Source organism: Thamnophis sirtalis, unplaced genomic scaffold, assembly GCF_051295495.1.
Source record: "Thamnophis sirtalis isolate CommonGarterSnake01/CBP01778 unplaced genomic scaffold, rThaSir2_p1.2 scaffold_12, whole genome shotgun sequence".
NCBI lineage: Eukaryota > Metazoa > Chordata > Lepidosauria > Squamata > Natricidae > Thamnophis > Thamnophis sirtalis.
Window position 1 is genome coordinate 38,034,574 of NW_028261392.1, and position 104,098 is coordinate 38,138,671.

The window sequence follows — 104,098 nt, forward strand, 5'->3', positions numbered from 1 at the left end:
ACGAATCTCCACGGGGAGATCGTTCCAAAGGGTCGGAGCTACTACTGAAAAGGCTCTCCTCCGTGTAGTTGCCAGTCGGCACTGACTGGCAGATGGAACTCGGAGGAGGCCTAATCTATGTGATCTAATTGGTCGCAGGGAGGTAATTGGCAGGAGGCGGTCTCTCAAGTACGCAGACCCACTACCATGAAGGGCTTTATGAGTGACAAGTAGCACCTTGAAGCGCACCCAGAGATCAACAGGTAGCCAGCGCAGCTCGCGGAGGATAGGTGTTATGTGGGTGAACCGAGGTGCACCCACAATCACTCGCGCGGCTGCGTTCTGGACTAGCTGAAGTCGCCGGATGCTCTTCAAGGGCAGCCCCATGTAGAGCACATTGCAGTATTCCAGCCTAGAGGTCACAAGGGCCCGAGTGACTGTTGTGAGGGCCTCCCGGTTCAGGTAGGGTCGCAACTGGCGCACCAGGCGAACCTGGGCAAATGCCCCCCTGGTCACAGCCGTCAGATGGTGGTCAAAAGTCAGCTGTGGATCCAGGAGGACTCACAAGTTGCGAACCCTCTCTGAGGGGTATAAAATTTGACCCCCCAGCCTGAGCGATGGAACACTGATCGAATTATTGGGAGGAAAACACAACAGCCACTCGGTCTTCTCCGGGTTGAGTACAAGCTTGTTAGCCCTCATCCAGTCCATAACGGCCTCAAGACCCCGGTTCATCACGTCCACCGCTTCATTGAGTTGGCACGGGGCGGACAGATACAACTGAGTATCGTCCGCATATTGATGGTATCTTATCCCGTGCCTCCGAATGATCTCACCCAGCGGTTTCATGTAGATGTTAAATAGTAGGGGGGATAAGACCGAACCCTGTGGCACCCCATATGTTAGGGGCCTAGGGGTCGTTTGTTTGTTTGTTTGTTTGTTTGTAGTTTATTTATAGGCCGCCCTTTTCCCTGAGGGGACTCAGGGCGGCTTACAATCAAAAAAAAAAAAAAAAAAAGGAAGGGGAGTGTAGGACAATACAAAAAAAGAAATGTGCACAAAGTAAATTAGACAATAAAACTCAACATTCACTCAGCATTCGGGAGGGGCGAAATAAGATTATCCCCAGGCCTGACGGGTTAGCCAGTTCTTGAGGGCTGTACGGAAGGCCTGGACGGTGGTGAGGGTACGAATCTCCACGGGGAGATTGTTCCATAGTGTCGGAGCCGCAACAGAGAAGGCTCTCCTCCGAGTAGTCGCCAGTCGGCACTGACTGGCTGATGGAATACGGAGGAGGCCAACTCTATGCGATCTGATGGGACGCAGGGAGGTAATTGGCAGAAGGCGGTCTCTCAAATAGCCAGATCCACTACCATGGAGCGCTTTATAGGTGGTGAGTAAGACCTTGAAGTGCACCCGGAGACCAACAGGTAGCCAGTGCAGCTCATGGAGGATCGGTGTTATGTGGGCGAACCGTGGTGCGCCCACGATCACTCGCGCGGCCGCATTCTGGACTAGCTGAAGTCTTCGGATGCTCTTCAAGGGCAGCCCCATGTAGAGCACATTACAGTATTCCAGCCTAGAGATCACAAGGGCTCGAGTGACTGTTGTGAGGGCCTCCCGATTCAGGTAGGGCCGCAACTGGCGCACCAGGCGAACCTGGGCAAATGCCCCCCTGGTCACAGTTGAGAGATGGTGGTCAAAAGTTAGCTGTGAATCCAGGAGGACTCCCAAGTTGCGGGCCCTTTCTGAGGGGTTTAAATTTTGTCCCCCCAGCCTGAGTGATGGTATGGTGGTCAAATTTTTGGGAGGGAAACACAACAGCCACTCGGTCTTGTCTGGGTTGAGTATCAGCTTGTTCGCTCTCATCCAGTCTTTAACGGCTTCCAGTCCCCGGTTCATCACGTCCACCGCTTCATTGAGTTGGCACGGGGCGGACAGATACAACTGTGTATCGTCCGCATATTGGTGATATTTTATCCCGTGCCTTCGGATGATCTCGCCCAGCGGTTTCATGTAAATGTTGAATAGTAGGGGGGATAGGACCGACCCCTGCGGCACCCCATAGGTTAGGGGCCTCAGGGACGATCTCTGCCCCCCCACTAACACCGACTGCGACCTGTCCGAGAGATAGGAGGAGAACCACTGCAAGACAGTGCCGCCCACCCCTATCTCCCGCAGTCGTCGCAGAAGGATACCATGGTCGATGGTATCGAAAGCCGCTGAGAGGTCCAGGAGAACTAGGATGGAAGCATGGCCTCCATCCCTAGCTCTCCAGAGATCATCAGTCAATGCGACCAAAGCGGTTTCTGTGCTGTAACCGGGTCTGAAGCCAGACTGGAAGGGGTCAAGATAGTTAGCTTCCTCCAAGGTACGCTGAAGCTGGGTCGATCTCTGCCCCCCCACTAACACCGACTGCGACCTGTCCGAGAGGTAGGAGGAGAACCACCGTAACACAGTGCCTCCCACCCCCACCTCCCGCAGTCGTCGCAGAAGGATACCATGGTCGATGGTATCGAAAGCCGCCGTGAGGTCGAGGAGAACCAGGATCTCTGGCTCTCCAAAGATCATCGGTCAATGCGACCAAAGCGGTTTCTGTGCTGTAACCGGGTCTGAAGCCTGACTGGAAGGGGTCGAGATAGCTTGCTTCCTCCAAGGACCGTTGAAGCTGGAAGGCCACCACCTTCTCGACAACCTTCCCAACAAAAGGGAGGTTGGAGACTGGACGGTAGTTGTTAAGGACAGCTGGATCCAAGGATGGCTTCTTCAGGAGGGGTCTCACCACCACCGCTTTAAGTGCGGTGGGGAAGTGCCCCTCCCGAAGAGAGGCGGTAACAACCGCCTGGATCCAGCCTCGTGTCACCTCACTGCTGTTAGCAACCAGCCATGAGGGACACGGGTCCAGTACACAGGTGGAGGCACTCACAGCTCTCATGGCCTTGTCCACATCCCCAGGGGCAACATCCTGAAACTCAACCCAGAGGTGGTCTACCAATTCATCCTCTTGTGCCTCGGCTGGAACTGCAGGGATGGAGTCCAAATCCGACCGAAACGAGCAATTTTGTCCGCTAAGAATTGGGCATAATCCTCAGCTCTACCCTGCAAGGGTTCCCCCGTATCCCTCCTATTTAGGAGGGAACGGGTTATCCTAAACAGGGCGGCTGGGCGGGACTCAGCGGACGCAACCAAGGTGGCAATGTGAGATCTTTTTGCTGCCCTAAGTGCCCTGATGTACTCCTTGGTGCTGGTTGTTAGGATTGCTCGGTTCGATTTGGATTTATCGGACCTCCATAGGTGCTCTAGGCGTCTCCTCCGGCGCTTCATCTCCCGGAGCTCCTCGGTGAACCAAGGAGGCCTCCGGGATCCGCCACCTCGGAGGGGCCGTAGTGGCGTAATCCGGTCAAGGGTGTCCGATGCTGCCGAGTGCCAGGCAGCAACCAGAGTCTCCACCGGACTGTGGGCGAGAGTATCAGGAATAACCCCAAGCTCCGTCTGGAACCTCAGAGGCTCCATAAGTCACCTGGGGCGGAACCACCTGGTCGGTTCCTCCTCCCTACAGTGGGGGTTTGGTCTCCGAAAGTTGAGCCTCAGTAGGAGGAGGAGCCTCAATGGAGGTTTTATAGTCTGGAAAGAGAAATGAATAACAATTTTGAAAAGCTGAATTACTATACTGTTAATGTTTTTTCATCAGGTTCAAGGGTCAACAATCTATTCCCTCAAAGGGATTTGATAGAATTCCCTTAAGGTACAGGGTATTCTGTAAATTAGCGTCATAGCAAGATAACATATCAGAGAGAAACTTGTGTTAGGGTCTGAAGAGCTGGATTGCTACTGGTTCTAACATGGAAGCCACTCACTTCCGACACTAAAAAAATGTTTCAAAAACAGGGTGCATTTGAAAAAAAAAACTTTTATTTCTTCAGTAAAAATTTAACAAAAAGGATAAAAAAAATTCCAGAAAAGTAAAATAATTGAAATAATGAAAATAATTCCTATAAAACTTTGATACCGTATAAATTGTATGTATACAACATATAACATATATACTGTACATCATCCAGAGTCATTCTGTAAGATGGACAGTAAAATAGATAAAGAGTTTATGTGTGTCAGGCGCACATCTTTGGCTTGTCACCATGCTGGCATCCTGCCATCAAAGGGGATGAGACATGGGGGAGGGGATAAATGGGCAATAACCTGTATGCATTTTTGTGGGAATATGGGAGAGTCTCGACAGCTGGAAAAAAAACAGATCTCTGTGAGACTGGTTTATGCCAAAACTTCCTGCCAGCATTGCATTGGCTGGGCTTGAACTGGTCATGGGGAGGATGTAGTGGACTGAAAGAAATTGTTTTGTTTTGTTGCGCGGAGAAACTCAGCTTCTGCCAGACTTTACTGCCACCAGCATCTCTTAACAAAAGTACCTTTCATGTCAATAAAATGGAGTTGAGGGTTTTTCTTCCCTAAGGAATCAGATTGGGGCAGTTCTGATAGAGAGAGAGAGGATGGATGGATGGATGGATGGATGGATGGATGGATGGATGGATGGACGGACGGACGGACGGACTTTATTGACTTACAACAATAATTAAGCTTGCAATTTTGGTTATAAATTGTGATAGTTGTATGTTAGGTACCAGTTGACCAGGCGCAATTTTACAACCTTTTTTAGGTGATCATTAAATTAATGCCATGGTTGTAAAGTGAACAATTATTAAGCAAACCTGCTATGAGTTTTGCCAAAATCCAGAAGTAAACACCATTCTGGTAAAAATGTAAATCATGGTCACATGATCACACATTCTGCAAATAGCTGTAAATGCAAGCCAGTTGCCAAGCACACAAAATGCAGTCACAAGACTGGGTTGAAAGTTCTTTTTCAGGGTCTGTCATAACTTTGAAATAAGTGACAGCTTATAAATCAAGATCTACCTGCACACAAATCCTAGTACTTTATATTTTACGTCTAAACCCACATCAGTTTGCATCTAAGGCTCACTGTGATGTCAACAGTCTTAGAGTTCTATTTAGGAGGAGCAACTATTGTATTATATTTATGTAAGTGCCTCTCCTTTTTTCTCTCTTAAAGTGTGTACATGTGCCTGTGCACATTTTTTCCTGAGTTTGATTAATACACAATATTAACAAATCTTCATGCAGAGATAGCAAAGATAAGATGCCTTCATGCAGGATGTTTACTACTACCGGTAACAGCTTCACAGACATGTCAGCTCCAGCTGCCATTCAGTGGGAGGGGGGCAACTGGGCCAGCTGCCAAGACTCATGCTTACCAGATGGAGATTTCCCTCCTCCACAAGCAGCCCAGCTGAGAACTCTACAAAGCTCTTCATGATTGACTGCCAAGAGATTTCCACTGAGAACATTCCAGAACTGATAAGTGACTCCGAACAATCCATGATTGATTGCCAGGTGGTTTTCACTCTGGGTCACGGGGTGATGGGTGTGCGTGTGTGGGGGGGTGGAGTTTAGCCTAATTACCAAGTAACTATAAAAGGTGGTGGGGAGCACCGGGTGTCAGCTCTGACAATTTATTCATTGCCTTAGTGCTTTGTTGGGCAGTTCCTGCCGAAGGAAGAAGATAAACTGCATTTTCAAACGATCTCCATGTTTGGCTGTTTTCACTAACCCTTCGGAACCTGACCGTTTCCCTCCTAGAGATTTACCCTTACCTTGAGAGGTATATAAAAATTATGGGTTGTAAACAGGCATGCTCAGAGGTACAATTTCTTCCTAGAAATGATGACAGCTCAGTTCTGGCTGATTCAGTAAAGTTGGTTTTCCAGTTATTATTTTAATATGCCATGTGTTTATACAACTAGAAAGGCCTAATGAATTATCTTTTCCTAATATGTTGACTCTTTCTCCATTACCCAGAGCAGGGAAGTACTGTATTATGAGAAACCTGCAGTTTAACTGCCTGAGATGACAGCACTGGTGTTTGTTTTGCTGGAATTGCCATAATTCAGCAGAAGCAGTTGGTTACAATAGAAGGAAAGAGAATGGTAAAGATTGGTTCCTGTTGATAAAACTAAATTCTTCATGTAATCTGTTTAGTACTGAGATGGGGTGGGGGAGTTTGAATAAGAACATGGAAAGTTTTTGGTGGAAACATCTGCTCAAAAGGATGTAGTTTTTTTGCTTTCTATTTTCCTCTAAAGAGAATTCAGAATAGCATAATGCATCTTAATATACTACCACCACTTCTTCAGATTGGTGTAGGTTGGAGGCATTAGTGACAAGTTAATGTCATTTGGTGATGGCTGATAGATTCATTTGCAGTAGCAAAATAAAAGCTGAACTGCCCAACAAGAAATGCTACCTTTTGACTATTCCTTCTGTGGCTATCATATAACATTATATGGAAGTACCACAGAATATATTTGAGGGATTTTAAGAGTGTATATTAACCATAGGTATCGGGATGCATATCATAAGCAGACTAGATTTTGGAAACTGAACTAACAGTTTGGGGTAGTCTTGATAGGGGAAGGATTTTTTAAAAATATTGACTTGACCATCAGTTTTAGGCTTACACTCTTAGGTCTTTACACAAGATAAAAAATGAACAAGTTGATGCAAAATATAGAATACACATTCATAAATGTATACATATGTAAAATGCTGCTCCACTTTATGACAGCAGCATTATGCAGAGTGGTGAAAAAGAAAAATTTGAGGCTTAGAGATTTAAACTAGGGTACAATAGCTTATTAAATCATCAAACATGTAAAAACCATCACAATAAGTAAAAAAACAAGTGAAAATGATGTAATCTAGCAAACAGCACAGTTCCATTTTGTTACATATGAGACCACTGTTCCATTATAATTAAAGTGTAATAATATTTTGGATAATATTTTATCAGTTTACATATGGAACTATTTTAAATAGTTTCTTGAATTAGGTTATCACTTAAAATGATTTTGCCCTATTTGTAACCATTATTTGTAACCATTATGAATTACTAAATCAGGAGGACGGTGATTAAAAAAGATTTCTAAAAAAGAATTATTCAATTCAAAGACCTATTCCTCTATTTGCCTTAACATTCTTTAGTTTTCACAGTTTTGTAATAACAATTAGTTTCAATCAACATTTCAGAAAATAAGTTTTCAAATACAAAAAGTTTCTATTTATGCTGCATGATAGGCAAATGTGGGGGAGAAGAAATGAGCAAAAAACCTGATTTGATGTTGAAATACTAAACAATTTAAGAGTAAAAGAGAAAATGCCAAAAATAATTAGATTAAGTTCTGAAGTTCTTTTATTTTTAGGATGTTGTGCATAAGACTGCTATGATAGAAATGAATATCAGTTGGTCTCTATATTTGAAAATATAACTATCCTTTTAGTACATTTAGCATCAATCTCCTGATTTAAATAATAAAAGACTTTTGGAAGGAAAAACATTGTTTCATTTCTGTTATATAGCTATCCATCTCATATACTTGATTCCTGGAAACTTAGCAGTTAAAAACAATAAAAACATAATTTTAAAAAAATCAACCAAAATTAAAAACAACAGAAATAAAATAACATAGCAGCTAAAACTACTCATTTATTTCAAGGATAGTCAAGAAGCAGGTTCATCCATACTATCATGGCCTATGTTTATCTTATTAGTTTTTACCCAAAACAGCTATTGTTCATTCCTACTGGTAGTCCTCGAGTTATGATCACAGTTGAGATCAGAATTTTGGTCATAAAGTGTCATTGACATGTGGCTGCCTTGCTCAATGACCCAATCCCAGCTCTCTCCATTGCAGTCATTAAAGCGACCGTCCAGGGGTGCCTCAGAAGTTGTGGGAGGCTTTGGGACAATCAGCATCCACCAGGAAGTTGACATAGCAATAGCACTTATTGTCTGCTTCATCGTGCTTTAAAGCCCTCTCTAAGTAGTTGAAATCATATCAATATATTGCCCCCAACAATCTGGGTCCTCCTTTTACTGACCTTGGAGAGATGGAAGGCTGAGTCAACCTTGAGCCAGTCAGAACTGAACTTCTGGCCCTGCAATACTGCATTCTAACCATTGTGCCATCAGGAAATCTGTTGAGGGCCAGAAGACTTTGGCCAGGTAGGTCCAGCAGCATAGGAGCCTCCTCCCTCTCCCCCAGTCCCAAGAGAACTTGCCTTCTCCTTATGTCATCACATCTGGAAGACCTCAGCTGGTTAGGACTAGTGGTATACGAGCCTCCTGCCTTCCTGCCGCCTCTCCATATAGACACACACTGGGATGAAGGTCAGGCTGATGGTCTGGCATGGTGGACAAAATTTGGGGCTTTTGGGTGGGAGGTTCGCTATTGTATTATATTTTGAGAACATATTCGATTAATGACATAAATTACTAATTATGATTCTGGAACATATGACATACAGTACTTTGTAAGAGGCAAGAATTCATTCTAAACTCAGCATTGTATCTTACTATGTTAAGTATTTTGAGCAGTATACTTGCAGTCTGTCTCACAAAACAGGAGAGTCACCTGTTTTAAGTGAGCATTAACAGGAGCAACACTCCCACACACCATTGAGCCAGTGCCTTCTTTACCTTCTGTTCTTAAAAAAAAAACCTCATGCAAACTGAATGGAAAGAATCAAGTTCATAAGAAAACCTCAAGGATATATAAAGTAGCATTTAAAGAGATGTTGTAAAAAGAAAGAGAAAGAGAAGAGAAAACAATTGTTAAAAAAGAAATTGATATTAGCCACACAGTCTTTAATCTTTTCAGCACTATCTGCTGTCACATTGGGTGCATTCATTGACTTTCAAATGCCAATGACGTTCTAGCAGCTTAACAAGACATAGGAATGCATGCTAGCAAATAAAGATGATTAATGGTAATAAAGGAAAAGGGAAAAAAGAAAGTAGCAACTATCAGATTACAAACAACGGTCTGTATCCTTTCATTTCACTAAATAATTATCTCTGTATTCTATGCAGGTTTCACCTTTTGCCAGTACTATAGTTCTTATATGGAACTTTTCTGTGAGCTAGATTAGTCTACCTATCGTTAAGACAGGAGTGAACAACTATTTTGGATAAGTGAGCACTTCTAAAATTTTGAAAGCATGTTATGGGCACTTTCTCAAGATGGTTACCATGGAAGCATTGCCTATTTGTGAAGTGGCTTTGATGGAAATCATAAGCAATTACCAATACTTACAAGACAACAATTTTTTTCTGCTGTCCCTTTTTGCTGATGAAGACGCTGTTATTACTGGGCACTGGGCAGATAGGGACTTTCCAAATAAAGCACTGGACTGCTATCATCCAATTTTTATTTTTTTTAAATGGGCTTGTATAAAGCCTGAAATTATTATTGTACAGTCAGTAAAGATGATTGCAGCATACTGCATTTTCAATTATTTTTAATTATTGCTTTTTGATGCTGTTTCTACACTCACATACCAGCTGGCCAAATATTTTCATCATGTTATAGAATTGCACCAAATGTTTAATTAAATATTATTATTTTTATTTATATTATTTGTCTTATTTTTTTCTAATAACATTTTTATATTAAATTGTTTCTTTTATTCTGCTGTAAATGCTGGTAATACAAATATTATTTGATTATTTTTAAGCTTAAAAAGACTTTGAAGTATTAAAATCGGATGGGGGGGTGTACTGAGCAAATACTAAAAGAGGCTTCCCTGGGCAGATGTGTATTCAGCTGCAACATATTGGCATATTTTGGCTTTGAAGATGATCAGAAAATAGCATTAGTTTATTAAACTGAAGTTAAAAATCCATTTTTAAATGGCATTTAAATCACAAGAGCAGAAAAGTCTCCGGAGAGTCTCAGTCATCCAAATCATAATTGTCTCAAAGGTGTATGTTTTTTTTTCCTTCAAAAGGCAGCTGGACTGTTTTTTCCTTGAGGAGGAAGAAGAAAAGTTTCTCTTCTCATCTAAAGGAAACTTCTTCTTCCTCAAGGAAAAAACAGTCCTGCTTCTTTTTGAAGAAAAAGAAAGCACCTTTGCAATGACCAGAAAAGTCAACTATGGTATTTACATAATGGTTAGCAGGGCACGTATGCAACCTTCCCAGAGTTCCTGTATATATTAACAGGGCCAAAACTTATTCTGTGTAAACTCAAAGTAATACAAAGTATTAAATTCATACAAGATTAAACAGAATACAAATATTTTCATTCCTGCACATTTTTAAGAGAAAAATCGGTGCTGTAACTACTTGTGATCCCTTTGTCTCAATTATCTCTTTTACATCAGAAGACAAAGAGATCACAAGTAACTGCAGCACAGATTCTTATCTTGATTTATTTCCTGCTGTAAATAGTTTAGTGAATGTATTTAGATCTGTTATTCCAATTAATGTTCATTAGGGGAGTCAAAATTTAACATTCTTGGAGTTTACTATGTTGGTAGTAACTATGCTCAGCAGATAAGCACATTCTGTCTTGCTTTTATAATAGTTGATTATGGCCAAACTGACACATCACATAAACTAGACAGAATATTCTTGGCCCATAGGATTAAATGTTCTGCATATTCTAAATGATATCTAGTATTTTGCTTAGAAAACAAGGTTCATAGCTCTGGAATACTTTTGATCTTTGTTACATGAATTTCTCAAATTATAGCAGTAGTCTAAAATAAGATTTAAAAATTAATACTGTAAGATAATCTACTTAAAGGAGACTTGGAAAAGTAACTAAAAACACCCAATAGTAATTTTCATAACTAAGGGAAAGAGCATGGTTTATAAATCACATTAGCTGATTTATACAACAAAGAAGCCATCAATTCCCTCCCCCCCACACACACATTTTGATGTACCGTAGGATGTTATGTGAGTCAATATATTTATCAGACTTTTATTAAATACTGTGCGGCCCTTGAAGGGTTTTCCAGTCAGCTCACAAATTTGAGCTCCCCTTCCCTTGAGCATCTTCAATCCACAGCTGATCATTGAGAAATACTTAAATAAGATCCATTTTGTTTAACGGACACCATTTTACACCTTCATAAAGGGTGCTGTAAGAGCTGACCAGTGCTGTAATCTTCCTTGAAAAATTGCTCCTCTGTATTATTGTGAAGTTTTAAAAAACCCACATGGACACAGTTTTAAAGAAGGGCTGCTACAAAGAGCCGAGGTGGCACAGTGGTTAGGGTGCAGTACTGCAGGCCACTTCAGCTGACTGTTATCTGCAGTTCAGCGGTTCTAATCTCACCGGCTCAAGGTTGACTCAGCCTTCCATCCTTCCGAGGTGGGTGAAATGAGGACCCGGATTGTTGTTGGGGGCGATATGCTGACTCTGTAAACCGCTTAGAGAGGGCTGAAAGCCCTATGAAGCGGTATATAAGTCTAACTGCTATTGCTATTGCTATGTAGGGGAAAACTAATTACTTTATATCTATTTTAGAAGCCTTAAAAAAGTCAAAATCGGGCCTTTAAAATGATCTCCATTATTATCACTGGAGTCTTAAAGCCTAATTGTTTTCTCTGTGTGTGCATACCTGCACACCATGCCCATATGCTTGCAAACATTTGTGTGTAGAGAAAGTAAATCAGGAGTGACATAGCCTCTTCCCCAAAAGACAAAAACATCTTTTCATTTATATGAATATATATATATATATATATATATATATATATATATATATATATATATATATATATATATATATATATATATATATATATGTCTCTAGTTGTTCGGGTTTTCTCCCGCGTAGAATTGGAGATGTCTTGGCGACGTTTCAACGAAGTCACATTCGTCATCTTCAGGCTGCTGCTGACTACTTCAGGTTTGGTGTTTCCAGGAGTAGTGCTACTCCTGGAAACACCAAACCTGAAGTAGTCAGCAGCAGCCTGAAGATGACGAATGTGACTTCATCGAAACGTCGCCAAGACATCTCCAATTCTACGCGGGAGAAAACCCGAACAACTAGAGACCTACATACTAACACCCGCGAAAACCTCAGAATATATATTCAATTATATATATATAATTGGCTGTTATTAATGATGCATTTTCCAAGTACAGTTCAGAATACCAAGAAATGTTACTTTTAAAAATCTAAATGGATTTTTTTTAAAAAAAAACCTTCTCGTATGGCCCTATTTACCTTTATGTAATCAAGAAAAGATTCCATTCTGCTTTTCTCATGGAATACATTTATAATTTATATATTACATTTATAATTTATATATTACATTTAGACAAATCAAGGAACTGGATGTTCTCTGCAGCAGAAACCAAGAAATCAAACTTTCTTTTATCCATTAATATATATCTTCAGTTAAAGTGACCTGTTTACAGAAATCTACAGCTTGATTTTTTTCTGTTCTCTAGATCTCTCTTTTCCAAGGAACTCAAACATTCCTGCTTTTTTCCACCTTGAACTCCTTTGAGTTGCATTGGGAATTGAGTCTTTCAGTGCAATCAAATAATGTCTATTCCCTTCACTAAAAGTTTGTATTGCTGTTGGGTTCAGACTTCAAAGGATACCATTACTTAATTGAACAAACTCAGCTGTCATTTGCAAATCGTGGATGTTGACTAAATGTTATGTGTAAATGTAGATTCTTGACTTATTTAAGGATCTTGTTTTATGAGTGTCCAACGCTCACCTTGAGGATTACAGGGTGAGAAGGCAGAGTACAATTAGCCTACACCCTTTTTAGGCTTAAGGATTATCCTCTTCAGTATTTATCCTCATCTCCAGGGCAAGGAGAATGAGATAGTGGGGAGCACTGAGCGCTTTAACCATAAATAAACAAAACCTATTTTTTAACTTAAATTACTTAATTTGCATTTAGATTTGTGAGGATATTGAATGCTGAGGGAACTGTCACTCAACTTCATCCTATGCAAATAACAGGCTGCCTGGAAAAACGCCACTCCGACAGTCTTCTCCCTTCCCCTCCCTTCCCCCGCCAAGTAAAAGGAACAAGAGACCAGCCTTAACCTTCCGCCGACTTAAAACGCCGGGACGCTCAGAAGGACGGGGGTGCGTGGGCATCGCCCCGAAGCACCGCGGAGCCGCAGCTTGAATTGAAGGAACGGCGGGCTGGCGATCGCTTCCACCCTCTTGCCGGCATCTGGGGGCGTGTTTTTACGCCGGGAAGGCGGCCGCTGCAGAAGTGGTCACCACCTCCCTGGTTTCCCCTCCGCCTTCCTCAAGTTTGAGCTTGTTTTTGAACCGGGCGACCGCGGCGGGGAGGAGGGCAGCTCCCTCAGGCGTGGTTCCGAGGGGAGCCATGAAGAGCCGGCGGCGATGGAGGTGGCGATGGCAGCCCCACCGGCGATTTGCCCTGGCCTTAGCCGCCTACACGCTGCTGCTCCTGCTGCTCCTGTCTTACACGCTGGATTATCGAGCCAGAAGGGGGGGCGCGGGCGAGGAGTGGCAGCTGCCCTTCCGCTGCCCCAGCCTGCAGGAGGCGCTCGGCGACTGGGGCTGGGAAGAGCCGCCACCGCCGCCCCCGCCACCGGCGGGAGAGGCTGAGGACGGCAACGGGACCGGGAGAGAGCCCAGCCCGGGGAGCCGAGCGGGCGGGAAACGGCACATCTACTTGCACGCCACTTGGCGCACCGGCTCGTCTTTCCTGGGAGAACTGTTCAATCAGCACCCAGATGTCTTCTACCTGTACGAACCCATGTGGCACTTGTGGCAAGCGCTCTATCCCGGCGACGCGCTGAGCCTGCAGGGCGCCCTCCGGGACATGATGCGCTCTCTCTTCCGCTGCGACTTCTCGGTCCTGCGCTTCTACGCGACGCCGCCGGCCGGCCGCGACCCACTCATCCCCTTGCCCGCCTCCTTCGGGGCCAAGTCGGGCGGCGGGAGCGGCAACCTGAGCACGGCGAGCATTTTCGGCTGGCGGACCAACAAGGTGATCTGCTCGGCGCCTTTTTGTCCCCACGCGGCCCGGGCCCGCGCCGACGTGGGCCTCGTCGACAGCACCGCCTGCGAGCGGAGCTGCCATCCGCGTCCGCTGCGGGAGCTGGAAGCCGAGTGCCGAAAGTACCCGGTGATGGTGATCAAGGACGTGAGGCTGCTGGAGTTGGGGGCGCTCTTGCCGTTGCTGAGGGACCCGGAGCTCAACCTGCACGTCATCCAGCTTTTCCGCGACCCCCGCGCCGTCCATAACTCTCGCCTCAAGGCCAAGCAGGCGCTGCTTCGGGAGAGCATTCAGGTGCTGCGCAGCAGGTATCACGCCGAGTTCCGAGGATTGCCCCGCCGGCAGCTTCCGCCCGCGGCCGCCGCGGCCATGGCCGGGGTCGGCGGTGGAGCCGTCCGGACGCACCCGCAGCACCGAGCCGAATTCTTGCTGGGCGGCGCCCTGGAGGTGATCTGCCAGGCCTGGCTGCGTGACTTGATCTTCTCCCGCCGGGCCCCCGTCTGGCTGCGCCGCCGGTACACGCAAGTGCGTTACGAGGACCTGGTGCTGGAGCCGCGCGCCCAATTGAGCCGCTTGCTGCGTTTCGCGGACCTTCCCGCGCTGCCCGCCCTCGAGGCCTTCGTCTTCAACATGACCCGCGGGGCCGCCTACTCCTCGGAGCGCCCCTTCCTCATCTCCGCCCGCGATGCCCGGGAAGCCATCCATGCCTGGCGGGAGCGTCTCAGCCGGGATCAGGTGCGCCAAGTGGAGGCTACCTGCGGGGAGGCCATGCGGCTCCTCTCCTACCCGGCGAGCAGCGAAAAGGGCGTTCGGCGTGATTCCGCTAGGGGACGCTCCGGCGCTTCTCATCCAGGTAGCCGTCAAGTCGCTCCTGGCACAATCCACTTAACTACGTCTATTCCGCCTTAATAGAGCACTGGGGTGACCCCATCTTTTGCTCACAGGGGGCACCTCCGCATCTAGGCCTCCCGACAGAAATGGGGCATGTTTTTCCAGTTGATTCTATGAGTCATAAAGTGAAGAGGAGGGTTATCCCTCCCACTCTGGCATTTACTCTGCCTCAGTGTTCCCCATCTTGGTGCCATTGAGGCAAGACCTATCACCCAAGCTATTATGGTGCATTGGTGCAATATCTGCCCAGAGAAGGCTGCCTTAGATGTGCTTTTATTTATCAGCTTGGAGAAGGAGAGAGGAGGAGGGAGGGGAAGGGGAAGGGGGGGGGAATATATATATATATATATATATATATATATATATATATATATATATATATATATATATATATATATATATATATATATATATATGATTCTTGGTTTTTTAAAATGAGTGGCATTGTAGAGACTTAAGATGTATGAAATGCATGCTAGTAGCTGTTTCCTTCCCTACTTTTGACAAATAGATGACAAACATACCAACTCCTGTATTTGAATGAGGACTTTAGTCTCTTGAACTTGCATAAGATTGCAAAGCGGGTTATTAAAGCTGAGTCTTAAACAAAATCCATATGGATAGTCAAACAAAACATTTTGAGGATCCTCAGCCTAATATAGAATGAAAGGCTACTTTTTTAAAGCTTGAAAGATGCAAATGGCCATCATAAAAGAAGCATTATGTACTTTCTTTTCCTGCATAGGAGAGTGCACAGTAATTCTGTTTTTAAATCTCTCAATGTGTTCTCTACCTCAAGTATCTTTTTACACTTTAGGTTTCCCTAATACCAAGAATAATTGGCTGTTAATGATTGGTATGTTTAAAACTTTCCAGCCAAAAGATTTTTAAAAGGAGAAACTGGTTTATAAAGTGGCAATTATACAGAACATAATAAAGAGCTTTTGGGTAATTACTGAAGGGGGATTATTGCAACCAGTTGAAAGGACCCTATTTACATGCTTGAAACAAGAAATGCACTGTAAATCATTCAAGTGATAATTTTGGTCTGCAGAGAAAGAAAAAGCTTGCAAATGTGTTATAATGCCACTATGTCTCAGCCAGCAACTTTCCTGCCTTGAAATTGGGTAGGTTGTAAAAAGTACAGAAAATGGAGTGCTTCATAACTGCTGCATTGGCATAAAACCTGAGAAACTCCAATTATCTTACCATTCATTTCTGAATGGTAAATGGGCTTAGTTTTCCCACATAAAGGCAATGTGCCATCAACAATTTCTTATTTACTTGCATGCCTTGTTTTGTGTGTAGAGCCAATTTGTTTTAAAGTGCCAAAAATTATAATGCCAAGAGACCGGTAATGGACTTCTGTAATGTAAGGCAATTATAAAACTTTCTTGCTAAAAGTGTATTCTTAAATCAGCTTCTGGGGGAAATCATTCCTCTTGCAAGGAAGAGGGAACGTTTTAAGAACAGCTGCAGGAACATTTCATGAAATTTTTGTGGAAGCATTTGCAAAGCATGGTTGAAGCAGATTACTTCATAAATTGGGATTGACTACAGACACATCAAACCTCAAGAGTCCTGAAGCTGTAAATCAATTCCAAAATTAGAAAATATTTATGCTGCTTAGCTTGAGATTTGGCCCAGTAAGTTTTAGTTTGTAAAACAATGAAGAAACAATCAAGAAAAACATTCTGGAAACAAGCATTAGACATCCTGTAGTTGCCATTTCTGTCTTTTAGGAAAAATAGGAGCATGCAAACTTGTCCTGCTTTTGATATTCCTGATTTTGTATGCAGATACATCCAGATGTTATTCAAAGGTTAATACTACTGTTGTAAATGTCTACAGCTGTGGACATTTATAAGTAATACACTAGATAAGACTCACAACAGCATATTTCCCTTTCATAAGTAGATATTTTTAGGTGGGTGCAGATTTACTAATGCTACTTTTGATATTACTTGACATGAATGCCCACAAAAGTAATATCAGGACTGAGAGTGATTTCGTATACAGATTTGTGAAAAAATATTTGCTGTATTTCAGATTTTCTGAATCTTTCCACTTAATCATTTCAGAGTTTTATGTGGATCTTAGTGATACATTATCTCCAGTATAGGCTGGTTTTACAAATAATGACAAATCATAATTTGGTTTGTTTAATTTAATCTTAGTGAACATATACTAAACAGTGTACATAACAGGTGTCTATAAAGTGGGACACAAAAATTTCTACATGTATTATTAAATATGTAGATAAATCTTGAAATGTATAAAACTACGAGGCTGAATACTGTATTGTAATTGACTTGCAAAGCTGAGATGGTATTTTTCACTTCATTACTTAAGAATTGAATAGAAATATGAATTAGAGAAGAGCTGTACATTAGAATCTCTGTAAAGAAACCTGAAGAGAAAAGATGTATATTTTCTCCAGTTTCTTCTAGTACAGTGGATCTTTTACTATTTATTTTATGTGATTGAGTTATGCACAGAATTAATCATGGCTTGCAATACCCTTTCATATTTTCTTAGTCTAGTTCTCATCTATTAGGCTTATACCCAGGTAGTTAAACTAATATTAAGATCACAGTGTTAACCTAAATGTTATATCCTAAAGGTTTCAAACCATCAAACCTATGTAACCACTAACATGAGATTTATTTAAATGCTAGACTGATATATAATCAGCTTTTGGGTGTGGGATTTAACAGCCGATTGATAATGAGTTGAAGATATAGCAAGAGTAGATAGTAAAAATCATGCAGACCATAAACCTACTCCATACCAAAGTTTCAACATCAGCACCCAAATATGAAATATAGAGCTAGCATCTCTAACATTTATTGTCTTCTTTCATATAAATGTCTTATACGTTTGTATGTTGAATAAATCCATCCACTTGCTTTGTAGGCCTTGGACAAATGTTGTATTTCCAGACCTTGACTTCACTTGATCAGTTGTATAATTAACCTTATATTATTGAGAGAGCTTAACTCATTTTTCACAAAGATGTTACATTCTGATAGTTACCTAGCTGAGGTAAAAGTATACATTTTATTGGTGACATAATTGAAAATACATAAATTTGGTTTCCAGTTTTACAGTTTTAAAATAAACCAAATGAAGAGAGGAATTATGCACCTAGACTATCTTCTATCAGCATTGATAGCCAAACCATGAACTGGCCCAGCCAAAGGCTGATTTTGTTTTTCCCTGTTTTGAAGTAGCCAATTATCACACAAGGTAGGCAATTGCAATCTGTTTATTCTGTAATGAAGAGCCCCCAATACACAAATTGGAATACCTTTTATGAACTTTTGGAAAGCAAAGGCATATGATCATTAGCCAGCAATAGGCAACAATTCACATCGCTGATAAAGGACAGTCCTCCCAGAAGGTTGGTTCATTACTAAAATGTTACAGCCCTGGCCCTTCTGACCCTCATCCATAAGCCTGATAAGTAAGTATAAAAAACATCCTAGCTCAGTTATCTGCAACTGGAAAAAGAAATTAACCCTGAATCAGCAGCTGGCCTGGTTTGAGTTCCTTGATAAGACTATCAGGTAGCCTTCCAAAAAAATTTAGGGCAAGGATGTGAGCCCCAGGAATGAAAGGCCTGGAGGGAAAACATTTAAAAACAAAATGTTTTTCCCCCAACAAAACGGGTTGTTTGCCTACTACAGTATTATTTAGTCTGCTGCTAGATTTTGTCTGGTTATTTAAAAAGTGAAGATGTCCTGCTGGTAGCCACATGAAAATAATTCTGTATTGATCTTGGCAACAGCTCTGAAGGTGATTGGCCATTGCCTTCTTCTAGAATGCTTTTCAACTTTTCTGTATATCTTACAACTCTGGTATTTTCTGATGGCTTCTAACCAAGGATTATTTTTAAGTGCTGTGTAGAATGCAGACTTTTGTGAAGTCTGTCAGTAAAAGTACACAAATGCTCTTTTCTCTCAGCTGTGTTTCTTTTCTATATCCTATTTTCTGTTAGCTCTTTAATATGTAGCTATTCCTGCATTTTGGACCTTTTAGGACACTTTTCTTTCATCTAAAACCTAGACCACACATTGAATTAAATGATTATTTGTTGAATTAACTATTGTTGGATGTCTGCATTTTGCACCATATGCCATATTTTACAAATCTTAATGAGTTGTTTTATAAATCTCATTGAATCATAATCTGGATTGTTGGTTAATTTTAGTTACTAACTGGTAAACCGGCCTTGTAATTGTATAGACTAGTCTCTGACAATGTAATGGTCTCATAAGTATTAGATTTCAAATCCTATAACTCGTGTTTAACATGGTCAAAGTATCAGTATTAAACTAATTAGTATTAGTTTAAGATTACTATTAAAATTTAGTACTATTTGTAGGGTATCTTTAGAAAAGATTGGTTATGTCATTGGTTTGCTTTAGCACATGCTACTCAACTTTAGGATTGCAAATCACTAATTTTGGCTTATTTGGTAAACCGTAATGAGCAAACTATGATTTAGCACATCTGAGTCAATACCTTGCAGCATAGCACTATTATTTGCATGGTGATGTCACCACAGTTTGCTTTGGACACTATTGCAGAGCATGCTATACCAAAAAGACCATTAGTAAGGATATACGTATACCTACCACCATTTTACTTACCATGGCATGCAGCTCTTTACCATTAGGGTTTTGGCTGTATCTTTCAATCAACAAAAGCTGCTCTTTGAACATATAGAAAATTAAATTTAAGGCAATAAATATTTGTTACAAATTCTGGTTTCAGTTTCAGCTTGGATAACCATAATAAATTGGTTGAACAGCCATTTATAAAGCAGGCAGAAGATTGTTAAAGCATAATGTATCAATTTATTGGCAGAGGTTTTTTTTTTATAACGTAGCAAACAAAATGTCATCTATAAAGTCATGAAGTGTTCATTCATATATCTTTTTGCTGATTCATACCTCTGCAGCACTTAAATAAACTAGATTTTCATTAGAAAGTAATGGTTATGTATTCCATGTACAAAATTAATATAAAACGTGTTTCCCAATAACCATGGAATGCATTTTTAAAATCAGTTCTACATTAATACATGGTCTGAAAACAGTGTTTACTTGCATAATTTAAAGGATTCCTTTGTACCTCAATAATCATAGATTGGGTTTTTGCCACATTTTGAATGTAAGATTTTGAATCAAAATAATTTAACTGAATTAAAATGCCACACTGCAAACATAATTATTTCACTATATGAATGATAATTTTATATATTAAATATTTGTATATTGATTGGATGATTATCTGCCTTAAAGTTGGCATTGTTTCTTAGTGACCACATAGATTTTCTCCAGGAGCATTTATTCCAACCTAGTCTTTCTAGTCTTCCAATGGTTTATCTACCATCACTATAATTGAGTCCCTCAACTTTGAACTGGTTGCCCTCTTCCTCTCTTTCCTTTTCCTTTCCCCAACATTAGAGGTCTTCATATACCGAAATATATCTGAAGTACATAATTTGACCATTGTCATTTATCTGACTAGTGAGAACTCTGGGTTGATTTGTTTGATGATCTAGGTATTCATTTTCTTGGATATCCATAGTATTTCCATGTATCTTCTTTAGTACCAAAGTTAAACATTGAAAGCACCAATATTTTTTCTATCCTTTTTCAACGTCAAATTTATATATTGAATCAAGCATAATGTAAGATGCTAGTTCTGATCTTTAAAATTCTAAAAGTTTTGATTGCCTTTTAAACACAAATTCAAACATATTTAATGTCCGAGTAAATTAATTTTTCCTTAATAGCTGTTTTCATAGTAAAGTATGTCATGGAACACCCAGAAATGTATACATTAAATTAGGGACTACCCTATTTTTTTTCATAATATATACATATGCTTAGGTCTCTGTAATTTTAGTGAAAATATATAATGATCAACAGATAGCCTTTTTAAATATACTGATTTTTTTCAAAGACTAAGAAAATATGAGGTACTAATTAACCTAAGAGGTACAGACCTTTTTAGTATTACTTAGACTACAGAATAAAAATGTAATTTAACCTAATCTTCCTTCAAAAAACATGGTTGATAGTGTCCCTGTAACTGTTCACTTTTATAACTTTATTTTTTCAAACTCCCTTAGCCTCAGGTTCTCCACTGCAGAGTTTTTCTTAAAAACAATATTTCTGCCAAAGAAATCTTGGATAGTACATTAAATCTCAAATTAGCCTACACTGGCTGGATTTGCAAAACATATTAGACTAAATTGCAATTGGCTACTTTGTGAATCAGTTGGTGCTATGAGCTCATCCAGCAATTTAGTTGTTTTTTTAAGTAACCACACGATAGGCAATGCATTTTTTAAAATGTAATTTCTGCTTCAGTTTATATAAGCAATGGTTATAAGAGCATACAACTTTTAAAACAAAAAGCACAAGATTTAAAACTTGACATTGAATAAGTAAAATTAAAAGAATTAAACATTTAGTGAAAAAGATACGTTATATGCAATTGACAGCCAATGAAAGTTTTTCTGCATGGTTATAATGTGATCCCTATAATCCACACCAGTTGGAAACCTGGTTGCAGCATTTATGCCAACTGAAATTTGTAGACATTCTTTAGATTCACCTGCATTTTAAAATAGGCCCGAGTAGTGTGTTCTTTGTTATCTCAACTTATGCTATAACCCTCTATCTAACCTCATCATTGTTCCCTGCTAAGCCAGGATGCCAGAAGTGGGTCAGAGGTTATCAGCCACATAGGCCATACATCTATGTCATCCAATATTTCAATATAATGATAGATGCCATGATAATTTACCCAAGCACCATCAGATATCTGGACCAGAATATCTTAGCGTGCCTTTATCACCTACATCTCTTCCCCAGTTATTATTTGCAGCCCATGTTCTTTTCTCTGTTTTTCCCAATGTACTTGGCACAAGATCAATTATTTTTTTAAAAAAACTTCCTCACTCAGTCTCTCCCAATGCATCACTATTCCTTCTCCATGCCTTTTTATTAGAAAGACTTAATATAGTCCCCCAACGGGCAGCCCTCATTGGCATTACTTCTGAGGAAAATTAGTCTAGTTCTCTGAAATGAGAGAACTAAAATGAAATGAACATACAATGCTTTATGGAAGGATTATGGAACTGCATGCCTGCATATTACAGAGCTTGCAATCAATGTGACTAATAGTTTCTGCTATAGTTACTGAAACATAAGATGCAGTCACACCTACCGTAGTTCATCTTAGGTCTAGTTCAGAATCATGAAGTGACTATTTTATCCTTCTGGTCAATTGTGTCTGATTCTTGAAGTCTTCCTCAACAAGTCCCTGAAGTTTCCTTGGCAAGGTTTTTCGGAAGTGGCTTGCCATACTCTATGTTCTCAATCTGAGAGAAAGTGACTGGCCAAAGTCACCCAGCTGGCTTTGTGCCTAAGGCAAGACTCATGTGTTCATAGTTTTTAGCCTGATGCCTTAACAATTTCATCAACTGAAAAACTTAAAATCATACAGACTTAAAATATTACAAAATGCTAGCAATTTATTAATTCTCCCTATAATGCTGGGGATGAGTGGTGAGGGATTTAGCTTGTTTATTGGCAAATGATATAATTTGTTTATTGAGGTATGTTACCACCTAATTAAAAAAAAAGCAACACAGGCTGATTAAGAGTAAAATGCTATCTTCTTACCTATGTGTGCAAGGTAAATTGAAGACCTTAACTGGAGAATTCCTAATCTAAATTGTGGATTTTTCTCATCACCACAGGCTAACGGACCGGTTGCTCACTTATGACAGAAAATCTTTGGATGGAGCTCTGCTTTCTAAAGACACTGGAACCATCAACGAACTGCAATTTTTACTGTAAATTCTGCATGGCAGAATGAATACTGGGAAGCTTTAATGAAATTGTTTTTATTATGAAGAAAAAAAAACCCTTTAAATATTACATTTGTCACAGTGCAATATCTGTGCCCCTCTAGGTTTTGAAGTGTTTATCTTCAGTCAACGAATGTGTTACTTGTTTTTATTGACATTCAAATCACCTACCATACCAAGTAAAAAGACGAGTGCAATTTAGAATCTCAGGCAAGGCAATCCAACTATGACTTTGACCTTTTCAACCTACCCAAAGACTTGTCAACAACAGAAGTGGAAATCTTAAAGATCTGTTGATTACTCCTCCCACATTTTCCTCTTAAAAATGTCGTTTTTCTTTTCTGATTTTTCTTCTTAAACAAATGCATACTCATACAAAATAACAGCAGGCAACATATTTATATAAGTATTTTCCCCCCAATTCAGGAGTGTGGCTTAGGGATGAATGAACCTTGTATCTTTTGTATCTAAACATTCTTCTGTCTCTGCATCTGTCCCCTTTTGAGCTAATACAATGAACAGGAACTTCCAGTATCAAAAAGAGATATTGGTGTGGAGGAGTAGAAAGACAAGTCTGTCTCATTTTTGATCTCACAGGGGAAAAGCCAATTTACCTAGAGGTTTGGAAATTGTCCCAACATATAGATTTTAGTAGAATAGTCATATCAAAATCTTTGTACCCTCTTTCATAAACATAAGGCCTCAACTCTAGAGTTGAGCAAAATGGTGCTATCTTATGAAGCTATAATCAAACTAAATTGAAAGAACAATTTGTTTTAAGGCACAGTCAAGGTACTTCTGCCTCAGTGCCTGAGATGGACCACTTCACTTCAAAAGTATTGACAGAAGGACCTTCTCTGCATGCATCCACAAAAGCCCATAGAAAGCCCTCAAAGCAGCCCTAGTTAGTGCATCACTCAGACTAATATCAAGGAAGAATCCTGACTATAGAAGGTATAAGATAAATAGTATCTTCTAGCTGTTTTTAAAGCCCTCCCTTACCATTTCTTCTCTCATTTGATTCTATCCTTAAGAGTTTACCATCAACAAGATTACACTATTGCTGTTACTATGATGATGACTTGAAAAAGCAGATGTGCCTTTTTATTGTTTTAAATGAAGTTGATCATATAATACAAGAAAATGCACTCTGTATTGAATTTAATTTCAACTATTTTTTTAAAGTCTGAAAATGGCCATTGGTTCAATAAATTAAAATATGGTCTGATTTTTATTGTGATGAGTATTATTATTACTATAGAAATTGGGACAAGGGGTTAAACTGACACACTTGAGACCAAAAATGACCTTTGTAACCAGAAAGGGAGTTCATCTTGACTAAGAAAATCAACTTCAAATCTAATACTGCCTTCGCATAATATGATGAAAATTGTGAGTAGACATCATGTGATAAACAAATGTTATATTGCAAACCAAACGGCTATATTCAAACCTAAGCCAAAACAAACTATATTATGATGTTCCTGTTTCATGAGATAATAAAAACAATATGCTTTCTGTAGTTTTGCCTTAGGCACTGCAGTCTGTAAATTATGGCTTATCCTTTGTGTGTTGCTTTAACACAGCCTAAAATTGAAAGTTTTAATGTTTAAAGTTAAGCTACGTATTTCTAATTGGTAGTTTTCCATATCATAATTAAGTCAAATCCAACCAAAGCAATACATGACCCAGCCCTTCTGCAAGAGCAGAATATAGAGGTGTGGTAGACAGGGATGACACTGAAATCTTTTTAGAGAATTAGGTCATATTTGATGGCTGTGCTCACAGGTTGTATGTTGAACCATAATAATATTTGCTTGGTTTATACATAATAGAATCTGTGAACCTAACTGTAGCTTCAGCAATGATGACTGAGTGTAGTGCAGCATTGACTTAATGCCTAAATTCATTCTATGATATTTGATATTTTAGGCTACGAAGAGGAAGTTTTCCTAGCTGGCCTTTTCATGGTTATCTCTATTAGATTGTCCTTTTATGTTCTTGTAAGAAAGTTGAGACAAAGTTCATAAACAAAGTTTAAGGTACAGCCAATATTATATTACATTTGATACACAACTGTACTTATGAAGAAACAAGTTCATGTAAAATTTATTATAGGACAGACTATTTTTAATTATGGCACTAGGGACCAAAATTTGTTTATAAGATGTATGTAGAGCAAGATTTGTTTCTTAAGTGCTCAACCAGCACCAAATTAATCAAATATAAAACAAAGTAAGATCATAAAGACAGTTGTGGTTTCACTTAGCAATTGCCTCACTTAATGTGCTACTGGTCCCAATTGTGGTTGCTAAATGAGACTCCGTGTAATCAATTCTAGTAGAAAGGAACTTAATAGATTGAGAAGAAAATAGTGTAAAGCTACAAAATTGTGCTGAGAACTCCCCTTCCTCCTAAGTGGAAGGTGACTAAAAAGTTGTCTGAATAGAGAATGCATGTGGCCTGTGAGCATTGTTTGAAAAGTCAATAAATTTGCTGCTTCTATCCCAAAAAATGCTAGCAAGCATTTTCAACTCCTCCAGGGCTCACTACCATGACCACTAGTTTCAAGCTTGCCACTGCTTGGCTTGCTACTATACAGCTGATTGGCACACCAAATATTTTCAGCCTGCTCTCTGGTATTAAGTAGTCATTGCACATTTTATTTTGCCTTGTTTCCAGTATATGATTTCCAGATAGTACTGGCCACTTGTCCATCTCAGTTTAGCCCAAAAGGTTAACTCAAATGAAAAGGTCCAGGATGTGATATCTGACATTTTCTGCTTCATGTTGTTGGCACTAGCATCAAGTGGGGCTTTATAGATAAAGTTTCTATAAAATTACCATAACAGAATAGCTAGAAGACTTTGATGGATTGTTGTTTTAGAGGCTGGTTCTACTTTCATTGACATATCTAGATAGGACTTATAATTGCTATACAGGTAATCCTCAATTTACAATCACAGTTGGGACAGGAACTTCCATCAGTAAGCATTGTGGTCGTTAAATGAGTTGCATCTAATTTTTTAAACATTTTTGCCACAGTTGTTAAGCAAATCTTCATAGGTCGTTGAGTGAATCCAGCTTCTACCACTGAATTTTCTTCTTAGAAGCCATTGGGAAAGTTGCAAATGATGATAATGTGACCCTGCGATGCTGCAACCATCATAAATTCATGCTTATAATCCAGTTTTTGTTAATCCAATGTCTTGGATTCCACTACTTTCATATTTGTTTCACATCTGTCATTGCTTGTGGCTACTAATTTCTGGCCTCATCTTCAAAGACCTTTAATATTTCAAATGTTATGTTTTGTGTTATTTTACAGATCCCAATTAAAAGCAAAGGCAGTTATTTTGTTCTTTTTACCTGGAATCTCTAATCCCCTTTAGTGTTCAATTTAAATTATAAACTTTTCAATTTGTTTTATGATTACAGTAGACAAAGTACTTTTGGTTTTCAGAAAAAGCTATTCACTCCCATAATTCAGTTGTAAAAGTTTCAATATTCTATGCTTATCTGGACCATTAATTGTTTATAATTTTCTTGGTTCAAAATCTTATTTAGCTTTAAGATTTTGAACCAAGAAAATGTTCAACTTAAAATTCTTACATTTATAGATATTTTTTCTTTTATTCAGAAATGAAAATACATTCACTAGGTAGGTTTTCAAGCTTGTCATTTTGAAAATCTCTAATAGCTTTTTGATGGTTAGATAAGTCATTTGCAAAAATGATTAGAAGATTAACAAACTTTGTAGCCATTAAAAGGCCCTGCCACAGTTGTAGCATTAATCTCTTTATCTCCCAGTACTCACACCCACAGGAGGCCAATGTCCTGCGGTCTCCTTATGTGGAGCAGCCATCCCAAGTACACGTGGAGGATCTTCTATCAACTTGTTGTCCAGTCAGATTCTAAGGAAACATTGGTTCTTTGCTGTGGTCATCTCCATTCCCCATGGAGACGTGTGTAACTTGCTGTGCCTCCACTGGAAGTCAAAGCAATCTTTATCCTAACTATATTCCAGCACCTCTGTTCTTAGTCCTTTGAGGCAGTCCAGACAAGAAACACAAATCCTGAGTACTAAGACTACTTTATTGTAAGGTTACATTAACAGAAGTTTACAAGTTTAAAAACACTTCTCCCTATCCTTACTTTTACTTTCCAGAAAAACAGGGAGGGTCTCTTCTTAAATACTTTCTTTCTTTCTGAGTGCTGAGATATCTTTCGCATGATGGTTGTCTAGGCTGTAGCTCTTCCTTCTTTCTCCCAAGGTCATTCTCATATTCCATTATACATTCTTAATTCTAGTTAGAAAATGCAAATAGTAAAGATTATTAATCAGTGTAGATTCCCATTTACATTTTGTGAGCTTGGTACCCTTCACTCTCTTGCTATATAACTTACAACTACTTCCTTCAAAAAAGAGGGCTAGTATGGCACATGAACCTGTTCTACTAATTAATTAGTACAATTAGTTCATCTAATCTTGTTTCCTGTCTGGTTTACCTTGGAGGGCTGATAATTCATAGGATCAGACATGTGAAATGAATTGGGAAATGAGAATCATTTAATCTCTACATTATTACTCAGTTGATGTGTCTTATTTCTCCACAACTAATCCAGTTATACATACTCTATAGAAAAGGATAATTTAAAGTAGCATTACTTTTTGAAAAGTTGAATCTTCTTAGTTAAATATTGATCAGTGACACCATAAGAGTCATGGTAAAGTAACAGACTTTATTACATAGGTAGGTTCAAATGTAGTTTTCATTTCACAAACAGACTAAAAATGAAACAGCAATTAAAAATGTACTCAGAAAGAAAAAACAAGAACGCCAGAGCATATTTTATTTTCCTAAGCATTTTTAAATTATAGGGCAGCCCATTAAAATAGTGCCCAAGAGTTGAATTATTACGCTACAGTATTATTAAACTTGCTTTTTAACAGCTAACCTCCTGACAAAGAAAGCTGTAGAGAGTTGCCAAATTACACCATGGAAAGCAGATGCTCTTTTATAATTAGAATTGCATATGCCTTATTTGCAAATGAGCACTGCTGTATCTTAGGCCAGCATTTCTCAACCTTGGTAATATTACCTTGGTAATATTAATTCCTTGGAAATTCTAGGAGTTGAAATCCACAAATTTTAAAGTTGCCAAGGTTGAGAAACATTGCCTTAGACAAGGTCTCCCTATTTCGGTCACAACATGATACTCTTTATTACATAAAAGGCACTGTACCATTTTTAAACATCAGGATCATAGTGCCATATGCCACTAACAAACACACCAACACTGTCTTTCTAACTGATTACGATTACACCTTTTGTTCTGATGCAAACATCAGAGAAACAGGTACAGTTTACAGTAGTCTTCTCCTGTTAAACAAAAGATACACTGCTTAAATGGCTTTTATCCGATGATCTCTAGCTTGGCCATGCTGATTGGGGATGTTAATAACGGTAGTTTAACACATCTGGAAGACATCGGCCTGGGAAAGATTACAATAGCCTGAGACAGATTCTATCAATACTTCTTGGGCAATTGTACAGCAGTTTGTAACTTCACTAGACCCATTCAATATTCTTCACATTTGTAATAGAAGAGTGTTACTGTCTACAGATGTCTACTGGAGAATATTAAGGGCACAATGCAAAAAACATGTATTTTAGACAGCAACAGCTCAGCTTGTGATGCAACCACAGGACTCACACTGAAAGTCTCAAAAAGTTGTCTATATATATATATATATATATATATATATATATATATATATATATATATATATATATATATATATATATATATATATATATATATATATATATATATATATATATATATAATCTCCTTTCCTTGTCAGATACAGAATAATTTAATGTCAAACTTTACTAATACAAATGTTCTTGAAATGAGAAGGGACTTTTTTCTTCCTTTTTTTCCCCAACAAGTCCAGGAAAATGTTCATATGGAAATTTCATCCTTTTTTCCAACTACTTTTTTCTCGAGTATAAGTCAACACTGCATCTTTTGTCCCTGACAAAAGTGACCAAAGACTTCTGATGAAAAGGCCTTCCGTGGGTCAGAAATATTTTAGCCGCCGGGACGGTTAATATCCCCACAGTGCATAGAATTAGAGGAACTATGACATTTAGCTTTTCATTTCAAGGTTGTGTTTTTCCCTTAATACGACAACCTTAGACATTTTCCATTTTAGAAATTCTCAGCATCTCGTTTTTTTGTTTTTTTTTAGAAAGACACAGGAGTGGGGGGGTGGCAAGGACATCTTGAGATCTTGAGACTTTAAAAAAACTTACATTGTACAAGGGACATTAATTTACTCGATAAGTGTCTCCACTTACAACTGGCCTGCAGATAGTGTGGATTTGGGGGCACTGGACCTATCCTTTACTGCTCCATATGCCAAGCAGTCTTCATGCATCCATCGGAAACACGAGCCGAGTTCCTCTGCTCATCACCTCAGGTGCTTCTGTTCCCAGATCACTTTCCAAGGCTTCTTCAGAGCTACTCTTTGCCTTCCTGCCATCCAGGTTGATAACAGCACCATGGGAACTAGAGGAGCCATTAGCAGTTATTGTTGTGTCTCCGTAGGTCAGTGTCAAGTCACTGTCATTCAAGATAAAATCAGAATCTTCGTCTCTAAGCTGTTCTTGGTTCTGAAATGTGTTCAAGAAGGTTTTTAAGGAAAACAGAAGAAACATCCATTGCATGTTAATGGAATGGTCAGAAACTTGGTGCAGCTACATCCCTCATATGGAAGAGGCTATGTTTTGGGAGTAGCTTTGGCGTATACTTGTTTAACAGTTCCATCTATTCCCTCCCCCTCTACCAAACAGAGATGTATTGTCAATATTGTCAGCTCTTAGAAATAGTCCATATCAGAAAAATCAATGCTATTTTTATTAAAAGACTGGAGCAAGATTCTTGAAAGATTGAATGCACCTATTCCTTCCCTGCTTTTAGCTAAAAAAAAACTAGAGGAAGTTAGCAAGACATTCACAAATGTCATTCCAGCTCTGGACTTCATTTCTCTTGTCTGATTACTATCATGTGAACTTCTTATTTCTCACAGCCTACTAGAGGTATTGAAAGAAATTTTCCTTTGGGCATTTGTTTTTGTTTTTATTGATTTTTATTTTGTTCTAAATGGCATTGAAAGGTAGCCTTTCAATAAAACTATTACCAGAGTCCAATCCAACAATATGGTCTGTTGTGCTATCTGGGCTACAAAAATCCAGGTGACCTCTAGATGTCAGCAAAGAGATCAGAGATCCCAATTCTTTTCTGCCATCTAATAGTTATCCTTTTTTCATTTTTAGCAGCTAAGATATGACATAAGTTACGTAGATATCGTAGCTTCATATCTTATAAACATCCCTTTTTGTTTAATTTTCCATCTACAGTGAACCTCTACCAGTAGTCCTCAACTTACAACCACAATTGATGCAGTTGTAAAATGAATCATCACATGATCAGACTCAATTTAATGACCATTTTTGCCATGGTCAATAAGCAAATCATTATGGTCTAACCAAATCTGGCTTTCCAAACTAACTTTGTTTGTCAAAAGCCATCTGGGAAGGTCACAAATCATGATTATAGGACTGCAAAAGGCTACAACTATCATAAATGTGAACCAGTTGCCAAGCACCCAAATAGCGATCAACTGAGAGTAGGGATGGTGCAATGGTTGTAACTTCAAGGACAGGTCATAAGTAACTTTTTCCAACACCACCATAATTTCAAACTGTTGTTAAATGAATGGTCATAAATCGAGGACTACCTGTACTTATTTTGCAAAGTACTATGAATCAGGTATTTTCATGTGCATATTTTGTACAAGAGGTATGTTCACCAACAGGTGATCTATATTTGTCCTCTACTGCATGATAGAGGATACCATATGAATACTTCAATAATCTGTTCAGCCTCATTTCAGCAAACTAATCTGATTTGTACTGATCTGTTTTGACCATCATGATTTAGATAATAAATGAAATCACAGGATAAATGACGTTTCCAGCTGTGTGTTTGGAGAAAAAAAATCTTTTGGAGAAAAATCAGTTTTTCTGGAAAAATCTGTTTGGAAATGTATATTCATATGTCACCGTAGGAGGCTTTTATTAAATAAAAAAAGAGGTTGGTATGAAAATAGCTAGGAAATCACCCTGGGCGACAGGAAGAAATGACAGTATCAAGACAGTAGTTAGATAAGTAGGACTTGAGGCAAGGCCAAGAAAAGGAGTTGAGAAAACATCTGAGTGAATCCCTGATTTACATGGAATTAAAGTATGCGTTGGGGGAAGCAGATTACAATTTGCAAGACTCTGATATAAAAGGAGCCTTGTCCTACATGACATTCATTTCTTAGTCTGGTCTACCTTGTTGGGTTTACAACAGCAGAGAATTTATGAAAATTGTCATTGGAGGGAGGCAATCAGAAATATCTCCTAAATTAGTGTATCTAAACTAGTGCATTCTACATTTTGTGTGGAGCTCCTTAAATGGAATACAAAAGAGGTTGCTGCCTGGGCACCTCAGACTCTGATGACGAAACCAACAATAAACACTCAAGTTCTTGAGCTGTCCGACAAATTGCTGCCTGAGAAATTGCAGGCCGCCGAAACTATGCTACTGGAGGAGACACAGCTGCAACCAATCTTAGAAGATGAGGACTCTGAGTTGCCACCCCACCCAGTGCAAGCACTCCAGAGAACAGAGCAGAGCAAAGGCACTCTGCAAGGCTCCTTGCCAGAAAGGAACTTTGTTCTTCCACCTGAGCAACACCGACGTTGCTTCTATTTAAGAAGTCCAGAAACTCAAGACCCTCCATTTGTTGATCTAGATTTTGTGTGCCTTGTCCCTTGACTCAAAATATCCTCACCGTGATTCTGGATCTGGACTGGCGGATGACTCTGTTATGACATTGGGTTCTTGGACTTCTGCCCACTCTTGTGCCTGCTGTTTTGCATTTAGAAACTTGCTGGCCTTTAAGGGACTTGATTTGATTTGTGTGGGGGAGGGGGTGTTTGCATGTACATTTCCTTTGGCTGCTTGTTTTATTTGCTTGGAAACTTCACAGTAAATTTGCAAACCTCCCTATGTATTTGTGAATGCATGGCCTGAGACAGGACACTTGCTGATAGATGATTCACTGATTGATTAGTTAGATGCCACTTCAATTACCTATTGCAATCAAATAAAATAAGCATTTAAAAATGGACTCATTGTTTGTTTGGTACGCAACGCACAAGCTTGAACTTGTGAGTGTTGGCTACCTTGTGACTGATTATGTTACTCCTTATGGAGAAATGTGTTTGGTACTCTCGTTTTTGCTTCTCATTGCACCTCCCAGAACCAATTAACAGTGTCAACAGTGTTATGGCAGTCCTCAACTTACAACAGTTGGCTTAGCAACTGTTCAAAGTTACAATGAGCCTGAAAAAAGTGACTCATGACCATTTTTCACCCTTATGACCATTGCAGCATCCCCATGGTCACGTATTTACATACAGATGCTCAACCACTGATTCACATTTATGAGGATCTCAGGTCATTGTTCCCCTTTTGTGACCTTCTGACAAGCAAAGTCAATGGGGAAGCCATATTCACTTAACAAACGAGTTACTGATTTAACAACTGTGGCGATTCACTTAACAAATCTGGCAAGAAAAGTTGTAAAATGGGCCAAAACGAACTTTAAAAATTTCTCACTTAGCAACATACATTTGGGGTTCAATTGTGGTCATGAATCGAGGACTACCTGTACTGTAACCATATTAAATTAAATTAAGTCATTTAATTTTGTCATATGCACCTGTCTTAACATAGCATACTCCAAGGGTAGCTACAGGCCAAAAATGAAAACCAAGCACCTTGCTTTCTACAATATTGTATGAGACAAAGGAAAGGATAAATATTTTCAAGGATGTCTTAATTAATGCTCTAAATGGCTAACTCTCCCATTAAAAAAAGAATAAAAAAGCATTGTATTATTCTCTAAAGATTCTTTCCTTGTTTTCCCCAGAAGTAAAGCACATTTGTTCTCCTTATTTCTTCCCAATGTGCTTATATGAAGAGGAAACCTAAAATTGCATTCTTTATTAAGTTTCTGCTTTCTAAAAGTATTTTGTTTTAGATTAATTTACAGATTTTTTTCAGAAACAGTGTAATCGTAGGGACTTTTTTTCTTTTTTTTTAATACATGTAGACTAAATTCTTCACTTAATTTCCATATTCAATATTAAATAGAAAAACCATGTTAAAATTTAACATGGAGTCCCAGTAATCCAAAACATTCTTTGGAGGCAGAGAGAAAAACAATCCATCTGGATCCCTGGAGACTTGAAAATGTTCCAAAAATAACCTGATGCTGGCCTCTCCGATTCCTTGCATTCTTGCAGATAAGATCTCCTAAATTCACTTGAGAAGTATCTGGCTCTATTTGCTTCACTAATAACATTCTAATAACACTAATAACATTTGCTTCACTAATAAGAATTCTGGGAGTTGAAGTCCACAAGTCTTTAACTTGCCAAGGTTGGAAAGTCCTGTCCTATTCTACATCAAAGCAGATACATTTGCAGCTAGGGCAAAATGGATGCATGATTCTGATGAGAGGACAGTGTGAAAGAAATATAGACCAGGCCTCGGAAGTGGGAAAGGAATGTGTGAATTGTTAAGGGAGGGGGGAGAGTTTCTGAAAATATGAGTCAGTCCTGAGAAAGAGGAAAGAGAGAGAGAGAAAACCTCAAAACAACCTCACGTTGATTTTGTTTGGTATAAATTAGGGAGAGACAAATTCTGATAGGCTTTCAAAATTTGTTCATCTACTTTACAACAATAAAGATCTTGGAATCCTTACCTTGTCTGTTTTTCCACCTCACCTCAAAAGGTTGATACACCCCATTTCTGTCCAGATGTGCAAGCAAACTTTATTAAAATGTATTAAAATTGCATCGTGATTTCCTGGAATATTTACCCTTCTTCTCATTCAGTTCCCTTCTCCCCACCCACCACCACCTCAATCTCATGCTGCTTAAGAATTTGGTAGGCAACAAAATGCACTTACCTCATAAACCTGGGGACTAGTTAAACAACGAGCTATCAATCCACACCAACCTGGAAGAGTTGTTGTGAGAGGTGGACCACTGTGGGTCAAAATGGGCTTGAGGTATCTGCCACATTTTATTAAGGAAAATACACCTACCAAGCAACCATGTGCAAATTGTTCAAATTGTTCAAACTATCATTAATAAGGTAAAGGTAACACATACCATATTTTTCGGAGTATAAGTCATATTTTTCCCTCAAAAAAGAGGCTGAAAATCTGGGTGCGTCTTATACCCTGAATACAGCATTTTTTACCTCCCAGTACCCCGCCCCTTCACCAAAATGGCGTGCATAGTTTTTAGGAGGCTTTCAGAGTTCTCCTGGGGGCTGGGGAGGGCAGAAATGAGCAAAAAATGGACCATTTTTTTGTTCAATTTTGTCCCCCCAGCCCCCCAGGAGAACTCTATAAGCCTCCTAAAGACTATCCATGCCCTTTTTTGACACAAAGGGGGCCAATTTTCACAAAAAATTGGCTCATTTTTGGGGGGGCCGTCCCACAGGAGCACTCTACAAGCCTCATAAAGGCTATTCATGCCCCCCCCCTTTTTTGAAAAAATCGGGCCCATTTTTGCAAAAAACAGGCCGTTTTGGGGAGGTTTGCAGAATACAAAAACTTTTTTTAAAATTTGCTTCTTCAAAACCTTGGTGTGTCTTATACTCTGGTGCGTATTATACTCTGAACAATAGGGTATGTGCTAGTCATTCCCGGCTCTAGGGGATGGTGCTCATCTCCATTTCAAAGCTGAAGAGCCAGCGCTGTCCAAAGACGTCTCCAGGGTCATGTGGCCGGCATGATTGAACTCCGAAGGCACACGGAATGCTGTTCTTTTCCACCAAAGGTAGTCCCTATTTTTCTACTTGCATTTTTACATGCTTTCGAACTGCTAGATTGGCAGAAGCTGGGACAAATAACGGGAGCTCACTCTGTTACACTGTGCTAGGGATTCGGACCGCCGAACTGCCAACCTTTCTGATCGACAAGCTCAGCGTCTTAGCTACTGAGCCACTGTGTCCCTTTGAGCCACCTTAATTAATAGATACACCACATCCCGCTATTAATAGATACAGTAATTTCAGCCCATTCTTCTACTGAACTATGAATTATGAATAGAGCTAGCCACCAGGTATCAGGCATCATAAGGAAAAAAGGAAAATGAAGAATTAACGGGACAAAAGGTAATCAACCATCAGTCAGACCATAGCGCTGATTAAATAAAGAAGCCTTCAGAGCACATTAACTAACTCCAGTGTAAAAACAAGCCGTGAAACTAGTAGAGGAACCATCTGTGAAAACTATTTATAAACCAAATTCCAAATGTTAGTTTCAAGATTAATATAGGCATCTTGAGTGTAACAGTTAAATTCAGCAGTGATGTACTCAAGTGCAGTCAACAACCATCTCATGGTCTGGACCAACTTTCTGAAATGAATCTGGAAGATGTAGAATAACATGTTCATAATGTTTACTTGTAGCTGAGCTGCTCTAATAGGAATTCTTCACATATTCTGTCTTGTACCTCTTGGAGGGATAGGCCATATTGGTTTTTGCTCACAATAAGAGTGATTCATTTGGCTACTTCATTTCTGTTCTGGAGCATAATAGAAACTTCATTTAGCAGTTGTTTTTACATGGCCTGCTCAGACCAGACAAGGATTGGCAGTTTTACAATGGCTTCTTGTATTGCATAGACTTTTGTCTATTAAGAGTCTGGAAAGGATACTTGTGGTCAAAGCTGTACCAAAGCCTGAAGATCCATGCACTTTCCTGTTTTGTCCGATTCCTTCGTTCAGCATCTGGACCATCCTGGGCAGGAAAGATGATTTTGTTATGCAAGGAACATTGTCAAATAAAGGAATAATATAACTGAGTGTACGCAAGACAAAACTGATCAATGGCAATAGTTTTTCAGCAGATTTTTTTCTTTTCAAAGGGGTCAGAAACATAACACCTACAGACATGTTTAGACAATGAAACTGGATGAGGGATACAACCCTGCACTTTGTTTGGAAATGTGTCCATCTTGCCAAATGAAAGCCAAAAAAGTCAAATAAAGGACATCTTGGGGAAGAGGGTTTCCTTTTTTCCAGTTTCATTTCTGATACAAGAATGTAAAGTGACCATATCCATACAAAACCTGGAGTCCACTGTATGAAAATGTACAGAATACAGAATCTCATTACTAAATATACCAACTGGATCCAAAGTTTACCTGTACTTAAGCTATATGAGTTGTATGAAACATTTACAAACATGGAGTTCCTCCATAGGACTTAAAGGGAGGATGTATAGTAACTTATACTACTCCTATTTAGAGCATGAGTATCAGGATAGCATCCTGCCTTTTATCCCAATTATATAGCTCTAAACAGCATAAAAACTGTCAAAATGGAATTCTGGTTATAAGGAAGATCAGATGAAAAGTGTCTGTATAAACATAAATAAATACTATCAATAAATTATTTAACTAGCTATATGGTTTTCTTTCCTGAGATGAGTTTGGATAATTGCTGATAATTAGAAGATTCAGTCAGGGCAGTTGAAAACAGAAAGTAACAAAAAAGAAAGATCCTTAGGAGAGATTTGAAAAGGAAGTAAGATTATTCAAAAGCAACATTGTATTTCTCCCTCCACCATAATGGATATGGTGACTGTCAGGGATGTGGGACACTAAGCTTTAGCTGTTTTGATATGTAAAAACTAATTTTAAAAACATAAATTTAGGAATACTGTGAGTTGTGCACCAGCTTTCCTGGACCAACAATCGCTACTCATGGTCACTCATGCCCTAGTCACTTCCTGTCTTGACTATTGCAACATGCTCTAAATGGAGCTGCCCTTGAAGAGCATCCAGTTGGTGCAAAATGCAGCGGCCACATGGTTTTGTGCAGACCTCGGTGTGCACATGTGTCACCTCTCCTGTGGGAGCTGCATTGGTTGCTGATTTGCTTCCGGGTGCAATTCAAGGTGCTGGTTCCCTTCATGTCTTGGGACCAGGTTATCTGAGGGATCATCTCTTGCTGGTCACATACAGTATATCCAACCCACCAGAGCAGGGAGGGAAGGAATGTTGCAGGTCCCATCCCCTAGAGAGATACAGGTGAAACTCGAAAAATTAGAATATTGTGCAAAAGTTCATTTATTTCAGTAATGCAACTTAAAAAGTGAAACTAATATATGAGACAGACTCATTACATGCAAAACAAGATAGTTCAAGCTGTGATTTCTCATAATTGTGATGATTATGGTGTACAGCTCATGCAAACCCCAAATCCACAATCTCAGAAAATTAGAATATGGTGAAAAGCTGCAATATTCTAGGCTCAAAGTGTCCCACTCTAATCAGCTAATTAAGCCATAACACCTGCAAAGGGTTCCTGAGCCTTTAAATGGTCTCTCAGTCTGGTCAGTGGGAATCACAATCATGGGAAAGACTGCTGACCTGACAGTTGTGCAGAAAAACATCATTGACACCCTCCTTAAGGAGGGAAAGCCTCAAAAGTTAATTGCAAAAGAAGTTGGATGTTCCCAAAGTGCTGTATCAAAGCACATTAATGGAAAGTTATGTGGAAGGGAAACGTGTGGAAGAAAAAGGTGCACAAGCAGCAGGGATGACCGCAGCCTGGAGAGGATTGTCAGGAAAAGGCCATTCAAAAGTGTTGGGGACTTTCACAAGGAGTGGACTGAGGCTGGAGTCAGTGCATCAAGAGCCACCACACACAGACGGATCCTGGACATGGGCTTCAAATGTCGTATTCTTCTTGTCAAGCCGCTCCTGAACAACAAACAACGTCAGAAGCGTCTTACCTGGTCTAAAGAAAAACAGACCTGGTCTGTTGCTCAGTGGTCCAAAGTCCTCTTTTCTGATGAAAGCAACTTTTGCATCTCATTTGGAAACCAAGGACCCAGAGTATGGAGGAAGAATGGAGAGGCACACACTGCAAGATGCTTGAAGTCCAGTGTGAAGTTTCTGCAGTCTGTGTTTATTTGGGGAGCCATGTCATCTGCTGGTGTTGGTCCACTGTGCTTCATTAAGTCCAGGGTCAACGCAGCTGTCTATCAGGAGATTTTGGATCACTTCATGCTTCCTTCCGCAGACGAGCTTTATGGGGATGCTGACTTCATTTTCCAGCAGGACTTGGCACCTACCCACACTGCCAAAAGCACCAAAACCTGGTTCAATGACCGTAGGATTACTGTGCTTGATTGGCCAGCAAACTCGCCTGACCTGAACCCCATAGAGAATTTATGGGGCATTGCCAAGAGAAAGATGAGACACATGAGACTGAACAATGCAGAAGAGCTGAAGGCTGCTATTGAAGCATCCTGGTCTTCCATAACACCTCAGCAGTGCCACAGGCTGATAGATTCCATGCCATGTCGCATTGAGGCAGCAATTGCTGCAAAAGGGGCCCAAACCAAGTACTGAGTACATATGCATCTTATACTTTTCAGAGGTCTGATATTGTTCTATGTACAATCCTTGTTTTATTGATTGCATGTAATATTCTAATTTTCTGAGATTGTGAATTTGGGGTTTTCATGAGCTGTAAGCCATAATCATCACAATTATGACAAATCATGGCTTGAACTATCTTGCTTTGCATGTAATGAGTCTATTAGTTTCACCTTTTAAGTTGCATTACTGAAATAAATGAATTTTTGCACAATATTCTAATTTTTCGAGTTTCAACTGTATACCTAGTGGGACCCAGAAGAAGGGCCTTTTCCGTGGTGGCTCCATCTCTCTGGAATATAATTCCCCCAGAGATTAGAATGGCCCCCACTCTAACACTCTTCTGGAAGGTGCTGAACACCTTGTTCTGCCAGCGGGCCTGGGAAATGCAGAGTGGGATGGAGCCCATTAAATGGCTCATGTGATGTGTATCACCAGGGTGGGGATTATTTTATTATATTATTTTATTATATGATTCTCTTTTATTAGTTTTATTGCTTCTATATGAAGTTTTTATATTCTTGTAAGCTGCCTTGAGTCGCCATGTGCTAATAGGCAGCAAGATAAATTTCCTAAAACAAACAAACAAACACAAAATTGGATCTTCTTTGGTAAGAAATACATAAAATAGATATGGGGCAACAAGGTGAGATGGCACAGCAGAAGAGGACAAAGATGAAAGAAAACAAGGCAATATGTGACTTCCTTCTTTCCCTTCCTTTCCCTATGTACATATAGAGTGGAACAAAATGGAAGATTAAACATCTAAAACTTTCTAACAAAGAACTTGGCTGCCCCATATACATACCACATTTTTCAGAGTATAAGATGTACCTTTTTCCCTCAAAAAAGAGGCTGAAAATCTGGCTGTGTCTTATACACTGAATACAGCATTTTTTGCCTCCTGAAATCCTGCCCCCTTCACCAAAATAGCCGTTCATAGCTTTCAGGGAGCTCCTGGGGGATGGAGAAGGCAGAAATGAGCAATAAATGAACTGGGTTTTGCTAATTTTGCCCCCCCCCCCAACCACCACCCATTCACGAAAAACAGGCTGTTTTTTGCTCGCTTTTGGCCCCCAACCCTCCCAGGAGCACTCTACAAGCCTCCTAAGGGCTATTCATGCCCCTTTTAAAAAATGTGCCTGTTTTTGCAAAAAATGTGCCATTTTTGGGAGGTTTGTAGAGTCCAAAAACTTTTTTTCCCAAAACCTTGGTGCATCTTATACTCCGGTGTATCTTATACTCTGAAAAATACGGTATATATTGTAATACAAGGCTGAATCTTACCTGTGAAATTCACAACCACATGAGTTGACTACATGTTTAGGGTGGGGAGCGGAAATGTAGAATATGAATGCTGCTCAAACATGCTTGTATAGGAACATCACTGACCTGTTGAAAAAGTTAACTACTTACTCCTTGTAAGACTTGGAAGCTGTCATTGTTGGGTGGAGGGTCTTGATCAGGGTCAACTCCAACTCTGTAGAAATATCGGGAAACAAAGAGCAGGAGATAATTAACTGAATTAATACTTTTTCCACTGGGCTTGAGGCTAGTGGAAAAGATTTAGCATAGTGTACGTATGCATAGTACAAAGAGTACCAGAAAGTGTCTGGTAATATAATAAGTACCTACAACATTGACTGGATGTTATCAGGGTCTGAGGACCAGTAGAGAAGCCACCACTCTACCGAATTCACCCTGTTCTCTCTCTCTCTCTCTCTCTCTCTCTCTCTCTCTCTCTCTCTCTCTCTCTCTCTCTCTCTCTCTCTCTCTCTCTCTGTCTCTCTCTCTCTCTCTCTCACACACACACACACACACGTCTCCTGCACTTATACCATGGTTTTAAATCAGTGCCCAGAGTTTAGGAGAATGTGACCGGAAGTCTCTAGTGACTACATCAATTCTGTAGAGGCTTCTTTGAGGAATTCAGTTATCAGAAGTGAAATAAAGACTGAAGAACCGATTGCATAGCAAGCCAACAGTTTAATCAACGCTGCCGGAAAATACACCATAAGCAAGTAGTTTTTTTAAGGCAGTAGAAATCTTGTAAGCATGAAAAGATCACTCACCAATAACACACCTTATCAGTGAAGTTTAGAACCCAACAAAAAATCCAAACCCAAGGGAAATTTGTTGCCAAGTAAATGCAAAGGGCAAGGAATATGATACCATTCTTAGGTGAAAGAGGATTCTTTGTAGTAATCTTTTAACTTACAATACAGTGAAATGTTTCTTTTAAAATATATATTATATTCCTCTGGGTCTCTATGACTCATCACAAACAAACAAAACTTTCCACTATGATTTTCTGTTTCTTAACTTTACTGCCCAAATTCTTTTGAACAAGCCACATTTTCAGTTTATCCATCTATAGCTTTCTACTGTTTCGCATCCACCCAGCTAAATTACATGAAACAGAAACATAAAGTTAACTCTGTGGTTGTACTTTGAAGAGCAAGACACTCTCATCTGACTTGCAACCCTGTTATGGAGATGTATGGGGCAATTTAATTCTTGGGGCCTTGAGTGGCAATCTGTATTGACAAGGAAAGGCCCAAGGCAGGGGTCCTCAAACCATTTAAACATGGGGCCAATTCATGGTCCCTCAGACTGTTGGGGGCCCGGACTGGCTTAGTGGAAGTGGCTACGTGGTCATGTGATTGGGTGGACATGGCCAATTTAACAGTCCATTGAACAATGCACACAAATTAACTCTAATTTGTTTTGCTCCTGGGGGTGTTTTATTTGCTTTTGTTTGCATATTGCTGTTTTGGTTGCCTTTATTTTTTACTAGATCGCTTTTTCAGTTGTTTAGGAGTCTAGTGGTCTACTTCAGGAAACTCAGTTTTGCAGCAATTTTTCCCAGCCCCAAGGAGCTTGAGAAATCTCTGTCTATGTCTCTTTGTCTCTCCCTCTCTGTTTCTCTCTCTTTGTCAGCCTCTGCTTTGCTGTTGCTTCGGCTGCCATGAGACGGGGAGGGAGGGCATGGTATTTGGGAGGGGTTACTCATTGTGCTGGAGGAAGGTTCTGGAGTTCATCTGCCTGTCGGACTACGCATGCGTAGGAGATTCCCGCCAGGACTACCGGCACCGACATTCCATCTTCGTGATGCCTTTTGAAGTTATCTCACACCTGACACTTGGGAGAATTATGATTGGACTGTAACTGTGATGCCAAGGGGTGGGGAATGGGCTATTCTATATATCAATCACTTTCGCACCTAAATAATCAGACTTCGCTTACTGTCAGATCCTCTTCATTAGATAATTAGTAAAAGTACACTTGATTTCTACTCATGGAGTCTCGTGGTCTTCTTTCCTAATTATCTAATGGAGAGGATCTGACACTCTTTGTCTCTATCCTCTCTTTCTCTTTCTGTCTCTTTTCCTCTCCCTCTCCCTCTCCCTCTGTCCCCCTCTCTCTCTGTCCCCCCCCCTCTCTGTCTATCTATCTCTATCTATCTTCTGGAGGCGGGGGAGGTGAAAAATGGGCCTTTTTGCTAGTTTTTTTAGCCTCCTGGGCATCTGTGCACTCCGTTTTTCACATATCCCCACCTCCAGAAGCATTCTGCAGGCCCAAACCAGGCAAAGATGGCTCAATTTTTGGGGCAAAAATGGGCCGTTTTTGCCTGGATTTTTGCCTTTTAGGGTCTCTGCACCCCATTTTTCACATCCCCCGCCTCCAGAACATCTCTGCAGACCAAAATTGTGGGCCTTACCTTTTAGCTCTAGCCCATGGGGCTTGTGAAGGTAAGTCCTGCACTCAGCCGAAGAGTATGGGGGGGGGATGTGGGCGGGCAGCCTTGTGATCCTGCGCAGGCCAGATTAACGGCTTTGGCAGGACACATGAGGCCCACGGGCCGTAGTTTGAGGACACATGGCCCAAGGGAACAGTTAGGATCTTGTATTATACACAAGTGCAGGCAATGGATTTTAATCTAGGTTACACTGCAGTTTATGTGTATAGAATAGAGAGGAAGACAGCACAGCCTCTTTTTCAGATCAGGGTCTTGACAGTTTTGGCTTCCTAAACTAGCAACATCTATGAACTCATATTTAAGCACAACTACTTAGGGAAAGATGCAAAATAGCAGAAAGTGTCTGGTAAAATAACAATTGTTAAATATTACTGTGCTTCTATTCTAATTCCAGGATACTTTTAGCAATTTTATTTATTATGAAATTTATTGGCTACCCATCTCATATACAATGACTCTGGGTGGATATGATTTTATTTATAGATCATAACCAAGGACCATAAAACTCTACTTTTATTTGTACATCAAAACCCAAACTTTGAGCGGTAATAATCTCCTCCATAATTCAAACGAGGTTATCTGAATGAGAATGTTCCCAATACAAATTGGAAAGAGCTTTCTCTCTGTTCCATCTGCTTGGGAAACATAATTGGCAAAAATTTGTAAGACAGCCTTCCAAAATCATAAACTCCCACCTCTTTTCTCTGATGCCTGGCAAGCAAACAATGTTTTTATTTATGTAATAGTTATTTATACTCAGTACAAAACTATAGTTTGCTCAAACAGCTCAGTTATTTCATGTTTTCCTCACAACAAGGATAAGCAAAACTGAGTCTCTAAAGCCTTATATTTGGCAGGGTTTTAAATTTCAGTACAACATCCATAGTAACCCATAGCTACAGCATTTAATGCAAAAGAAAAAAATGAGCAGACATAGAAGAATCCAAACCAGTGGAACATTAGTTAGATTTTTCAAAAATCTAGTTATTAGATATTCAAAAACCAAATCTGCAACCTATGTATTTTTAATATGTGGCTGCCAGTTGAATTATTATTATTCCCAAATCCATTTCTGGCAAACATTTCTTTAGAATTCTACCTACAAATTGACTTAGTTTATTTAAGGAGAAATTCTTCAATGTAAAAAAATCCAAACCCTCATGAGGATTTGGACAAATAGCCCAGTTTGGCAAAGGCCAGATAATGTAAAAAAGTTGAAGTGGGTTTTGGGACAAGATAATAAATGCAATCTGATTTGCAAAGGAGTTAGCTCCTAGCACACTTGTGGTTGCTTGTGAGTTTCTGCATTCTTTTCAGTTGCTAGACAGAACATCATGGAGAATGACAATAGTATTTTTTCCAATTCACACATAGCAAACTTTGCAGAAAAACGAAGAATGGTAAAAAGTCTTCTGCAGCATTAAGAGAAAGGCATGCAACAGCAGACAAAGAATGCACACACTTGAGGTTAGAAAAATGAAGAAAGCCAAGCACCAGGTAAAGGTCATTTTGTTTGGTCACCTGAAATACAGCCAACGGCTTTCATTCATCTCTTCCACCGATGGAATATATTCACCGACTCTAATATAGCACAAAAATGGGATTGGTTTACTTACACATTTTTTAAAAAAAACTAATTGCCTTTCCATGTTGTTTCTTCTAGGACTGCTTTACCCAAAACAAAATATTATCAATGGGATGCAAAGTATGAAAATAAAAAAGAACAGTAAAATAAAAGACAATAATATTAAGTAACTCAGTAAACTAACAAGTATTATTAAGATTATAATTAAAAGAAAATTAAGGGCACCAAGCAAACCTTCCCTTTCAAGTTTCCTTGATCCATAACCAGGGTTCATTCATTCATTTCCCCCTCTCACTGCCATCCACTTTGACTCCAATGCAGAGGTGGTATTTTACTGGTTTGGACCAGATCGCCCAAACCGGTAGCAGAAATTCCAGGAGGCTCTGTCCACCCACGCCCGGTTCTATGGCATCCCATTTAGCCCCCTTTTCTGTCAAAAGCACATGCACGGAAGGATCTGCGCGCACTCACATTTGCAAACCAGTAGGGAAGGTAAGTGTACACCACCACTGCTCCAATGGAATGTGGAGAGCAAGGATGGAAGAAGTCTTGATGACCTCCTGCTTTAAGTTTACAAATTTCCACATAATGAAACACTACAAATCTTCATCAACCGTAGTAAGCAAACAAAAATCTTGAGCTGAAATGTATATAGAAAACTTGTTATGATAATTAATCAGAGGTACTTATAATGAGAAGTTTTCCCATCATTCCTCCTCTCATTCCTAGGTTCATTTGTTTCTACTCTTTTCAGAATCACTTCTGTCCTTCTCTTTATGCTTTTATGGAATGCGACCATCTTCTTTCCAGGTCCTTGCTTCCTGTAGTGGCCACCTACTTTCCTGAGGTTTTTTTGCTTCTTCTGTGATTTTCTCAGTTGTTTCTTCAATAACTCTGGATGCCTGCTTGACCAACTTCAAAGGACTTTCTACTGTTTTCTCCTTAATTTTACAATACTAAGAAAAGTGAACTGTGAACTTTAAAAAAAAATCTATTCCTGGAGAGAAAGCTTCAGCTTGGACTGCTGAAGAACCCTCATATGATCATTCAAATACAGATAGTCCTTCACTTACAACAGTTTATTTAGTGACTGTCCAAAGTTATGGACAGTACTGAAAAAAGTGACTTATAACCATATTTCACAGTTATGACTGTTGCGGCATTCCTACGGTCACGATAAAAATTCAGATGCTTGGCAACTGGTTCATATTTATGACGGTTGCAGTGTCCCAGGGTCATGTGATCACCTTTTGCAACCTTTTGACAAACAGTAAATGGGGAAGCCAAGTTCACTTAACAATGCAGATTCCCTTAACAACTGTGGCAAGAAACATCATACAATGGGACCAAACTCACTTAATAACTGTCCCACTTAGCAACGAAGCTTTGGGATCAATTATGGTTATAAGTTGAGGACTATCTGCAATGCACCATTATAGGCAAGAATTTTCTATTTCATTCAGGCCAGATCCTCATCTAAGTATTACACTTTATTGGTTAAAATCCAGAGACTGATTATAATGTGGCAGCTGGTGCATATTTGCATGCAGTGTAACATCATGGTATTTTATTACTCAGGACTCAAGAGTTCAGCAGTCACATCAAAAATGTAGAGAAGGAATGCAACCCATCTTTGCCTTGCAGCACAATGTGTCCAAACTATATGATTTATACAAGTAGTCCTCGGCTTACGACCACTACCAAGCCCAAAATTTCAGTTGCTAAGCAAGACTGTTGTTAAATGAGTTTCCCATTTTAGGACCTTTCTTGCCACAATTGAATCACTGCAGTTGTTAAGTTAGTAAACATGGTTGTTAAGTGAATTTGGCTTCCCCATTGATTTTGCTTGTCAGAATGTCACAAAATGTGATCACGAAACCAGACAACCCTCATAAATACATGCCAGTTGGCAAGTGTATACATTTTGATCATGTGACGATGGGGATGTTGCAACAGTTGTAAGTGTAAAAAAACGGGCATCAGTCACTTTGTTCAGTGCCGTTGTCGCTTTGAATAGTCACTAAACAAATGCCTGTTATTTGAGGGCTACTTGTATTCACTTTCCTGCTCTTTTCTCTATGGAAATGGCAACCTCTGGCAACAAGGGAATATTGTGGCATTTTCTGTGATCGTAATTCAAGTGTTTTGTCAAGGAAAGTTCTGTTTGCATCGGATGCCTTAGCTAAATTTTTCACCACTGTGCCCCTTCCACTGAAGTCCTTTGCAATGTATCTCATCATTTCTAGAATGATCCTCCTCCTTTTAAGAGGCTTTCTTTGAAGGAATGTTGTGTGGAGGAAAAAACACAGTAGGAATAAATTTCAATGCATACTGTTGTGAAGCCATACCTGAATCAAAGTTTAACTGATTAGAAAGATAAGAATAAATATCCTTGTATTTGCACATAATGCTTGTAGATCATTATGGATAAAATTGTTACCAGAATTTCAATTACACAGAAGGAAATACACATATAAAATTTAAGGCTATCTTGAACAGTTTCAAAGTTCCAACTGTCAGAAGTTTTCAGAAATTACCCAACCAAGTGCTAGCAACTGATGCATCAACTATATGAAACTGTGACTCAATTCAGACATGAGTATTTTCAAGCCATAAAATTAGAGCCTAAATTAAATTAAATTAAATTTAAAAAAAGTTAATAGCTATCAAAGGCAAACTAAGATGATAGTGGCTTGTATACTTTCCCTTTCTCATCTATTTTGTCCTTCAGTCTCTAGCAGCATGCAGAAAGATAGCACATAATTTTAATAACTTGTTAAAATGAAGTATTTGCTAATACTAATTGATTGGAAGACACCCAGAATTTAATATAAGTTGAGCAGCTACATAAAATAAGTAAATACATAAATATTTATGGCTGGTCAATTCAGAATCTAAATCATTCCAACTCAGGTTTATAAATTCATTTCAAAACTATAATGTTATATATTAGTAATGACGAACAATTTTGTTGTTGGGAGCCACAAATGTGAGAGTACATGCGCGTGTACCGGCACTCATAATGCAAACCGTGTCCCCACATGCACATGTGCGCACAACACCTCCCCCCATACTCCTCTCATGCGTGCCACACTGCACGTTTAAGTTTAAGTTTAAGTTTTATTTTATTTATATGCCGCCCTATTCCCTAAAGGGACTCAGGGCGGCGAACAACTTAAACGGGAAGGGGAAACATACAAGTACAAAATAAACATATTAAAATGACCAACAACCACACCTGTCGAGAGGGGAGGGGAGCTCATCAACCCCAGGCCTGCCGACACAGCCAGGTTTTAACGGCTTTTCGGAAAGCAGGGAGAGAGGTGAGGGTCCGAATCTCCGCGGGGAGTTCGTTCCAAAGGGCCGGAGCTGCAACAGAGAAGGCCCTCCCCCGGGTCGTAGCCAGATGGCATTGGCTGGTGAATGGAACCCGAAGGAGGCCGGCCCTGTGCGATCTAATGGGTCTTTGGGAGGTAATTGGCAGCAGGCGGTCTCTCAAGTACCCAGGTCCAATACCATGAAGGGCTTTATAAGTAACAACTAGCACCTTGAAGCGTATCCAGAGACTGATTGGAAGCCAGTGCAGCTCGCGGAGGATAGGTGTAATGTGGGTGTATCAAGGTACACCCACAATCGCTCGCGCGGCCGCGTTCTGGACCAGTTGAAATCTCCGAATGCTCTTCAAGGGCTGCCCCATGTAGAGCGCATTGCAGTAGTCCAGTCTTGAGGTCACGAGGGCGTGAGTGACTGTTGCAAGTGCCTCCCGGTTCAGGTAGGGACGCAACTGGTGCACCAGGCGAACCTGGGCAAATGCCCCCCTGGTCACAGCCGACAAATGATGTTCTAAAGTCAGCTGTGGGTCCAGGAGGACTCCCACGTTGCAAGCCCTGTCTGAGGGGCGTAAAATTTCACCCCCCAGCCTGAGTGATGGAATACTAACCAAATTTTTGGGAGGGAAACACAACAGCCACTCCGTCTTGTCTGGATTGAGCACAAGCTTGTTAACCCCCATCCAGACCCTGACAGCCTCCAGGCACTGGCACATCACGTCGACTGCTTCACTGAGTTGGCACAGGGCGGACAGATACAACTGAGTGTCGTCCGCATATTGATGGTATTTTATCCCATGCCGTCGAATGATCTCACCCGAACTCCACGTCTCCAAGCTGAGCTTGGTATTTCCTCCAGGGTGCCAGGAAAGCCACTGGAGCTTGGGGAGGGAAAAAACAGACCCAACGGGCCAACTGGAAATTTGGAAATGATTCGTTTCCAGCTTCTGGAGGGCCTCTAAGGGGCCAGGGGAGGCCTTTTTCCCCTCCCCAGGCTTCAGGAAAGCCTCCAGAACCTGGGGATGGCAGACAACGGGCCCAACGGCCCAACTGGAAGTTCAGAAACTGCTTCAGCTTTCCTGAAGCCTGGGGAGGGTGAAAACAACCTCCCTCGACTCCCCCGGAGGGCCTCTGGAAGCTGGAAATGGATCGTTTCCAAACTTCTAGTTGGCCCATTGGGCCAGTTTTTTGTCCTCTGAGGCTTTCTTGGAGCCTGGGGAGGGTGAAAACGGCCTTCCCTGGTTCTCCGGAAGGCCGAAAATCAACTGGCTGACAGCTCGCGTACCGGCTTGTGTACTGGCAGACATGGCTCAACATGCCATCTGTGGCTTGCATGCCATAGGTTCGCCATACAGTTATATAATCTCTAGCCGGAATAATTAATCACAATAAGCCACACTAAATTCTTGCCTATCATTGGTTCTTTAGCCATGATCTGAAATTGTAATATTGTAAACTGGTCAACACTATCCTATACTATTACCACATAAACCTATTCAGTGGCTGGGTAATATTATGTGCTTAGTACAGATTCTTGGAACTTCTCTTAAGTGAGTAAATCTCTCTGGTATATATTAAGAAAAACAAGACATTTCAAATTATTGATTTTTAAAGCACAAACTTTGTTTTACAGAAAACATTTTTGCTGCTGCCTCCATTTCCTTTGTCAGAACTGTAAGCAACTGTAAGCAGTTTATCAGCTCTTTTCTGCATCATAGTGGTTTAGGATATCCTGATTCAAGCATTATTTTCCTCTAAAGGCTGAAGATCTGAAAGATAACTGGATGCTAGTGCTCATGTTTATGCAGGACTTAAATGTAATGCAATCCTCCATCTTAATGAACTAGGTTATAACAAAGGCTCCCTCTTTTCAAGCATTTACTAATGAAGAACCTTTAAGAAATCTTCAAAGTAGTTAAGCCAAACGTTATGCAGGACATTAATACTTGCTAGAGATATCTAACTGAATAAGGTAAACAAAAAAATTGTATTGGAAGTTTGCCTGATAACAAATGACCGCTATGCAAATAACTTTTCACTTGTAAACATTATCTTTTGTTTTCACTAGTAATCCTCACCTTATACTCTAATTATAAGTTCAGTTAAACAGAATCCCTCCTCGGCACATTGCCTCTGAACACAAGCAAGATCAGTAGCAGCTATGTTTCTTACTGTGCCAAAGTACGGTATTATTAACCTCAACTAGAATATTCTTCAGCTGCAGGGAGAATACAGGTAGTCCTCGACTTACAACAGTTCGTTTAGTGCCCATTCGAAGTTACAATGGCTCTGAAAAAAATGACTTATGATCATTTTTCACACTTATGATTATTGCAGCATCCCATGGTCATGTTATTTATATTTGAATGTTTGATGGCTGGTTCATATTTATGACCGTTGCAGTATCCCGGGGTCACCTTTTGCAACCTTCTGACAAGCAAAGTCAATGGGGAAGCCAAGTTCACTTAACAACTGTGTTGCTAATTCAACATCTTCTGTGATTCACTTAACAAATGTGGCAAGAAAAGTCATAAAATGGGGCAAAACTCACTTAACAAATGTCTCACTTAGCAACATAAATTTTGGGCTCAATTGTGGTCGTAAGGTGAGGATTACCTGTATCCTCTAATTTGATTAACTGGCAGTGCCTCAACCTCTAACCAACTAATACTACGGTATTATAATCCCTCCTCCTCCTTCTCTTCTCTTTGTATTACAATTGCCCATGACTGCCATCGTCTGGGTTGTTTTATGTCCTGCAGCTTCTATGATTTTCTATCTGATACATACAGACAGACTCAGCTTAATTAAAAAGAGACAAGGTTATCACTGCAAATCTTTAAAAGCTTGTCTCTTTACGAAGCACACTCCTTTATCCATGATTTAGCTCAGGAGTGACTAGAAAGTCCTCCTTTGGGTAAGAAAGAGAACAATCCCAAAGTTCCAAACAAATCCTAAGTGTTCGGAAAGAGTATCTCCTGACCATTTGACAAAATACATCCCAAAGAACTTTGTTGCTGAAATGAAGGATAATGAAAACAATCAAGGATGGAATTTTGTTATGAGTGAACTATAGATTCTGGTCCAAGCAACTCTTTGCTTTAGAATTATTCCTCATACTAGTAATCAATCAAAAGCAATCTTCGATTTGAAACACTCCCTTTACATAAAAAACCCCCACATATACAAAACCAGTTTAACCTTTCAAAGTAAGCAAACTTCTGAATATATGAATTATGATCATATTTTTCTATGCAATTAAGTACACTATTCTATTTATTTATAGCATGCCTTTATTATTTTTACAAATAAATCAAGGGGGCAATCATATCCAACATGCCTTCCTCCTCCTATTTTCCACACAACAACAACTCCACTGAGATGGATTGAGATGAGAGAGAGTGACTGGCCGAAAGTGGCTACAGCAGGATTTAAACTCAGTCTCCTGTGTTTTTTTTACTTGGTATTTTAACCAATAGACCAAACGGGCTCTAGTCTGAATACCTAGGTTGACACTGATTTTTTTTTTTAAAAGTCAATTATGAACAAATTGGTTCAAATTCAGCAAGAATACCTTATATTTAGCCATGACAGCATGGGTGTTGTCCCTCCACCAACAATCCAGACAGTAAAAAAGACAATAAGTAGGGTTGTAGTGAACATCATCTGATGAGCATAGGTTGCAGTGTCTCGGATGGAAAGAGCAAATGCCATGGCTCCACGAAGACCTGCAGGCAACAGTGACAAAAAGATGGTGGTTGTCACACAGCAGAGGAGAGATGCTTTGAATACTTCCATCCAAACAGAAAGCCAGCGCTTAATACTTGATGTAATCTATAATTACGAACCTTACACGCAGATTCTCAGCTCCAGGAAAGAGAATCTGTTACTATGATGAAATATGAATGCTGTTCAAAACCAGTATGTATCTGTTGAAGATTATGCAAGCCTCTCAACAATTAACAAAGCAGCTAGAAGAAATCCACCATTTAATTGGTGATTTATAAAATCAAGTTTCAGGGGAAAAAACCCACAGTAAATGGTGGGAAAGCCCAAAGTTATGAAACTTGAGGAAGAATTTAGCAGTTGGACCCAAGTTGCAATAGCGTTTGACATCCCAACATTTGACTTGTAGAATATATTTTCAAGACATATTTAAATCTTTATGCCTCTCTGTATGTATTATTCTTTCAAATCAGTGTTGAATTTTTAACTGCTTTTTTTTTTCCTTCTGGTAGATCTTTCAGATTTCCAGAGATAAATTGCCAGAGATAAATTGTGATCTATTTAGAGGCTTGACATGACTTTAGAATTTTTATTTTTGTTTACTTTAACAAGAAATGTTATTGTTTTCAAAGGACTAAGGAAACCCTTTTTTATTGGTTTTGTCTTATTGATTTACCGGAAAACATCATCATATGTTGAAAATTCCAGGAGATCTTGTGCCTTCTACCCAAATTCAGGAAGAAAGAGAGTGGATAGATGTGTGCAGCTCGTCCCAGGAAAACCGCTAGCTAACCACAACTTTTGGTTAAGAATCCAACAGGCATATATACAGTATACATATATACATCTCTTGTATTATTTTCAAGTAATTCCATTAATTTTAAGAATATCAAACATTACATCGAACATCAAATTGCCTTATTTCAGTCAATGACTAGCATAAAACACAAAATCTGAACCAAAACTAAGCAATGACTTATAAAAAACAAATGCAAAGCAGGGAATACTGCATCTATGTGCTCTACTAAACAACACTGGGACATAGCAGAAGTATAAAATAGTACGGTAAAACATCTTATTAAGACTAAGACTAAAACTCAGATAATTTAATTTAATAATTTTAAGAATAAGTATCCTTCAACATCTTTTTCTCATGGAACAAACCCTTATTCTTAAACATGTAATATTTACATCCTAACACCTCTGTTCCATTGAAATCTGTTTGTTGTGAGGTTTGAACAAGGGAAGCCTCTACTTCAATACTAAGAGAACCAACATCTCTTGCTATCTATTTGTTCTTCATTATCTGCATAAGGCTGCTGTTGAGAAATAATATAGGATTAACAGTCAGTCAATCTTCCTCCTGCACTGGTCACTAAGAATCCACTCATATCATGAAAGCCAATAACGGATCTTTAGAGAAAGCAAGCAGAAGATAAATTGCACTTCTTTGCCAAGTCAATTCAAATGGGAAAATCCTTGCATATATACTCCATATTGCATACACCTGCAAAACTGTGGCTTGATTTTTTAAGTGCTCATTTGCCTATGTACATTGCTCACTTGCAAGTGCTTAAGAAGAAGTATTTACTGAATGTTTATGAACACTTAAAACTGAGCGTCTATATAAAAGTTAACAGGAAGAGATGCTCCACGGAACTAATCTAAATTGGCTTAGAAGATTTAAGATAACGAGGGAAGAACAAGGTCTCTTTGAAATAAAGAGTTGTCAGTTCTACATATATATGAATGTTGCAAGAGCCTTCCTAAAGGGCATTGGTCAGCTCAATACAAACAGAGACACAAGGACATTCAAGAGTAGCTCCAAAGAATGTTACTGTTGCTTAACCAATAAAACTGAACCTGAAGGCAGAGTTATGAAATCCATAAATAAATAGGCTCTCCTAATCATCTTTTCATGCTGAAACATCAATGCTGTAGGGCAAAATAGTACCAGTAGTACTTTGAATTTCTATCTCTGTTACAGGTTTTGGAGCAAACTATGCAGGCTCCAAGCCAATAAATCTTTGTAAGAAGGTAAGGAAATGTAATTCTTAATTAATTCTTGGAATGCGAGAATTTTAGCCAATTCCAAAACAACAAGAGGCAACTTCTACATAGGAAGACTGTGGGACATTGGCTGATTCTCTTTCTGAAAGAGGACCTTTGAAAGAAGTAGGTGGAGCATGGCATGATGGGTTGCAAAGGACACCCAAGGGTATGAGACCCAGGGATCCAGTCAGGTGGGAAGTAGGCCCAAGGCACCCAGCCAAACAAGATGGAGGAAAGACAGGTGGGTGGTGCTCCTATGGTAGCCAAGCGCCCGCATTGTGATCATTTGACTGTAGGGGAGCTCAGAAGCCAAAACTTTGGGTACGGGTTGCAAATCCCTTCATTCAGCACCATAGCAATTTTGAATGTTTACTAAATGGTCATAAGTCAATGACTAACTACAAAAAATTTTCACCATTCCTTTCATGGGGGATGTTTCTTCAACTATACTTTGGTCTATATTCTTGAGATTTCCTCCAGATCTCTCATCTGAATAACAACCAAACCTGACACTGTTAATGCTCTCCATGGAGAAATCAAGTACATGACAGCAAAAAGAAGAGGAAGAGAAACCTTTTAGTATCAGTTCTCTGAAACTGCATCATAAATATTTACAATAATCAGTACAACTTAAGATATTGCCGTTACTATATGAAAATGATTGAGAGGGATGAAAAAGTAGATTCTGGTTTAGAGTAAATTTCTCTCTAGGGCTGACTACACAGCCTCAGAAGTGTAACAGAATCAGCAAAGGTATGATAATAAAAGCATTTTTTAAACTTCATCCTGAAGACAAGATTAAGTTTGGGTGCCCCCTCTCCCGCATGATATATTTAGGAACAATAAAGTTCCTCATCCCTCAGTTTTCATCTGAAAGTATAATTCTCCATTTTCTAGTTTTCAGCAAGTACCATGTTCTTCTTTTTCATCTTTCTCATAAATACGAAACTAAAGTAATTCTAATGTAATTATATTTTTCAAAATTATATTCCCATGAATTTTTTTTCTTATTGCCAAACTACTTCTCCTTCAGTTTTAATCTCAGACTCTTGAGAATGTCAGAAGATACCAGAATTTGACTTTTTGTCATCTGACTTTAACACATGTTGTCTACCTTCTTCTGAAGGTTTCTCAAATCTCATACTTGCCTTAATAAATATGCAGGTTTCAAAGATCATGCAAGTACACAGATTTATCCAACACAATACTCTGACTCAAAGACAGAGATAACATTTTTTTCTAATATTTAATCTTCAGATATAATATCTAATAGATTATAGTTTAAGAAGCTCCATCCTCTTGTTTGTATTACAGCAACATAACATTCAAAAGCCATGGTTTTATAAAAGAGGCTGCAGCAAAAGCTACTGTAGTCTGTTTTCCAACCTGCTATAAAATACAGCTGAAACCCTAAACACATGTAGTTAGGAGCTAATCCTATGAATTCTGTAGGACTTATTTCTAAGTAGACATCTATGGGATTGCACTTTTAAAAATATCTTATTTCAACGCCATAAAAACACAGAGAAAATTTCCAAAACCTTTGAAACATACATTTGAAACATGAAGAAAGGATACAAAAGCTCCAATTATGAAAACCGGGCTGAAAACATGTTTCTGGAAAGTAAACAAAGCTAAGCCCATATAAGAAAATATGAAATTCTCAGCCAGGAAATGCAGAACTTCAAAGAGCTGAGGGTAAATGTGAAAAGATTAGTTTGCCAGATGCATTCAATATACCTGACACTTTATATAAATATCTATGTTTTCTTGTCTAAAGCTCATGCTAAGTAAAATAAACTTATATGTAATGATAGAAAATAATGGGAAAATAATGTCAGTTTGTTACAATTGTTTTCATCATTTTATACTATGCATCTGAAATTATACACCTGAGATAGTGTAATGTCAAGAAGGTAATTCCCAAATTCATATGTGCAGCTTTTCCTAATAAATACTTAATTTGAATTGTCCTCCAGAATAGCAAAGATAATTATCATAAAACAGGAATTCCTTTCTGATCTTGCTAGACTACAACTCTCATCATCAGCTGTGCACATCTAAAGCAATCTGAGCAGCACAACTGATGATGAGAGTTGTAATCCAGCAAGATCAGAAAGGAATTCCTGTTTTATGATAATTATCTTATGAATAATTATTCAGCAATATGTGAAGCACCTAAGATTCCTGTTCAGAGCTATAACACTAACCCCCCTAAAAACTAAATCACTAAAGCTAATTACGAATCAGATGTCTTTTATGTATCATCTCATATACTACAATGAGTAGCATAAGAGGTGCCTAGTATTCCATTAGCTGAATGTTGAAGTGTATCACCATATCTATAGATACCAGTTTTTGGACCTTGCCTCACAATCATTTAGTCATATAGGAAGAACAGATCATGTTGTCACTGCTTTAGTCCTTAAATGTCCCAGCACAACTGAAACCACTGAATAAAAGAAAGTCCCAATCCTGCCATAACTCATGAAAGGTATCCTAGCAGAATCATGTATCAAAGTTGGGAATACATAAGTCACACACAGGGAAAAGTATAGAAGAATAGTCAAGAATCTTTGTCCCAGCCCCATAGTTCTGTAAGCCTAACAATGTTTTGGGGAACATGACAGAGTACAGTTCAATGTACAACTCGGGATCCCCTGAGGTCTGGGTTACAATTCAAAGAAGACTGCACTTGATTGTTTTCCCAATCACATATTTCAGTTCATCAATTTTTATTAACTGCAAAGAGCGTTTTCTGTTCTTATCAAGTAAGAACCACCTGACACAATAAATGCATGGGAACAATACAAATCATGCCTATTTACACACAAAGCCAAGATTATTTTTTCCTCACCTGCTTGGTTCGGCTTCTTGATTCAACAGATAGATTATTGTATGTGTAATGAGCTTGTGTTATACCACAGAAAAGAACAGATACTACCCCTGTCAAGAAACAGCAATAAAAAGAAACATTAAAAAACTGTAGATTGTCTCTTTTTTATGCTCATTAAGATTTTAAATATGTTTTCTTTCATTCCTAAAGTATTAAATATCTGGCTTGCCTATGAGGACCTGGTAGGTTAACCTTTTCTAAGGCATGTATCCCCATGAAAAGCTACAGAGCTTAATCTTACTTGAAGATATTATCATAGGTCCTAGATACCTAGTTCTGTATTCCTAGAAGAAAACTGCTGTAGAGCCTGCCATACAGCATCTTCTCAGATGCCCATTATTATATATATTCCATATTTGTAGAGAGAATCTTGACAACTCCCGATTCTTCAAACCATTGGTGAGATTGAAATAAAATACTAGGCTCATTCTGACATTGAGAAATCAATCTATATTTTTTTTAGAATACAAGCATTTTGTCTACAATCATCTAGGTACAAAGGACAAAATTACAACTAGACGCTTATATGTTTCAGCAATTCAGTGATATTTGAAACTTAGTGCTTAGAATGTACTACATTTCAGTTCATACAATGCTTCAAAATTTTTAAAGATTTATTTCCTGCTAATAAAGAAAATTGTAAATAGCCTACTAGAACCAAAAATAATACAACATAGATCATATGTTGTCTACAATAGTTCAATATAAATAATTCTGTATTTATATAAAATTCAGTCTATTAAAAATGTTAACAATCTTATTTAAATGAAAACAAATACAGAGCTAAGGAATCAACTTCAGCTTTTCTGGCTCTGATTGAAACTTCTGAGTTTGCTTTTCAAAAAACCACAGTCTCCATAATAATGTTTAAAAATGTATTTCCAATGACAAATCTACAAAATAGAAAATCTGAATATTATAAATAAAAGCTCTTCAACTACTGGGATTTTCAATAATGGTCATGCTGGCTTAGAATTCTGGGAGTTGGTCTGCATATCTGATTAGCAAAAGCTGCCTTATGGTTCAGTAGCCAATTCAAAATATACAAGGATGTTCCTCTTTTTGTACAATTCAAGCTGATTTTGAACTCTGTAACACCACTAAAGGCAACTTAGTCCAGGAACATACACATCATCAAAATATTAAGAAATGTGCAAAAGTCATTCTCAATTAAAGTATACATTGTTGTTTTTAGCATTTATTTTGATGTAGGGATAAGGGCAAGGAACTAAATTATAGCTTGCATAACTTTTCAAATTCAATATTCTAACAATGCTTCCAGGCAAATCAGTGTGAATCTAGTATCAGTTCAAAACATATTTAAGGCCACCACACACAGTTCTAGGAAAAGATGCCACTGCCTTTAGATACTGAGAGCAAGTACTATGATTTTGTTCCTGCACATGATTCAAAGCCCAGACTGAATTCAAAATGTTTGCAGAAGTCTATTCAATTATATACTCCATTCAGGAATAGTTGCTAAAAATAAATTAATTTACTTATCTTAACAATAAACATACACATCTGATGACAGGAACAATGATAGTGTTCCAACAATAGGAATTGCTATGTCATCATGACATTACTTACATTCTTCTTTTCTATAAAAGTGCCTTACCTGTAAAACCACAAGCTTCAGCCAACAAGAATGTACTCCAAGACATCAGGAAAAAAAGGGCTGTCTCCAGCAAGGGAAAGCAGTGTAGTTTGGTAAACTTTGTCACGTGAACATTTTGTCAAGGCCATACAAAGACTAGATGTGATTTAAGAATTACTGAGAGTTGTCTCAAAGGTATTAGTGATGAGGCAGAATTGTAGAACAGCTATGCAAGTTAATTGCTGATTCTCATGACATCCTAATGTAGCCAGATGAAAAATGTTTTTAAAGGTAAAGGTAAAGGTTTCCCTCACACATATGTGCTAGTCGTTCCCGACTCTAAGGGGCGGTGCTCATCTCTGTTTCAAAGCCGAAGAGCCAGCACTGTCCAAAGACGTCTCCGTGGTCATGTGGCCAGCATGACTAAATGCCGAAGGCGCACAGAACGCTGTTACCTTCTCACCAAAGGTGGTTCCTATTTTTCTACTTGCATTTTTACATTCTTTCGAACTGCTAGGTTAGCAGAAGCTGGGACAAGTAACAGGAGCTCTCTCTGTTACGTGGCACTAGGGATTTGGAGTGCCAAACTGCTGACCTTTCTGATCGACAAGCTCAGCATCTTAGCCACTGAGCCACCATGCCTTAAATCTTTGCTTGGACAATGGACAGATTCTGAATTCCTTTCATCCCTCTCATCTCCTTGTATCCTTCCGTATCTTGCTATCTGCCTCCTCCTTAAATTTTCTTGCATATAATCTTCCCATTTTAGCCTCATCTGAATGAAAAGTTTGACTTAGGCTTGACCCACAATAGATCCTGTCTCTAAACCAACTCTCCTGTGGTGCAAATTTTTCCCTTATTCAGAGCAGCTTTAGAAGATTATATGCTACCCACCACAATTCTCCAGAGATAAGAGCTGCAAAGAAGTGAAAAACAAGTTGCCTGTGCCAAAAAGGGAAACTAGGACTTGGTTTGCACATGCAAACAGCTGGAAGGCATTTTTAGCAGAAGGATATAAGAGCTGTCACAATTCCAGTCACTACTCCCATCATGAAAGAACCACTGAAGATTCCAAGAAAGACGCCCACACATTTAAAAAAGGCTGCTGCATCAAAGGCATGGGCATTTTCCCCAGTGGGTTGATATGCTACAATAGAACTGGAAAAAGAGAAGGAAAAGAGAAATAGCAATGAGCCAAAAATCTATCCTACATCATTCATCGTTTTAGACATCAGGCAATTCTCACCTAGTCATCTCTCCAGGGGTGAAATGCTACCGGTTCAGACCAGTTCTCCTGAACCGGTAGTAAAAAAAATGCTACTGATTCAGGCAAACCAGTATTTTCGATGATCAGCCGTGATGCACGATTTCCTGCTTTCTAGCTAATCTAAATTGTGTGGCACAATGGATTCCAACCCCCCTACTCCCTGCTGTTCTACTTACCTTTCAGGCACACTCGGTAGCAGGCTCCACCCACCTGCCCAGACATCATCGCGTCCGTTTTTGACACTCTGCAAATGCACAGAAGGTCCTGCACATGCATGGAGGTGGCATGTGTGAGCTCTCACATTTGCGAACTGGTAGCGAAGGTAAATAGATTTCACCTCTGCATATGTCCCCAATTTCTCCAGGTAAATACAATGATGTCCCCACACTGACATTACAAAACCCCTGAGCATTTTACTTACGAAGATAATACAATAGCAACAGCATCATTTAGAACACTTTCTCCAAACAGCAGTGCATATAAATCAACATCAGCATGAAGTTCATTAAAAATTGCCAGGACAGTGACTAAAATAAGGAAACAAAAAAGAGTAAAAGATTTAACATTGTATATAATTCCTTATAGAATTTATTTTCTTTACATTTACTATATAGGGAAATGTTTTCATGTTGCAATACTGACATGTAGTCAAAGATGTTGAGAGGTTGAGTGTTAGTGAAATGACATAAGCATTTTTGCAATTTCTATATTTCCATGAATTATGCTGGTCTATGATTATAATAAATATTTAACTTGATTTGTATGTATTAAATTATTACAAAGTAACTGTACTTTATTAGTTATACAAAACCATATAGACACAAAATTTGATTCACACATCATGTTAAGCCAAACACATTTTTGCTTGTTTGTTTTGCTTAGCATGTTTGTGAAACCACTGCATATGTAAAGTATGTTTTATGCCTTACACACTGTATGAACCCAGCCAATTATAAGGTAATTGAACCACAAATGAAAACATGCTACAACCATGTATGAACCTAATTTTAAGAACTGAAGTTTGCACCTGGATCAGTAGCAGATATTATGGCTCCAAATAAAAGGCAATCAGTGTAGTAGAATTTATCAGAAAGCTGTCCCACCAGCTTCATTAGTTTTACCACACCATACATGAGATTCCTGCAGAATAAGAGGATGCAAGGAAACATTATTTTTTTCAGTATTTTCATTTATTTCTCTGGCCTTGTTTAGATATTTTCCAGTTCTACACAGAATTAAAAATACATGAAATTCAGTAAAATATAATATAACACATAAAATGCCATGTAGAGAAATATGAAATATAAACAACAATGAAATGGTCACAAAACCACATTATTTTAGATTTAGTCTGTTATTCTTTTTAAAAAAATATATAAAACTATTTTTGTTTTGTTTTCCAAGTAATAGCAATAGCACTTAGACTTCAACGTCCTTTTTACTGCTTTCTCTAAATAGTTTAAAGTCAGCATATTGCCCTCAACAATCTGGATCCTCATTTTACCTACTTCGGAAGGATGGAAGGCTGAGTCAACCTTGAACCTGACGAGATTCGATCTGCCAAATTTCAACCAGCTGGCAGTCAGCAGAAGTAGCCTGCAATACTGCATTCTAACCATTGTAGTATATAACTTAATTTATATATGGCTACATGAATGAAATGGATGGGCCTGAGATTACATTCATGACCTCTCTTTTCATTAAATGTAAATAAATAAGAGGGCAACATTGCCCTTGATTCTTCTCATACACATCACACATAGAAAGAGAGGAACCAAAGGGGGGTGCGAGGGGGAGGAAACTACTTTAAAGCTATTTTTAAAAGGTAACCAAAATGTTACCTTTGTTATTGAGAAAAAAATTGTATTGACTGTTAGTTTTGCCAAATATTGTGTCGTGTGCTCTTTTACTGAATGAGCTGATTCCAAAATTATCTCCCACAAGGCCTAAAAAGTATTGCAATACTCAAACTCACCCAATAATGAAACAAGAGACTGCAGTTCCCAAGAAAGCATAAGTTAAAATTGATCCAAGATTTCTGAAAAAGTGCCTCTGTAGGGAGGGGGGACAAAAGTGAATTAGTTGCAAAAAGGAGTCCTTCAGAATTTTTGCTAAACTCCAAAAAAGAGAGTACATTTGGTAATGTGAGTGCGGAAACGCCGGCCAGAGAACAGAATGGCTTTAGTTAGAACATCAATCATCTCTGAATCATTTCGGTGGTCTATCTAATACAGTGGGTCTCAACCTTCCTAATGCCGCGACCCTTTAATGTATTTCATCATGTTGTGGTGACCTCCATCCATAACATTATTTTATGTTTTCCGTATTTTTTTGAAAATATGTGTTTCCCGATGGTCTTAGGCGACCCCTGTGAAAGGGTCGTTCGACCCCCAAAGGGGTCCCGACCCACAGGTTGAGAACCACTGATCTAATCTAACAGGTTGAGAACCACTGATCTATATAGCTCAGGGTGTCCATTCAGGGCTGAGTCAGGCTACACCAAAAAAGGAAGTTATTTGATGGAGAAGTGCTTGCTTCATAAGTTAACCCTCTAGAACAGAGTTCCCCAACCTTTTGCGGACTGGCGAGGGGGAAGAAGGGTTGACTCTGCATGTGTGCTGGGCAAATGAGCATACAGCTCCATTTGCATGAGCAGTGAGCACACGCACACACTGCTCACACAAATGGAGCTTGCAAGTTAATTACAAACAACCCAGTTACTAACACATAGTCCTCTCTGTATTCAAGAAATGGTTAAAAATGACTGTCACGTTTGAATCTGTGGTGGAGGAAATATTTATCAACACCTTACAGGCCATAAGGGTTCATCTACTTTGGTCTATCATGTCAACAAGCTGTTTACAATCCTAAATGGGTTTAGGATTTTGCATACTCTGGGGTATGCAAAATACAATATTATAATTTCATCCTTTATTTCTTACCAATTATGAAACAAAAACTAGAACAAAGCAAGTAATATAGGTGAGAATATAGAATGCATCCTTGCTAAAGATATCCAGTCTCCTACCTTAATATTCAAGAAATCTAGCCCACTAGTTTCAACGGATATGTGATCATTCTAATTTTATCTCTGGACTAAAAAAAAATCACAAATGTACAGGCACACAAAACATCTGCAGCAGCTATCACACATACCAGGTTGCAAAAAAGCATAGCAGGCTTTTATGTAAACGGAGAAACTGAAGAAAATATTAAGTGAAATCCAGCTGTGGCTGAGTTTAAAGCCCTAATTTCCACTGATTATAATGAAATATCTCACGATAATCACAAAAAACAATAAAGACTTTTGCATTTGTTTTTTTTGAGCAGCTACCTTAACTGAATACTATAAACCCACATCTTACTTCTTTAAGAGACAAGGAAAAAATAAAATGGCTATCATTTGCCATGTTAGATCTCTCCGAATGCTTTTTAGATGATGACTGCCTTATTTTCTAAGTGGAACTATTCTTATGAAAATAAACTACAAGACTTTCAGCATAAGACATGGCCTACATCATGAAGATTATATGAAAATTTCTATACAGGTTATGTACCTTGAAAACATTCCAAGAGCATCTTATTCCCATATAACCCAATCAACCTTCTAAAACTTGGAAGATCTTGGTTGATACCCTAAAGAACACTATTTGAGATTACAATAAATTTTGAGGTCTGAACATCAGCCAATGGAAGTTAAGTGTGTGGCCACATAGTTAGGTGATAACTGTAACTAATTTATAGCAGGGATATGAACAATTTACAAATTAAAGAACAGACTACTCCTGTGAACTCCAGCATGATCAATTTCTCCTCCAGAACATGCCATTCTAGCAGTTCAGTAGTTTCCAAAAGTAAACCTTTCAAACTGGAACATAATATACGAAAAAGTCAATTTTACATGAAGACAAGGTAAAAATCCCAATTGTGAAAATAAGAGTACATGAAGCTTACTTTCTTTAAACTGTAGCCAGCATGGAAAATAATGGGAGGCAAAAGGATGTTGAAGAATACTTCTGGGTCAAAAGTTACCTTAAAAGAAAAAGAGAGAGAATATGTTACTGAATAAAATGTCTATGTGGCTATATTTTTGATAGTTTCTCGTGACATGTTTTTCAAATTATTTTTCTGAAATTATTACTTTGATATCTGCCTCAGAAAACAGATTTTATTGCAAGAAGTTCTTACATTGCTCTAATTCATAAGTGTGTGTTCCACTTTGCAAGATGATTCAGGCAACCATTTAATTTTCCCAACAAAAGTTTCACAACCTACAGGTTGCACATAGCAAAATGGTGGCTTTTCTTCAGATACTGAGATCACAGTTAGTAATACAACCAGCAGCTGAACAAAAGAAGTTTGGATTCATATCCTTATTAGGGATAAGGATATGGATAGGGGTAGGTGGCTTTGGATAATCTATCCCTTACATTTAGTTCCTGATTTATAAAAAAAATAAAAGAAGAAGCAAACCACATCATGACTTGTGAGAAAGAAGAAACAACTATTTAATAGTATATGTTGCACACACCCTGAGATTTTGAGATTATATGAAGGAAGTACCCTAGGTAGTAGGAGGAGAGAAAATAAACTATCAAATTGCTACAGAAAGATCAATAATCATGCTTAAGGACCACAGAATGCAGAAGAGATGGGTTGTTACTGTATCTGAACAACACTATAAATTGCATCCTACTACTAGGAAAGATCACATAGCATTTCATATTTTCAGCTTTGAAAAAATCTTGTGTCAAATGGTACCGTTCAGTAAGAAAGGAACCTTAGTCAACAAAAGGCAACTCTCACTTTTCGCAGTATATCATTCTGTTCCACATTGTGTATTTTTCCAGGGCTTATTTCTCCTTTTAAAGTATATTCAAAGAACTTCCCACTGATGTTGACCAACAGAGTGGAATAAGCCCTGTCTTCCTGAGAACAGCTGAAAGGTTTGTCATGACCACTGGCAGGAGGTATACCATATCTCAAGATTACTCCAACAATCAACCCTGAAAGACAAATAGGACCACAAGTTACATCCTACTGGGGCCATATAAGCTTTTACATGTTTTATTATTAAGAAGGATTTGTCATTGACTGATTACATTTTATATTCATTTTCGTGTTCTACACAAGAATGGGTATGCAGATATTTTTCTCATCATTGTAAGTACAACCATAATACAGGTCTGCAAAAAAACTTTTTTTCAAGAGCTGTTTTGGTTATTCCACGTAATCTTTATGTTTTTTGGTGTGCTGAATCCGAAAATGACCTCCATTTTGTCATAGGACATCACATTTCCTGACAATTTAGGTAACTATCTTAAATAAGGCAATACCTCAAAATAAATGGAAATAGGCTTATAAAATTAAAGTTTTATTACAATATTTTCACGAAAATCCTTTTTTGAACTGAAATGAGCTCACCCACACACACTAAACTCAATTCTTCTTCCTTGTGAGGTTCCTCTTGGTGCATTTACGCTTATGAGTAGCATCTGGAATGTCTCTTTGAAGCATCCAACAGTAGTCTGCCATCATTGTAATGCTCCATTTTCCCTGGTATTTCCTTTCCATCTCTTTATTGTCTTGTGGAATCGTTCACCTTGTTCCTCACTCACAGCTCCCAAAAGTTTCAGGAAAGTAGTCAAGGTAGGACTGGAGGAAATGCACTTTCAAACTCATCAGGCAATCTAAAGCTTGAAATGCTTTCAGCATTCTTCCGACGCTCTTTTTGTAGTGAGGATCTTTGTTATTGCCTAAAAATTTATGTACGACTTCTTTAAATGCAATCCACCCTTCTTTTTGAGGATCGTCATGGTATTGACAAATTCTTGATCAACTATAAGCCTTCCAATGTCTGGTCTGACGAACACACCTTCCTTCAATTTTGCCTCCGACAGGCATGGAAACTTGGTGACCAAGTATTTGAAGCATTCTCCATCTCTTGGAAGTGATTTTACGAATTCATTCATCAATCTCAATTTTATGTGGAGAGGTGGTAGAAGAACTTTATTAGTTAGTACCCTCACCTGCCAACTCTTCTTGTTCCAGTGATTTTGTCGGTCTCGACTGTCCCATAGACACAGAAAACAAGGGTATTTGGTATATCCAGCTTGTTGCCCGAGCAGCATGCACAAGTCCTTCAAGTCCCCACACACTTGCCAACCATGGTCTTCATATTTAAGTTTACGAAGAACCAATTCCAAGTTCTTGTAGGTTTCCTTCAAGTGTACAGAATGACCTACAGGTATGGAAGCATAAAAACCTTTGTGGAGTAAAACTGCTTTGAGGCTTCTTTTTGAAGAATCTATAAAAAGACGCCATTGCTCCGAATCATATTGGATTTTAAATTGACCCATCAGACCTTCGACATTGATGCAATAAATGAACTTGTCTACCTGGGCGAAGTAAGGAACGAACTCCTTTTCACGATGTCTGAACCATGAAGATGACACTCCTGGCAACAATAAATTCCTGCTTTTCAGCCTTGATCCGAGTAACTCAGTGGCATCTTTGAGAAGATTCAAGTCTCTTACCAAATCATTCATCTCTTCCTGAGAAAACAATTTTGGTCTTGTATCATCTTCAAAGTAAGAACTTGATTCGTCATCTGGTTCAGGTATGACTTCACCTTCATCAGAGTTAGGTATCTCTTCCAAGGTAGCAGGGGGCTTGGGTACTAGTATATCTGTGCCATGGGGGATGGGACGAATTGCTGAGTGAAGATTGGGGTATGAAATGGAATGCTTCCAATTGGAATTAAACCCTTTCACATCACATGAACAAAAGTAACAGTCATCACTATGGTTCTTTTGCTCTCGCCATACCATAGGAATCCCATAATGGATTTTTTTCTTACCCTTGAACCAGTTTCAGAGGTCCTCAACACACCGTTTGCACACTTTATGAGGTGCCCAAACTTTATCTTGATCTCCAATTTTTAGTCCAAAGTATGCCAAGTATACTTTCTTCACAATGTCTGTAATATTCTGCTGTTTCTTCAACACTGTATATTCACCACAGATGAAACAGAAACTGTCTAGTGAATTAATATACTTTCGCAGAGCCATAACATAACGGTTGAAGAATGATGAGCTAACATGAATTGCAATGAAAAAGTGTGAACAGCCTAGAACCAAGAACCTGATGATGATTCCTGCACAAGTGTGGCATGCAGGAGAGAGCAGCTCTGTGTCTGTACACGAGACATCACAGTGCTGGCCACGCCCCCTGCACTGACCGGAAATGTTGCTATGTGCCCTGTGTCTCCCTCCCACTGGATTCTTCAGGAAAGATTAACCCCTTCTACCATTAGAAGCACAGACTTAAAACTTGCTCAGCTTATGTATGTATTGCTGACCATCAGATTTACAGTGCTATATTTTTTTTACATAACTCGGACAAACCCTTTAAAGGTTTTTTTGGCATTTTATATCTTAAATGTACATATATGAATTAATTAATAGTAATTTGGACTTTAAATTTGGTTAAAAATCCATAATATAAAAAAATACCAAAAATTAAAAAAAATGATAAATTTGAAGACAATTTTGCATGTTGTGGCAAATCATGACGTCTAGGAGTTTTTTCAATATTTTATTTGTTTTCAGCACACCAAAATACATGGAAATTCGATGAAAATAATCAAACAGCTTTTTAGTCGCAGACCTGTGAATCACAGCATTGTGCAAAGCAAGCTTAATAGGTTCAGTGGGGCATCATTTTAGAACTGCGGCGCTGCCATATGTTGACATTTTAATTCCTATTTGGAAAATGAGGAAGTCCTATTTATAAATAAACTCATGTCCATAAACATACTAGATTTTTTTCTAAAACATTAAGAGGGATTCATACCCTCTTTTTTGATTCAGTATATTGCAGTTTCTGATAACCACCAAACCATTCAGAAGTTCTAAAAGAAAACATAAAATGTAAGCATTTGATCCTTAAAATGTCCTATCTTTATCCGATTTATGCTTGAGCAATTCACTGGACAAAACCCAAAACACACTGAGTAATTAAGCATCAATTTGGAAACTGAAAAGAATACATTTTGTTTAGCACCTTGGTTTCTGCAGCGATTCCAGCAACTAGCAGGTTGATTTGACAAGTAGCCAGCTTCAAAATGAATTCCACTGTTTAGTTTTAAAGAAGTATTGTAAGACAGGATTAAATAACCAGTTTGCTCACTTAAAGAGCCCTTAATCTAAGTTCAAATGTATTTGGTTTTGTTATTTGAGACATTAAGTCTTCTCATCATGTTAAACATTCTGCCAAAGCCCTACACAGGAAGGGCTTATCATAGGTCTACATTTTGACTTGGATATATTTATATTGGGTACAAGAGCGTTGAGAATACTTTCTGAATAGTTGCTTTTAAAACTTGATCACAAAAAAGCACCTGCAGAAGAAGCAAATAAAAGCAGAAGAATAGTAGCATCTAAGCCAAAATACTTAATTCTGAAAAAAACAAAAACCTGAGCCACAGATGGATATTTTGAACCTAGAATTTTTCTGTAATTATTGCTGGCATGCTGAAGCTAAGAATTTGAGCAGCAGGAGAAAAATGGTGCTAATCCTTAAGGCTGTGGTTATGAATGACTGAAGCGTGGGAGAATGAAAGTTAGAATCTGTACAGAAGTTCACTTCTGATCTTCTTTAGGGACTTGCTGATTGAACAGATAAAGCCCTGTGGAATAATGGAACTCTACCTAGTTTGACCTCATTTTGTCATATTGGCAAGCATTCTTAAGGCAATCAACTGCCACTGTAAGAGGCCACTTTAATTGCACACTTCCAACATGTGGGCTAGGTTTCTTGGTTAGTTAACTTTTCAAGGCCTGTCTTCATAGGTGTTTTAGCAGAAGTGTGATTACATAATAAAGAACAAAGGCGTCTTAGCCAATCAAGCTCCTACTGGGAAACCCTATAGAGTGAGGGCAGCCTTTACTCTGCTCAAATAGCAGCCCTCTGGTGGCACAGGGGGCTTTATCAGGATGGCAGTATTAGCTCAGCATGTCTCTGCAGCCCCTTTCACTTTCAGAAATGAACAGCTGAAGAGAAGGAATATCCTTTTGCTTCCAAACCCAACCAGTGCTTGAAAAGATAACATTTGTTATCTCAGCAGCACCTGAGGCTTTTTTCTGCTGAACTGACAGAAGAGATTGGCTTCTACACATACTCTGGCAGGTTTGTTCAAATTTGTGGCCTCTCCTGTTCAACCGGTCTTTCTGTTTGTATTTGGTCTTCAATTTGGGAAGCAGAGGGAGGTAGGAAAAGTAGATGACAAGGACAACAGGATGATGCAATTCACAGAAGGGAATTAACCTTTCCAGTTGCTTGATATCCCTGTTTGCACCAAAGTAAACAGAAACCAATCAATGAGAACCTTGTTTCATTGTAAAAAACATTTTTTTAAAAAGCATATCTAAAAAGGAACATAAAAAACCGTGAACTATTAGGATTTTTTCCAAAGGAAAACAGGAAATGTATTTCTACAAGCTTTATTAAATAACCATCTTATAAAACTAATGATTGAAGTAAAAGAAGTAGAGAAAAAGAGCAGCATTTATTTATCTTGTTGTATTTTTACCCTGTCTTTCTTCTGGAGGCTGAAAGTGACACACAATGATTCATCTTTGTAGTTTGTAAGTTATTGTTGCAACAACCCGATGAGGAAGAATACAGTGACCAGCCCTCTGAATTTCATGGCTGAATGGCTTTAAAATTGTTTTTCTTTCTTTCTGGTATTTTAAGACATTAGTCACAAGGACAAAATTCTGAAAGACCTAAGCCAGGGAATTTATGCACTGCTTATCTAACAGGTGCCTGGTGCAAGCCATTGTGATGTCATCACCATACAAATGATGTAAATTCTGTAATTTGCACATATTAAATAATCCATGGCATTGTGTGATGTCATAATACCATCACTCCCACCTCCTCCCACTTGCAGAGGTTGATGTTTGTTACCAACTTTAAGTTTGTTACCACCTTTAAGTTTCACTTTCACATCTTTACAATACTGTATATCATGCTCTTAAACCCACTTTCCTTTTCTACCAAAGTGAAAAACTTTCCTTTCCATAAGATGCCTAATTAAATCAACAGAGGTAAGTGTAAAGATGATGTCAATAAAAAAGGATCCATTGACTCAACCCGTTTAAATTTCAGTTAAAATGGACTCACTAATGCACAGGGTTAAACTAATTAACTTGTGTAGTGGGAATACTGTAGTGGTCCATTCATCTCCCTTTCATATCTATTCAAAGCAAATTTGCTGGAAAAGACCCTACAGCTGAAAAAACAAAGCACTTGCTACAAAGGCCTGGCAACACACATCATAACCTCCAAACATTATTGATGCTTTTCTAACCATATGAGAAAGAGCCAGTGATATAATATAACCTTGTTCCATATTTTCCAAATTGTTTTTTTCCCTTTAGTGTGTGTGGTCAGAACTATTAAAGGAGATTTGACTGGTTTAATAACTGTTTTGAAATAAACCTGTTATAGAACAGGACCATTTATCTCTAGTCAAGGAGAAACTATGTTTCTTCAACATACTAAAGTTATAATTTCCCTAATGACTACACACATTTCCACTGGAATGCCTCATTTTTTTTGAAGTATTCACAATCCGTGAATGCAATAAATATTGCTTTTCTAGTTTTTTAAACATGGTAATTTTTTTTCTCAAATGCCTAAAAATAAACTTCAGGTCAGACCTGAGATCATTCCAAAACTAGAAAATAATTATTATTTTGGTGGTATTGTTGTGCCTAGGCAGGAACAAAACCTAATGCATGTCCAGATCGATTATCTAGGCTTCTTTGAACATTTTAATTGGGATGTAAATTGATTAATGAGAAGGGCTCAAGACCCTGAGTGTTCCTAAGGTACAACATAAAATGTTTCAGGGCAAAAGAGTATGATCACAGGTTCAAGAAACCCTCATTCTTTCAATAATATCACTGATATATTTTGTAGATGCCCAGCATTATGATGAGAGTTTGGCACACAACAGGGACTTCAAGTATATATTGGAACATGAACAAACACCCAAATCACATATATTTATTGTCAGATTCAATTACCAATGGCTTTCTAAAGAAAAATGCAAATAAACATTGTTCAAAAAAAGTAAGCACCATGCCTGTACTTTTTTGGAGAACCAGTTTGTAGTAATTGTTAAAGGCACTGAAATAGGAACCAGGTAGTTTTGAGTTCTAGTTCTGCCTTAGGCACAAGTTCCTCTCTCTCAGCACTAGGAAAAAGGCAATGGCAACTACTTTCAAAAGTCTTGCCAAGAAAGCTGCATAAGTAGCTGCATTCCCACGTTGCATTAGTCATAAAATGGTTAGTTTTGTTTTACATTGTACAAAAGCAGCCAATTACATACTGACTAAATGCAATTAATCTCTAATCCCTTTTCAGGAAAAATCTAAGGTGCAGATAGTCCTTATGATCAAAATTGGGACCAAAATTTCCATTGTTGTGATCATAAGTCAAAGCTGGTTTTACAATAATTTTTACAGTGGTAGTTAAGGGAATCACATGATTCTTAAGTGTATTCAGCTTTCCTATGGGGGTTTTTTGGTCAGAAATCAACAAAAAAAAGATTGCAAATTGTGATCATGTGACCATAAAACAATGCAATCACTTGTAAATGGGAGCTGGTTGCCATGGGTGGAACTATGTTCATATGACCATGGGGGTGGAGCGATGCTCATAACTGACTGTACAGGTTGTAAGTCACTTTTTCAAAGTTTGTTATAATTTTGAACCATTGTTAACCAGTTGTAAATTGTGAACTACTTGTAGCTGGCATAGCATCAGAGTACAAAACCTGAAGCCTAATTAAATTATTTTATACCTATATGTGTAATTTATCATTGTCAAATTTATCACAATATTGATAACAATAAAATTGATACATCACAATGCAAACATTTTTGCATTTATAAAAAGATCAGATTTAGATCTATTTCATATTTTTAGAGTATTTAGAGTATTTATTAATACTTATAGGCCGCCCTTTTCCCTGAGGGGACTCAGGGCGGCTTACATAAAATGAGGGGAGGGGGTATACAAACAATAAACACACACAATACATAAAGTAAAATAATAAGCAACATTCATTCATCATTCGGGTGGGGGCAATTATCTTTGTCCCCAGGCCTGACGGGCTAGCCAGGTCTTGAGGGCTGTGCGGAAGGCCTGGACGGTGGTGAGGGTACGAATCTCCACGGGGAGATCGTTCCAAAGGGTCGGAGCTACTACCGAGAAGGCTCTCCTCCTTGTAGTTGCCAGTCGGCACTGACTGGCAGATGGAACTCGGAGGAGGTCTAATCTATGTGATCTAATTGGTCGCAGGGAGGTAATTGGCAGGAGGCGGTCTCTCAAGTACGCAGACCCACTACCATGAAGGGCTTTATGAGTGACAAGTAGCACCTTGAAGCGCTATATTTCCAAGAGTAGCATTCGTTACCAAAGCTGGATGCAATCTTAGCATTTTATTTTTAAAAAGTAATGAAACTTGGAATTTGCTGTCCACAGTGTCAGCTGCAATTTGAACTTTACTCCTGGTTTCCTCTAAGGCTTGGAACAACTCATTTTGTTCCCTATCAGCATTCATCTCTTCAGCAACCTTCCTCTGAGATGGGTTAGGCAATCCATCAATGATTCATCCAATATCAAACAGGAGCCCTTCTGTTAGCCCGGAGATTAAATCTGATGTCTCACATTTCAAACATTTAAATGATACCTGTCTTTATTAAAGACGGAACAAACAAATAAACCTTAAGAGGAATCTTATTCTCTTGAAGGCATTCTTCTAACTCAAACAGCAACTAAGAAATATGAAAGAATTGTTAGGTTTTCTCTTTCTTCAAAAGCACGAATTGAATAAATAGCACATCCATTTATTTATTTTTAGAAATGTAATACCGTGTTTCTCCAAAAATAAGACAGGGTCTTATTTTCTTTTGACCTCCAAAATAAGGGCTTGGCTTTATTTTTGGTGAGGTCTTATTATTTTTGAGGTGCAGGAGGCAGCAAGCGTGGTCACCTTATGGCTGCTGCTGTGTTGCAATATTTTCAGGGAGGGCTTATTTTTTTGGGGGAGGCTTATTTTTGTGCTCAAAGGCCCAATTGGGCTTATTATCTGGGGAGATCTTATTTTCAGGGAAACAGGGTAGCTATTTTACAAAGCTCAATTTTATAGTGGAGAAAAAAGCCACAGAACAAGATAAATCCAATCTGAATCAAAGCACTTTAGAATTTAGTTAATATTATTTATACTACTTTCCTTTGGCTTGTCTTTATATTTGGTAACAGACCTCTAAATCCTCAGAGAATGAAAAACCCTAATATGCTGATATATTTTTTTAGAATTGGGCAAGTTAGCCCTGAGTTGGAAATATTAATAAATCAACTCATCTTTGTTCCCCATTATAAGGAATAAGTTCATTTAAGTTGTTAGGTTAACAGTACTTTATCTGAAGAAAACTTCAAGCATTTCTTTATGACTCAAATGCAGAATAATGTATAGAATATTTTAGTCAATACATTTTTTTTATTTGTGGCTAAAACCTGTTGCCACCAACATCTAATTCTATAAAGTGATCCAGAAAGATAGGTAGTTCTTGACTTACAATCACAATTGAGCCCCAGTTGATAAGCGATACATCTGTTGAGTTTTGCCCCATTGTACAACCTTTCTTGCCACAATTGTTAAGTACATCATTGCAGTTGTTAAGTTAGTAACATGGTTGTTTAGTGAATCTTGGCTTTGCTTTTCAGAAGTTTGCAAAAGATGATTACGTAATCCTGGGACACTGCAACTGTCATGAATGTGAGTCAGTGGTCAAGCATCCAAATGTAAATCACATGACCAAAGGGATGCTGCAATAGTTCCAAGTGTGAAAAATGGTCATAAGTCACTTTTTTCAGTGATGATGTAATTTTGAATGGTCATTAAATGAACTGTTGTAAGCTGAAGAATATCTGTACTGTGAATCTCCTTCCCCAAATTAATGTTCTCTTGCTTTTGGATTTTGCTTCCATCTAGAAGTTCTGGGAGTTGTAGTTTAAATTGAAAGCACCTTTTTATTTTACAATTAAAATGATAAAAAAACTTGGCACCAATGCAAATAGGACCTTGTGTACTTGCAGCCTGATGTTGGGCACAAATTCATATACTGTATCACAGTGTCATAATGTTATGATGGAAGTTGCATCAGGCAAGTTGCCTCTTCCATTGCTTGAAGATCCCAACATACTTGGAGAGCACTAAAGTGGGGAAGGTTTACCTAGAATTTGTAGGACAGTGGCAGGAGAAGTAGTAAAGAAAACTCCTCAACTTTTTGGCCCAAGTATTTTATATGAATCCTGTTCCATTGACTCTCAAGCATATCTTTTAAGAAAAACATTAACACCATAATATAATATTACTGATATTTTAATTACTCTAAAGTAATAAGAAAGTCTGTCAAAATGGATTTGAGTCAGTGTCTTCTTCATTCTGTAAAAGCATAACACTATAACAAAATATTTCACTGTCCAGTAATAAATTATCGGAAAGTATCTCAAGCATATCATTAATCGTCGTACATCATGGAATAAACAATCACACTTACAAAGTGCTTTCAGCTTTCATTCATTCCATTATCTATTCAAAATAATGCTGTTTCAATAGTATACATTCTATATTACAACTGCTGAACACCTGCTAAAACAACACAATAGTATTTAACCACTTCTGGCATTGTATGTTTTATTACACAGATGCTGGGTCAGTTCATTCCATTATTTTAGTTTACTACAGAAGTCCAAAAACTTCAGGTCAACCAGCGGCACAGTGCCCTATGGCTGGATTTACAAAGGGAAGCCAAATCCAAAGGAGCAGATCATGCCTTAGAACAAGGGTGCTGCATGTACAATACCCAGAGCACCTTCACCAAGCTGATCTCAATTTCTATAATTTTGAATTAAAGGTAAAGGTTCCCCTCGCCCATATGTGTTAGTCGTTTCTGACTCTAGGGGGCTCATCTCCATTTCAAAGCTGAAGAGGCCAGCGCTGTCCAAAGATGGTCATGTGGCCAGCATGGCTAAATGCCAAATGCTCATGGAGCGCTGTTACCTTCCCACCAAAGGTGGTCCCTATTTTTCTACTTGCATTTTTATATGCTTTCAAACTGCTAGGTTGGCAGAAGCTGGGACAAGTAATGGTGCTAGGGATTCGAACCGCCGACCTTTCTGATCGACAAGCTCAGTGTCTTAGCCATTGAGCCACCTTGAATTAGGAAACACATAAAAGCTATCTGGCAAACTCTAAAGTAAGGATACGAGGCATAGTCAATACAATACAATACAATACAATAGCAGAGTTGGAAGGGACCTTGGAGGTCTTCTAGTTCAACCCCCTGCCTAGGCAGGAAACCCTATACAGTTTCAAACAAATGGCTATCCAACATCTTCTTAAAGACTTCCAGTGTTGGGGCATTCACAACTTCTGGAGGCAAATTCTGTTCCACTGATTAATTGTTCTCACTGTCAGGAAATTTCTCCTCAGTTCTAAGTTGCTTCTCTCTTTGATTAGTTTCCACCCATTGCTTCTTGTTCTACCCTGGAGAATAGTTTGACTCCCTCTTCTTTGTGGCAACCCCTGAGATATTGGAACACTGCTATCATGTCTCCCCTAGTCCGTCTTTCTATTAAACTAGACATACCCAGTTCCTGCAACCATTCTTCATATGTTTTAGTCTCCATGTTTTAGTCTCCAGTTCTTTTCTTTTTAAAAATGAAATGATGTATTCCTATCTGTTTTTCAGCTCCCCCAAACCAAAGTATGTCCCTTATTCATTAAAAGGTTGCCCATTGCTGTCCAATATGTTGTACAAATTATGTTTTATTCATAGTTAATTATAGTTAAATCAAAATGGAAATCTAGTCTGCATTGCAGCAACTTGCCCTCAAACCATACACTGATTCAGAACATTGCCATGACTTAAGCATCCTATACCTTGATGGATTTAGTCAAATCAAACTGATGAACCTCACTGCATCTTGTGGCAATGGGTGAACTTTGTTCACTTACTGATGGTGGGAATGAGTTATCCTAAAGAACCAGACATGTAGTCCTCCATTTATGATCATAATGGAGCCTTACAACTATTGTCACAAATCATACTGGTCATTAAACAAGGTACCAATGTGATTTTCTTGCTTAATGACCTCAATCCCTGTTCTCCCCACTGTGATTGTTAAGTGACCGTGCAGGTTGTTAAGTGGAGCATTGTGTGCCTTAGGGGTAGGAGAGGCCCTGGGACGCCTAGCACAACCACAAGCTTGCACTATAGCATCTTGCCTACCTGGTCTAAGGTGTGCAGTTTGTAATAGTCACTTTTTTGTAGCCATGTATAGCAGCTCGTTTTTGTCCGTCCCCCACCTCAAAGTACAATTCGCCAAATGGTGATCTTTTCTTTGCAAGGAAAATGACTATTCAATACCCCATTTAACAAATGAATGCACTACAAATTTTTGAAGACGTGATTTATGCCGTCTTGTCTCTTCACTTGCAAGGAACTTGGATTTAATTGTGTGCACTGAGCTGCCCACTCTGCTTACATCTTCTCCAAATACCCCTTCTAAGTGAGAAATTTCTCATTGGGCCAATAAATTGAAAACCGAGAGAATCTGTCTTCTACAGCAAAAGTTCTTACAGAAATTTTATCTGCTTCCACTTTGCTGATTAAGAATGAGACTGAAGGAGGAAATTACCTAAAATTTCTTTCTCAGATGCTTGCAAGAAAAGTTAATGATGCATTTATTATTCTCTTTCATTCTCCTCCAGTTTGGACATCTGCTGAAAGGCCTAACTGCTCTATCACCATGTGAGTACATTTATGGTTTACATACAGTAAGTTTATATGGGTCACCGACTCACCATCAAAGCTGACAGCAACCAAATCATAGAAAAATGTAAAGAAGTAGTACAAGATCAGAAGATGTGATGAGACCTGCCAAACGTCAGACACAACTGAATGGATATCATCATCATCATCATCATCATCATCATCATCATCATCATCATCATCATCATCATCATCATAACATACAGTTACAAGGACACAAGGCAAATTCTATTATTGCCAGTGATAGGCAGGAGAACAAATACTGCATTTCAAAATCTTTTCTTTTTTTCAACAACATATCCTAAATGCAATCAATTATTTTAAGTTTATCAAATTGTCCAAGTATGTTAAGACTTCATTCTTACTGCATATGCAAGAGATTGCCAACTAAACATATGAACAACAAGACAATCCGTCTTTTCATGAATTGCCATTCTCTATGACTCCTACTCTTACTTCATCTTTTGCAGATGCTGTTCTCATCAATGGCTGCTTTCTTCTTCCACATGGTCAAACAGTGCTAACTGTAATTCCCAAAGGAAGCCTACACTTCAAAAAGCAATATTCTGGAAATTATTCCCGTACTAGACTAATTTAAAATATCCAGAATTCTGTCTGGAAAAAGATAAATTGTAACTTTTATTAAAAGTCAAACAGAATCTAAAATTCCTGCATGCCAATACAGAACTAAACCCTTGGTTTCCCCTAGCCCTTCACCCATGGCACATCCATGAGTAGCAAATCCAGCACTGCCGAGATGTTTTGGGAAATACTCAGGTGTTTGGGTTGGTGAAATTTTACTTTCAGGGCAAATGGCCTTGAAGACGCCAGCACACCAGCACAAACTAGATTCCCAAATCCTCTGTTCTTCCTCAACTGTCCATTCCCCCTTCCCAATTTCCCATAATAAAGGCATACAGCTTTATTGCCCACTTGTTCCCCTCACCATTCCCCGATTGATGGTAGAATACCAGCAAGGTGCCAAGCCAAAGTTGGTGGATCTGACTGCATCACTTAGCGATGGCAATCCCTGAAGTCCCGGTTGTCATTGTTAACTCAATTGCACAGTAATTATGTGAGGCAACATCCTAGAGACTTCCCACTACCAAAACTAGTGAGATGCATGGAGATGCAGAGAAGTTAAGGAGGATGCATGAGGGTGAGCGGGATGTATGAGAAGTAGGGGTCAGGTGTAGGCATGTGGAACAGGCTCTGCATGGTTTGAGGAGGGTATATAGAGGGATGTGAGTGGTTGACACAATTCAAGCACAGAAGGATTTGGAGGACAGTGAGTGGATGGGGGAGAGCTATCCTAGTGACTTGCAACATTCACTGCTGGCTTTCTTATTGACTTTCTTGTTGCCTGGGAAAGCCAGAAGAGAAGATTACAAATGGTTATCACATGATTGTGGAGTTCTTGGCAACCGGTAGTAAGTGCAAATGGGTTACCAAGCTCAGATCATGCTTATATGAAAATTTAGGATACTAGGACAGTTCCATGTAACCACCATTTGTTCAGAATTGTCATAACTTGGAATGGTCCCTGGCCCAATGGTTGCAGGTTGAGGACTACCTGTAACAATCATTCTTTCTTAGGGTACACAAACCAAATGATGAGATACTGTTCATGTGAAAAAACATATAGTGTATACCGAAAATGGAACCATTCCTTGTCAGAAGTTTTTAAATTAAAAATCAGAGTTCGCTTTGTACACCCAAGATGATTTAGGACCACCCAAAGATTATGGATTTTGTATAGGAGATCCCTGCATCATGTCCCCAGCTGTACTGAAACTCTGTCCATCTTCAGAAACAAACAAAATACTATGTATGAAATTTCCCCCAGAATTTCCCCCAGAAAAGCAAAACAGGAACAGGTGTTTACAACAGAGAAACAGTACAGATAGCCCTCCACTTACCAACATTTGTTTAATGATTATTTGAAATTACAGCAATACTGAAAAAAGTAATTTATGACCAGTTTTCACACAATTATTGCAGCATCCTCATTGGCCATGTGATCAAAATTTGTATGCTTAGCAACTGTCATATATGACTGTTGCACTGCCCTGGGGTCATGTGATCACCATTTGTCACAGGCAGCTTCTGACAAGCAAAGTCAATGGAGGAAGCCAGATATGCTTAACGACTACATGACTCTTAACAAATGCAGTGATTTGCTGAACAACTCAGCAAAACCTCATAAACTGAGGCGAACTCACTTAAGTTCCTTGTTTAGCAATAGAAATTTTGGGCTCAATTGGGGTCAGGTTGAGGACTAGCTGTAAAAAGAAGGATGATACTGGGGAGGTCTTATTTTCAGGGAAACAGGGTAGCTATTTTACAAAGCTCAATTTTATAGTGGAGAAAAAAGCCACAGAACAAGATAAATCCAATCTGAATCAAAGCACTCTAGAATTTAGTTAATATTATTTTTCCACTCAAACCCTCTCCTTACCAACTACTTCACGGAAAATTTTAGTTTTAAAAACAAAACAATCCGTAAGGCAGATAAGATATCCGGAGCGGGAAAGGTTAGGGAAAGAAAGAGGTTGCAAAGAAGAGATCACAGGAGAGTGAGTGATTAAGTGTCTCTCTTCTCACTCTCCACAGCTCCCTCCATAGGGGATTTGGTCACATCAAACAAAAACACAGGTTAAGAAGCAAACTTATTTTCCCAAGATCTTGATTTCTTTATTTACTTCAGAGTTTAATATTTATTTAATATTTCCCAGCAATTCCCTTCACCAAAACCCCAGAACTGTCCCAATTAAAAACTGTCCAGCCAAAAGTAGACCAATGGCCAATGAGTCCACAAGGCACTTGAAAGTTTCCTAAATAAGACAAATCCACCAGGTAAAAATAAATCTACAACACAAGAGGATTCACGAGGCAAGAAAAATCCAGAAATCAAAAGGCATGTTCCAAAGTTAAGGCACCACATCAATCCAAAGCAAGGCAGGAATTACAGCGACCAGGAAACACGCAGTTAAGAAATGAACATGTTGTCTCCATCATCGTCTCCATCAGTCTGCTGTGCTAAATAGCCAGCCTCTGGTAGAGCCCATCAAAAGGGACGAGGCTGCCTCCTCATAAGCAATCAGGATGACCTTTGCTGCTCCTGCCTTTTGTCTGCCCTTGGATCAGTTGCAGAAGGCGGTTTTTCTTCCTCATCACTGACCGGCTGCCGCTGTGTACTTTCTGCACCGGGAGCCTCAGGGCTGTCCTGCTGCAGCTGCTTTTCAGCCAAATCCTTCTCAGACAGCTTCTCATTGACAAACACCCATCCTGATACACCTGTGACTGGTTCATCCTCCTCCGAACTGACATCTGGAGAGGTATCTGGGGATGTGTCCAGGAGAGTCATCGCACTACACACTAGAATTGATGGTCTTCAATATGGTGCAATGGAAATGCTTAAGACTAGAGGTTGAAGTGGCATTTATGGTAGCAACTTACCTTTGCCTTCTCCCTCCCCAAAAGATAATGTTCTCAAAAATGTCCACAAAACTGAGACCTCAACATAACCTCCAAGTACTCAGTGACTGGCCAGCCCAAGCCAGCCCAGGATGCACTTTGCTGGTGACATCACACCCCTTAACAATAACTAATGTTCATAGCAATAAATGAAACTTCTGTGTTGCTATTCAATATGGCATATTTTCCTTTTAAAATACTCTTATTTTATGGACAAGCTATAAAATAAGAATATTAAGAGAAGTGAAAAAATACAATATTGGTGTAAAGGTTCAGACTTACCTAACCCCTATATGAAGCGTGCAAGTTTCTGCATTGGTATATTGTGAGTGTGATATCGCCAGCAAAGTGTATACTGAGGACCTGCAAGGAAGAGAAAAATGGAAACTATCAGTGCCGGTTGTGACTTTGAATCACATTTTGGGAAATAGATACATTTCTACACCATCCTCCTTTGAAACTGTGCAATGCATTTAACCATTAATGTATGCAATGCTCACATGCTAAATCCAAGATATATTCATTAGGCTACTATGTAAACTCAAAAAAATAAATAAAAACAATCAATTGTCTAAACTTACAGCTCAACCTATGGCTACAATTGAGCACCAAATTTTTGTTGTTCAGTGAGACCTTAAGTGAGTTTTGCCCCATTTTACTATCTTACTTGCCACAGTTGTTAAGTGACTCACTGAAGGTGTTTAGTAATATGGTTGTTAAGTGAATCTGGCTTCCCCATTAACTTTGCTTGTCACAGGTTCACAAAAGGGGATCACATGACCCTGGGACACTGCACTTGTCATAAATATGAACAAGTTTCCAAGCATCCAAATTTTGATCAAGTGGCCATGGGGATGCTGCAATGTTTGTAACTGTGAAAAAATCCATAAATCATTTTTTTGAGTGGCGTTGTAACGCTCAACAGTCACTAAACAAACTATTGTAGGTTGGGGACTACCTGGATTGTCACACAGGGAAGTAACAATATGAGTGTGTGCAAGTTAATCAGCTGCAACTGTGCACCGCTAATCAGAATGGCAATACTTCCTGCTTGAATTTCCATCAGCATAATAGTAATATCAGGGTTTGGATGTTTGCAGACAAAAGTGTTACCATTTCTTCCTTAATAGCAAGGAAAGGGAAAGGAAAGGAAAGAACACTTCATATTTCTTCCTCCAGACAACCCTGACACTTCTTTCCAATTTTTACTAATTTTTATAGCCTTCTGCAATTCTGAGATTTCAGCCTCTTTTTCATCAGGCCCTGTTTTATCTTCTATAGGCATTTACATTTAAAAGCTAGCACAGTTATCTTAACAAATTTCATGGTTTTCGTGGAATTGAGCCAACTATTGTCAGTCTTCTCTATCAATCCTGAAAAAATAAATCATTTTTTGCCTTCAATCTTCTTATTCCATTATTACTGTAAAAAATATTTCCAATTCCCAGATGTAAAGCTTGTATCATATTTTAAAGATGGGGACTGGAGTTACAGGAAGCTATTGAAGAAAACTGCAGAGTTTAACATCTAAAAAGGAAAAAATATATAGAACTGAATACTTTTAATACCATAAGTCTTTAACAAGTAAGAATAGAACCTGATTTACACATGGCACTAATCCATAACATGGTGCTTGGCTTTAGTTTAGCACAATATATGAGCCCATCCCCCACCAAAAACAATGGCTTAGGAGCCACAATGGGTGGGTGTGTATATCACATCAAGGCAAAACAAGCCAGAAGAGATTAACAACAAATTTTTAACAAGGTCAAGCTGCCAAATACACTAGAAAACAAAGAATGGTTTTAAGGTCTGCTAGCAGTTTTTTCAAGCTGCCCTGGCCTTGTGTAAGTACGGTTACTTTAAAAAAATTGTTTTGTTCAAATAAGCACACTGTTCAGTGGTGTCCATGAAGTTACAGAAGTCAAGCTTAGTTTCACTGTTTAAATCAGGGGTAGTCAACCTTTTTATACCTAGCACTCACTTTTGTGTCTCTGTTAGCAGTAAAATTTTCTAAGCGCCCACCAGTTCCACAGTAATGGTGATTTATAAAGTAGGAAGTAATTTTATAAAATTTATAAAGCAGAGTTACAGCAAACCCCATGAAAGCTGGAACGCCCACTAGTGGGTGGTAGGGACCAGGTTGATTATCACTGGTTTAAATCATATATAGAATTATAACACAAGGAACATTAAAAAAATTCTGATTGCCAATTAAAAAAAAAAAACTTTTAGGGTGTCAACACCAAAAGTGTTGTTTGTCATTGTCATACTCAAGATACGGCCCAGAAAACACTACACAACAGAATACAACATTTCTCCAATCACCAAAATACCATGGCTTTAGACATTCATGTAGGTGAAAATAACCTATGACTCTCTGGACATTGCTGACCTACACTGACAGTAACTCCAAGAAGCATTTCACTGTAGAAATGGTAGGAATTATAATGCTGCAACATTTGGAGGACAAAAGATTTCCCCACACTGAAATGGAATTAGAGCTTGCCTTAGTCACCAAATGAGAAAAGACGACCAAGGAAAGACATTGTTGAACTCTTCTGGTATCTTAAATGTTTGTTGTATAGAGCAGGGTTTCTCAACCTTGACAACTTTAACTTGTATGGACTTCAACTCCCAGAATTCCTCAGTCAGCACCTTTTAAGTTGCTTATGTTGAGTAACACTGATATACAGTTAGTCCTTGATTTACAACCATAACTGAGCCCATAATAGCAATAGCAATAGCAATAGCAGTAGACTTATATACCGCTTCATAGGCCTTTCAGGCCTCTCTAAGCGGTTTACAGAGAGTCAGCATATTGCCCCCAACAATCTGGGTCCTCATTTTACCCACCTCGGAAGGATGGAAGGCTGAGTCAACCCTGAGCCGGTGAGATTTGAACCGCTGACCTGCTGATCTAGCAGTAGCCTGCAGTGCTGCTTTTTAACCACTGCGCCACCTTGGCTCAATGACCATTGATCTCAATGATCATAATGACCATTGGTAAGCAAGACAATTGTTAAAATGAGTTTGGCCTCATCTTACAACCTTTCTTGCTACAGTTGTTAAGTGATTCACTGAAGTCCTTAAGTTAGTATCATGGTTAAGTGAATCAGGCTTCCCCACTGACTTTGCTTGACATAAGATTACAAAAGTTGATCACATGACCCCCTGGACACTGCAACCATTATAAATACATGGCAGTTGCCAAGTGACCGGATTCTGAACATGTGACCATGGGAATGTTGCAATGATTATGTGAAAAATGGTCACAGGTCACTTTATTCAGTGCTGCTGTAACTTTGAATGGTCACTAAATGAATAATTGTAAGCTGAGGACCATCTGTACAGGTTTCTTAATAATTGGTTGCTTAGTGACTGAAGTTATGAAAGATACCCCCCCCCCAGTTGAATTTACAACCTGGTTATGGAGTTCTGACAGTGGAGTGTGCACACACAATTACAAGATTCCGTTTTGAGTGTTTAGCAACTCGCTCAATTTTGCAACCAGTTGCCGCGTTCCATGGTCATGTGACCATGATTAACACAGTTCTTTTCCAAATTCCAGCCATTTTGGCTGGTTTCTAGTGAAGAAAAAACAATTATAGGAATGAACTTGCTTTATACACACCACATTTGCTTTCGGACCACTGTGTTTGCTCTATGATTGCTGCAAAAAAGGTCATAAAATGAGTTGGTTACATAGCTGCTTTGACTTACGACCATCATGACTTATGATGGAAATCCTGGGATCCATTATGGTTGTTAAGTCGATAACCATCTGTAGAAGAGCAGTTAACCTGTTTTCTATTTCAATATGTGACAGGACAAATGGGATGAAATTAAAAGGAAAGTATACCTGGGTTAGATATTTGGAGGAATTTTCTTACATTAGGAGCTATCAACTAGTGGAATCAGTTGCTTTCTGCAGTGATAGGTTCCTGTTACTGGAGATCTTCAAATGGAGTCTGGATAACTTTCCATTCCAAATGCTCTAGCAAATCCTGTACCGAACAAGCAGATTAAAGTAACTCTGCAGTCTCTTCCTATTCTATAATTGTATGGAAAAGGACGCACAAAGTTAGTTTAATTAAGTGAATGAATCACTTGAAGCCAAATCATGAGCCTGTGATTCAGCATCGATTTATCATGCACATAAATACAACCTTGCAGTGGCCATCCAGTGGCCAAGAAAGGCAACCCACAATCTCGAGATCCGTTATCTGACACATACAGTGGGAAGAGGACACTAACTATATTTGAAGCTTCAAATCATAATCATTGTACATTTATGCTACAGTGAAAGCTAGATATTTTGATACTGATATGGTAGTCTATCACATAACTGATAACGGCTAAAGAATTAAGTCCAGCTGACCTAGATATTATTTTACAGGGGAAGGCTGAATTAGTTTCTTGTTCTACCATGGACACAAAACTTAAGGGCACCTGCTCACATGCTTTCCTGATTTTATTGTCAATTTAGGTTGAAGCATCTCAGGACAAAACATGTTTTTGTTTATTTAATTTAAAAGTACAATATACTCTGAAGGCATTAATTAAACAAAGGGAACATTGTTCTGTTTTGCAATCCTTTCTTTATGGAAATATAAAGCACCTGCCAATTTTCTTGATTTTATCACGATAAAAGCTTAACAAAAAAGATGTTAGAAAAGACAGAATAATAAGATAGTGTTATAATTGTGAAGAAAACTCCAAAAGATTTTTAAAAAATCAGTAGAGATATAGACTAAAACCCACAAAGGTTAAATATATAGCCTATTAATAGCTATCTGTGCATTCTATAAATATTACCTATTAATTTCAAAACTTCTTGTGTAGAATAAAACCCATATATTGCCTTCTAAACTAGGCCTGCATAGCATGGGGCCCTCCAAGAAGCCTTCTGATGCCTACCACTGTTTTTTAAAAACTCAATTTGCTGCCACTAAATATCATTGCTGCCAAGCACGATCTGCCGCTGCTCCAAAAGACACACTGCCAAGCACATCCAATGCCTCCAGGACTTACCAGTGCTGCTAGCTCCAGTGCTGCCATTATTGTGTTAGCCACCAAAACAGATGATCTGTGTGACAGGTAATCCTTTGCAGCCCACTGCTATTTTAAAAAAATGTTGAAGTGGCCCTTTCTCCTTTACTAGCTGTGCAGCTGTGTTGCAGATTATTCTAATCAGATCCCAGAAGAGCAACTTCTCTAAAAAATGGACAAAAAGGCAATTTTAAGAAGGTCTCCAATCTTCATGGAGGAGAAAAAAAGTTTATTATTTGTGATTGCTCACTATAGGAAGTCTATGTAGTGAAGCAATCACCTTGAGGACTAGGATCATGTTCACCCTCAACCCTAAAATATCAGTGGGAGACACTGGTCCAGTTATACTCAATCCAGCCACATGATGATCATGATGGAAAATGGATTCCTACATGTGGCCTCTGTCCTCATGAGGAAAAATGGGATATAAATCCAGTGCATGAATAATTTAATTAAGCCGTTTCCTACAAAGTTGTACACACAAAGCCAGAAAAACAGGAGATGAAAATGGTAAATAATAAAAGGAAAAGTATTGCTGAGCTCACGGTGCTTATTTCTGAAGCAGCTAGGCAGGATTATACCAGGTTCTGATCTGTTTTTCAAGATCTGCAGGGATCTGGGGCATTAAAAAAAAGCACCTCCAGTATCACACAGTAATGCAGCAAGGAACAAGTGACTAAGGAGAGAGTCAAAACTGAGAAACCTCAGAAGAGGAAAATTCCATAACTTTTTAAACAGTTAACTTATAAGAAGGCACTGAGTAACCATTGGAAAAGAAACATGTTTTTTTTGCTCTGGGTAAACATCCATTGGTAGATCTTTACCAGAATATGCGTCTCTATCAGAGAAAGTTAAACAGAGACAGTTGCCAATTTTTAGGTCTTTTTTTCCCTATGCCAGCTACCAACATTAAACACAAATCTTAAAAGGTGATCCAAATTTGAATACTGCAAATAAGGCTTGAAAAGCACAAATCATCACAAGGTTACATGCTGTCACTGTAGATTCAATACAGTCCTCTGCATCACTCATTAATCAAATCTGGCGGGCATTGAACTGATCACAAGCCTGTGCTACATCCGATGGCAGGAACAAATAAATCCCTGGTCTCATTTTTACTTTATTGTGCATCCTGAAACCCCTTGAAGGGTACACTGTTCATTTGGTTGCCTAATCACTCACAATGGACACAATGATACATTGTGTAATCTTTCCTAGTATAAGTATAATCTTTATTGTCATTGTACTTAAATACAACAAAATTGGTTATCTAGTATCTAGAACTAATAACTAGTTACTAGTACTAGTAACTAGTATCTAGTTCCAGTACAATCAGAGAGGAAAAAACAGCACTAAAAGCCAAAGATTAACACATAAACACACAGAGCTGGTTGATCGGGAAAAAGGCATCCCCATTTAAAGGTTTGTTTCACCTTCTACAAATTTCAAGGTATCAATAACAAAAAAAAAGTTCCATGTGTATGGTGCAGAAATAAGGTACATGGTAGTCAAAGGTAGCATATCACAAGCCACAATTCAAATATTAACTATAGAGCACTGACCACAACTTCCACCCCGCATCTTTATTTGTTTCATTAATGAACAACTGTCATGATAGGACTTGAAAATTTAATGTAGATATATTTTAGAATACTATAACACATCTCTAAGATGATTATTTAACTAGTAACAGCATCCAAAAAGGTACAGTTCATATTACTTTTTATTATGTAAAAGGAAAGAATGATGATCCTTTGATATAATATAAAACGCATAACACAAGAAAGAAACAATAGAATATCCATTGAGAGAGCTCCCTTTACAACCTTTCACACATTGGAAGAGGGGGGAAACTACACCCAATAATGCCATTGAATTTTCTTGAGCAAAAGAACACCTGGCAATACCCAAATTTTAGGATATTCTACCCTCTTCTCAAGCCTGTAAGAGGATCAAATATTGAACAGGAGCGTACTGCGATTGATGCAGCAAGTGAATTAAATGACTCTTAGCAGAAAGGTGTGGAGAGAAGAGTTTAATCTCCCAAGTAAAGAAGGAGAGGAAAATCCTGTGACCATGAGAACTGTTTATCCTCCCTATAGAATATTTATCTCCATTAATCTTCCTAATACAGACAGATAAAATATTTGTGCAGGTAACAAAGCAAAAGATGCAAGAGGTTCTGTTGTCCCCCCCCCCCCTCTTGTTAGAGATCATATTGCCAGTTCCTATTCAAAGGCCAAGACAGGGCAGACACAGCAGGTAGAACTGGGAAATATTCATCCTGAAATTAATACCGATGTGTTGAAAAGTCATCAGTGAAGAATGAAGCCACACCAAGTGTTTGGGGGAGGAAGGGAGGAACAGGAGTGACCGTGAACCGGCGCACTCGCAAAAAAAAAAAAAAAAAAAAAAAAAAAAAAACAACAAACCTCCAGTTTGTCATTTGTTCCCTGCGATCTGTCAAATAGGCCAAAGGTGGGGAAAGGCTTTCTAGAGACACAGAGAGACGTGCGCACATGTATTTAGATGCCCGCCCACCATTTATTACTTTCAAATACAAAACTGGTACCGGTCTTTAGCGGCGGTCCTGAAGAACCGGTCTGCAGCAGCGGGAATGCCCAGATGCCTACGACTCACCGTAGATCATGGCCAGGCCGGTCTCATGGAGGAAGCGGACCCGGCGATGCTTGAAAAGCCAGATGGTGAGAATAGTCAGGGTGAGGAGAAGAATGAACGTCAGGAGGCTCACGCTGTCTTGCCGGTGGCTCTCCTCCGCTTCTTTCTCCGTGGTGATTTCCTCCATGGCGCTGCTGCTGCTCCGTTCTCCCAGGCACAGCCCGGGGACTGGGCAGAGGACGAGAAACAGGAGCCGCAGACGCGTCATGGCAGGCTCCCCTGGAGCACCACCGCTCGTGCCCGCCTGCGTCCTCTCGGCGCGCCGAGCTTCCTGCCAGCAGCCACTGCAGCAGCCGGGCGGGCTCCGCTCGGGCGACGGTGCTGGGCGCTCAGGCAGGTGCATGTGACTCCGGCAGGCAGAATCGCCCAACTCCACCCCTCGGCATCGCAGCTCCGGCATTAAGTTTGCCGAGAGGCGCTCTCCCGCCTCGTTTCTTAAAGGCTGGCCACGCTTAGGGCAGCGCGCCGCCTTCGCTCCCTCCCTCCCGTTGCACAGGGGCGGGATCTATGCTTGCAGCAGAAAGAGGCCATAGAGTGGGCTGCACCATTGCAGGCTGCGGGCGGGGGGTGGATCGCTCTCCTTGATGCTCTCCTTTATTCAAAGCGATATTAGAAAGCTAGCGTAAGGCGAGTCCGAGAAAGGGGTCTTCGATCGTTGCACCGCTCGCTGGAATTACATAGAGAATTGTAGTCGCGTTTCAAAATAGAATCCCAAACCTTCACATTAACGAGGCTGTTCGATCCCTCTTTTATTCGGCTGAGGGAGCTCTGTTAGTTCGGAATAAAGTGGCTGCGAGTGAGGTTCGTCTTCACTTGCTACTCCGGAGGGCATTCTGCTCTTGTGGCTTTTGCCCTCTTTCCCCAATTCCAAGGGAAAAGTAAAAGACGCGGATGAACCAGGAAATTACGGCAAGCCAATTTGGTACTGTTAATAACCCAGCCTCAAACCGAGGTCCTAAAACAAAGTTGATCATCTCCAGTTATTCTGCTCTGTGACTTGAGTTTGCATGACCTAGTTACAAATTAGCGTACCAAGCTGTAGCTTATTTCATTGCGTGTTCATCCAATCTTATGTGGTCAATTATGACTTGGAAAGTAGTTCAAACCCAGAAAAATTTGGAAAACCATGGTTTATTCTGGGCAAGCAGGTTGTGTGAATGCAATTAGGATGGTATTAGTGGCTGCGACTGATAGGAATCACCACTGGGCACAAGATTGTCCCCACTGGGCACAAGATTGTCCCATTTACTTGGGAGTAGGCAATATTTAAGACTTATATAAACGGGATTTTGCTACATAGATTTGTGTACTGCAGTCCTTAAAGTCTCTGCTTCACTAAGTCTCTTCAAAATACTGGGAAATTTTCTAATTTGTTTTTCAGGTGCAGTATTTTCACATAAAATATATTTAAAACAAAGTAAAATTTAAAACATTGGTAAAAGAAAGCTCAGAATTGTGTTGGTTGGAAACATGCAAAATAAGTCTTCATCCTGCAGTGGATAGACAATGGCTAAAATGATGATTAAATGTTTACATAACTACTTCAAATTAACATTGTAAATAAAATTATTCAAAACAGCAATCCCTTGAAAATTAAATATAAACAATGCTAACTGCACATAAAATATCTTAAGTTTTCTCCTGATACCAACTGTGATGCGAAGGTTTGGTTCAACTACTGGTCTCAGCTTCAGTCTTCATCTATCAGTTAAGAATAATTATGCTCAGAGGATATAATTGCCAAGAGTTTTGCTATAATAATTATCAGACATCTAAACACTCAAAGTATTAGACAAATGGAAAATATTATTCATAGTACACTCCTTTGATTGCAATTCTGAGGCAAGTATCATTGAGTCTGCTTTCTGGTAAGTGTACATAGAACCACAATTAGGTAAATTTAGCTAGTTCAGATTTGCGTTTTTTTCCATGTCATCATTTTAAACTTCTTGATTATTTTGTATTTTGTGTTATCATCAACTGGGCTAATTAATTCCTCAGAGACTTTTTTTTTAAAGAAGAAGAATAATGTTTACTTCCCTGTCTGTTGAAAACAGTCATATTAACCAGGAATAAATGTCAATTCAACTCCTTGACAAGAAGCCATTTTCGAGGAAAGTTATTGGGTAGGAGATTGCACAATAGCTTCAGAGGATCCTGGATGAAACTGATTATCTAGACCCATTTCAGTTTATTTCAGGCCTGGGTATGGGACTCAAATAGCATTGGTTGTACGTTTGGATGACCACTAGCATGAGTGGGATAAGATTAACACTTCCATCCTTATTCTCCTTGACTTCTCAGTGGCTTTTGATACCGTGGCATCCTTTTCAAACCATGGCATACTTTTGAACCAGGGAATTTTTTTTTAGGGTTTGATACTCTTTCCAGTCCTGTTCAACATCTACATCACAGGTATCAAACTCGCTGCATCATGTTGCCGTCGTGATGTTTTTTTGTTTTTCCCTTTGTGGAACTGGGATGGGCATGGCTAGCATGTGACACATCCAGCCTGAAGGCTGCCAGTTTAACATCCCTGATCTACATGAACTCACTTGGTGAGGTATTATCAGTATGCTGGAAATAGCCAGCTTCATGTCTCATCTCTTGGTAAATTAAGTGAGGCTGTTGAGATTCTGCCCTAGAGACTGTAGGTATTCAATTGGCTTCAGCTAAATCCTAGCAAGACTGAGTGGGTTTGGGGATATGCAGGTTCCAGGGGTTCATCTTCAGTTCTGGAAGGGATTGCACTGCCCCAAACAGATTGGGGTTCTCTTGGACTCACAATTCCTACTCAAAGATCAGGGAACAATCGTAGCCAAAGGGCCTTTCATGTTGTGCAATTTAGCCTATTCCTGTATTGGAAGGTTCTGCTTGCAGTTACATGGTCCCTGGTCACTCCTTGAATGGATTACTGCAATGTGCTCTTTGGGCTACCATTGAAATGCATCGAGTTACAGTTGTACAAAATATGACATAAGAGTGCATGGTACATTTCTATCCCATGAGATATCTTGGTTGCTAATATGTTTATTGATTCAATTAAAGATGCTAGTAATCATCTATAAAACTCTATATGGCATGCGGCAGGGTTGAGGGACTCCCCCTCCCCAGTTGCATCCACCTGTCCCATCAGATCCAGCAGAAGAAGCAAATTATGGGCCCCATCTATGAGTGTGTCATCTAGCAGGACCGAGGAAGAAAGCCTTTTCTGCTGTGGTGGCCACCCTTTGGAACATCATTTCCACACATCTTAGATTGGCTGCAACCCTGATGGCCTTTAAGCCATGGCTTTGGCATTGGAGGTTGGGCAATGGTTGGGAACTTTTATAATGCATGTGTTGAGATGGATTTTGCTGCTGATCATATTTATTTGTTTTTAGTGTGATTATTGGTTTTATGTGTTATATTTATGTTTTAACCTATTTTTAATTGGTGGTTTAACTGCACCAATTACTTAGGTGAGATGGTAGCCACACAATTTGAATAAATACGGTACGCATTCATTTAAAATTGATTAATTCTATAAATGCCAGCAAGTGCAAAATTAAGAAATTAAGACCTTGTACCATGACCCAGTATAACCTCAACAAGTCCTATGTACATTTATTTGGTATACGTTAAATTAAATCCAATAGCATTTGCTTATTAAACATGGATAAAATAGGTTTACATGGCCTTTGGAACAATTGTTTTTTATTTGCCTAACTACACAAGGATTTATGCTACTCTGTATCATAAAGGGAGGTTAGCAGTTTCTTTTCTCAGAAGCTAAAAAATTTGAGGACATTCTTGGCACCATGAGATAATACATGTAATACAAAAATATACCATAAAGTATTTATTACCAAGGCTACAACTTCAATGCAACCTGACTCTGAGTTCACCAGCTGCAGTGGAATTCTAATTTCAAGAACAGAAAGGTCACAAATGATCAAGAGACAATTTCCTTTTATTAAAATCAACTAAGCATTTTTGGATCATCTTGAAATTAATTCACAGAAAAAAAGGAATAATCATATTTAGTTACATCCTTTGAACATGTTAATTAGACCAGCGGTCCCCAACCCCTGGTCCATGGACTGGCACTGGTCCATGGCCTGCCAAGAACCAGTCTGCACAAGCAAGTGAAGCCCCATTCTTGCACATGCGGAACCATGAGGAAACCACTCCCCCACCTAGTTTGTGGAAAAACTGTTCTCCAATGAACAGTTGAACGGCATCCAAAAGGTCAGGGGCCTCTGGATTAGACTAAAGAGGCTGGGATCTGGGACTACAATACCATGAGATTGGGATGACTGTTTTCTTCCTTTGTCTTTGGGAGTCAAACCACCTCCTTTTTATTTATTTAAGGTGCTGCTTTACAAAAGAAAACCTATTTATATCAAAGAGAAGGGGTATCTTGACACAAACCAGTTTTCTAATATTGCACTTAAGAGCTGTTACAATTTTCTTCTCCTTGATTTTAACAGGACTAAATTATAAATTGTATGCTATTCATATAGGATGTTGTAATTTATTCTGCAGCAAGAAAAGAATTAGAAACAACCTTTAATGAATTAATATGATTCAAATATATTTTTCATGTTACACTGTCTTCTCAACATGCAAAAAATAAGTAGCAAATTACCACAGCATATGTGAATTATATTTCAATTATTTATTTTAATGCATATACAGACACATACATCTTGAATTCAGATGTACTTATGGTTAGTAACTTGTTTGGATCTGAAAGTGAGCCATCAGACTTGCTTGGTACTTGAATGATAAGACCACCAGGAGATGCTACAGACATATGTTAGAGAGGGAAGAAAATCTTCTCTGGAGAAGGAAATAGCAAGAAGACTGTGTGGATATATTTAGATTGTGATAAGCAGCTGAGATTTAGCTTAAGGCCCTTACTTTGTTTGCTTCTGATTAAGTATACACATGACTGTTTTCTTAATTCTTCACACACTTTTAATAGGCACTTTATATTTCAAAACCATTGAGCTAGCCAGCATACAAATTTAATAAATAAAATACTGTCTGATCATCTCAGCTGCCTAGCAAAATATTGGCAAATGCCAATATAAAGTGTGCACAAGGGATTTTAGTTCTGTAGATTTACTAGAGTAGTAGGAATTTTGTACTACTCATCCTATGAACGATGGAAAGAAGGCAAGGGCAAATCAATTCTGAAAATCTTGCCAAGAAAACTTGAGGGACTTGTCCAGTCAGTTGCTGAAATCAAGACTGACTTGAAGACACAAAGCAAATAAAAACCTATGCTCCTATTGATGATTATGTGCCATCAAGATATTGTTAGCTCTTAGTACCCATAGCTTTTTCTCCATGATCTGTCCCTAACGTGATCTTCCCAATCTTCCATCTATTACCACTGTAACTGAATCCATCCAGCTTACTGCTGGTGATCCTCTTCTACTTGTTACCACTTTTTCTAGCGCATAACCTTGTTCAGAGAGCTGGGTCTTCACATAATGTGTCCAAAGTAGAATAATTTGATCCTGGTCATTTGTGCCTCAAATTAGAATGCTGGATGGAATGTTTATCTTAATAACATATATACAGCAACTTTTTCTATTTCCTTAGAAGTCCCATCATATTCAGCAGAAGCCTCTTCCCAAGTAAGGAGGCATGAAAAAAAACTTTTTGCTGACAGTATTCCGCCAGAACATCCATCTTGGTAACAAAAAACTTCCTGGTAGTGTCTAGACAAGAGATTAAATCTTTACAGGTCATGCTATAAATATGATAAAATAGCCGACCATTCCAGTTAGTAGCATAATCCACAATACTTTACACCCAGGAAAGAAGGGATTCGTAGGTTCACGTGCAGATGATCTTAGGCTGGTAACACTCTTCCTTGTACATCAGCAGAATGCTTTTTCGCCGCACTGAGCAACCTGCGTGCACACCCTACTCGAGGCTTAGGAGCGACGTACGTTTTCAACTCGCTCATTAGACCACCCCCCACGAAGCAAAAGCAACGAATCTGGGAGCGCACGCGCAGAATGGCGAAAACGCCTCGTTCTTTTATACACACAATTCTTTTCCCGGCTTCCAGCATACGGGAGTCACAGCGAGCTGCGGGGTCGACGACGCGCTTCGTTATTTGTCAGCGAACCAGATTGGCGGAAATGTTTGACATGCGATGGTGATTGGGAAAAACGCCGGGAAGGGAGGAGCCGCGGTCGCCATGGGAGACGGGTGAGGGAGAAGCCGGAAGCAGGAGCTTTAAGTAGTGGGTGGGGCGTATTCAGTTATATTTCCTTCGCGGGAGCCGCTGGGGCTGTTTGGACTGGAGGGAGGGGCAGTGAAGGGAAGGTGTTTGCGGTGCCCGTTGTGTTGTGTGTGTGTGTGTGTGTGTTCGTGTTCTGAGGTGAAAGAACAGATCATGGGCTGCTTCTTCTCCAAGAGGCGGAAGCAGGCCAAAGAGGCAAAGGCTGGCGCGGAGAGCGGAGATCGGAATGGCTCTCTGTCCGCCGAGGCCGACAAACAGCCACAGTATAGTTGGGACCAGCGAGCCAAGGTAACCGCGATTTCCTCCTCTGAAAGCGGCTGTCCTTGGGGTGGGGGGTGGTTCTCTGCTGAGCGCACAGGGCTACTTCCTCTTCTTTGCTGGCTGTGTTTGCACAATATATTGGGATACATGGGGCTTGGCTGGTGGTGTGTCGCGCGAGCCCTCGCCAGTTTGACTAGATCACGGATCAGTGTATCGTGCGAACCCAATCGAGTTAATCCCGTTTCCTGCGAGAGAATATGTTGGGAGAACACCAACCGTTCCTTTGAATTAATATAAATATTTGTAGCTTGGGTTTTAGATTTTTGGCACTGGTTTGCTCTCCAAGCTTGTTTCAATTTACTTTCTGAACGTCTCGTTACCAGACTAGGTAACATCATCCTCAAGACTGTCTTGTCCTATTCTCCTGTTCTTCCAGGAACTGTTTCCTCTCTCGTTCCAAAGAGATTTTCCTAACTTCGGGTTTCCTCAAACGGATAGGATACCATTCTCGCTTTGTTGGGAGAGGAACTCTCAAAAATATTCATTGTTGATTATGCTGAATGAGGATTCTGGGTGTTGTACTGGATTTGGGGGAGTTTGCTTTTTAGCCCATCTGACACCCCACCATCATCTTTTGCAATGTTTTTGGTTGCCTGCTTGGTCTTGTCATTTTATTTCTGTAAACTGCAAGTGTTGCTTGTGTGGCGAATAGGCATTATTTGCAGCCTCCTCAAGATTTGAAAGGTTGGTTATTCCTGTCATCTCAAAAGATGTGTGGTTAGATATTCTTTACCAGTCTTTAACCATCCTGGTGAATTTGAAGAATTGTGGTGAGCTTTCTCCTCTGTGCAGTATGGAGCTTTCCAGCTTCTGGAAGCTGGATTTGGGCTTCCTTGGGCAGATAAATGGTATTTAAATTAGATTATTATAATGTATTTCTGCATGGGTGTCATAGATCAATACAGCTGCAAAGTTAGAGATACTGAAAGATATTGAATTTTTTTTAAAAAAATCAGGGAGCCTTTGGAGGAAATGGGTGTTAAGCCATATTTTTGAAGTGTAGATAAATTGGTGAAACTATCACAATTAGTTTAGCATTGCTACAACCTTTCTTGTTGACTTCTGTTTCGTCAATTATAATTTAGTGGACTTGGTAAATACTTAGTGATAGTTCAGAGCACATCAATGTATTCTTGTGTACATAATCTAAGATGTAATGATCTTCCATTGTTTTCTATCTAGATATCTCTTGTGTATAAAGAATGAGACTGCGGGTATTCCCAGAGGTTCTCTCTCTCTTTTTCATAAGTCAAGCTGTATGGAATCCTCCCTTTCAAGATTCATAACACAAACCCGGGAGTTTTTTCTCCTTTAAGAGAGGGCCACCTTCAATTGTCCTTTACATTTGGTGCCTAAGGAAACTTGGAAACATTTTTTGACTCATTTCCTTGAGTTATGAAAATAACTTCTCTATAATTTGCAATGACCAAAGGCTGGAAGTTTTAGGGACTTCCACCTTCATTTTGGGGTGGGGTTATAGCTTTATTTGTCGTATTTATGAGTTGCTTGCTCCATTGAGTTGAATTGAACTTATCACCTTGGGATTTCCCTGTGATTTTCATTCCAGAGACAATTAGGCCACATATGGAATAATTTTCATGGCTACATGACTTCTTTCACCTATTTTTTGAAATTATGGGAGCACAAAATGTTTAAAAACGAAATGAGAATTTTGAATTAAAAACAAATTGCAGAAATTAATTGTGCCTTTAAATTTTTATATTTCAAATGCCATTTTGTATCAACTGGTGCTTTAGAATGTTATGCCAAGTAATAAATTTAACTTGTCTTAATATTAGGAAGAATTGAAATTAAGTTAGATGAGGTTTTATAATAAAACATTTTAATGGGGACTACAAATATTACACAATTGATAATTTAATTTTGGTTGTGATATCCATTTAAAGGTATGCTTAGCTTCCCCCCTCCCCCGTGAAATGATGGGGAACATTTTGACATTTGAGGAATCTAAACTGAATTGAAATGCTACTTTAAAAGATGATAGCATGTGGAACTATACTGTTCTGTCATTATTTGCACAATCCTGCCAATTTTAACAAACAGCTTTGCTTGTGTTTTCAGATTAGGTCAATTAGTTGTGACACAGCTTCTCAATTCTATTTGGCTTAATTTTAATTAGCACCCACTGTTTTCCTGTTTTATATCTTGGATGTGCAATGAAGTGTGAGAAACTATGAATTTTATTTTTTATGTGGCTAAATATTTTTTCAGTATTCTCTAGGAATGGAATATGTGATATAATTTCTGAAAATATACTTGAATTATATGCAGTGTCTAGAACAGAGGTGTCAAATGTGCATCATCATGTGACATATCGTAATCCCCCCCCCCCGTTCACTAGAACAGGGGTGAGGGTGGCCAGCATGTGATGCCTTTGACATATATAGGTCTAGAACCTATATTATGTAACTATGGCTCACTACTTAATTAAATCAAATAACACATTTTAAGACAAATTGTTATACTTTTCTGATAAAATCCATATTTTTAAATGTAAATGTTTAATGAAGTACTTCAATATTATATATAGAAGTACAATTCTTATTACCATCTTGCAAGAAATCTTTTATATCAATAAATGTAAACCACTAAAACTGACAAGTGCAAAAGATCAGATTCACACATGGTTAAGTTACAGTGATTTATTGCTAAAAGCTTATGCCCAGGAATCTTCTCAATTAACAGTCAATACTGGTTAGACATAAATAAGAGTCCATGGCTCTCAAGCATGATTGGACTTAATTTGCTTGTGGCTACATAGGATTCTAAGCTGATCCCCCCTTTCACTGCCTCCAGGTTCCCCCATGCCTTCTACGAAATATTTGATTTTCTTTTTATGCTGTGCTGTCACTCTGTAATTGAATAGTATTTCACCAATCAATAGCATATTTGAACTATCATATACAATACTGTATTGATTAACAATTTATAAGCTCTTAATAGAAGTTCTCTGACTAAAAAAACCCCATTTCCTTCAGTTTCCCCAACAGTGGAATAGAAATAATGACTATATTAAGAGAGGAAATAAAATAACATTGATGCTAGATACTTTGCATAATATAGTATGGTAAATATTGATTCTAAATTTTTTTCATACTTGAAATGATGGGGAACATTTCATGACTTTTAAGAATATACCTTGACTATAAAATATTGCCTTTGTTCTAGATTGATCCAAAAGATTACATGTTTTCTGGACTCAAGAATGAAACAGTTGGACGTTTACCTGGGAAAGTTGCAGGGCAACAGTTTGTCATTCAGGACTGTGAGAATTGCAATATTTATATATTTGATCATTCTGCTACAATCACTGTTGACGACTGTATAAACTGCCAAATTTTTCTAGGACCTGTAAAAGGCAGTGTGTTTTTGCGTGACTGCAAAGACTGTAAGTGTGTTGTGGCATGCCAACAGTTTCGTACTCGAGACTGCCGAAAGATAGAAATATTTCTGTGCTGTACCACCCAGCCCATTATTGAATCTTCTACAGGTATGAAATTTGGATGTTTCCAATACTATTATCCAGAGCTGGCTTTGCAGTTGAAAGATGCTGGGCTAAGCATCTTTAACAACACATGGAGCAATATCCATGACTTCACACCAGTTTCAGAAGAAAATAATTGGGGTCTTCTAGCTGAGGATGCTTTAGTTCAAGACTATGTACCATTGCCGACTACTGAAGAATTAAAAGCTGTGAGGGTTTCAGCTGATGCCAACAAGAGCATAATTCCAATAACCCTGGGAGGACGCCAAAAAAAAAGTGAGGAATCTTGCTTTGTAGTGTTCTTTGCTGGAGACTATACAACTGCCAATGCAAGGAAGTTAATTGATGAGGTAAGAAGCAATTTGCTATAGTTTATACTTTGGGTTTAAAACTAAAGCTATTTTAAAAATTAAAGTATTACAAATCTGTAGCTTTTAAATGGCTAATCAAATCCTGACATAATGCAATTTTGAAATGTGTTCATTTATGTGACTGCCTATGCTTTGCACTCTGAAAATATAACCTGTAGGATGCAACAGGAGAATAATCCAGAGTAAAACTTGAAGATACACATGAGCGTTGCAGAGGGAGAAAAATCCCACTTCATAAATTGAGGTCTGCTGGTACAGCATTAAAGAGAATCTTGTAAAAGTGTTTGTAATATCGTCATGGTAAATGTTTTTCTGTATCTCATTTTTAATTCCGAAAAGATCAGTGGCTGTGTAAAACATGTCAAACCAAGTTCTTTGATCTAAGGTTAGAATAAGAATCTTGTTTTACTGCAAGTGTGCTTTGTTAGGGCAGAAGTAGAAAAAAGAAGAAGAAGGTCCAGGAGCCACATGCAAAAATTTTTACTATCCAGAATGGGAGGAGTTGTATGTTGGATTTTCACTGCCTATTAAAGAGTCTTAAGGCACAAAATAGATACTTAAGCCTTTGCAAATGCTTAAATCTCTTCCCTGAAAGAGCTTTGGTGCTGCTTGTTAGGTTACATTATATTTTACACAAAGCTGGAATGGTCATCACACCAGCAGAAGTTATGCATCCTTGTTTCAAGAAGGAATTGGAAATTTCCAGTCAGTCAATGTCTGACTAACAGTTCTTTAGAATCAGAGTTAGAAGGAGTCATATAGATCATTGAGTTCATCCTCCTACTTATGATAAAATTCAAATTAAATAATCTGGGCATTTAAATTTGAATTGTTATACATTGTCATAAATTATTCTCCATTGGACTTAATCTTTCTCACTGATTGATGGTTCATTTTCTTGACTTAGGTCCCATTCAAGCTATTTCTGGATCACATAATGATGCGCAGTTCTTTATATGGTTCGATGTTATGTGTTTCCCCCCTTCAATTTATTATGATTTAGAGGATATAGATGGCTTTAAATAATGGGGAAATTGCTATGCAGGAAGAAACATTTGCATAAAAATAAATATTTTGGGTTTTTTAAGGATTATTTCCATATGATGTTTATTAAATTTTTACATATTTCATGTGTATTCCAATTCTTACTGAAATTCAATAGATGACTGGCAAAGGCTTTTGGCTGATACAGACAAAAGAGATTTCAATGAAAGCTGATGATGCTCAACGAGTGTTCCAGCAAAGAGCATTTGAATTCACCCCTTTACTTGACAAAGGTATAATTATTTGAAAAACTAAAACCTTGAAAAATTAAAACTTTTTCTTAAATCCGAATGTAATTCTTAAGGCAGGGGGCAATGAAAATTATACTGAACATACATCTATTTAAAATTGCCTTGTCACCAAGTGGCACATTTCATTTGCTTCCCAACTCAAAAAAGTAAACAGGGAATAAGTATAAACAGACAATATGATGTCCACTTTTTGTACTTTGTCAAGCTAGGCTAGTCAACTCTAGCTGAAATAAATTCTGGAGAACTTCTCCCAACAAACGTGCGCACAGACATATGTACACATGTATTTCCACTTATATACCTGCTAAACGTTGCATTCCAAGAAAACCCAAGTCAAGAAAATAAGGTATAAATAGCTACTTATATTTGTCTATAGAATAAGGTTTATTATTTATGAAATAGATTCCTCCAACAATAAAATCATATTGTCAAATGGAATATTCTCATATGCACTTGCATTCTCTTTCCATCATAAAACCGGGTGTATTTGTGTGTGTATGGAAAGCTACATGGAGATAGGAGAGACTGAATGGAAACAAAACTGGATAGAGATGATATGGAAAAGGATAGGGAAGGGGAAAAAGTATGCCATGTTTCAGCATTACAGGAAAAATTAAATCCACTAGGCAAGCAGCCTCTTCCAAGTGGTAGCTTGTCTTAAAAGACTGATCTTGATGTCTTCAGCCACTTGACCCTCTACCCATTTGCTCAATTTCGGCTATAGCTTATTCTCATGTGACTGTAGAATCAACTTACAGGTAATATTTTGGGGGAGGGGACATAGTTCCTACTAGTAAATATACTTTTTTATAATTAGTCCCTTTTTTCTTTCACAAACATGAGGGATTTACAATGTTTTAATTTATTCTCACCTGTGCTATATACAGGATCTTTGAGCCATCTACAGAATATAAAATATTCAATAACAACTGTACAATAAAACATATAAAATATATACATAAAAGTGACAGGGGAATTGAAAACAAAAGCAGAAACAAAACAAAAAAACCCTCACACTTATCCAATAGTCAACTAGAAAAGGTCTTTGTGAAGAGGTTTCTTCAACAAATGTCTTGGGACAGTAAAATGAGTGCCTCATAAACTTCCAGGGGTGATAATTCTATAATGTAGGCGCAACCACATCAAAACCCCATCTGAGAGAATGCAAAATGACATTTGGCAGACATAGCATAGCAGAACTTCCCCCACAATCTCAGCATTTGGTTAGATCTGTAACTAAAGGTGGCTCATCAGGATTATGGTCCCAACATACACATTTTAAGCAAAATCCTGAATATGGTTCAGATTCTAACCTAAAGTGATTCAGTTGCTTCAGCAGAAATTACAAGACGATACACCTTACTCAGCAATGTGATTACTGCAATCTACATTGCTGCCACTTCTAGATTAAATGGAAGGAAAGTCTCCCTTACATTGTAGTGATGTAAGCATAAATTTGCACATGTAAGTTGTCCCCAAATAGTAATTTGCAAGTCTGGCAGTCAATTATTTGGCAATAATTTAAAATAAAATAACCTTAATGAGATGTGGTTCCAAAGCTCCTGAAGATTATTCTCAGTGGCTTCATATAAATATTAAATAGTATTAGGGATCAAGTTAGTGCTTTATGACATTCCACAACAAATCTGCCATAGTCAGAAATAAAGCCATTTAGTATTGTTTATGCAAGTAGGAGTCAAATATAGTTAACACAGTATCCTCAATTTATGCAATTCAGAAAGGTACCATAGTTGACAATATCAAAAGTTAATAGGGGACCCATCAGAAAAATAGAGGGTTGTACCTGGTATGTTTTCCCAATATTCCAGAGTAGATTTGGGAGAAGTCTGCAATGTAGAAATGATTATTTTGTTCAGTTTCTTATACTCACAGGCATACAGAGTTGAAGACAATATCAAAATACTAATTCTTAATTATTCCTTTTCCTAGGTCCTGTTGTTGCTTTAGAGTTTAATGGAGATGGTTCTATAGCAGCCTGTCAAGACATTGTTGTCAATGTCTTTAGTGGAGCTCAGGTGTGTAGTGGTGCAGATTCTCCTTGAAACTGTTTTCTGGAAATTATAGCATGTTTTTCCACTGTACTACTTTCTCCACAGAATTTTACTTTTTAAAAATGAAATTAATTCTGTCCTTTCTTTAGAAACTTGAAAAATATAGGACACATGTATGGTTCTATTTGGTGATAGTAATAAATAAAAATACATCCATACTGCTACTACAAAGTCACATGAATTTTCCTAACTATATCAGGGGTGTCAAACTTGTGGGCCAGATGCATTACACCCTGGCCACACCTACTCCCAGTTAAGCAAGTGGGGGGGGGGAGTCGTGATATGTCATGTGGTGACATGATGCTGCAAGCTTGATGTCCCTGATCTATATTGTCAATATGGGCAATGAAAAATGTTTTAAATTTTTACAGTATTAATATGTTTTGCATTTTTATTATATATTTTATGAATTTGGAATCTAGATGTAAACACTTTTAATAAATATATGGTGATTCTCTTAATATTATTCAATTAACTGTGGGTCCATAATTACTGAATATTGAATAATTATGTTAAATTAGTTCTTGAAGTGAATTCTTATATATTAGCTAGAAGATACCAAGTCTGTATCATTTAAACAGTCAGATTATATAATTTCAAAGATCTTTTGAAAATGAGAATATATTTCTATTATGTTTGTGTCATTCAATTTGCAGTTTTAGATTAGCATTCTAATCTGAACCAGTTGATTGGCTTATTTAAAAAAAAACAAATTAAAATTCTGGAATAAAACACTTGAATTCTAAATCTTAATTGTGCTTTCTTTTTTATCCTAAAATACAGGTTTTTGTATCTGAGGACAAGTTGTCTGCTTCAAGAGAAATAGAGTGTTTCTATAATTTTGCTGATATGCAGATGGGAATGTGAAAGAAACAAAAGCACCTTACTGAAAAATATCTAATAGTTGAGTCAAGCATTAGGTTTGTACAACACTCTGAATTAAGTGAATTTTTTTAACCTTTTTTGCCTTTTCCTTTTAATACTGATTTTTCAGTAAAACTATAAAATTTAAGAAACTCTAATCGCTCTTAACTGTAATGTGATTATTTCTTTCCTGCATATTATATTTTAATATTATAATATTTTCAGCTATAATGGTACACTAGATGGGAGTATAGATGTTAGAAAGCTGGTGCAAATTGAAGATTTTTTATGTATGTTTGTATCTTTGAGCATAAACTCAATTTCACAAGGGCATGTTTACAACATTGAACAAGCATTACTAACAATTAGTATGTCCTGAAATTTTCAAACATTTCACATGAAATCAATATCATTCAAAAGATTTTAATTCTGGTAGCTTTGTCTTATTATACAAAATTAGCAACAATGAGAAAAATAGTTATTTTAACTTTTGCTCTCAGTCCAACAGTGACTTTCAATTATTTGATTATGCTTGAATGACATAACCGTTCAAGAAAAGGCATTTGTGGAAACAGGCAAGGTCTTGCTATGGCTTCTGATGAGTATCTTCAACAGAGGATTTTATTGCTGTTGTTACTGAATTTTTGTGGGACTCCTGCTTCAGATTTTTGTATATTTTTTTCCAAATATATTCAATTCATAAATACAGATCTTATAGAAATGAATGTGACCTGCAGGTCTGATCCCCATTTTACAAATCTTTTTCTGATCCAGAGATACAAGGCTGCTAGAACAGCATTTCTCCCCAGGCTGAACTTTATCTTATTTTCTCAAATAATTTCTTCTTCTTTTACATGCTGAGTTCCTCTCCAAATACAGGGGAGTGGTGGAGCTCATAAACTGCTTTTGACTGCAAAAAACTGAGAGTAACATTAAGCAAATAGTGATTCTTAAATATATTTAAGACAGAACACGGGTCACAGAGGAACTCTAATATCAATATCCACTCATTAACAAACAAGAAACTGAAATGTAGGCATATTACACAGCCTGTTCCACCCAAACTCCATGCACATAATGGAATAACATGATTCTTTCAACTCAAACAGAGGGCACTTCAAAATTTCCTCATAAACTTACTGTTTATTAAATAAAGGTTAAAAAAAGCATTTACACAAATCTTTTTTCAGTATTTCAGATATATTATCTATACCACTGAAGTGGTTTAAAATGATCAAATATAAATTATGAGAATTAAAAAATAATAATGCAATCAGTTTATCACTTGTTCAGAGTGTAGCAAAACGGTTTTTAGCCATGCTGTAGCTGCCCAGGAGCTTCCTTTAAATAAGAGTAAATGTTGCTGTTTAAGGATTGTACTGCAAATTTACTGATATATGAAAGTTTGATATTTTACACAACTGTAAAATTATTTTCTTTTGTATAGTTAAATGTTTTATATGTAAATACTGGTTTCTTTCTTATATTAGCACTTTATGTTGGATAAAGATTGTGTATAGAATTTTTACCTGTACATTTTAACAGAAAACAACTGTAAGAGGAAAAAAGAGAAGAAAATTTCTGCATTGTGCAGTCAATTTAATCAACGGAAGCATCAGACATTTACTTGTTTTTATATTATCAAAATGGAAGGACTCATGAATTAATTTCTGAATTGTTATGTATTTAATATTGTTTATGAATTGAATTTATTGGTACTATAGAATTTAAGAAAAATTTATACAGTACATTATAGCTTTTATATACAACTTGTCTAGCATTTGTGAAATGTGTTTTATAATAAATACTTAAATGAAAGCTTCCCTTTATTTATGATACATTTCATTTTTTAAAAAAATACTGTGGTCAGTATTGCAGTTAATTCCTAAATTTTTAAGCTTACACAGGCTCAAAATATGATCACAACTCCAGAATTTCAGTTGTAAGTCGTTGCTGTTGTAAATCAAGAACCTATGTGACCGGGCTCAATTTTATGATTGTTTTTACAATAGTGGTAAAGTGAGTCATCATGGCTGTTAAGTGCGTGGGCTGTTAAGTGAATCCAGCATATCCAAGGGGATATTTTTTTTTGCCAGAAAATAGCAAAAAAAGGTAGCAAATTATAGTCATGTGACTGTGAAATAATGCATCTGGTCATAAATGTCAGTTGGTTGCCAACTGCCCAAAATGCAACATATGACCAGGCAGATGGAGGTGTTGTGGCAATCATAACTTCAAAGATGGGTCATGAGTTGCTTTTTTGAAGTTTAACTGATTTTTAAATAAGGATTATCTGTAATCTTATTGTGTTTATTTTAGATAAGATTTTGTTGGATCTGATGCTGATAATCACACTGTACAAAAACTATTGGGAAGATGTGTAGGTGGCAGAGGTTTAAAGCTTCTTAGAAACTGGGGAAATGACTAAAGGTAGTCCTTGACTTACGAACACAATTAAGCCCAAAATCTCCATTGGTAAGCAAGGCAGTAGAGTGAGTTTGCCCCAATTTACAACTTTTCTTGCCACAGTTGGTAAGTGAATCACTGCAGTTTAGTTAGTAACATGGTTGTTAAGTGAATCTGACTTTCCCATTGACTTCGCTTGTCAGGTCACAAATGGTGATCACATGACCTTGGACACTTGACTATCATAAATACATGCCAGTTGGCAAGCATCCAGGTTTTGATCACATGACCATGGAGATGCTGCAAAGGTCTAAGTATAAAACATGGTCATGAGTTGCTTTTTTCAGTGCTGTTGTAACTTTGAATAGTCACTAAATGAATGGATGTAAATCAAGGGCTAGATATCTGTACTTCAATAATCTTGAAAGTCCTC

At 38.5% G+C, this 104,098-nt stretch overlaps 3 protein-coding genes across 8 annotated transcripts; 2 read left to right on the plus strand and 1 right to left on the minus strand.

Annotated features, from left to right (window-relative positions):
• Window positions 1-13,167: 13,167 nt before the first annotated feature.
• CHST7 (carbohydrate sulfotransferase 7) lies at window positions 13,168-23,884 on the plus strand. Its single transcript, XM_014059499.2, has 2 exons — window positions 13,168-14,723; window positions 22,545-23,884. The coding sequence occupies exons 1-2, from the start codon at window positions 13,232-13,234 to the stop codon at window positions 22,547-22,549; spliced, it is 1,497 nt and encodes a 498-aa protein (XP_013914974.2). The 5' UTR covers window positions 13,168-13,231; the 3' UTR covers window positions 22,550-23,884.
• Window positions 23,885-26,729: 2,845 nt separating this feature from the next.
• SLC9A7 (solute carrier family 9 member A7) lies at window positions 26,730-87,016 on the minus strand. Of its 5 annotated transcripts, none has more exons than XR_015698175.1 (18): window positions 86,546-87,006; window positions 63,267-63,466; window positions 62,415-62,492; window positions 60,436-60,512; window positions 59,488-59,600; window positions 58,882-58,987; window positions 58,210-58,351; window positions 57,215-57,320; window positions 55,558-55,646; window positions 54,279-54,392; window positions 51,325-51,436; window positions 50,497-50,650; window positions 43,530-43,589; window positions 39,665-39,728; window positions 35,516-35,598; window positions 33,754-33,859; window positions 29,024-29,338; window positions 26,730-26,962 (listed from the first exon to the last, which is right to left on the minus strand). XR_015698175.1 is itself a non-coding variant. In XM_087726239.1 (18 exons), exons 1-17 carry the CDS (start codon window positions 86,982-86,984, stop codon window positions 33,570-33,572), a joined length of 2,088 nt encoding a protein of 695 aa, XP_087582365.1. In that variant the 5' UTR covers window positions 86,985-87,016; the 3' UTR covers window positions 29,203-29,338; window positions 33,547-33,569. The 5 variants fall into 5 exon arrangements, 4 of the variants coding, with proteins under 4 accessions (XP_087582366.1, XP_087582363.1, XP_087582364.1 ...); XM_087726239.1 differs by lacking the exon at window positions 26,730-26,962 and adding an exon at window positions 33,547-33,614 and having other exon boundaries at window positions 29,203-29,338; window positions 86,546-87,016; XM_087726240.1 differs by lacking the exon at window positions 29,024-29,338 and having other exon boundaries at window positions 86,546-87,015.
• Window positions 87,017-92,859: 5,843 nt separating this feature from the next.
• Window positions 92,860-103,077, plus strand: RP2 (RP2 activator of ARL3 GTPase). Of its 2 annotated transcripts, XR_015698236.1 has the most exons (6): window positions 92,860-93,119; window positions 96,342-97,007; window positions 98,191-98,305; window positions 100,274-100,359; window positions 101,179-101,315; window positions 102,805-103,077. XR_015698236.1 is itself a non-coding variant. In XM_014059504.2 (5 exons), exons 1-5 carry the CDS (start codon window positions 92,985-92,987, stop codon window positions 101,260-101,262), a joined length of 1,086 nt encoding a protein of 361 aa, XP_013914979.1. In that variant the 5' UTR covers window positions 92,866-92,984; the 3' UTR covers window positions 101,263-103,077. The 2 variants fall into 2 exon arrangements, 1 of the variants encoding a protein (XP_013914979.1); XM_014059504.2 differs by having other exon boundaries at window positions 92,866-93,119; window positions 101,179-103,077.
• The last annotated feature ends 1,021 nt before the right edge of the window (window positions 103,078-104,098 follow it).

What these genes read in the sequence shown, in the direction of transcription:
- CHST7 (XM_014059499.2), top strand. Translation starts at nt 13,232, where the DNA reads ATGAAGAGCCGGCGGCGATGGAGGTGGCGATGGCAGCCCCACCGGCGA.
- SLC9A7 (XM_087726237.1), bottom strand. Translation starts at nt 86,984, where the DNA reads ATGCCGGAGCTGCGATGCCGAGGGGTGGAGTTGGGCGATTCTGCCTGC. An exon ending in CTGGAATTGTGACAGCTCTT is followed by an intron (nt 57,321 to 58,209) that starts ATATCCTTCTGC and finishes CAAAATGTTCAC; the next exon opens with GTGACAAAGTTTACCAAACT. An exon ending in TTTTCATAATTGGAGCTTTT is followed by an intron (nt 51,437 to 54,278) that starts GTATCCTTTCTT and finishes AGTTGTGGTTAG; the next exon opens with CTAGCGGTTTTCCTGGGACG.
- RP2 (XM_014059504.2), top strand. Translation starts at nt 92,985, where the DNA reads ATGGGCTGCTTCTTCTCCAAGAGGCGGAAGCAGGCCAAAGAGGCAAAG. An exon ending in GTTGGGACCAGCGAGCCAAG is followed by an intron (nt 93,120 to 96,341) that starts GTAACCGCGATT and finishes CCTTTGTTCTAG; the next exon opens with ATTGATCCAAAAGATTACAT. An exon ending in ATGTCTTTAGTGGAGCTCAG is followed by an intron (nt 100,360 to 101,178) that starts GTGTGTAGTGGT and finishes CCTAAAATACAG; the next exon opens with GTTTTTGTATCTGAGGACAA.